General features: G+C 50.0%; 4 protein-coding genes across 8 annotated transcripts; 1 reads left to right on the forward strand and 3 right to left on the reverse strand.

Moving 5' to 3' along the window:
• Nucleotides 1-9,316: 9,316 nt before the first annotated feature.
• On the reverse strand, nucleotides 9,317-20,633 carry CD40 (CD40 molecule). Of its 2 annotated transcripts, none has more exons than XM_026503644.4 (9): nucleotides 20,511-20,633; nucleotides 17,372-17,447; nucleotides 16,912-17,037; nucleotides 16,496-16,642; nucleotides 16,067-16,160; nucleotides 12,798-12,859; nucleotides 10,597-10,683; nucleotides 10,444-10,472; nucleotides 9,317-9,898 (listed from the first exon to the last, which is right to left on the reverse strand). In XM_026503644.4, the coding sequence occupies exons 1-9, from the start codon at nucleotides 20,559-20,561 to the stop codon at nucleotides 9,737-9,739; spliced, it is 834 nt and encodes a 277-aa protein (XP_026359429.1). In that variant the 5' UTR covers nucleotides 20,562-20,633; the 3' UTR covers nucleotides 9,317-9,736. The 2 variants fall into 2 exon arrangements, with proteins under 2 accessions (XP_026359429.1, XP_026359427.1); XM_026503642.4 differs by having other exon boundaries at nucleotides 10,585-10,683.
• Nucleotides 20,634-39,478: 18,845 nt separating this feature from the next.
• NCOA5 (nuclear receptor coactivator 5) lies at nucleotides 39,479-69,394 on the forward strand. 3 transcript variants are annotated; one of them, XM_026503637.4, is made up of 8 exons: nucleotides 39,479-39,638; nucleotides 51,104-51,170; nucleotides 60,091-60,417; nucleotides 61,818-61,954; nucleotides 62,964-63,090; nucleotides 64,895-65,094; nucleotides 66,662-66,982; nucleotides 67,444-69,394. In XM_026503637.4, exons 2-8 carry the CDS (start codon nucleotides 51,133-51,135, stop codon nucleotides 68,031-68,033), a joined length of 1,740 nt encoding a protein of 579 aa, XP_026359422.1. In that variant the 5' UTR covers nucleotides 39,479-39,638; nucleotides 51,104-51,132; the 3' UTR covers nucleotides 68,034-69,394. The 3 variants fall into 3 exon arrangements, with proteins under 3 accessions (XP_026359422.1, XP_026359424.1, XP_026359423.1); XM_026503639.4 differs by having other exon boundaries at nucleotides 39,494-39,638; nucleotides 66,662-67,005; XM_026503638.4 differs by lacking the exon at nucleotides 51,104-51,170 and having other exon boundaries at nucleotides 39,494-39,638.
• Nucleotides 69,395-72,508: 3,114 nt separating this feature from the next.
• Nucleotides 72,509-106,863, reverse strand: SLC12A5 (solute carrier family 12 member 5). Of its 2 annotated transcripts, none has more exons than XM_044385625.2 (26): nucleotides 106,690-106,863; nucleotides 93,586-93,680; nucleotides 93,138-93,269; nucleotides 92,689-92,835; nucleotides 91,228-91,282; nucleotides 90,608-90,738; nucleotides 88,816-89,057; nucleotides 87,873-88,084; nucleotides 86,076-86,246; nucleotides 85,676-85,774; nucleotides 85,464-85,521; nucleotides 83,323-83,497; nucleotides 82,585-82,703; nucleotides 82,165-82,263; nucleotides 81,100-81,219; nucleotides 80,736-80,840; nucleotides 79,475-79,643; nucleotides 77,606-77,801; nucleotides 76,556-76,725; nucleotides 76,085-76,216; nucleotides 75,116-75,223; nucleotides 73,921-74,043; nucleotides 73,629-73,828; nucleotides 73,289-73,303; nucleotides 72,901-73,034; nucleotides 72,509-72,683 (listed from the first exon to the last, which is right to left on the reverse strand). In XM_044385625.2, exons 1-26 carry the CDS (start codon nucleotides 106,808-106,810, stop codon nucleotides 72,592-72,594), a joined length of 3,420 nt encoding a protein of 1,139 aa, XP_044241560.1. In that variant the 5' UTR covers nucleotides 106,811-106,863; the 3' UTR covers nucleotides 72,509-72,591. The 2 variants fall into 2 exon arrangements, with proteins under 2 accessions (XP_044241560.1, XP_026359421.1); XM_026503636.3 differs by lacking the exon at nucleotides 106,690-106,863 and adding an exon at nucleotides 99,223-99,289.
• A 4,666-nt stretch (nucleotides 106,864-111,529) lies between these two features.
• On the reverse strand, nucleotides 111,530-119,229 carry MMP9 (matrix metallopeptidase 9). The gene is made up of 13 exons (XM_026503635.4): nucleotides 119,036-119,229; nucleotides 118,142-118,374; nucleotides 117,632-117,780; nucleotides 117,216-117,344; nucleotides 116,949-117,122; nucleotides 116,549-116,722; nucleotides 115,999-116,175; nucleotides 115,741-115,896; nucleotides 114,416-114,686; nucleotides 114,153-114,292; nucleotides 113,691-113,841; nucleotides 113,496-113,599; nucleotides 111,530-111,843 (listed from the first exon to the last, which is right to left on the reverse strand). The coding sequence occupies exons 1-13, from the start codon at nucleotides 119,171-119,173 to the stop codon at nucleotides 111,725-111,727; spliced, it is 2,115 nt and encodes a 704-aa protein (XP_026359420.1). The 5' UTR covers nucleotides 119,174-119,229; the 3' UTR covers nucleotides 111,530-111,724.
• Nucleotides 119,230-121,896: the final 2,667 nt, after the last annotated feature.

Raw genomic sequence — 121,896 nt, forward strand, 5'->3', positions numbered from 1 at the left:
TGTCAGTGAGTCACTCCTTGCCTACCTCCGGTGATGGGCATCTCACCACCTTCCAGTCAGTCTGCTTTGCTGGGCAGGTTGATTCCTAAATCTCCCTTTTTCTGTCCCTGCAATCTGCCCCCTATAACTTCTCCCTACAGGTGATACAGCAAAAGGCAAGGGGGTGGCACGGTGACATAAAGGTTCAAAGGGGGGCCCTAAAATCAAGGTCACCTGGATTAGTAGCTGTGCCACCTTAGGCAAGTCCCCTCACGTCCCTGGGCATCCATTCCCTCACTTGGGAAGCTGGCTAATGACAGAGCCCACCTCCATGTTGTAAGGATGACAGGACAGATACTTGGCCTGTGGCCTGGCCCACTGTGAGCTCTGGGTAGGAGGGAGCTGCGGGGGTGATGGTGATGTCTGCTCTGTACAGACTCCCCCTAGCTCCTCCCCTGGAGGTCTCCAGTCCGGCTCCTCAGCCTCAGGTCCTGCTTCAGGCTGTCGCCGTCCCATCCCTGGACTTCCCCCTCTGTCCCCAGGCTGCCTGCCCTCCTGTGGCTCCGGTGAGCCCAGCTGCACCTGCTCTCTAATCAAGACGCCAGGGCCCCCCACCCCCTGCAGGGCCCCCCCCCCCCAAGGCTCCTCACTAATTCCCCTTCCTCAATCAGCCGGCACTCTCCACTCTCCTGTGGCCTCTCCTCTGATTGCCCCTTTGTTCCCTGCCAGGCCGGTGCCACCTCCAGGGCCCAGCTCACCCCAGCCCGCCCTCTGGGTGCCCAGCCCACCTGGCTCTGTCCCTTAGGCTATGTCGGGGCCTGTAGGCCTCTGAGGGGGCTGGAGTGTGAGGGTGTGTGGACAAACAAAAGCACCAGGAGTGTGTGGCCGTACGCACACGCACTAAAGAGAAATACCAACACACGTGGCAGGAAGCAAAGCACTTACACACGTTCTGTTAAAGGACATGCACACGAACCAGGACAATACACACTTTAGGAGACAAAAACATACCACCCAGGTGCACACGCATGCACACACACACACACACACACACACACACACTCCAGCAGGTATCCTATCCATTGCAGCCTACTTTGGCTCCCCCCACCCTTCTGCTTCTGGCCTCTCCTCACTTCTTAACTCTGTGGATGGGTTAGTAAATGCCCAAGGCCCTCAGCCTGAGCGAGCACAGATAACAAGGCAAATCTCATTTCCAGAGCCAGCGAGTGTCTGGCTGCCACCCCCCTCACTACCGTGTACCTCAGGGCTGCACTCACAACCAGCCCCCCACCAAGCCTGCAACATCCGTAGTGCTGATGGTCTGGCTGTCTGGCTCTCATCATCCCCCAAAGTGTTCCTGGGAAGAGGAGGCGAAGGGGGTCCCAGGGCAAGACCCGGCCAAGGTGGGGACAGCCTGTCCTGCCCAGTGACCCCAGCAGGGCCTCAGCCCTCATTGTTTCCCTCTGGCTGGGGCTGGCCTTGCTCAGAAGGCGAATGATTGCATCCCAGCCGGCTGGCTGCATCCACTTCCAGCTCAGTGCTCAGGGTGGACGGGGGTCCCCCGGGAGCTGGGAGGGGGAGGCAGGAAGGCTCTGGCACTCTGGGCTTGGCGAGTCCCCTTGTGCCCTTCGGCACCAGGCCCATCCCCCTGATTCACCTGGCCTGAAGCCGAGGGGTCATACAGGGTCTTTGCAGAGGGGCCCCAGACATGGCAGGCCAAAAGGGAGGGAGAGGGGGCCCCAGGGCCTTTGGGATCCACCACCCCAACCCTTGCCCTTTCCAAGTCTGTCTTTCAACTGAAACACACCAGTCTTGCTGTAGAGGACGTTAAAATAACTGAACCACTTCTACCATGTTGTCCATCGGGTGCTGCCCCGAGCTCTCCAAGTAGTCCCAGCCCACTGGTCCCTTCCCGGGCTCTCCCCTCCTTCCCAGAAATTCAGGAGCTAATGCCTCCATGCACGTGAAAAACTGAAGATGTGGAGGGTTACCCAGGACCAGGGGCCTGCCCCTGACTCTGTTCCTCCCACCCCCTCACTCTGGACCCAATCCCTCCCTTCCCCTCCCCTGGCCCCGCTGCCCAGTTCGGTTTGTCTTGCCCTTCTCTCTGACTCTGGGAGTCTGGAAGCCTGGCTGACTCAGACCCAATCACAAGCCCGAGGGTCCTGCATCCAGCCCCACAGATAAGAGTCTTACTAGGCAGGGGGCTTCAAGGAAGAGTCGGAGGCATAAATGGAACCCAGCCCCCCAGCAGAAGCTCTGAAAGGGAGGAAAGTCAGCAGAGTCCTCTCTCTGGGTCTCAGGCAAGGAGGAGTAGCAATGGCCCCCCACCTGAGCCCCAGCTTCCTCTGCCACTCACACTCGTGGCCTCCCCCGCCCCCACCAGTACCTCCATCATCTATACAGATTTATTTCACGATAATTTCATTTCGTCCCTGGCTCTGGAAAGATGGATTGCCCGGCAAGGTGATTGGGGAATCTGTGTTGGGCTCATAAATTCGCTGCCCCTCTATGACGCCCCTGTGAAGTGTCCCGCATTTGGTGGGGGGTGGATGAAGGGGTGAATGTGACTGCTGTCCATCTCTCCCTGCCACCTGGGAGGGGGAGTATGGCAGGAAAGCATAGGAAAGGGGGAATTTCCCTGCCCTAGAAACAGTGGGGTTCTCTCTCCACCTTTGTTACAAACAAGGCTATTTGTCACTTGATTGGCAGGATGACCTGCCTCCTTCCACCCCTCTCCAGCCTCCCCCACCCCCCACCACAAGGGGAGGCTTCCTCCTGCTGAGCGGGCACTGAGCTGGCAGAGGAAAGAGGGGGCAAGAAGCAGCAGGGGCGGCTGCCCCCTCCTTCCTGCTCTCGCTGGTCAGCAGGAGGCACTGTGCTGGGAGGGAGTGGGAGGCTTGTGGAAAGCTAGCCCCTTTCAGGAGGGAGAGCACATGCACACACACATTTAACAAGCATGCACACACACACAGAATAGTAGCACGCCCACACCAACACCTGCTAGAAAGAGATTACAAACGCAGGAACAAAATCGGAGCAGCGTAGGAGAAAGGAGTATGGGACTCAGAATCTAGGAGAGCCAGAAATTGGATACTGGCTGTCCTGTGTTCCCTTGGACCCCTAACTCAACCTCTCTGAGCTTCACCTTGTTCAGCTGTAAGGATAAACCATATTCCCTCCAAGGGTTGTTGTTAGGATCAAATGAGGTGCTGTGTGGGAAGTGCCTGGCACATAAGCGGTAGGCAGAATCATGATTACCATGCCCCCCCATGCATGCACGCACGTGTGTGCACGCACGCTCGCCTCTACCTTCTTTCTACATCTCTCCGGAGCCTTATTCACCCCTCTTTCCATTTCTGCACAATTCCTAACTGACCTCTCACCTCTGATCTCCAGGAATGGCCCAGAATGGCACAGCTCAGAGCCCCCTGGGGCCACGTTCAGGCTCTGTTCCCTCTCCTCCCTCTCCCACCCAAGTCACCTTTATCAGTCCAAGCCACACAGCCTCTCCTGCCCCCATCCTTCATGCTCCTGGGTGACAGGGAAGGCTAGGGCTTGGAGGTCATATGGGAGGGGCAGGATGAGAGGACAGAAGTGAGTGGAGGAAGGGAAGCCACAAACGGCAAAAAATTTGGAGCAGAGTTTCCAATAGGGAACTAAGGCCAAAGCCATTGGTTTTCAGTCCCAGGGGGACTGTTAGCATCACCAGGAAGCTCTTAAAAATTACCAATGCCTGAAGGAGCATCACACGCCCCCAGCCCATGGACATATTCTGTAGTTGGTCAGGGATGAGGCCTGGGTCACTCTAGGGGTTAGGACCTGGGAACCAGTGGGTCCCCGCAGCTCTGGGTGGGACTGAGGTTCCCTGCCGCCTAGCCCATCCCCTGCACGCCCCACCTGCTATGCTCTCCTGCCTCTCTCCACATTACACATTAACACCCCCCACCCCGCCTGCTTCGCCCCGGAATTTCATTTCCCAGGCCCTCCTCCCCACCTTAACCCTTCCCTGGGGTCCAGGAAGGCCCAGGCCTCCTGTCGGATTCACCCAAGGATCGTCCTCGGACCCCAGCTTCCCAGGTGGGAGGGGGACAGGAGAGGCGCTCAGTTCCCGGTTGGATCCCGTGGTTCCTGACTAATTAGTATTCCACGGAGAACTGGCTCCGCAGGCTCCAGGATTTGTTTGCCAGCCGGCCAGTTCCCTGTCTCCCCAGTTCAGAGTGAGTAATTCTGTCCCTCCCAGGCCCATTTAAAGGAGTGAATAATTAGTTACATTCAATTAGGCCTCTCGCTGCCACTGTGGCTCCTGCCTGCCTCACTTGGGGGGACAGGCGCACTAATGAGCCAGTGCCTGTCTGACACAGGGGAGCGGGTGTTAAACACCGGTGACCCCCCACCCCTCCACCGAGTGAGGGCTTGGAGGGAACAGGAGGCAGGAGGTGAGAAAGGAGGCTGGAACCCTGGGGGTGAAGGCAGGAGAGGAGGGGCAGAGAGAAAGAGAGGAAGCATGAAGGGAAAGAGAGAAGCCACGCAGGTGTCCATCTGTATGGAGTCCTTACCTGAAGCAGGTTCAGCCCTACATGGAACCCTATGCAGCGCTTAAAAAGTATGTTGTCGATCTACAGTTATCGGCATGGAGAGACGCCCACCGTATAGTGCCAGGCAAAGAAGGCTGCTTACAACACAGTGTATGTAATAATAGCCCACGTTAAAAAAATATTTTGGGCACAGAAAACAAGTCTGGAAGGACCTGTAACTCGTAGTCGGCGGGGCTGGTGGGGAGGCTTACAGGTGGTCTTATTTTCCTGTTTATTGCTTAGATGGGGGCGGTGCAATGCACAGGTATGATTTTCATAATTAGCCAAAATACCACTTGTTTGAAAGAGAACAGGGGAGATGGAATTGCCTGGAGAAGGAAGGAGGTGGGTGGGAAGGGAGCAGGCTGACCGCAGGGAGGTGGGTGGAGGGATGGGCAGAGACTGCGGGTGGGGTGGGCGGAGTCCTGGAGGGAGGCAGCCGCAGGGAAGTCGCTGGGCATCAAGGCCCAGCAGGACGTGCAGGTCTGCAGGGAGAGAGGCAGAGAGCCCAGGGATAGGAAGGGGGACAGGAATGAAGAAGCTTTCCCCGCCCACTGGCCCCATCTGTCTGGGCAGAAGCTGCTCACTGACCTTGCTGAGCTGAGCCCCTCCCAGAGCCCCCCCCCCTTAACAGTGCTGCAGGGCCCCAGAGGAGGCTTCCCCTGAGCTTCCGCCAGCCCCCAGTCCCCAGGACCACAGCATGGTTGCTGGGTTTTTTTTTCCTTTTTTTTACAGATTAAAACTGTATCTCCCCACCCCTGCCGGTGGATTTTTAATTTTCTGTTCCAGAATCACTCTGGGGGAGAGAAATCCTTCGGGGCAGAGTCTTTAATAACTTCTGCTGCCCAAGGAATCCGCCGCAAGCCCTGCAGTCTGCAGGGGAGGGTTTGTGCCTGCCTGGGGGGGAGGTGGGCTGGCAGCGGGGGCAGGAAGCGGGGTATCACAGAATGAAAAGGACACAGACACCCAGCTCCACCTCAGTCCCAAGGCAATTTCCTCAGTCCTAGAGCTCTTCATACCTTAGATGTGGGCCCCCAGGAGCTCTCTCCTGCCTCCAGGCTGGGATGCAGGCGAAGGAGACAGCCTGCCTCTGACACTCAGCCTAACTCAGTTCTGGACCTTCCCAGGGCCTCAGTTTCCGTACATAGAAAACAAAAGGATCAGACACAATGACGTTCCCAGTCTCTTTCAATTCCAACCCTCGATGACATGCTTTCTTGGGTTCTTACCTTTAACTTCTTGGAATTAGTAGCATTTCAACATTGGGAGATTTCACATGGAAATCTAGATGCGAAGCCATATCCAGCTCCCATTCCTGCAGGGCAACATGGAAAGGGACTGATCGACACTGCCCCCCTCGCAAAGATAGGCAGAGCCTGCCCACTTTGTCGCAGGCTCTGCCTTCCTGACTCTTCCTGCCCCCACGGGGTCCGCCTCACTCTGTCTCCTGCGCAGGGGACTTTGCAACCCCTGCCCTGGAGGTTAGCTGGGCTTTCCCCCTGCGGTGGACAGACACGCTGTCCCTTAACGGCCCTGAAATGACATGTACCTGTTTCCCTGCTCCATGGCGGGGCAAAATCCCCAGGCTGAGGGTCAGCCTAGGTAGGCCCAAATCCTGGTTCTACCCCTCAGACCTTGGCAAGTCATTCAGCCTCTGAGCCTCATCTGTAAAATGGGTGTTATAAGACTGCGCATTATGGACGGTGGTCCTCTGGACTAAGACATCGAGCAGGAAGTTCTTAGCACTGTGCCGAGCACATAGCAAGCTCTCGATCTGTGAGCACTCTCAGCAACTCTGTGCACAGCTCTAGCCCCGGATGAGGCCGCAGTAGAAGTGCAGTTGATGCCTGTCCAAGGAAGGAGGCAGGGAAGAGGATGGCCTCTGAACGGCCAGAAATGGAGGAAGATACAGAGTACAGGTAGCAGGAGGCTCAAGCCTAGCGGGCCCCAGAGAGGAAAGTCCTCTTCTCCAAAGTGAGGGTGGGATGTAGCTTCAAAGTCCGCAAAAACCAGCGGCCAGGGTCTTCGCACGTTACGTTGGCGCCACCTACTGGCTGATGCAGGCCTCACACCCACCCACCCCCTCCTCTCCAACCACAGGGCAGAGCGACTCCTACAGAGGGTTGATGATCTTCACTTATTTTTAGAATTGGCGGGACCCTTAGAACTCCTAGGGCACCAGCCCTTCATCACACATCGGGAGGGAAAATTTCCAGAACCAGAGAGTAACATTCCCAAGGTCACACAGAAAGTTTCTGGCTGAGTTCCATTTAGAACCCAGAACTGGCTACAGCTGCCAAGAACCCCGTCCCTTTATCAGGGACGCTGAGATAGATATACTTGTACCTTCTCATGCATGAGTTCCACGGACTCTGGGGGGAGCCCCTCCCAGAAACCAACTCTGTGATAAGGAAAGAATGCAGGTAAGTTTATTGGGAGGGGGGGATTGAACTCGAGAAGCACCAGTGTGGAAATAGGGGGTGGGGAAGACAGGGGAGGGAAGGAAGCCAGTGGCAGCGGGGCACCTGGGGCTCGATCCCGCTCAGAAACCTAGGAAAACCTACACCGCCCTTCAGATCTGTCCCTCCCAAGGGCAAGGAGGCTGGGGCATCTATCCACCAGCTCTCATTCCTATTTGGTTGAGAGTATTCTGGGGCAGTAACTCTCCAGGGTACAGCTGACCCTCCACACACCGGCACCAAGTGTGCTTTTGAGACCAGGGAAAGCCCCAAGGCAATCGATCCCAAGTGCTTGTAATAGGAAACCACATGCTTATCTGGAAATATGAATGCCGAGGGAGGGCAGTTCTTAAAGTGAGGTCTCTGGGCCAGCAGCATCAGCATCATTCAGGGAACTTGTTAAAAATGCAAATGGCTGAGCTCCATCCCAGACCTACTCAATCAAACACTGGCCGTGGGGCCCAGCAATCTTTGGTAAGTCTGATACGTGGTTCTGACCCATGCTTGAGATTGAGAACCTCTGACCCAGGAGAACACAAGGAAGACTCAATACCACCTAGTACTGGTATCGGGTATGGTCTGTATTTGCCAGGTGAGAAAACTGAGCTGCTCAGAGATGAAAATGACACACCCAAGGTCACACAGACAAAAGGTGACAGAGGAAGGTCTTTTGCCTCTTTCCACCATACTGCCCTGCACAGAAGTGTCACTAGGATTTGGACTTTAAGTAGTGGGGAAGGGTGCGGTCCCAAAGCTCCCCTCCCCCTCCACTCCACAACCACCACTTTGTTCTGCTTTCTAAACCAAACGTCTCCACCTGGTGCATCCAAATGGTTCTTAAAGCTCTTCTGGGAAGCCTGCCAAGCCAGGTGCCCTTCTCTTGGCTCGCAGCTGCCCTCTGTCTCCATCCAGGGCAAGCCCTCTCCACCCCCACCCTCCAGCCAGCAGGACACACCGAGGAAATCCAAAGCTGCTTCTTGCTGGGGGAAGGGTTGAGATCCCTGGGTTGAACCAGCCTGCTCTCATCCTCACCATGAATCTTTGTGCAGGGGCTTTGCTTGGCTCTTCCCTCTCCTTGTCCTACAACCTTCCTCCCCTCCCTTCCCTCCCCTCCCCTCCCTTCCCCTCTGCTCCCACTCCATCTGCTGCTCCTCCTGGCTAGGCTCCCCCTCAGTTGGCACAGCAGGAAAAGAGAACAGGATGGTTTATTTTTATCCTAAGATACTGCTGGGGGGGGGGGGGGGAAGGGGGCACCATCTGACCAAGAAGCTGCAGCTCCTGTAGCAGTTGGGAGGTCAGAAGGAAGTGGGAGGCCCAGGAGCTCCCCAGGAAGGAGCGATAGATGTAGGCTCCAGAGAGCAGGAAGATCTGGAAGAAGCCCCACAGGACCAAGAGTGGCGAGCTCTGAGTGACACCACTGAGAATTGCTGTGTGACCACAGCCAAGTCCCTTCACCTCTCTGGGCTCCTATTTTCACCTCTGTTAAAAAGGGAGGGATCTGGACCCTGCCTGCCCTCAAGGCTGTTTTTTATGAACATGAATAAAATGAGGAGAGTGCTTTGCAAACACAATGCCAAATGTGAGTACACATGGCAACCGGGAAGGGCAGCAGCCTGGGGACCTCCTTCTTATCCCACAGAAAGTGCCCTAATTCTGCGAGCCTGGCCGCAAGTTAAACAGCTCATGTCACCCAGCATTTCCACCCCCATTTTCCTTTATATATGTTTGATGTCTTTTTTAATTACATAAGCATGATATGAACTCACTCTTCTTTTGGGGAAAAGAAGTCAAATCTTCGTTTACCCCCTCTCCAACCCTTCTTTCCCAACCCAGACATGGCAACTCTTGAAGATGTGTGTTTTCTGTGTATCCTTCCAGAACACCTGTCATATCTACATATACACTGGTATGTTTATACGTGTATCCGTAGATGACATATCATATTGTTTGGGGGTATGTGCTTGGGGGTATGTGTTTGGGGGTATCTTTTTAAGATGTTTCCAGGGGCGCCTGGGTGGCTCAGTCATTAAGCGTCTGCCTTCGGCTCAGGGCGTGATCCCAGAGTCCTGGGATCGAGCCCCACATCAGGCTCCTCCACTGGGAGCCTGCTTCTTCCTCTCCCACTCCCCCTGCCTGTGTTCCCTTTCTGGCTGGCTGTCTCTCTCTCTGTCAAATAAATAAATAAAATCCTTAAAAAAAAAAAAAGATGTTTCCATACCCATCATTCTGCAACCTGTTTTTTTTTTCCACAAGTGTTTTTGAGATCCTGTTGTATAAATATATTACAATTTTGGGATCCTGTTGTATAAATATATTACAATTTTATTTAGTCACTCCCCTGCTAATGGACAGTTAAGTGGCTTCTAGTCGTCCACTGTCACAAACATCACAAACAAGGCCGCAATGGCTATTCGCATATAGGTCTGCCCGGGCTTGTAGAAACCACCATGGTCCATCTCTGGGCCCTGAACTGCTGGGCTGGACGGTTTGGTGGATGGCTATCACTGTAGGGCCGCCAAAAAGTTTCGCCTCCGTCTTTAAAAGCAAGTTGGGAGATGCACTGGGCTCCAGGGCTGCGGTGGAAGGTTCTTGGTTTCTGCAACGCAGGGGTGCGGGCAGGGTGTGCCCCGTCGCCTGGTGCCCAGCAGCAGCCCCAGCAGCTCCAGGCTCTCCAGCCTGCGCCCGGTTGCCCAGGCTGCCACACTCCTGGGCACGCATGCCTCATACTTTCTCCTGCACAGAGATGCGGCTCTCTTTGCCGTCCTCCTGCGTGACTGGCTGGCACCCGTGCAAGGTCTCCTGCACCGGAGCAATGGAGGGGGGTGGGACAGGAAAGTCCTCCAGGTCCTCCACGGGGTCCTCCACGGGGTCCTGACACATAACCTTAGGGGAGCCAAGGTGTGAGGTTACACCCCCCGCCCCCGCAGCAACACTACACCTCCGAGTAGCCCTTCCCTCAGAAGGACACCCCTCCCCCAAACACAAGCCCCTTCCCCTTTCCCAAAGGCAGGGTCGGTGCTGATTCCATGGGTGCCTCCTGCCCCCTGCTGGCCACACAGAGAGTGTCAAGAAGCTTTCAGATCCAAGGAGCCGCCCTCCAGCCCCCACCCAGTGACCTGGCACCAAGGCCCCAGAGACATGGTTCCCCAGGTACTAAATGCCAGGAAACATCAGATCTTGCCAAGGATGCCAGGGCTGCTCTGCGGGGAGGGGGTCCCTGAGAGGACAGAGGTGGGTGGTGCCAGGGAGTGAACGGGAAGAGCCCTCCCCGCAGCCCAGCACTGGGGGTGAGAGGAGCTGCTTCTGCTGCCTTCCCGCCCACCACAGGGGTAGACCTTGAATCGGTTTTCCTGCCAGACAGTCAACAGTGAGTCAGGCTTTCTCTCCAGTTTGCCAAAACCCTGAGCCGGTCCCCGGGGCTGACCTACCTTATTCTCTGGCTCCTTGGCCACCTTTCCTAGAGAGAGAGGGAAAAAAAAGGGATTGGGAGTTGGTGAAGCCAGATCAGGAAACAGGTGGTCACATCTATACCTTCTCCTCCCTCCCTCCTTCCCTCATCGCCTCCCCACCTGGGCACTCACTGATACAGGCAGACACCAACAGGACAGCAAGCAGGATCCCCATCGTGATGGGGATCACCACCAAGGCTCTTATCCGAGGTGGGGAACCTGGAGAAATCAAGACTTCAATGACGGCTCCCCACCAGCGGCACCCCCCTACCCCCATGCCTAAGGCTGCTGCACCTTGCTGGACTCTAAAATCCTTCAATGGCTGAGCTCATCTAAAATCCAAGGATTCTGGGGCACCTGGGTGGCTCAGTCATTAAGCGTCTGCCTTCGGCCCAGGGCGTGATCCCAGTGTTCTGGGATCGAGCCCCACATCGGGCTCCATGCTCCACTGGGAGCCTGCTTCTTCCTCTCCCACTTTCCCTGCTTGTGTTCCCTCTTGCACTGGCTGTCTCTCTCTGTCAAATAAATAAATAAATTCTTTAAAAAAATAAAAATAAAAAAATAAAATCCAAGGATTCAAACAAGTGGCCCTAGGAGAATGTGGCCAGATGTGCTTAGTGTGACCAACACATTAAAAAAGAATTCTTGAGGGGCGCCTGGGTGGCTCAGTCGTTAAGCGTCTGCCTTCAGCTCGGGTCATGATCTCAGGGTCCTGGGATCCAGCCCCACATCAGGCTCCCTGCTCAGCGGGAAGCCTGCTTCTCCCTCTCTCACACCAACCCCCACTAGTGTTCCCTCTCTTGCTGTGTCTCTCTCTGTCCAATAAATAAATAAAATCTTTGAAAAAAAAAAGAATTCTTGAAATATTTGCCAACTTTTTAAAATTGGGAGATGGCATATTTAGTATCAGGATATCTGGTTTCTCTTAGAAGTTTGGAAGATCCAGCCGCAGCAGGCCAGCAGCCCCACCTGGCACCCCTCACTAGAACTGAGGACTGGCTACCCACATGCCCCATCCCTCCCCACTCTCTGCCCAATGCTGAGGTCCATCAGCATTCATGTCTGCACTGTTGCCTTGGTTATAGAAGCATGGAGGGAAAAGTAAAGTATTTTTGGACCTAAGTCTCTATCCTAAATGGGAAAATGAAAGATGCATGGCAGGGACCAGGGGAAGGCAAGTGAAGCACTCACCTTAGGACAAAAATTTAAGGGGACACCAAAAAACTCAGTAATCAAGAAAAATAATATTTAAATGTCACGTTTTAAAAAATCATATCAACAAACTATAGCCTACAGGCTGGCTGCCTCTTCTTTTTTTTAAAGATTTATTTATTTATTTATTTATTTGGGAGAGAGAGGGAGAGCATGAGTGGGGGGAGGGGCAGAGGGAAATGGAGACAATCTCAGGCAGACTCTCCACTGAGTGGGGAGCCTAACGCGGGACTCGATTTCAAGACCCTGAGATCATGACCTGAGCTGAAATTGAGATCATGACTTGAGCCAAAATCAGGAGCCGGACGCTTAATTGACTGAGCCACCCAGGCACCCCTGGCTGCCTGTTTTTTAAATAAAGTTTTATTGGAACCAGGGCTGGGATTAGGCTGAGGCAAGTGAGGCAGGGCTGGATCACGTTTTTATGTCAACTTTGATATTTTGTTCATTATGGACTTTTTTTTACATTAGCTTTTTTTTTTAACGTATCAAATGTTATTTATCTTGATGACTGTATTTTTCCGGCACCCCCTTTAATACTGTGTCCAAGGCAGGTGTTTCGCTCACCTCACTCCAGTCCCAGCCCTGCCAAGAGGAAAGTGGGTCTTAAGAAAAACAAGAGAGAGTGTCTTAGTCTTAGCCGTGACTTTTCAATTCCACAACTTGACCTGCCTGGTACTTGCAGTTATGTGAGTCTGTGATATGTGCTGTAGGCCAACCTCTTCGTTCCAAAATTAAAGCCGAGGCCCTGAGATGAACAGGTGAGTGACCCACCGTGCTGGTGCTTGAAATGCAGGGTGGCAGAAGAGCATTGCTGGAGCACCTCGAAAGTGCGAGAACCCATGCCAGGCACTTCCCCTGAGCTGCTAAGGGAGCTGCTGTTATTATCCCATTTCACAGATGAAGACACTGAGGCTCAGAGTGGGGCAGTGACTTACCCAGGCTCCACAGGAAAGTGGTAAAGCTGGGATGCCTCAACCCCAAAAAACTGCCTCTTCCTCTCACTTCACCTGCTCTCTCTCTCCCCACCCCCACCCCGGGTTGTCTCTGTGTGCTGCTGAGTTCCCTTTGAGCTCCCCGCCCCCCAAGCCTGCTGCCAGGGCCCATTCTCCAAGACTCACCACAGACGGCATCCGTCTTGTTAGTCCCCGCCTCAATCTCCATCAGGCCTTTGGTCTCGCAGCTGTGCAGACAGAAGTACGCATGTGCACACACGCACACGCACACACACACGGCCCAGACACACAGACACGCACACACACACACACACAGAGACACACACAGCACAGACACACAGACACGCACACACACACAGACGCACACACACACACACGGAGACACACACAGCACAGACAGACACGCACACACACACGGCACAGACACGCACACACACACAGACACACACACGGCACAGACACACAGACACGCACACACACACAGACACACACAGCACAGACACACAGACACGCACACACACACACAGAGACACACACAGCACAGACACACAGACACACACACACGGCACAGACATGCACACACACACAGACACACACACGGCACAGACACACAGACACGCACACACACACAGACACGGCACAGACACACACACACGGCACAGACACACAGACACGCACACACACACACAGCACAGAGACACAGACACGCACACACACACACAGAGACACACACAGCACAGACACACGCGCACACACACACACGGCACAGACACACAGACACACACGGCACAGACACACAGACACACGCGCACGCACAGACACACAGACACACACGGCACAGACACACAGACACACGCGCACACACACACGGCACAGACACACACACACGGCACAGACACACACACAGCACAGACACAGAGAGAGAGAGAGAGAAAGAGACATGAAATTTCCCCAACCGTAAGATTTCCAACCCCAGAGGGAGACCGTCAAAACCAACAAGTTCAGGTTCACCGAGCACGTATGCTGGGGAGCCTTCTATGCTGGTTATCACGGGAAAGACACAGACTCTTATGGAACTCATGAGTGCACAGAAAAAATTGTTGCACATCTCGAAGGAGGAATAACCGGAGAGTCTCTACGGAACGCCACGCTTTGTCACATAGGCTGAAGTGAACGGGAATCATTCAGAGAAGGGGAGACCAAGCCCGCCATGGTTGGAAGAGAGGGATGATGGGTTCAGTCTAAGGCAGGGCTCGTCAGCCTCAGCACTGCTGCCATTTGGGGCCCCCTAAGTCTGTTGCAGGGCTGTCGTGCGCACCGTGGGGTGCTGAGCCACACCCCTGGCCCCCACCCGCTAGATCCCATAGCAGCCCCTCTCCAGTTGCGACAACCAAAATCTCTCCAGACATTGCCAGATGTCCCCTGGGGAGAAAAATTGCTCATCTGAGAACCTCTGGTGAGGGGTCATCCAGAAAGACCGGGGAAGGGAGAGCTGAGTGGCCTTGAAGGGTGTAAATTCAGAGCAGCAGTACATTCTAGCTGAAGCAGGACAGTGTGATTTGAGGGATTCGGTGGGGGGCATGCCAGATGGTGTGAGGGAACTATGGAAAACTGGGCTGTAGAACCAGATCACTGGTAATCAGCCATGAAGGTTCCAACCGGATTCAGCAGGTGTGTGGGTCAGCGTCCAACCAGATGACCACGCAATGACAGGACGCGGGGCCACAGAGCTCCCAGGAGGAGAAATGACGGACAAGTGGAGGCCCGTGCAGGCATCTCAATAGGGGATGATGAAGACGTGGTTCCAGGAGGAGCGGGGAGGATTGGACAGAAGAGAACATGGCCAAAAATAATACATCTAAAGTGGGGGGGGAAAGGTGAGACACTACAGAGAAAGCACATACATAAGAATGCTTAGGCGTCTACACGACACCCCCACGTGTCTTTTCCTCATGCCTTATGAGGTGAAGGTCATCCCCATTTTCCAAATGAGGGCACGCACGGGGGCTCAGAGGAGGGTCACACACTTATGTGGGGTCACATCCTTTCTAAGCTGCAGAGGCCAGAACCCAGTGCTCTGATACTAGTAGTCCAGCTGCCCCTGGTTATCTTTCAACATTTATTATAAAGATTTATTGAGCACCTACTGTGCACTGGGCATTGATCTAGGTAAAAGGAATGCATCGTTGGAAGGGGGGAAAAAAAAGGCCAAGTCTCCACATGGAAGGAATTTGAAGTCTACTGGAGCAAGGCAGACAGGAAACAAATAACAACGTATTGTGTGGAATGCTAGTATTTGGAAAATACGTGTTTGCATGTGCGTGCGTGGATTTGTTTGTCCATAGAATCTCTGGAAGGACACGCGAGGAACAGTAGCTGCCTCCAGGGAGGACTGAGTGGCTGAGGAACAGGGTGAAAGAAGACTTATCACCATAGGCCTCTTGTGCCTTGTGTCCCACGAGCCTGTCTCGCCCATTTTTAAAAAATTAAATGTAAAAGGTCCATCGAGCAGGCGTTGAAGGGTATTCCCGGCAGGAGAGGTGGATGCAAGAGAATGAAGCGTGCACTGAGGGGATTGCAAGTAGCATAGGGGAAGAAGTCGGGAAATGGAGCTGGAAGGTTGGGGGCCCATGCGAAGGAGTCTGGGTCTCGTCCTAAAGGCACAGAGAGCCATGAAGCATTTTACATAGGGAGTGCCATGATCCGAAATACACTGTAGAAAGCTCACTGTGGGAAGAGGGTGGGGGGAGTGGGCAGAGGCAGGGAGGCCGGTGAGGAGGTAAAGGCACCATCCAGACCACAGCGATGACTGTGAAGATAATGAGAAGGAATCCCAAAACATCTGGAAAGCCAGATGGACAGAATGTGGTGACTGATTTGGGAGGGACTGTGGGACAAGTGCCCAGACCCATGGAGGTGTCTTCCCAGAGGATGAGGGGCGGGCAAGCGAGCCCATTTGGTGCCCTTGGGTCACCTGCATGGAGGTGGACCCTCAGTGGTGGCACATGACTGTCTGGGACCCAGAAGACAGACCTAGACAGGAAATGTTGTCTGGGAACCAGGGGTATAGATGAGATGCTCAGGGGAGGTGGGCAAAGCGATTAGGGAGTATAGCTTAGAACTAAGGCCAGGGAAACCAGGTAGGAGGAGCAGAGGAGGGGTAGAAGGAAAGCAAGAGAGGTGTCACGGTGCCCCAAGAAGGGAATCTGATGAAGATTGAGAGATCAGCAACATCTGTTACCACTGAGACAGAGCAGGCAAAAAAAATGCTGAACAGTGGCCTTTTGGTCAGCCATGAGGACACTCTAAAAGTTCTGTAAGTGCACAAGTGTGTGGACATGGGGAGCAGGGGCTGCAGGACAGGTGGCCAGGTAGAATGGAAGTGGTCCCACGCCCCTCGTAGGGCTGGAAACACAAGGGATGGATCCTTGTACCTTGTCCAAGGGTGACACTTTTCCAAAGCAGATGACACATTGGAGAAGAAGCCGACGGGGCAGGGATCACAGACCGTATCAGAGACCCCTGTAGCTGGAAGGAAGGAGGCAGCATTCGTCATCACAGTGGACCGACCACCTGGCCAGCTCTCAAGGGAACTGGCGGATAGGCAGGGCAGGGCAGGGAGAACTGTCCCCCAGCACAGAGCTTCCCCGACTGCCACAGCCCGGAGGAAGCCTCCTCCCACCGCCCTCCCAACGGAGATACCCAGGGCTGGAGGCAGGTTGAGAAAGGTTCCGTTTCCTGCTCACCAAGCAGACATCCCAATGCAGGTTGGTCGAGGCTGAGTGCCCACTGCCCACCCCCTCACCTGGAGCCTCAGCTCCTCTCTCCTCCCTGCAGAGCTGAATCCCAGACAGGCCACGTACCAATCTGCCTGACTCCCAGGCCAGGGAGGCACAGGCTGTGCAGGGTGCAGCTTTCACAGGCATCGTTGGTACAGTGGAGACCTTTATCACATGTGCAAATGGTGTCTGTTTCTGAGGTGCCCTCCCTCTGGACCCGGAGCCCTAGGTCTGAACAGAGACGGCAGGAAGGAGAGGGACCCCTTATCAGCCATGCTCGGGGGATCTGCTCCTCACACGTCCTGCTTTTATTTTCTTAGATCCTCTTCCAAGTAGGGATGAGGATCAAATTATTTAACAACCAGTACAACCCAGACTGCAACCAATCAGAACAGACCATGGCTATAAAAAAAAAAAAAAAAAGCAATGGCTGCATTGTCAGGAATGAGCTAGACTATCAGCCTAGCTCCCGATCACCCCTTCCCCAGCAGCCCACGCACTGGGGTCGCAGTATTTGTGCTGGTGACAGTGTCTCTCTGTGTTCCAAGTGCCTAGGAATTCGCCTTCTTTGCAACGAATGCATTCTGTGTCGGTGATCTCTGTGCAGTCATTCACCAGTTTCTCTCCTGGAAAACATCGGGAAATGAGACGGCTCCAGCCAGCTCAATGAGTCAGACACTTATCAAAAACTGAGCAGGCTGGGGTTTAGGGCAGGAGGGGAGGGTGTTCCAAGACGACTGTCTTGGACCCTTCTAGACTTCATAGTCTGGTGGGGGCCATGGGAGAGATAGGAACCCTAGTGCTGGGTAGGCAGAGAGGGAACCCAGAACATTTCTGACAGCAGGGCAGGGATGGGAAGAATCCCAAGGGTCATTTAAGACTCCAGCTGACACATGGGGTCTGCGTCTGCCAGCAAACCAAGAAGGGTCCCACTATGGGGCCAGGGGGTCGGCGGCTCACCTGGAGGACACAAATTACAGCACTGACTGTTTATTAGGTATTGCTTTTCTCTGCATACAATGCGTTCTGGGTGGACCTAAAAACAGAATGGGGTGATTTGAGGGGATCTTGGAATCTCTGCTACAGCCTCTATGGCAGGGAGGTGGAAATCAGCCAGGACAGAGGTTAGAACTGGAGTGAAGTCCAGAGCAGAAAAATAGAGCCTGCATATTACTTGGTGTGTTTGTTTTTAACTAAACTGCCAACTGATGTGATTATAAAAGGACCCAGAGGATCGGTCTGGCATTTTACAAAGTGATGGCGCTGGAACATAGCAATAGTCTCTGAACTAAACAGATCTGCCTTTTGGCTTGGCTCCTGAGTCGTTCCTCCTCCCAAAGATCCAGAAGCACAGGAGGGCTCCAGCACCTCCCCTGGAGCCCTGAGGCTGGCTGGCTTCAGCTGGTCCTCGTTCTGGCTGGGGCTATATTTAGCACTTGGCCGCTTCCTTCTATTCTTCGGCTCTCCATCCCTTTCCCCTCTCCAAACCCTCATCATCTGATCATCCAACCCCTCCCTCACGAAATGCCAAGACTGTGAAGCTGGAAGGATTAAAATCCAATGCTTTTGCTTGACAAATGGTTAGCCAAAGGACCAGGGAGCTGGGGCACTTGCCCAGAGTCACACAGCGCCAGAATCCGATGAGAACTCGGGTCTCAATGCTGCCCCCTCTCCATCAACTTAGGTCCTGCCCGTGCTATTATTACTCCATCCAGGTACCACCCGCGCTATTCATTACTTCTCATTAATTTCAAATACATTGATTTTAAATGTAAACCTTATATCATTGCCATGAGAGGAGAGCCAGTATCACTTCTCATAAATAAAAGGTAACCCTAAAAATAAATTCAACAGAAGTGCAGCGCTGCTATTAAAAACCCAGCTGGTTGATCTGCTTGCTGACAGCCCTCCTCTCCAGGTCTGTTCTTGGTTTTTGTTTAAAAAGGAGGATTAGCAAGTGCTGGAGAGGTCTTAACTCTATCCTAGCTCCAGAGACTTCCTCCTTGAAAAAAAGAGAAGGATTTTAATAGAAGTGTAAAGTGAATTTTTGTTGTTTAGTTCTATATTCGAGTGTTGCCTAAAATCATGCCACACTTCGGGTACAGCCAGTGAAAAGAGCACAGGCTTGAGAGTCGAACAGCTTAAGGCTCCAATCTTGCCTCTGTAATGCATACTAGTTATTTTTGTTTCTCTTAGCCTCAGTTTCCTCATCTCTAAAACGGGAGGAGTGCCCACTCCACAGACAAGGTTGTGAAAATCAGAATGAATAGATGTGTACAGCCCAGCACAGAAGCTAGCACATAGTAAGGGCTCATTAAATGGCAGTTTTAATTATCATACATATTTGTGAATATCCATTGGGATGACTAACACCCTGGACTCTGCCCTAATTGGTGGCTCTCATTCAGTTTGGGTGAGAAAATTACTTACAGAGAAGCATCTTATTCCAAATGGGGACAGAAATAAAAAGGTCTGTTCCTTCCACTAACACGTCCTGTGAATGTTCTTCCTGCAACCCTGTGGACCTTTCCCACCAGAGGCCCAGAGCAATGAACGTCCTTTGTGCCATTTTCAAACCCAAGAGAAATACAGCTCCTTCTCTGAAAGTTTGTCAATCCCCAGTTCCCACTCCATAGCTCCAGTCCTTCTGACACAAAGAAGCTCAGGACCAAGGCTCAGAGAAGCAGGCTTTGGAATCAGGCAGACGTAGATTTATATCCAGGTTCCACCTAGCTGTGAGAACTTTGGCAGGTTATTGCCTCTCTCTGAGCCTCAGTTTGTTTGTCTGTATAATGGGGGAGTTGAAAAAAATCAGATCAAGAATGCCTGTAAAGCATTTTGCTCAGAGGCTGACACATGGGAAGCTCTGACAAATAGCCCCTGCTATTTTTGTCACCACCCAGTCTCTACCTGGAGCCAAAACTGGCAGTATGCTCTTGAGAAGCCCAGATCACCCTTCATGCTACCTCCCCTGGCTCTTCCTCCAATACCTCCTACAAGAGTCCTCCTCCTCCCTCTAGCTCCACCTTCTTCCTGGCTCCTTTCTCCCTAAGAACCATTGCTTAGAGTGAAAATGAAAGTTCTGGGACCAAAGCAGCTTCCCCACTGACTCTTCTCCCCTGCTGCTGACTACCCTCCCCAAACCCTCCGTGGGTCTTTCCTACTCAGACTTTATGCCAGAAACCACAGACCTTGAAAGTAGGGGGAGGCCAAAGGGGTTGGGATGAGAGGGTCAGGTACTTGGGGGATTCCCAGCCTCCAGAATGAGGAACTACAAAAATACATTTAAACAAAAAGTGAGTCAAGTGTGGGCTACTGAAAATCCCGGAGACATGCTTGGTTGGGCATAACTGAGACTTACTGGTGCCTGGAGAAACCCCTGCTGGTCTCCTAGCCCTTTCTTGAGTCCCATGAACTATTCATCTCCCCCCAGAGGTCCCCTATATCATCTTAAATTCAGAAGACAGAGACACAGCCTTGGGTATTCCTCCTAAGTTGGATCACCCAGGATTTGGGGGAGGGGGTGGGAGAGTTAAAAGCTCCTTGCCTTCTCGAAAAAGTACCTGGGCCTCTGCACCCACCCTTGTTCCCACAAGATGCCCTGGAAGAAGGCAGCCCCAGGTGGCCAGGATATGATAACCACTCAGAGAGGCTGGCATCTGTCCACAATTGCGAAGGGACAGGAAACCGACCAGACCCGCCTCTTCCCTTGCCCGGCCTCTCTTCTCGCCTCTGAAACCCCTCACCAGTCCCCGTGCGGCCAGCCTCTACAGCAAACCCAGACTGCAGCCTTTTGACCAAATAAAGGCTTGAGGCTCCCCAAATCCCAACCCCATCCACGCCATAGGTGCACGATTTTTTGCAGTGCCCCCACTACGCGCCCTCTGTGGGCTACATGGGACCCCAATCTGGAAGAAGACAGAGGCAGCCTACCTCGTTCAGCCAGGACGCGGGGTACCTTACCTAGATTTTCTACCCACCTGTCTGTCGTCCCAAAATCAGCTAGGAAGGTCCCTTCCCCGAAATACTGCTTCTCTTCCCACTCCCCACTCTCAAATCCCCAAATCCCTTGTCGGGTCAGAGCAGAAACTCAACTCACGGCGGTCAACAAGGAGCCCCAGAAGAGACAGCGCAGAGGCAGAAGAACCATGGCGAGCTGAATACCAGGCGGCGGAGTAGTGGCGCTGGGACTGGGCCTCTAGTAACTCCCCCAGCCGGTGCCCCCGGCCCCGCCGAGGAAATGGGCGGGGTCTTCTGGGACCAATCGCGGTCAGCTTCGTTGGGGGGGTGGAGCTCTTGAAGACTCTTAGCGCCGGGATTTCCCCCCGGGCATTCCTAGGAGTCTAATTCTCCCGGAGTTTAGGGACGCGCTTCTGGCACAGGGGAGGGCGCGTGGTCCCAGGAAGAGCACTTCCTCCTCGCCCCTGGGGCTCAGAGGCCAAGCTGAAGAGGGCAGGGAGCTAGCAGTCTTCCCGGAGAGCTAAAGGAGAGAAGAGAGATACCCACATTCTGGGAAGACTCCCCAGGAACCCCCCACGGTTCTCCCCTGCAGCCTCCGGGAATTCCGGCAGAACCGAAAGTGTCCCCACCGCGGATGGAGAGGCCTGAGGAAGTTCCCCCCATCCCTGAAAACGGGAAGGCCACAGCTGGGGTGTGGGGAAGAGGAGGACGTTTCAAGGAAAAGAGTTTTCCAGCTTAAAGTTTCACACTCTTTCAAAGGAAATTCCCTCGAGTGGGCGCAGCGTCCCAGCCTCCCCATCCAACCATCCATGCAGCCATGCGTCTATTCCATCCCCGTTCCCGTCCGGAGGCTGGAGATGGGCGATTAGAGTAGGATATCAGCCTTTCGTGCGATCGTGGGACCCCACGAGTATCTCAGGGGACTCGGGACCCTCTCGTTCTGCAGAAACCCCCACACCCTTGTGCCTACATTTCCCTGTGTCTGGCCCTCCCAGCCATTCTTCAACCAATGTTAACACTCCCTCCTCCGCAGCATGGAACACCTGAATTCTGTTCTAAGCTCCTCCTCTGATGGGTTGCTCTTCCTTGAACCTCAGTTATCCCCAGTGGAACCTGAGGAGCTTGAACTAGATAGTCGTTGGGGTGATGACCCTCCAAGTTCTGCATTTCTGGGCCAGGCTGCGTAGATAGGGGATGATGGGAGAGGAAGGCGCTGCAAACCCACCCTCCTGGCTTCTGCTGCAAAAGGCACCCTCCTTTCCAACACATGCCACTAATTCAGAAGTTCATCATCTCTCACCAGGGTTGTCCCAATGGCCTCACTCACTCACTAGGTACCTGTTGAGCCCCTACTATGGGCCATACAACTCCCAACTAACTCCCCTGCCCCTGTTGTTCATCCTGTTGCAGTTTTCTTTGCAAACCCCGGATCTGATCTGATTAGGACATTTCCCTGGTGAAAAACCTCTTTGGGCTCCCCATCCTCAGGATGGTCCAAACTCCCTCTCACGACCTAGAAAGCCCTTCTGCACTCTACCCCCACCTGTCTGCCCACGTTCACTCCCTGCCATGACCTCCCATGCACACTGGCTTCCACCATACTCTCCTTCTCCCCATTTTCAAACAGTCTTTTCTTCTTACAGTGTCTTGCTGTTTCCTTCTTTCCCCTCTCCTTCCTGGAACCAGTTTAAATTTCGCTTCCTTTTCAGTTAAGCCTCCACTTAACTCCCTGAGACAGAGAGAGTTGCTCCACCCAACCTTATCCCTCCCCCTGGGTCTCTGCAGCATTAGCATGCTGGACTCGAACCCCATCTGTCTGGCCCCACTGGACTGGGTGCATCTTGAGGACAGGATGGGATTCATCCCAGTCCTGGGCATGGAATAGGACACAAATACATATTCACAGAACGAATAAATGAGTAAGTGGGTTCAGCAGCTTCTCATTCCCAGCACACCCTCCATCAAGAAGGATGTGGGGACAGAAGGTGCAAAGCTGGTTGGTAGTCACAACACACCTCAAGCCGGTGGTCAGACACCAATAAGCCAGGAACACTTGAAATCAGAGTCCAGAGGACTCCTCATGAGCCACCCAAACATGCCTGGGATAAAGAGAACATTAAACTATCTTTTCCCTTTTTAATCCACTTCGAAAAGCAAGTACAGTTTTAATTCCTTTGGGAGGGGGGAGGGCGTTACTATAATAACTTCAGCCATTACTTACTCTTTATTTGCTTGATTCCAAAATTGGGCCCTTCACAAAACTGCCTTGGGAAGCCAGTACACAGAGTTAAAACATTAATTATATTATATAAAACGTATCATAGCCGCAATTAAAGCAGCTTAAATTAATGTGTGAAAGAATAAATAGTAGCCTTAGGGTTGCCCCATGGGGTGAAGACCAGATAAGATAAAGGGAAGATATTTTAGTATATGCATATCCAAAGGAGACATGTGCTGGCGGGGACAGGCCAAGAGAAGGCATAGAATCTTCCTGGGCTGAGCAGAGTACGCTGGAAGAGGACAGAGAAAAGATGATTTATGGGGAGGGGGGCTCAGTGATAGGAATACGGCAAAGGACATTTCAAAGAGTGGGGACCTAGGATTTTGGAATAACAGGAAATGGCCTTTGCAGGGGAATGGGGGTCCCAGGGCCACGTGGATGGGTAAGAAGCAGGCCTGGAGGTCAAGTCCACAGCCCAGCCAGAATCTGGTGAGCAGATGATTCTAATACACAAATCCCATGGTGTTGCTCTTAGGTTTGAAGCAACTCCCCAGAGCCCTCGCTCCTTAAGCTCATGGGGCCTCCAGGCCATAGGCTCCCTGAGCTGCATCTCTAACTATCCTCCTGCCTTCAGCTTTCTGCTCCAGGCTGTGCTGCGACCCCTGCCAGAAAGCTCTTCTCTGCTCTCCTTTCTTCAGATCAACCCCTTTTCATCTTTCAACTCAGGTGGCCCTTCTCTGGATACCCCTCTGGAACAACCACCTGGAATGTGCACACCTACCTCCCCGTGCCCTCTCAGAATCCTGTGGCTGCTTACCTAAGCAAGACTCCAGCCTACCACACTGTATTTCAATTATTCTGTTTACTCATGGAACCAGTGTACTGAGGTGACTCAACTTGATGGGGCATAATAATGAAGTTTTTCCCCCTAATCTCTACCTTCAGCCATGCTGTGTTGAATTTCTCTTTTCCATCCCTTAATGACATCTTGGGCAGATTGTATTACTTTTGGATCACTTTCTGTTGTTAAACCTCCATCCTTGAAAGCTTTATTCTCAAACTCAATTTAAATCTCATTTTGTCTTCTCTGTTATTCATCCTAAGGTTGACTTGAGCCAGGATCCTCCCTGGTTGAATAAAAAGTGGGAGAGGGGGGACATTGCCTGGTTGGGAAACATGCCCTAGCACCCTCCCCCTTATTGAAATTGGGAGGAGGGAATGCAAATAGCTCTGCGATAGCCCCCTTCCTGTTGGTTGGCCCTGCTTCCCTAGCCTGGAGTGGCAAGTGTTCATAAATGGTTTCTCAGGGGCCATATGAGTGTATTTCTTGTGAGCTTCTCCACTGTGTAGTTTTCTGACAGTGGCCATTCAGCTCAGGCTTGAGCTTCCCTACCTTGCCCCACCACCTAGGGGCAATTTCTGCCTCTGGTGGGACCCTGTTGCTCAGCAATCAGCCCTGTTGGGTGGGAATGCCAGAGAGCTTAGGTAACTACTGCAGGGTCTACTTGACTCAGAGAAATTCACACATCCTGGCCAGCTGCTCCACAGTGACTCCTCTCTCCACCTCTCTTTTCCCCTGCTCAGATAGGCACAGGGGGACAGCAGCAAGTCCACTGCCAAGGAGACCCCCATTGGGGAACAGCATCCCAGTATCCCCTTCTTGCAGTCACCCCTCAATCACCAGAAGGGACTCTCAATTGAAGAGGGAAGAGAAGGGAATTACCTTTCACCGTAAATACTATACTCTTCAATATAACCAAAGAACTCCTCCCTCCCTGATATTATTATTGGGCAAGGAAAAGGAAAGTGAGCTTTTAGCTAGGGGATATAGGGCCAGTTCTGCCCCCTTTAGTAAACCTTGCAGGGAATGCATCTGGTTCCATTTAGAATGCAGGGTACACAGGGCCTGTTTGCTTTGGCTGTGGGACATAGTACAGTTCCTAAGTAATGAGGAGTTCCCACTCAATAACCTTTGGATTGGCCCATCCTTCATACCCAACTTGATTCTTGGAGAGGAAGATCTTTGTAGCCTGATGCCCACACAGAGCCCAGGCACCTGCCAAGCGTTTGTTGAGTGAATGTGGGACTATAAAGTAATGAGGCTGCAGGGATCCATCAGGATCGACTTGCTCGTTCTCACACTGTTGGGGGAGTTGCTCAGCTTCACCAGATGACCAGGCTCTCTAGCTAGGATTCCCAGGCCCAACTGTAAACAAAAATCTCTTCTCTCAGCTCAGCATAGTTGGGTTGGGGTTTATCAAAGGAGCTAAGAAACTCAGAAAAGAACCCCAAACATAAATTAAGAAAATCCAAGAGCCAGCAAAATAGATGGGTGAGTTAACACAGTGTAGACATTCTTTACCATGATCTGGTCAAAGCCGCTTACTGATTTGGCTGATCCTGATTCCTAGACCTTGGGTCTGGTCCTCAGCCATCTCAGGCTCTGATGTCTGAAACAAGAGATGGCTTTGGTTGGGGGAGGGGATCCAAATTCTTTACCATGGCCTCAAGATCTTGCATGATCTGGCTTCTGCTGACCACTCCCTCCACTCACCCACTTGCTGCCTATACCCCAGTCATCCAGGCCTCTCAGTTCGCACCTCAGAGCCTTTGTCTGTGCTGCTCCCACTTCCTGAGAGGCCCCTTCTCCCACTCTTCCTCTGTTGACTCTTCCTCACGGTTCAGGTCTCTGGGCAAATGGCACTTCCTCAGTGAGGCCTTCTCTAATAACTTTATCTAAAGTGAGTTCCTCTGCTGCAACCCGCCTTCCCCGCTGCTGCCCTTTCTCACGGCACCTGTTCTAGTCAGGGTCGTCATTGCAAGCAAGACAAGACAGAGCTGGTGAACTTAATAAGAGAACATTGTTGGAGGGTGTCAGGTGGGTCATAGAAATGATGGAAAGGCTGAAGGACCCAACTCCAGCAGCAACCACAGGAAGCAGGACATAGTCAAGACTCTGCTACAGAACAGGTCTTACCAACCAGCTCTGTGTTAGCCAACCCCCAAGGTGACCCCCAGTGACCCCACCTCTTGGTCTATATACCTTCCTGTGGTTCCTCCCCCCCCCCCCAGTCACTGTACCATCGTTGGTCTGCATAACCAATAGAATCAAGGAGAAGCAATGGCATGTCACTTCCAAGATCAGGTCATAAAACTGAGATTTCAGGCCTGCGTGTTCTGTAGAATATTCTCTCTCTCCCTCACCTTCCCCCTTTCCTGTTTCCCTCCCTCTCTCCCTCCCTCTCTCCCTTCCCCTCCCCTCTCTTCTTCCTTCTCTTGTCAGGCCCACTGGGGAAGCCAGCTGTCCTGTCAGGAGAACACTTCAGCAGTCTATAGAAAAACCCACCTGGCGAGGATCCGAAGCTTCTGGCCATTGGCCATGTAAGAGGAGTGGACCCTCCAGCCCCAGTCAAGCCTCAGCTAAGTGCAACCCAGCTGACACCTTGACTGCTGTCTTGTGAGCTCATAAATGTTTTGTTATTTCAAGTCACTAAGTTTTAGGGTAATTTCTTACACAGCAAAATATAACACACAACAATACAATCAGTAAGTGACCCTGAACTCGAGCACCGTTCCCTCCAGGTGCAGGATCTTGGGAAAGGACCTCAGAGTGGCCATGCTTGGCTCACACCCCATATTCTGGCTGACAGGGGATAGGAAGAACTATCTGTGCCTTCCTGGCCCCTGGTGGGTCCTGCCCCCCACCATTCTTGTCAAGTAGGAGGGATGCTCATATGCTAAACGGTCCAAGCAATCCGTCTGTAGTGCAGTGTTCCATCACAACATTACCACTAGTCATAGTTCTCTGTGCAGGATGGCCTTTTTCTCCTTTTCCCTCCTCCTCTTAATTTTGGGCACACGGCAAGGCCCCAGAACTAAAGAAAGCAGATACTCTCTTGGCCCAATAGTATAGGGGAAATATCCTCAAAAGTCAAAAGTCTGAGTGCTTTAAGAGTGCCAGACCCTGAGGAAACCTCAGGGCAAACTCCTTTCAGTGGATTAAGGGGGGAAAAGAAAAGAAAATTTGGGAATCAGGATCAAAAGATACAGTTCTGCGTCTTTTCGTATAGCCAAAGCCCAATGAATAATCAAAGCTTTCCCGCTCAAGATATATGTATGAAACAGATACTTTAAAACAGACCAAAAATTTAGCCGTGGTCCATCCCAAAATTAAATCAATGTTTTATTTGTACGTGTCACTTTATCATCGTTGTCTATATGTACCTTCAGATTTTTCTTTCCTGAGTATATCCTAGAGAGATTTCCTGTTTTATGTTTTGCTGTAACATTAAATCCTATGTATTATTTCCACTTTTGTAAATATCCATTTTTTTTCTTTCTCTTTATACTCCCCTCCTAATCACAGCTCAGTCGGGATCCTTCTACATATTTAAAAATATGTTTGTTCAGGGGCATCTGGGTGGCACGGTTGGTTAAGCATCTGCCTTTGGCCCAGGTCATGACCCCAGGGTCCTGGGGTTGAGCCCCGTGTCCTATCGGGCTGCCTCCTCAGGGGAAGCCTGCTTTTCCCCCTCCCCCTGCCCCTCCCCCTGCCCCTCCCCCGGGTCATGCACAGGCGCGCGCACTCTCTCTCTCTTTCTCTAGCATTCTCTCTCTCTCTCTCTCTCTCAAATAAATAAACAAAATATTTTTTAAAAAAGAATATGTTTGTTCATTTCATAAGAAAAGGAACCTTTGTCATTTTTCTGCCCTTTTCTCATTTAACTCTATCATGGAAATCATTCCAGGTTAGCAGATCTGACACATTCCTTTTTTAGTAGCTGTGTAATGTTCCATGATGTGGGCTTGTCACAACTGATTCAATGGTTCTTCTGTTGATACACATTCAGGCTGCATCCAGGTTTTACCACTGCACAGCATGCTGTAACAACACATACTTGTACCCATATGCTTAGGCATTTGTGCTTCAGTTTCTATAGAGTAGATTTCTAGAAGTGGAATATGTAGGTACATATATGGTAAATGGGAACAGTAATTACAAAAGACTTGGGAAATTCACATGTATGAAGGGACCTTTACTTTGCACTCTATCATTAGATGTTATCATCCATTTTAATATCAGACAGTTAATGGGTGAAGAGAGATAGCTCATTGCTTTAATTTATATCTTCTCAATTATTTCCCAATTAATCGAGCATCCTCTCAAATGCTTATTAACCATTTGGGTTTCCTCTTTCATGAACTAACTGTGTATATCCTTTGTCCATTGTTTTACCAAATGTCTTTTTCCTATCTTTTTCATTCATCCATGTATTCTTTCAACAAATATTCATCAAGCATTTCACTATAGGTCACCTGTTAGGGTTATAGTATTGAACCACACAAGTTCCAACCCTAATGAAGAGCTCTTTGTATGGTTTCAAATTAACCCTTTACTATGTCACCCATCTTGGAAATCAGCTCAGATGTCTAATTGTACCTCCAGGCTCCCCCCATACCCGTGCTCTAGAAGACTGCTAATCTTTATAGTTTCAGATTTTATGACGTAAAATACCTAATACTAAGCACCACTAGCCATTAGTTTGTTAGAACAGAAAGAGCACCTTGCTGGTACCCCACTTTTATACCCTCGTATTCACTGTTTCTGTCCCTCCTTCAAGCACATGTGACCTTCTCCTGAAGGGCCTTTTATGGCCACAAGAGCATAATTAGCCTTTGAGGGGTGCAAGACAGAAGTGCCCGGGGGAATGTCCCTGAGAGTGGCCTTCTACCAATGACAGACAAAGAGCTGGTGAGTGAATACCCCAGTTCCCTCCTCCCTTAGGTGGGATAACTCAGAGGTGTGTGTTCTATACTATCTCCCCCCTCAAGAGGAAGCCTCAGTTGTCCACCATGTCACCAGCATACGAACCCACCCCGCAATGGCTTCCTTCCCTCCCTGTTTCACTTCCCCACTGGAGCTGAGATGACTCGTGGGGTTATCTTCCAAATTAACCACTTGCACTCAAATCCTCTCAATTTCTGTTTCTGCGAGACTTCAACTAAGCCCCTTTGGTTTGCAGATGCGGAACCAGCAGTGGAAGTGGTGTAGCTTGATGGGTAAGAACGTGGCCTCTGAAGTCAGAGGTCTGGATCCGAAGCCTGGTTCTCCTCCCGACTGTGGTCTTGAGTGCATTCTTAATCTCTGGTTCCTCCTCTCTAAAATAGGCCTAATAGCTCACATGGTTATTATAAGGATTACATTAATTAAGTCATTTCCTCATAATATCCAGTAGAAAATTATATTAATCATTAATATTAGAAATATAAGAACACGGCCTCCTAGAGAGTACAAGTAGCTCACCTAAGGTCACACAGGAACGTGGGACTCATGTGTCATTTCAGAAGACCCTAACCCTCTCTGTTCCCATGGGCCAGAGTTGTTACAGTCATCGGGTTCCACTTGTCCTGGACTTTGAATACCCCTAGACTTACAGGAGGAATTGGGTATTTAGTAATGCTGTCCAACAGAACTTCCTGTGCTGATGGAAGCACTCTATATCTAGCTATGTGAGGACCACTAGCTAAACTACATGGGCCAATTAAGCACTTGGAATATGGTCAGTGCAACCAAGGAAGTGGGTTTTTTATTTCATTTACTCTTGATACATGTAAATAGTCACACACAGCTAGTTACATAGCTCAGGTCTGGAGAACGGGGGTTGGGCAACGATGAGAAGAATCTCTTAAGTTCTCTTCTTCTCTCCTCCTCTCCTCCCTTGCCTCCCGCCCCGTCTCCCAGCACCAGCTAGTCAGCACCCCCTTTGTAGCACCCTCCACCTTTCCCTCCTTTGAACATGCTGGGTTCTATGGCAGGAAGCACAGGGACTGTGACAACGGTTGTATTTTCATACATCCAGCAAGGTGAAACAAGCTCTTTTGTGGTCCCGGTGTTGAAAGACAAGACGAATACCTGCTATAAATAAAGCTGAATAAAGATCCTTTTCTAGATGGCTTCCATTGTTCCCTGTTCCCTTATAGTATTCACGCTGAGATAATTTCCAGCTTCTCAGACCCTCAATAGTTATAAAACATACCATTACCTCATTTTCATCTCATTAGATTTACAGGTCACAAGACCACGCTGATCCTTACCAACTTCATCTTTAATGGCTTCAGAATAATGGTTCTTTCCGCTTTAGTGTGAGCCCGGCACAGAACTTCCTACTCGTGTATTCTTACATCTCCTGCTTCCCTCTTTAACTCTCTGTCTAGACAATAATGACTAATGGAGTTTTCCAAATGCCAGTGTGTATTTCACATCCATGAAGATGCACCCCACACTACTCTGTAACCCCACAACAAGAGCAGTAAAAGCAGTCATTTCTTTCCAAACCGTCTAATCCTGACAGATGGCATGGAAAGGTCCGCCTGAGTCAGAGATCTGGTAAACCATCAGCTCAGCCAGGCTAGATTTCCACGGCACCTTAGTTAACTCTGCAGGGCACAGGGGGACCCGGGGGGCTCTGGAGGCTGACAGATGTCAGTTTGAATTCTATGTTGCTTAACTGTGAGGAAAAATAACCTACCCTCTTTGAGACTCAGTTTCCACATCTGCAAAATGGTGGAATGGGATAATTACTTTGCAGGATAGTGGAAGGACTAGATTTATATGGAAAGCAGGATGTTGGCATTAAAATCACGAACTCAGGGTACCTGGGTGGCTCAGTCGTTAAGCGTCTGCCTTTGGCTCAGGTCATGATCCCAGGGTCCTGGGATTGAGCCCCGCATCAGGCTCCCTGCTCAGTGGGAAGCCTGCTTCTCCCTCTCCCACTCCCCCTGCTTGTGTTCCCTTTCTCACTGTCAAATAAATAAATAAAATCTTAAAAAAAAAAAAAAGAAGCACTAACTCTACAACTAGAGTACTGCTCTGTGACCTTGGGTAATTTACCCAACCTCTCTGAGCTTCAATGTTCTTGCCTACATACTGGGGACAATAATAATGCCTACCTCTTAGGGTGTTGGGAGGATTAAATAAGGATGTATATATAAAGTCCTCGGAGAGTGACTGACTCAAAGAAAGCATTCACCTTTTAGTTTGTCCTAAGGAGAGCTTCTCATCCCAGGCATTAACACTTTCTTTAGAGCAGGATTCTTAAGTGTGTGTGTGTGTGTGTGTGTGTGTGTGTGTGTTGCCAAGTCCTCTGACCATACATAGAAGCCTTTGGACCCTTCTTAGAAAAATATTTGTGAATACATAGAATATGATAGAGGTACAAAGAAAACCAATTATATGGAAATACAGTCATCAAAATGGTAAAAAGACAACTGGGTGCTGTAGCGCTCTATGTGTTTCTTCATTAATGGATTACATAATAAGATCTAGTGGCAAGTCTAAGATTTCCATAATTTCAAAGTAATGTTGAGTATAAACGGTAATTCAAGACATCCGCAATAACTGTAATGTGATATGAAATATCCATGATTTCTACTGGAGACAATGTAGCAGGCTCTGCTAATACCACTGTTGCTTACGTTCATAATGGAAAGAAATCCTTAATTTCAGTGAGAGGTAAATGAGAATAAGGAAGCAAGTTTTTCCCATCCAAGTTCATGAACCCCGGGTTAAATCCCTCTGCTTAAGAAAATATTTAGCACCCCTTTATCCTCAGCTGTGGATCCAAAGTGACAGATTAGGGGGTACCCCCAAGATTCCCCTCACATTCCATTAAATGGCCTTTGATTGGAAGAGTAATTTCAAGATGGAAGAGCATAGTCCCACAAAAGTGTGTGCCAGGCTGACAAACCACTACCAGCTAGCTAATGCTTACTGGGCAGTACACGGTAGGCACTAAGTGGTCTAAGTGTTTTATAGATGTTAACTCAGCAACATTCACAATTATCCTTTCAGAGAGGCCCTATTACTATGCCTGTTTTACAGAGGAGAAAAATAAGGCACAGAGAGGTTAGGTGACATGCCCAAAGTCACACTGTGAGTAAATAGTGGAGCCAGAATTTGTACTCAGGTAGTCTGAATCCATGGTCTGTGCTCCTAGCTACCAGGCTATGCTATCTTTTTATTCCGAGTGAGGATGGGGAGTCAGATTTAAAAGAACATCTTGTTAAGCTTAAATGTAAAATACCCAGGTATTTTACCAACAAAATGAGTTTATTTGGGAATTGAGGAATAATTGCCATCTGAGACATGCGGGCTATGGCAAACCACAGGCAAGTCTGAAGCACAAAGCAGAGGAGCATTACTCTATGGAGAAAAAGGAGAAAGTTGGAAGGGGCCACTCTGAACGAAAGTCCCTTGGAGGAAAGCGGGAGCTCAGGGTGGTGGTGGCTCCTTATTGGCTGAATTATGGCAGTTTTTCATGGGCTGGGCTGTTGCTAGGCGAGGAGAAAATCTGCCTTCCATCTGCTGGGTAGTCAAGTGAACTTCTTCCTGCCTAGGAATGTGAAACAAGCTGCACTGGAAAGTTTGTGGGTGAGAACTTCCCCTTCGGGGCTTCCCGACTCCACCCTAAGTGAGGTTTCCCTTTATGAACTTTCACAACCTTAAGGATGAATAGGACTTAACTAAAGAGGGGGCAGAGAAAGGAAGGGGGGGATGGAGATGAAGGAAAAGGGTTAGGAGAGTATTTAAGCAGAGGGCACAGGAGGTATAAAGGCCCTGAGCTGGAAAGAATGTGGTGAATGTAGGGCCCGAAATGATACCAATGGGGCTGCAGATTGGAGAGCAAGGGGGACAGTAGCAAAATGTTAAGTCTGGATGGCAAAATTCCAGATCTCACAGGGACTTGAAGGTAGCTCGATCATTATCCCAAGGACCTTGGGGAGTGACAATCAGATCTGTTATACAAAAACATCATTCTATAGAAGAAAAAGGACAGGTGAGAAGAAAAGGTGAAAGCAAAGAGCCTGGTTTGGAGACAAGCAAAGCAGTGCAAGCTAGGGGTGACAATAGCTTGGACTAGGTGGTGGCCAGGGAGGACCGATTTGAGAAATATTAGGGGAAGGATCTAGTTTACCAGATATGGGGACTAGGGAGAACTCTGCGGCCGACTGTATTCCCCACAGGTGGCCATGGCCACAGCTTTGTCTCATCCACAGTCAGTGAGCCCTTGCCATTCCTCCTGTTGAGAGGGGGCCTGGAATCTGGCTAGCCTTAGGCATATCACTTCCATGGCTAAGTCAGAGAGGATAATAGAGCTCCTGCCTGGTTCTTGCAGCCGCTCTCCCAGGGCCCAGAGCTCCATGTAAGCAGCGCAACTGCTCTGAAGCCACCATGCTGTGAGGAAGCCCAGACTAGCCCGTGCAGAGAGGCCATGTGATGACAGAAAGATGTCCAGTCAGCCTCCAGCTGCTCCAGCCCCCTGCTGTTCCAGCTGCAGCCACTGTCTGACGAACCTCGAGCCAGAAATGCCCAACCAAACCCTTCCCGGGTTCCTGGTTCCCAGAAACCATGAACAAGAATAAAATGCTTGCTTCACATCACTAAGTTTTGAATCTGGAACATTCATCCTTCAGATTCTGTCTCTACTGACTTGGCCAGTTTTCCAGTTCCAACCCTCAGGGAAGAGATTTAACATTCTCAGTTTGGGTAATTTGTGAGAGATCCTGAAACATGGTAAATGACTTTTAGGTATGTTATCTCTGTAATCATCAAGTCCAGAGGTTTGTCAACCTGGGAGGAGAGGTTTTTTTGTTTTTTTGTTTTTTTAATATTCTCAAGTCCTACCCTAGACTCGCTGAATCAGAATCACCAGGAAAGGGTGACCCAGGAATTGGCTCACCTGTCCTACTCTCTGACACCATCTTTAACCATTTTTATGATGATTATACTTATATTCTATTTCTATACCCCAACATATGTAGGCAAATTTGGAGATGGATCCTTTGAGAATTTCAAGGGAAGTGAGGTATTAATCAGATTGCGTTGGTGAGCTGAGTAGCACAGATAAGATTTACTTACCTGCATCAAAGGTAATTCTCTTTAAACATTTTCATAAGTATATTTCACATAGCTCTGGAAATAAAACAATATGTTCCATCTAGAGTAATAATAATTGAAACAATGTGAATTGCCCCAAAAAGAAAGAGATATTATAGAATCAATAAAGAGTAGGGCACCTGGATGGCTCAGTCAGAGTAGTGAGTAACTCTTGATCTCAGGGCCATGAGTTTAAGCCCCATGATGGGTTTTTATTTTCTAAAAAAACAAATTTTAAAAAATAGGAAATGGTACAAAATTAATGAAAAGCCCTAAATTTAATCCTCCTATAAAAAAGCATATTATATGATAAAGAAGAGATACAAAAATGGTTTGGGGGTGTTATTTGGTGTTGAAATGGCTTCTTGGAAGAGGGAATCTAATTGTTCCTACCTGTGACATCATACATCAAAATCAATATTAATTGAATTAAACAGTCAGTTATTGAAAGGGGAAAAGTAAGCCATGGTAACATTAGAAAAGGAAAATGTATATTTATTAAGTTTTCTGGAGGGTAGAAACTCAAACGTTAAAAATGAGTCAGCAAAGCTGTATTTCTTCTAGAGGCTCTACAGGAAAATCTGTTTTCCTGCCTTTTCCAGCTTCTAGAGACCTCCTGTGTTCCTTGGCTCATGGCCCCATCCTCTACCTTCAAAGCCAGCCATGTATTAATATCTTCCACTATCTCCCTCTCCCTCTCCCCGCCACCTCCCACCCTACTCCCAACCCCCACTTCCATTATCACATCTCCTTGTCTGACGCTGACCCTCCCAAACCCCCTCTTATAAGGACCCTAGGGATTACATTACATTGGGCCCACTGGACAATCCAGGATTATCTCCCCATCTCGAGATCCTTAACCTAATGACAATCCAGGATTATCTCCCCATCTCGAGATCCTTAACCTAATGACATTTGCAAAGCTCCCATTGTAAGGTGATATATTCACGGGTTCTAGAGGTTAGGATATGGATATCTTTAGGAGGTCATTACTCTGACTTCCACAGTAGTACAGACTATACTGACACCGATGGGTGTGTCATAAAGGCTGGTCTCCCTGACGGCGGGGTGGGATTTTAGGGCGGCCATTCTGCAGTTCCCTGAGCCACTCCTTTCAACATACAACAGAACCTGCCAAGTGGGAGCCGTCCCGTTCTGACCCACCTTGTTGGCAGGATCTTACTCTGAGGAGCCATTAATTCAGTGGGGGTTCACCAGGAACTTAATATCACAACAAAGTCCCTTCCACCCCCACCCCAATGTCCTGGGGAACAAGGATTTTTTTTTAATTTTTTTTTTAAAGATTTTATTTATTTATTTGACAGAGATAGAGACAGCCAGCGAGAGAGGGAACACAAGCAGGGAGAGTGGGAGAGGAAGAAGCAGGCTCATAGCAGAAGAGCCTGATGTGGGGCTCGATCCCATAACGCCGGGATCACGCCCTGAGCCGAAGGCAGACGCTTAACCGCTGTGCCACGCAGGCGCCCCGGAACAAGGATTTATTGATCAACTCCCACCGATGTTTATTCTGTTATTCCACTTGTGAACCAAGTAGACCGTGAAAACCCAACGGCCTCTGTCTTCTAGGGATGTCTAACAAACTGTGAGCACAAACAAATCTTTTTTTTTTTTTTAAGATTTTATTTATTTATTCGACAGAGATAGAGACAGCCAGCGAGAGAGGGAACACAAGCAGGGGGAGTGGGAGAGGAAGAAGCAGGCTCCCAGCAGAGGAGCCCGATGTGGGGCTCGATCCCAGAACGCTGGGATCACGCCCTGAGCCGAAGGCAGACGCTTAACCACTGTGCCACCCAGGCGCCCCAGCACAAACAAATCTATAGAAAGACACAAACCATGGTGTCATAAGGCATCTATGAGCCATTGAGCCTGCATGATGAGTCAGGCCTGATTCTAAGTGCTTTATGCGTGATACGTGCTACCTCATTTAACTTACTTCATATTGACCTTATGAGGCACATACTATTCTCATTCCCATTTTACAGATGAAGAAGAGGAGTCATGGGAGGTTAAAGAACAGGCCCAAATCTGCCAGCTCTAGTGGTAGAGCAGAGTTGTGAACATAGGCAGGTCTGATTCTACAGCCTATGTTCTAATCTACGGAGATTTCATACATTGTAAGTTCTCTCAATAGGCTTGAACCAAGAAAGCTGGAGCGTTGGAGGTCTGTGTTCATGGTGCACCAGGACGATGCCCAGGGCCGAACAGGCAGGTCCCAGGCAGGCTGGAGTCACCCCCACTCTCAATGCCTCTCTCCTCCCCTGTCTCCTATTGGCAAGGCATCCCTCCAAGACCAGCATGGAGAAATGAATTTCTTGGCCTCTGTTAGGTCATGTGAACCCTTTGGGAACTGGAAAGAAGAGATATTAATCGCTTTGCCTGGAAAATTCATTTATGTACATAATTTTGCAGAGGGTTCTAGTCAAAAGAAAATTGCTGGCTGAGAAGGACACAGCATCACTTCTGTGTCTTCCTGCCAAAAATGTAGAACCTGGATCTAACAATGGAGAAACATCAGATAAGCCCCAGTGAGGGCCATTCTATAAAATAAGTGGCCTGTACTCTTCAGAAATGTCAAGGTCATGAAGGACAAAGACAGACTGAAGGACTGTCACAGATCAAAGGAAACCCAAAAGATGAAAACAAAGGCAACATGTAACCCTAAACTGGGTCCCCCACCAGAAAACAAATTGTTTCTTTTGCTCTCAAGAACATTAGTGGAACAACTGGTGAAATTCAAATTAGGCCTGTGGATTAGATGACACAGAGATAACACAGAGGAAGAGAAACAAACACAGAGACAGTGACAGAGCAAACAAGGTAAAATGTTCAATATTTGGGGAATCTGGGGAAAGGACATTCAGGAACTCTTTGTACTATTTTTTTGCAACTTTTCTGTATATCTGAAATTATTTGAACATTTAAAAAATATTTTTAGAAATCTTGACGTCTAGAGCCACAGTACTTCATTATGTAGTGAATGAGAATTGCCTTAACTGGCAGCACATCTGAGCTCTGCACGCCCTTTGTGTCTACAGAAAGGCTGAGAAGCATTCTCATGAGACAACTAGCAGAGCAAGACGTCAAGAAGTTCCTAAACCATGGAGGGCAGTGCAGCTCGGAGTTCAAGAGCCCAAGTAGTTCACCTCCAGTGCTCTGTGACCTTAGGCAAGCTATATAAGCTCTCTGCCTCACTGGCTCGCCTGTAAAACCGACAAAATAACAGTATTTACCAAGGAGACTATCTATATGACATTAGGAAGGAGAAGGGATTCACAGACCACCACAAATCATACAGGGGAAGGTTGAAACATATGACTACATTAAACTGTAAAACTTGTGAATGACAAGACACCATTAACAAAGGAAAACGACCAACTGCAGAGAGAAGACCTAACCCTAACATGAGATCAGTACCCAGAATATGTAAACAACGCCTATGGATCGATAAGAAAAACAAAAGTAAACCCAATGGGAAAATGGTCTAGAAATATCAACAAGCAGTTCATAAAGGAAGAAACTTGAATGGCCTGTAAGAAAAGATGCTCAATATTACCAATTCAGGAGAATTCAAACTAAAACAACAGAGATATTGTTGCATACCTATAGTCATAAGCAAAAAATAAGTAGATGAATAAAGTCTGAAAATATCCAAAGTTGATAAGGGTATCTAGAAATGGTACTTATACATTGCTGGTGGAAGTATACATCAATACATCATACATACTTCTTTGGAGAGCAGTCTGGCTAACCTCCTAAAGTTCGAGATGTGATATATACTAGAAAGTCAGCAATTCCACTCCTAAATGTGTATCCTAGATGTGTACCCAAGGAGATATGTACTAATGTTCAGTGCAGGCCACTCTGTAGTAGAAAGAAAATCTATTTCTTAGTACAGAGACACAAACTGTGGCTGATTAAAACAATAAGACACTATACAGCAAATAAAATGATTACATTAGAGCAGTAGTTCTCAGACTTTAGCATGTATCAGAATCACCAAGGAGGGCTTGGGAAAGGACAAATGGCTGGGTCTACCCTCGGAGTTTCTGATTCAATGAGTCTTGCATAGGGCTGAAATTCTGCATTTCTAACAAGTTCTCCGGTGTTACTGACACTGCTTGCTGGTCCAGGGACCACAAAAGTAGTTGTAAGTTTCAGCACAGTTAAATTTTGAAAACCTAGCAGAGTTAAAAAGATAAAAGCAAGTTGGGAAAGGATACATAAAATATATATCTAGATACATTAAACAATAGTATACAAATTGGAGAGATATTGAGATACAGATATACCTTTAAAATAAAAGTACAAAATATATGTGGGAATGTATTTCAGGAGAGTGATTATCTCTGGGAAGGGAGAGGAAGGAAATGGGAAGAGAGTTTTAGCAGCGAGTAGGAGGGTATGTATTATATTATTTTATGTACTTTTAATGTATGTTTGAAATGTTAAGGAATTGTTGAAGTTCAAATTACATAGCATCTATATCTCATGGATGGGAGTGAACAACAACTGATATAATGTGAAACTTTCTGGGTGGGAAAAGATAGAAAGATGAAGTTGGGCCACAAAATCTCTGTCCCTGCATATCTAACCAGAAAAAAAATAATAATAAAAATAAGTTAAAAGATACCAGAAATTTAATTAAGAGAATTAATTAACTGGGGAAAAGTAAAGAAAAAAATCCCTGGGCGTAGACGTCCCTATCTGCCTCTGGGAGCTCTCAGCAGAGGTGGGAGAAACCACCCGGCTTCCATTTTCACAGGTGCCATGATGAATTATAAATTATTAAGGACCTGAAAGCCATGCATATTTGTCCACAGGCATCAGGCACACCCTGCACTCATCACAGGTGAGACAAACCAAACAATACTGTGTGTCTCTGTTTCTTTCCTTCAAGTATTTCCCTGTTTGTAATTCCACACTCAAGTGTGATTATTCACCTAATTCTCTCTCTCCACTAGAAAGTAATCTCCAAGATAACAGAGATGGGTCTGCATTTGCTCATGACAGTGCTTGGAAAGTAGGTGTATAAATCATAGGGCCACCTAGTAGGTGTATATAAACATTCAGTGAGCAAATGAGTGAAGGGGTGAGCAAATGAGTGGCTGTCAAAGAAATCTGACTTCCCATGCATTCTGATTCCACAGCCACCATTTTTTCTTGGCATGCACTATTCACAAGGAGAAAAGCTAGACTCCCGCCGGGTCTGAGGCATTTCCTAACTAATAAAAAAGCCTACCTGATTCATATAGCGATAGCTGTGATTAATAAAGTGTATTTACAATTGTGTGAGCAAATTCCATTCCCTCTGACAAATTATTCTAGAGATTAAATGAACAATACAGCATTTTGCATGCTTCATAATCAACAGTTACATTCTGCGAAATTTATTTCTGACATTGAATAAACATTCCAGGAAGAAATAACTCGAAAAGAACCTGTGACTATATCACCAGAAGCCTTTTGCCCCTTGTCAGCGAAACGAATAGGGCACACAGCCTATTTAAATGTAAATTTAAATAAAACGTTTTTTCTACCTCTCTGCTCTCTTTGTTCCTTGGGATCCGGAAGTTACAGGAATATATACACTATTCTCCAACACACACACATCCAAAGGTGTTTTGTTTTCTGTTGCGTTTTATGAAAAACTAAATAAAAGTATTTTAGGATTTGAATGATCTATTTCCACAGTTTGAATGGAAGGAAGGCGCTCCGAAAATCAGAAGAAAGGCGAAGCCTTTGGGGTCGGGGGACCAAGCCAGAACCCATCCTTAGCCGCGGACGCCGTTACTAGGCAACCCCTAGCGTCCTCAACGGCCGCCTGGGAGCCACTTCCCCGCCCTCATTGCTAAGGAGATCGACGCCCAACTCAGCCCTGCCGTAAACCCACGCGCTCTTGCGACATTGCCGCGCCTGCCGCTGCGTGCGCGCCCTCTGCCCCCACTCTCCGCCCCGGCCGCCATTGCCTCGTGCCCGCGCCGGTCGGTTGGTGGCGCCTTTGTCCTACGGCGGGCAAGTGGGCTGAGGCGGAGGCGGCAGGGGCGGGCCTGAGGCGAAGGAGCGGCCGGGAGCCCGCCGCGCTGGTAGCGGTGAGTGCCGGGAAGCGGTGGCCGTCCGCCGAGGAGTGGGGCTCACGGCAGGCGGTTGAGGGGGCCCGGGCCGGATGGGGAGGCTGAGGCGGGAGGGCCCGCTCGACGCGCGGCCGTAACCGCGGCCTCGGCTCCTCGCTGGGTGCGCGCGGAGCTGCGCATGCCCGGTGCGGGGCGCGGCCTCTGGCTCCCGTCAAGCCCAGGCCCGGCCAGCTGGGGCGGCCCGGGGTGGGCTCGAGTCCGGGCGGCGCCGGACCGCGGCCGCCTGTCTGTGCGCGAACCGCCGACAGTAGTCCTCCAAGCTTGTCTGTAGGGTAGGCCTGCACACCCGCGTCCCTTTCTCTAAATGGTGAAGTCGCTCGCCCGCGGGTCCCCAGCGAGTCGGTGGCGCAGGCGGATTCGAACTCGGAGCGAGGCGTCCCGCCCTCTCTGGGCGTTCTACTGGGCGTGCAGCGCCGTGCGGCGAACCGAGCGCTGCCTCCCCCCGTCGCCGCCGCCCCGCGGCCCCTTGACAGCATCTTCGAGGCGTCTGTCTCCTTGTCGCGTGATACCCCCACTCATTTTATAACGCGGACCCCAGGCCCCGAGGATGGGGAAAGAAACTGTGTCCGAGGTTACCGCGGAAACTAGCGTCAGAGCCAGCGCCCCAACCTGCTGGCTCTTCTGTCTCCTGACCCAGAGCACTCGGCGCTCCCGACGACCGGCCGGGGGCTTTTTTTAGGACGGCGTTTCCCAAATTTCAGTCTCTCGCGTTGCACCTTTCTGTCCGTGTACCTTCTGTGCTGTTATTTATTTACCAAATGTTAATTTTTTTCTTTAAAGTGACTTCTTTTTCCTTCTTAAATACATTTGTTTAAGGTGGAAACGTAAATCATAAGCCGTATAATGGAAAGCCAGTTATTTTTCTAATGCTCATAAAAAATAAATACCTGTCTATTAAAATAAACAGTGCGTCCTTGTTCCTCCTGAAGTTATTCTGCGTTCCACGCTTTGGGAAACGCTGCCCTAGGAGTATGGGGTTAATTGTCGTCCTGGCTTTCGCTCTGTGCACAGAATTTTTCCCTGAGGCATAGCGGATTCCAAGAAATGCCCCAGGATCTTCGGGGATGATGATATTATAAGGCTTCTTCGTTGTAAACTGTTCTCATTATTGACTTACAAGCAATAGTCCCAGGGAACTGCAGGAACTGTCAGCTCAAGTGCGCCCGGTGTGCCGCCTCAGTTTTCTTGTTGCGTTGTGGCATGGTAACCACCTGACAGTTTCTGCATACGACGATGGAGCAGTTTTGGTTTTTGACAACTCTAGATTTAATGTTTTCTGTGTGAGTCAGTCTGGGTGTGAAGACTAACTTTCATGTTGCCTTTTTCCAACCAGTAAAGCCCAAGCTTTTGCATTGTGGGTATTGGAGATCACTTGGCTATTTAACATCTGTTTCTTATATTCTAGTTTCTTTGCCTTTCTTTTAGCTCATCTGTCACCCTCCAGGTACTCTTTGAAACCTCTGACATGTTCTTTTAACCTAAAACATAGAAACTGTGGTTTTCCTTGTGGAATGTGCTGGAGAAACCATATTTCAAGGCCCAGGAAGGAATTTTTCTAGGTGCAGGTTATTCAATATCGCATGCCGGTGCACACCACACATTTAAAGAAAGCATTAGGAGCTCCTTTCTCCTTGCTAGATCAGATGCTGCCAGTTGGTGAATTGTTGAATAAAACTAATTAGGTCTTTCAAAAAGAAAGGGAGGCATTGACAGATTAACTTATTTATGTAAACAGTCTGTTCTGTTTGTAGTCCGTTCATAAACTGTTTTTGTTTGTGAGAGAGTAGATTTATTTTAATTCATTGAAAGGAAACTCAGAAAAGTCTGCTCAGGCCATTCAGGTGTTTCCTAAAAAGCTGTTTAAAAAAAAAAAAATCCACATTCCTTGGGGTTACCTTGGTAAGAGCAAAGTGTAGAACTTACATAAGGCTAAGGTAATTTTCTTCACATTTCTCAGCATCAGTCCGTTTAGAGAAGAAATGAGAATTTTTTACTCAGGTCTGTTTCAGAACTTCAGCAAATGGAGCTTCAGTCTACCAGTGCTCAACAGCTAAGTCCTTTGGAGAGGTTTTAGAAGTGTGATAAAAAAAAAAAAAAAAAAAAAAAAGTGCCTCGTGGTTTGAAACTTCATTCTCAATAACCATTGCAAGCATTCCATCCCTATGGCCTGCAGATGGCAGTGCCTTTGTATGGCTTGTTACTACTGTGAGAAGTATTGGAATTCAGTTGTGCTTTTAAGAATGAGAAACCTGTGGAGGAAATGTATTTAATATTTTACTCCCTTCAACTATCATTGTTTCTTTGTTTTTGAGTCCCCACATAAAGGATGAAATGTCTATTTCTAAACTCACTATTACTCTTAATGGTAATGATAACATACAACCATCATTGCATATGATTTACAAAGCAAGTTTACAGTACCAACTCATTTGCTCCCTCCAGTCATCTTATGAGATAGGTAGGCTGATATTATTAAATCTTTTTTGCTTATGAGGAAATAATGGCATAGAGAAGTTAGATTTTTTTTTGCTTTAATCATATACTTAGTAGAACATATTCAAGATACTATTGAAGATAGAAAGATTTTGTGGTCAAGCAGAATTGGGAAATAATGAGATAAAGAGGTGTCCTCATTCCAGAACTTTGATAGGCTAAACATGTGCACTGTAGAGGTCCAAGAGAGGAAGATATCATTGGTATCTTTCTCTTGCTATCCTCCTATATACATGTTTAGGTCCTAGTGTTTTCCCAAACTGACTACTCTTTCTGCCACACTCTGTTTCCTGTCTATACCTTGTGGTTTATTAATGATTACCATGTGTCTTGAGACAAGTGCTTTTAAAGCTCAGCGTTTTTGTGTGTGCCAGAAGATTTGTCCTGTGAATAGCATACACATTTGTCTAAACTATTGGCTTAAGCAGAGTTAAACTATCAAGAAGTTAAAAAGGGCAGTGACCAACAGAAAATCACCCTCTATGCTACTTGCATTAATGAGAAGCAGTAATGAAAGGATCAGGGTAAGGCCAATGTCTGAAGCAGCAGCACATTAGAGAAATATGAAGTATACTGACAGCTAAATATATAATACCAGCATGCCTGCTGCTTTTTAAATGGTGGTTTTATTACCACAGATATGAATATTTATAGGGATGGTCATTTTCATTCTTTATCCTATCACTAAAAAAAAACCAAAACAAAAAACAAGAGATAATAGGTCAACTGGACCAATTTTTTTCTTCTTTTTAATTTAAATTCAATTAATGAACATACAATGTATTATTAGTTTCAGAGGTAGAGTGCAGTGATTCATCAGTTGTACAAAACACCCAGTGTTCATTATCAATTTCTTTTATGTTAAGAAAATAATTCCCCTCAAAGAATCAGAACTTTTGCAGACCGTAAGACTCTTTTCCCTTTATTTCCTATTCAAAACAACAACATTTATTGTTGTTGACCTACGTAAAGACCGACAACTTTAGGCAAGGATCAGGGCAAGTTGAGTTGCATTGGAGAACATTTATAAAGCAGAATGTCCTGTAACTTTAACTTAACTATCTTAAGTGGTCCCCTGGTTTGGATCTAGAATGATTGAATTACTAAAGATTAGGTTGATCCTGCAGGTAGTGAGCAAGCTTTGGAGAACTTTACATTATGAGTAATTTGGCTTTAAGTGAGTATACTTAATTATGCAATTGGAGATTGAGATAGTAATAACATGTATTTACTATCAGAGATGATACAAGAAATTTATTTTTAAATGTCTCCTCAAAAACTATTCTTGATACCCAAAAGAAAAAAAATAGGAAAAATATGATTTCTTTCAGTACAAAAACTTAAGATTATAAACTGAGCCTTTCTTTGGAAAACTTACTTTCAGACAGCATCAGTCACTAGAACAGCTTGTTGAAAATACAAATCTGTATACAGCTCCCCAGCCCTTCCATCTGACCAGTCTCTGGAGGTAGGGGCTGGGGAATCTGCCTTTTAGAAGCAAGCCCTGCAGTTTTTATGTACATTAAAGTTTTGAGAACCCCTGATTTAGACTTTGAAAAATGAGTTTTCACTGGAAATAGAAGATTGAAGCAGATTCTAGTACTAATCTACTCATATCCTAGATTACTAATAGGAATTGGCAACTCTGGTTTATGGTTGGGTATACATTTTAAGCAAAACTGTAATTTATAAAATGTTCTTTGGCTTCATAGTTTGAACTAGAGGTAGTAGCAATAGTTAGAATATCTGTAGAGTTTTCAGTATTTTAATTCCTTCCATTCACATCCATAGGATGCTTTTACCTTCTTGAGAACAAAGAAAGCAGACCTACCAAAATTCCGTGGTCTGCTTATTAAATGTAGATTTCCTCCACTTTGCTTTTAGTGGCATGGATGTGAAATGGTATTGTGACCATTTTTCTCTTCTTGCAAAGAGACGCATTTAGATAAGAAAACTAAATGCCTCAGAAAAAGCAGGAGTTTTAGCCCCTGCCAGCAAAACAATATCAACAAGTCTGGTTGGCAGAATTCAGAGAACTTTAGTTGGCAGCTTGCCATTTATTAGCCAAAGAAGTGGATAATATGCTATCAAAAAGTGACAAGCTCAGTGGTTAATGTTTTTCTTGCTATTTTAAAACTAGGTAATTGGGAAAAGAATCTTAAGTTTTCAGGATACTTTTTAAATGATCAGATGAAATTGAAGAGAAGTTGTTGGTGCACATTCCTCCTTGGGGGCGGGGCCCTGACCTTATAATTGGATATTATTATTAGCTTTAGTACAATGGAAACTTGGGTTGATGATTCCATTTCCTTTGGAGGTAGCTGTGTGATTATGTTTTCTATACTGTTTTCAGGGGTTATACTTTGACAGATTTTTGCCATGGTCATGGCATTTTCTTTGTAACATTATGTTTATGGCTTATTACTCCTTGAATACAGGAGTTTAAAGAGGTTTCTAAATGGAGGATCTAAGTATATGTTGTGCATAAGCTAAAGGGATAAATGGATAATTCAGTTCTCAAATACTTGCCAAGAAACACCTGAGAAGCTTGTTAAAATACAGATTCCTAGGCTTCATACTCAGATTCTTAAAGTTTGAGATGGGGTCTGAGAATAACGTTTAACCATCTTCTTGGGTGGTGCTGATATATCTTCATTAAAGGAATGCGACGTGAAGAATGAAAAATGCATATATATATAAATGAGGAGAGGGGACATGGGAAACTGTTTAATGGGTATAAAGAATTTTAGTTTTGCAAGATGAAAAAGTTCTGAAGATCTGTTGTACAACAGTGTGAATATACTCAATGTACTAAACTGTCCACTTAAAAATAGTTTGTATGAGGGGCACCTGGCTGGTTCAGTCAGTAAAGTATGCTACTCTTGATCTCTGGGTCGTGAGTTCAAGACCGTTAGGTATAGAGCTTACTTTAAAAAAATAATAGTTAATATGATAAATTGTATGTTATGCGTCTTTTTATCACACTAATCTTTTTTAAAAAGATATTAGGAAAAACTAAGGAAGGGTGCTTGGTTGTCTATTTTCTTCCTGAACAGTGGGTTAAACTAATACTGTTGGTTATTACTGATTCTGGCCCTAAGTTTATTTTATATTCCTTTACTGAAGGTAAAGTCATAACCTTTTAAATATTTTTCTCATTCCTGTTCCCTTCATTATCAAACCAGTGATCCTCGAAAAACATTACTGTAGTTAATATTTTGAATGTCTTAGGTTTAAATACTCCTGCCCCGCTGTTTTGGATAATATACATACAGGAAGGCTTCATTAATTTAGCTTCACTGAGGCTCTATTATGGTAGCTCAGTTATACAGGCCCTCTTGCCACCAGTTTTTTCCTTTTCAGTAGCAAAGTTTTTTGTGACCTTTTTCTACCTGTGGCTTGCATCTGTAATTCCTCTCTTCTTCCTCTCCCCCTGTTCCCTAAACTCCCTATAGTATCTTTAATTATGTTCTTCTCACCATTCTTTCACCTTTACATGTGCTGGAATGACTTCTGTCTTTCTGGTAAACTATTCGTCCTTCAGGATTGTTTCTTTTAGGCCATCCCTGCCTCCTCCATGTCCCTCCTACCCCTTATTCTTTCCAGTCTCCTCTCTGTCCTGTTCCTCTCCCCTGTCACACATACATACACAATTAGGCCTTCATTATCTCTGCCGTAAACCCACTTCAGATTGTGATTTTCCGTGTGTATGTCCCGCTCTCTTTTATTAAACAGTGAACTCCTTTAAAGCAGAGACTTTAGCCTTGTTTCCGTATGTCTAAGGTGTAGTACAAAGCGTGACACATAGTAGGCCTAGAGGCATCTGATGAGCTGATTGTAAACTAACCTTTCAAGTGTGTTAATTTAGTTCTGTAAGGATCTCTACTTGTACAGTTTAGTTGAAATTTTACCTGTGTTAAAGAAACCTGTATTTTACATTTTTTGTAGCTTGGGCTGTTTTACTAGTTTAGATGAGCTCCATCGTTGTGAATCCGAATTAGTGAGTTTTTTTCTTAGCTGATGTTCTCCTTGAATCAGCATAACCAACACAGGTAGAATATCCATTTCTTCAGGTTCAGAGGACTCAAATGACTTGACTAACCATCCCCTGCCCCCATTAGGACTAGAACTCAGATACGCTGATCAGGCAACCTCTCTTTCCTCGAAAGAAGTAAAAAAGGCAGGAAATTAAATGTTGATAGAGAATTTTTGTCTGAAGTGTTGAATAGAATATCAGTAGCAAAGCCAGAAACATTGTACAGTTGACCCTTGAACAACGTGGGTTTGAACTGCACAAGTCCCCTCATATGTGAATTTTTTTTAAAGTACTGTGAAATCCTAACATTTTCTTTTCTCTAGCTTACTTTATTGTAAGAATACAGTATATAATACATATAACATACAAAAATGTGTTAATCAGCTGTTCATGTTATCAGTAAGGCTTCCTGTGCACAGTAGGCTATTGTTAAGTTTTTAGGTAGTCAAGTTTTTTGGCTGTGTGGGAGCAGCACTCCTAACCCCTGCATTGTTCAAGGGTCAACGTAGTTTGAGATGATAGAAATTGAAGTGGTAATTGAATAAGTAGGCTCTGCCCTGCTGGGTGTCTGGGGCACCTAAACACTGGTGTGACTGACATAGACTGGGCCTTTACCAGGTTCAGTCATTTTGATCACGGAGTCTTTAGCAAGCGTTCATAATGGAAACCATGTTTTTCCATTCCCTGTTGGGGCAGTATAGCATAATAGTGAAGCACTTTGGTGTCAGACAGATCTGGATTTGAATCCTAGCTCTGCCTCGACCATCATGTTACCTAAAATAAGTCATTTAATTTCTCTAAGTCTCAAATTTCCTCATTCGCAAAATAGAGATCATAATAGTACGTAACTCCAAGAGTTGAAGAAAGAATTGAGTGAGATAATGCACATAATGTCCTTAGTACAGGCTCTGGGACAGAGTAAGCATTCTGTAAATCTAAGTTATCATTGTTTCCCCTATTCCTGTACCTAGGGATAATAATCTAATACAGTTAAAGATATAATCGTTATTTTAATTAGAGAATGAAAGAGATAATCCAATATGAGGGAATGCATAGTTTTTAAAGTAAGCTTAAAGGATTGATTTAGAAACCACAAGCAGAGCATTCTCTTATCCCTGACTCATTACAGTATAACTCATTACATATCCCTGATGTTACAGTATTACCATTAAGGTTATCTTCATATAGTTTGAGAAGTCCAATCCTTTTCCCTCCTAATTTGGGGAGTTTAATGTGTGATAATCTCTTGTCAGTACGGTTTCTCAAGTGGCCTTATCTTTATCATCACATATTTCCAATTTAGTAATTACTGATCGTTAGTTGGTTCTCAACTAAGCCTTTGGAGAATTTTATTTCATTTATAATCACATCGAAATTGTATAGGCTTCTGGATTCTTTCAACAACCACTAGTCCACCAGTGGTACTGTCACTAAGTGCAGCGATGCTGCACTTTGTTTAGAATAGTCCTTACGGTTTTCCATTGTGATAGCTTGTGATAAAAATTGATTTTAAGGTGAAAAGAGTTTTTATGATGGTACAATTAAAAAATAGAACAAAGCAGTTCTTGGTACTATGAATGAAACATGCATTTTTATTTATAGCATTATACAAAGACCATTGTGTGAACCCTGTCTAGCATATTAGTCTAAAATAAAATTGTACATTAGGCATTGTGTCATTCTTTGAAATGTCTTTACCCCAATCTCTTGTGACTTAAAACAGCTCTGCCACTTCCTGTGTGACATCATGTTTTCTAGATTATTTTCTGGTCTTTTTCCTTTTATATAGATCCCATCAGTTGGTTTATTTTTCTTGTCTAAAAATCCTTAACCTGAAAAGTACTTTTAACTATTTTCAGAAGACCACTTAGAAGATATTCAGGCCAAGGTACCCTGTAGTGATGATGATTTTGAATGGCATTCACATTGCTAATATAGCTAACAAAGTATGGAGGTACCATCCAAGCAGAGGTGAAAGAGACACTGAGAGACTGACTTCAGGTCTTAAGGGCATTTGGCCAGGATGAGATAGAGCAGGAGGGGAAAGAAACATTAGAGCTCCCACTACCCTCTTGTTGGTTAAATTCTCTCCAATTATGGCTCCCTACGTGATGTCCAGAAAGGTACCCAAATTGTCTTTCCATCTTTTTTTTCTTTTCCTTTACATTAACATTATTTCTATTTCCTTGGCATAGATTATATATCTCTGTAAGGATTTAAGAAGGAAAAAATCCAATTTAACTAATTAATACAAAAGCCCCTTTTACCAGTCACAATATTTTTATTTTCAAACAAACCTCCAACCTCCCAGTTGATGGGTTATTAAATTACGTGACCAAAAACAAACAAACAAACAAAAAATTGGGACAGGGCAAGGGTTTTTTCCCCTTGACTCTTTAACTCTTTATTATACTTTGTGATTAGTTCCCTGAAGTTATTTGTACTTTTGGTAGCTTCTCTGTTCTTCCTGTATTTCTGAACTCATAGGTTTTCCACAAGTTCTGTGTGACCATGTGTTAGGATTTTTTTGTGTATCAGGATTGGTGGTGATGACAGTTTTGTGTTCATAACTCTCATTGACACCCACCCCCAACCCTCCTCTAACCTGAGCAGCCCTCTGGGGTGGCAATGAAACTATCAAAAATTTCCAGGTCTCATTTTCTCCATATCTCACCTAAGATGGAGGTATAAGGAACTCTTAAATAGAGGTGAATAAACAAATACTTGGCATTTAAGAAAAAAATTAAAATGGTCTGAGAGTTCTCTTTAAATTTTAAAGAAGAAACATAAGCCATACCATCCAAATATAATTGCTGTAGACTATTTAATGAAAATAGATGTCAGGAGGCAAATTATAATAAAAATGACTTAAAGATAAAATAATCTTGAATTTTAAATAATCTTTCAAATAATTGCAAAAAAATTTCACTGACTTCAAAGTAAAATATTTACCTCCTTCATTCTAACTGGAACCAGCTTTGCCCCCAAGGTGTGTAATACATGACTGCTTTGGTCTCCTCAGTCCTATATGTAGGTGCTCACAGAAATGGATATAATTAGGTAGTGTGATAGTCCTTTTCGTGTCATATGAGTGAATTATATAACATTAATAGAAACTTGCCAACTAAAATGGTACCATATGTTCTGTACTCTAATCTAAATGTTCGGGTCAAGTCAATGTTTAGAGAAGATTTCTTTATTCACAAGACCATTCAATAATATATGGAATCCTGCTGGGAGAAATGGTGCTTATTTAAAAGAAATCTTCGCACCTCTACCACCCTTAGTGTATTCCAGAGATACTTTGAAAACTACTTAAACATTCAAAGAGATGACATTTCTTTCTGAATCATAGTCACCCCATATTAGAGAGCAGTACACAGTGAGTAGACTAGGTCAGTAGGCCCTTCTAAACCTGAACTGATATTCTTCACAATAACATGTAAAAGAATTTATTACCTATAAGGCTTATCATTATATAATGTGCAGTTCAGATGTTGCTGAACTTTTAGGGTTGTAAGTGAAAGTGCTACTTGCCATACCAAAGCCATGGTCAGATATTACTGGCCAAGTCCTGTATAGACCTTATTTTCTGAATTTTTTAAAATAGAGGGATGATAGCATTGTGTCTACTTAACTGAAAATGTGAGAGGCAACTTAGGGTGAAATATGCTTCTCCAACTGTTTAGATTTATGTTACCTTTAGTTTATCAAAAGTCATTCTTCTGGATGCAATAGAAACTCTGACTTAAAATGGAACTGAAGATCATCGTCAGTTGAATAGGAACTCAAAAGTTGACAACATAGCAGCGTAAAGTCTGTGCCAGACCTCTTAAGTTTTTTGTTATTACTGTGATCTCTCACACCATAGGACTCCGGTTGGAATTTTTAAAATACATAATTACTATTTTAAAGCACTCTAATTATATGAATGCTTAATACCATTTAATGTCATTAGATACACTACTAATTTCTTAATATGGAACTGGGGAACAAAACTACAGTGCAGCAGGACAGTTTCATTTCTTCATTCACATTTATTAATCTTCAAATCATATAAAAATTGTCCTGTGTTATCTTTGGACATAGATTAGTACATTTCTTTAGGTATTTCATCAGTTCTCACTTATACACAGTGTTTTTATTATTCACTTCAGTTTTTGCAATGCAGATTTGTTTTGTTTTTAGCAAGCAGGCTTTAATTGCACAAGTTGGCTTTTCCATAAGTTTGTGTGATTCCACTGTTCTCCCGTACCTAGTTGTAAATGCCATGCTTCTCTAATGAAAACTTATGTGGAGTGTTTTACTACCTAATCAAATGCCAATTCTTATTCTTAAGTACTTAACTGTGAGGATTATAGTTGCTAACATGTAATATACTTTGTTTAGAAAAAAAAAATTTCTTTCCTACGTCTCATTCTGGAACATTCTATCCAATGGAATGCAACACAAAGCACATTAAAAGTAGGGCCTGCTTCATGGCATATTGGACATTTTAAGACAACAGAGCCCAGCTGTTCTTTGTAACATAAGATGGAATTATTTGCCTTTGCTCTTTTTTTTTTTTTTAAACTCTGTATCTCCTTTCTCCCACTCTCCTGCCCTCAAAAAAGAATCTTACAGCTGGCACTCCAAGAGTTTAGAAGGCAACCTTGTCTACTTTTGGAGGGGGCAGTTGTTGTAGAAAACTGAGGGACATTCCTTACCAAGCCATGACAATGTACTGCCGTAACTTAATAAAAATTGCCCAAGTGACAGTGTGTCTGCTGAATGGATTTTCTTACACCATCTGGCTGTCATTGTAGTTTTTTTGTTGTTGCTTTCATTTGAAATGTGCTGATGATTTTGTTTTTATTCCGTAGCATTGAACAGATGGGTTGATTATTCTTTTCAGATATTAATAAGGCAGCGGAAAGAAGAAATATGAATACGGCTCCATCAAGACCCAGCCCCACACGAAGGTAAAGTACCCTGAAGCAGTGAGTTACCTTGGGAGAGTTGGGCTCTGGGGAGTTAAGCCCAACTTCGTACATCAAGGGTCTTTTCTTCCCCCAACAAATCAGAAACGCTCAAGCAAACAATAAGAACATGAACTTTGTGTGAAGGGCCTTGCTGCTTTTTTTTAAAACGTACATCAGGAGATGCAGAGAAGCTTTGCGTTTTCGTTGACAAACCCAGCAAGTTCAGCTTGCAACATGAGTTGCAGGCGATTGGAAGAGGATAAACCTCTGTCTGTCCCCAGCTCACGTGTCCCTGGGAGCCTCCAGAGCAGGAGGAGTGCCCCAGGGTCGTTGGCATGTGCCATGCCGCACTGCAGTGGGCAGCAGAGATTCGACTCTTCATTCCAAATGGCTGCCGGTCCAGATGTTAACCAGGTTTATGGAAAGTGCTGCTTGAGAGATTGCTGCCGTGCCTGTGCTGCAGATCCCCTGTTTGCTCGCATGCTTGGGTTACCGTTTGAGGGGAAATAAAAAGGGCAAAAACACTCCAGCTCTCAAAAGTCTCCCTTTTTCTTAGCTTTTCTGGAAACAAAAGGCATTTCCCTAATATATTCTTTCTTCCAGTATCTACAAAAGAGATAGTCCTGGTGTATACCCATGAGACATGCATTAAGTTGGCCCCTTCTCTCAATGAAGAGCCTTATTAATGTTACCATTTACACTAAAGATGCGGTATCCAAACCAGCCCCTAACAGTACACAAGTGGATGCAGTGTGTGCACTTTTGTGTGGAATGCAGACAGATATGATCTATTTCATATCTGGTGTCTCTTCGTGGCCCAAATGGATACTCAGTATGGATTTTGCTTTTGCCTCTAAGTAAAAATATCACTTTTCCACAATAAACTACATACCTAAACTACGTACCGTGGTAGACTACGTTTCCTACAATGAACTGAACACTGCTGAGTACAATGAATCCTGGTCTGTACTGGTAGCTCCGCAGGTCACCTGGGATATACCCAACTAACTTACACGTAACATACAGCTGTCTTTCGAGACAAAAACACCTATATTTTGTTCCCCACTTATAGGAAAGAATGGCTGCTGTATGTCTGGTATATGTTGCCCGCACTTGGATGTGAGGAGTGCGTATTTCTGAGCTACCAGGAATAGACGAGAGCTGACTGCTCTGCAGAGTTCAGGCAGTCTGTAGCAGCAAGGTGGTGATTTCAGTGGGGTTCTTTGAGCACTCTGCCGGTGCAGAGGAGCTCAATCTGACGCCACGACTACAGCTACACTACAGCTGTCGGGTGGATGCCCTGGCTGTCCATTGGTCTCGCTGCAGAAGTGACCATATACATTGGTATTCTGTCTGTCCTCTCTTAACACCATAAGGAATGCCTGTAGCTTACAGGTAAATACTGTGTTGATTTTGTGGGTATGTGTGAGTATCCTGAAGAGCTTAAATGAATCCTGCAGAACTTCAGCAGTTCCATATAATGTCTGCTTCCATTATGCTGCATCAAACCATGTTGTAAATGTTGGGAAGTCCCATCTGTGTTGCTTCTCATTGCCCCAGTACACATGGAATACTGAGGGCTAAAAGTTTACATCTAATGGTCAGAATTAGAGGGCGTCCATTGGAAGCTGCGGTTTCCAAGTGGCTTGGAAGGAGGTACAGTGTGTATCCAGTACCCGTGGAGCTCTAATGCGTGTGTTTCTGAACTAGGTAACTTACCAGGAGGAGTATGGAATTTGTAACTATAATGACATTGGCTCCCCTAGTAAAATCCTCTCCCCTCTCTTGTCCCCATGATGCTTATAATCTCTGGATAATGTCTGTGTGTTTTTGCAGGCACCTCCCCCCCAAAAAAAATTAAAAGACAACAAAAAACAAGGCACATTGCAGAATACAGAGTAGTTCCTGTTCTCTTGATTTATGTCATCTTATTAATGATACTTAGCTAAATGCTTTTAACATTTCCAATTGATGATAGGTATTCAACAGACATTGGCCATGTTGAGGAAATAACCATCTCCCCTGCTTGAAATCCAATATACTTATTGCCAGGACATTTAATTAAAAAGATTAATTTCATCCCAACTTAAAATGCAACTCTATAATTACATCTGTAATGAAAGAAATAGCTGTATGCTTTTCTTCTTTTTTTTTAATAGTAGACCCCCCTTGAAAAAAGCATACAAACAATGTTGGAGGGGGCTTTTAAAATGTTCTCCCTACCAGAGACATAAATACAAATATGTCACTTTTATATACCTTTTGAAATATCACCTTCCCCAGGGCGCCTGGGTGGCTCAGTCTGTTAAGCACCTGCCTTTGGCTCAGGTCATGATCCCAGGGTCCTGGGATCGACCCCGAGGACCCCCAGTCTAGTCAGGCTCCGTGGTCAGCAGGGAGTCTGCTTCTCCCGCTCCCTCTGCCCCTCCACCCTGCTCGTGCTCACATGCACGCTCTCGCGCTCTCTCAATAAAATCTTTTCTTAAAAAGTTAAATATCACCTTCCTCAGAAACCATTTCTAAAGTGAGGTTGTTTGGGATGTGGATAGGGCACTAGCTTCCTGCTTTTTTTTACAATAATAGGAGGCACAGTTTGGGCTAATTTAATTTCCATCAAGAATCATTCTTCCCCGTTGGTGCTGTGTCCCTAACTGGGTTCCTCAGCATGTTATTTAACGTGATGAAGTGTCGTACAGTTATGCTTAATAAGGTTCAGGGAAGAAGGATGTTCACGTTTAGTAAGATCTGTTCTGAGCCCCATCTAACCTGAGCAGAGTCCCAGTTTTTTACCTTTAAGAGTAAAAATTTAAAAACTCTAAAGCCAGACCAATTTGAATATTATATTCAAAACAGAACACTTAACATTCTGATCATCACACTGATCATGTATTGTCTCTTATGGTATACCAATAGGGCAGAAGGAAAATGGAATAAGTAGGCAAGATGGATGAATAGTTAGCCTGGAAGAGGCTAATCATTTTTCTAAGGGTGAGCACTGGATATCACTCTTTGGGTACATACTTCCAGTCAGAGCCTTGAAGTAATTCCAAATATACCAGTCTGTTGACAACTGCCAAACTGCCTTCATTTGGCAACCCTAATCAGTTATGTGTCCCCAGCCATAGGGAATGCATTGTTCATGGGCGGGGGGGAGTGTATTTGTGGCAAATATTTTCCTTAAGTTGTACTTTTATGTCTTCACTGCTGCTCCTTTTAATTAAATTGTTTCTAAGCGTGCTGGCAAGACCTTTGTAACACTTTGTTTTGCTGGACGTTAACCTTGAGTGTCAAAACGCCTAAGTATCTTTGGGAGTTTTCACAGGATTATCACCTCTTCAGATGTCTCTGTAAGCCACAGTTCTGCTGGCATTGCTCTCTGTTCAGTAATGTGCCTCCCTAATGACTCCAGCTGTCAGTGTGTAATTCTGACAATATTGGTCCAGCCAAGCACAGAACTCTACATCAGGGATCCCTGCTCTGGATCAAATTTCGGCCTGAACTCTCATCATTTAACCCTTGGACCACTTCATTGGACTCTTGAGTACATCGCTTAGTTGCCATGTAAGTTGTCTAGCATTGGTGCTAGGCACTGGACCTTACCTTCTTCAGAGACTGGACCGTGATTCTGGTTGTACCTCAGATGTTCTCAGTTTCTATCTTCAGCTCAACACCCTGGCAATCCGGATCTTGGAGCATACCCCTACACAGATGTGGCCTCCAAGTGAGACTCTATTTCCTACACCTTCCTGTCTGACATTAAAAAGAGCAAATAGAACTAATTTGTCTACATCAAAAGCTCTGCAGAGAATTTTCCCCGTGTATTTGTTAAAGATGTTAGGCTTGGTGCCTCTTTGGTGAAAGTCACTGGGGATTGACTCATCAGAAATATCCTAGCTGTAGACAAGTTTCTTATGTGGCTCAAGATCACTTCTATCTACCGGTACTAATTCCTTTGATAACCACTGTTCCTCGGGTATGAGACAGCGCTAGCTCTAGGTGGGCCTCACAAGTTAAGATTCCAGGCTGTGATTACCTCCACACTAACACTTGAAGAACAGCCGTCGGTTCTCAAAAGTGCCACCTCTACCAACAGAAAAGTCCTATTTGTGCTTGAGAAAATCATCAGCGTGCTTCCTAGGGAGAAGCATGGACACTTACAAAATTTGGATCTGTGAAGTGTGATACCTCATTGCACCCCATATCCTACCAGCACCTAATGGCAAAATTCTGCACAAGTCTGTTGTCTCTGTTTCTCACAGTAGCACATGGAGCCATCATGGTGGGGGATCAACATCACACAGCAGCCAGCCACTTTAGATCATGATATTTGTGGACAGTATCTGTGACAGAACAGAAGTACCAACAGCTATTGAAGGTTTTTTTTTCAGGAGGGGGGGGGAAAGCTGGCCCTTCCAAGGAAAATATTCCAGTGAATGGAAAGGAGATGCTGACAAAAAAGGACAGAGGCCTTCCTGCCTGACATTCTGTAGAGCCAAGGCCAAAGAACACCATCCTGGGCTTGAAGTTTCAGTCTCTGGAGGAGGAGGAGCTCAAAGTCCATCACAGACTTCCAAGACGATCATCTGTCAGTTCTTACTCTGTAGGCTCTCAAACGCCTCGTGCTCTGCACATGTCTGGTCCCCGGAAGAGAAGCTGTTCTGCCAGAAGCACATCACTTACCACCTGAGCCGTGGCTTTTCCCTTCACCCACCCTTCTCTTACCTCTCAAATGTTTCCAAATGATATGACTGTATTTCTCTCAAGGCAAAGAGCATTTGGCTTTTTCCCCCCAGCTGAATAGATGAGAAATTTATAACAATTCTAGTGATGTTTGTCATCTGCCTTCCGTTTGTGGACTCCAGTGCTGAAATTTATTTAACTGGTTCAGTTTAAAAGGTTCAGTTTCTTTTTAACTTCTAGTGACCTGGTACCTGAGGGTACACTGCATTGGGTCTCCCGTAAAACACTCTCGTGCCATGGGATGAAATTGTGAACCGTATTATGCTCCAGAAACTTGCTTTTAACCCACTTGTTACCTAAGGTCAAGCATCTCATTCAGAGTCTTCCTCCTTGTGCACTCTGAATCCTGCACCCTGTACCTCCCTTTTGTTAGCTGGTTCTTGTTTTGAGAAAGATGTTGGGGCCAGCAGCAGGAGCCCTTCTGTTCTGAGGAGATCTTTGTTTGGGTCCTAAAGTGAACCTAAAAGGTTTTTTGTTTTTGTCTCTAGAAGAACAGCTTCTGCCATACTGCTCATCTTTTGGAGAAAGGAGACAAGCTTTGCCTTTTCATATTATTATCTTCTCTGTTCCTACTTCCACCGTTCCTTTGGTCTTTCCCCCTTGTGAATATCACCTTTTCTACATTTTACCCAGAAGGCAATTGAGGGAATTGGTAGTTTTGTTGCACATGGACTTTAGATTCATTGAGGGAAAGGGAATGCTTGCCTTCTCACACTGGAAGCATGAACCGAGACTTTGGGAATCTAGGGTTATGGTCAGCCTCCAGGGATGGACTCTTAACAGGTAAGTAAGGTATTTCAGTGGATTCAAAAGAATGAGAACAATATGGCATTCGTAATCATCCTGAGGCTGTGAATAATGCGCTGTGACTCGGTGTTCTTAGCCATATCCCCATCCCTCATTTCCACCACCCGAAGGCTTTGTGTGTGGTCTGTGGTCTTATCAGGTTCATGGTATCTCTCATCCCTGACTGCCAAGAACACTTGAAATCTGATTCTACCTCTAACGACTACTTCTGACTTCTCCCCAAGGCAGGTTTATCTGCCAGTCATTAGTCCAAAAATACTTAGAGTTGTCTCTTCCCATAGGATCCTGACTGCTTGCCCACATTATATACTGTATCAAATGTTACACATGTGAGGAAGATTATATGACATAATAAGAAAAAACAAAGAATCTTGGCTAGTCTGCACTTTAATAGGAAAAATGTTTAGCGCCTCCTCATTTATTTCTTTTTTTTAAAGATTTTTTATTTATTTATTTGACAGAGATAGAGACAGCCAGTGAGAGAGGGAACACAAGCAGGGGGAGTGGGAGAGGAAGAAGCAGGCTCACAGCAGAGGAGCCTGACGTGGGGCTCGATCCCATAACACCGGGATCACGCCCTGAGCCGAAGGCAGACGCTTTAACCGCTGTGCCACCCAGGCGCCCCTAGCGCCTCCTCATTTAAACTCTCTGATCTCCCATATGATTGCTCCCACAAATCAAGAGTACTTGTGAGCCTTAAAATATATGACAAGGACTTTTCATAGATGCAGAATTGGCATTTAAATTATTTTTGCTGTGCCCATGTGGATGAAGTAAAATTGAGGCTTTCCCCCAGGCTTGATGGCATTGTGATGGCCGCCTAATATGGGTAATCATGGTAGATGATAAAAGTTTAAGCAAGATATGACACCTGCTCATAAGAGGCTTATAGTTTGGTTGAATAATTCGATTCATTAAACATTTACTGAACTCCATGCTGTTGTCCTAGGGATCCAAAGACTTCAGGAGAGCTTACTCTTGAGTAGAGAAGCCATGTAAAGAGATAATTACGGAACTGTGTGATAAGTGCAGTGATAGAAATACGTACAGATGCAGGAGCATCTGCTGCATGCCAGACATTATAAACCTACATAGTGGGTTTATAGTGGAGAGTCAAGCTGACAGTCCTTGTCCTCATAGGCTCACAGTCTAGTAGAGCAGACAGATGTTATACACAAGTAAATAGGTATGTCAAATTGTGATAAATGACAAGTAAAAACAGGGCTGTGAGAAAATGTGGCCAGGATTTAAGGGCAGAAAATAAACTTTTAGACTCTTAGAATCAGGGGTAAGAGACACATATGCTGAGACATAGAGAATGAGTATGGATCTGTTCTTGCTGCTCAAGTAGAGGCATCAGGAAAAGCCTCGGCTAGTTACAGCGGAAAGGCCAGCGTGGCAAGATAGTGGTGAACTTCAGAGGGGAGGGGGTGAGGTTGGAGAAGACAGGACCATGCAGCACCTGACTAGCCTTACTGGAGATTTTGGATTGAATTCTGAAAACTGTGGGAAACCAGTGAAAGATTTTTTTATATGTATGTGAGAGATTACTCTAGAATAATACGGAGAAAGATTAGAAAAGAGGCGAGAGCAGAAACGGGGGAAGTCTTTCCCCATGGTAGAAGTCTCTTGCTATGGTTTTAGGGAAAGGTCATTATGGGTTGGCCTTCAGCAGTACTAACGGAAATAAAGAAACATGGACAGAAGTGATACTAATTACAGAGAAAGAATGAACAGAATTTGAAAATGTGATTGAAGAGCGGATGGGGCTTTGGAAAAGATGACATTCACTTTCCTGGCTTGAGCAACTGAGTAGGTAGGTGTGCCATTTATTGAGATGGAAAGGGCTGGAGGAGGAGCATATTTGTTGGGGAAGTTCAAGAGTTCAGGGCAGATTTTATGGAGGTGGTAATCCTTAAAGTAGGTCAAACAAGAAGACACTGTTGTGAAAAGGTAAATATCAGATAGAGATGAGTAATAGAAACAGTAAGTGCTCTAGGAGCTGAGCAGCAGGAAAGATCAACAGTTATTAGGGATATTAGAGAAGATCTCTTCGAAGATTTGGGACATGAACTTTCCTATGAGGATTGGGTGATACTTGCATTAGTGCAGGAAAAATATTCTAAGTTGAAAAACCCTGTGAACAGAAATCCTGAAGCAGATAGGATCATGTGAGTTAAGTCATAAGATCAAGGAATGGGGGAGCAGTAGTAGTTGGGAAGGGTCCAGATTTGTTAGGGAGGGGTACCTAGAAATGTGATTGTCAAGCTGCAATTGGTAACAGGTGGAAATTTGAATGGTTAATGTTTATGTGTTGAATGAATTGAAATGTGGAAGATTGGTTTTTGGTTTGGTTTGGTTTTGCTTTGTTTTGGAAATTTGTTGGTATCAAGCATAAAAATAAGGGTTTGGATTAAACTTGTGAATCCAGTAGGAATGAAAAAGAAAAGTGAACAGGATTCAAGTGACTTAATGGGGAAAGGAAAGGAAGAATCAACGTTAGCTTTCAAGAACTTAAACCTTGGTAACTAGGAAGATGATTTTCGGCAGAAGTGAAAAAGTCAGGAATGGGACTAAAAAGTGGGTTGAATAAGTTTAATTTTAGATATGTTGAGGTTTAGTTTCCAATGGGATGGAATATTTCATGAAGAATATTGAATGAAAGCAGCCCAAACTTGTCTGTTCAAAAAAAAAGAAAAAACGGGTTCTGCATTAAACTCAGATTGAGAAAGACCACTACTCAATAACTAGGTTGAGAAGACAGAGAGGCTGAGTGTTCTTATACTTTACTGTGTGTGTCATATTGTACTTTTTCTTTTTTTTCCCTTAATTTGATAATCCTGCTAGATATTTTAAGTGAGGTTTTCTGTACTTCGCAACAACGATGATCACTGTTACTTTGTATGAGATTGTGCATTTGCTCCTTTTTTTTCTTCATGAGTCTTGTCCCTTACTGGTCCCTCCAACTTTCCCCCCTTTTAAAATCTCTTTCAAACATGTTTGGTGGGAGAAAACAGGTTCTAGGGGAAAGATACTTCCACTTTGAAAACCTGTAGAGATTGAGATGATAGCGTGGCATGCGTGAAGAATACCGTTACTCCCTGACAAATATTGTGACCCCAGTCAAAACCTTTGGCTTTGGGTCATACATTCTTCTTTTGATGTCCTAATCTTTTGGGATCCTGGAACCTACTAGTCTTTATTTGCTGACCAGATGGATGACTGTCTAAAATTTTAGTCATGTTCTCACTGTTTGGCTGCCGTGGTTTAGGGAAAAATGCTTGGAGAGGGTGGGGACTTCCTCCAATAAAGAGCTGAAGGGTTGGCTACCTTCAATTTCTTTGTCTTAGCTCCTCCTTGCTACCTCCCACAGAGATCCATATGGCTTTGGAGACGGTCGAGATACAAGACGTGATAGATCCCCAATCCGAGGAAGTCCAAGGAGAGAGCCCAGGGATGGCAGAAATGGCCGGGATGCCCGTGATAGCAGAGCCATGCGAGACCCCCGAGACTTGCGGGACCACAGAGATAGCAGAGACATTCGGGATCACAGAGACAGCAGAAGTATGCGTGATGCTCGGGACATGAGAGACCTTAGAGACTTTCGTGATCTAAGAGACTCTAGGGATTTTCGAGATCACCGGGACCCCATGTACGACAGATACAGAGATATGAGAGATTCCCGAGAGCCCATGTACAGGTACATATACAGCTATCTGCTTGGATTTTTGTTGGTTTTTTTATGACAGTCTTTTTTATGGGTGTTCTGCTGAACTAATTGAAGGCTCTGTAAGGGCAGTGACTTTATCAGCCTTATATGTCCGATGTCTAGCAAGTGGCAGATGTGCTACTCAATAAATATTTGCTGCATGTGTGAATGTTTGATGAATTATGCTTAGCGAATGAATCTGGATCTCTCCATGTGACCTGTGAAAGGCAGCATTGTGCAAATGGGAAAAAAAGATGGAATTGTTTTGGCAGTGCAGAAACAGGGAAAATGTACACATGGCCAGTAGGTCCGGAAAAAAACACTCGGCATCACTAGTCAAAAGGAAAATGCAAATCAAAGCCCCAGTGGGCTACCCCGTCATACCTGCTAGGTTGGCTGTAATCATTTATTAAGGAAAACAACAAAAGAAAGTAACAAGTATTGGCAAGGTATGGAGAGAAAGAACCCTCATACATTGTTGGTAGTCATGTAAAATAGTGTGGCTGCTGTGAAGAATGGTTGGTGGGAGGTTCCTCAAAACATTAAATGCAGCAGAATTACTCGGACCCATCAGTTCCACTCCCCGGTATACACCCAAGAGAACTGAAAAGAGGGACTCAAACAGATACTTGTATGTAAATGTGCATAGCAGCACTCTTCACAGTAGCTGAAAGGTGGACAAAACCCAAATGTCCATCAAAAGATGAATGAATAAAAAAAGTGATACATCCACACAGTAGACTATTATTCAGCCATAAAATGGAAGGTAATTCTGACACCTGCTACACCAAGGATGGACTTTGAAAACATAATGCTAAATGAAATAACCCAGACAGACTCAAAAGAACAAATACTGTATAATTCCACTGACATGAAATATCTAGAGAAGGCAAATTCATGGAGACAGAAAATAGATTAGCGGTTACAGGGAGGGAAGTGAAGAGTTCCTGATTGAAGGGTACAGAGTTTCTGTTTTGGGTGTTCCATTCAAGGTGATGAGAAATTTATTTGTGTATTTAAATGAAGTATTTATATGTATGTATGTATTTTAAACCATAGTTTTTTTAAAAAACACAGGCAAAGGAGATGGGGAAGCATCAAAATTAATATCAGTAGTTATGATCAGTTATTTTGCATTTACTTTAAGCCAAGGACTGTTCAGAGAGCTTTCTGCACATCCCCCCAGTCATTTTGCGAAGCAGGCTAACATCGCCACAGCCACAGAGCTGCTAAGCGGTGAATCTCAGAAACAAACCTCATTTGTCTAATTCCAAAGTCCTGCCTTACTGTGCTGCTTCCTCACAGAGGAGTGGGTGTTGAAGAATTCTCTGTATCTGAGTTTTGCAGCATAAGTGAGTTTCAACTTTGTGCGAATCTCTTTCACTTTTCAGGAGAGAAAGCTCTTATGACCGATACCTGCGAATGGATGACTATTGCAGGAGGAAGGAGGACGCTTACTTTGACCGCTACAGAGATAGTTTTGATGGACGAGGCCCTCCAGGCCCAGAAACTCAGTCTCGTGCAAAAGGTAAAGCAGCAGTTTATTTCTGTTACTAGTGAAAGACTTGACAAATGAAACAGAAAACATAAAACCAACTGGAAAGGGACTAATGTCTTGATGAAGCAGTCCACAAAAAGAAGAAATACAAATACCCTGCTAATATGTAGGGAAATTCAGCTTGAAAATTATTTATAAAATGCAAATTAATACCGTCATCTGGTTTAGTCATGTAACAAGAAGAAATGATTATGAGATTCCAGCAGTAAGAAATGAACAAAAGATTGGAGCTAAAGAGGGTTAAGTGCTTGCTTTTTGCCTGTTAACAAAATAACTACAACTGTTTACACTGTCTGTGCATCATGTGGGTTTTCTGTTTTATATAGAATTTTCATCTAACAGTATCTCTTTTTTAGATAAAGACGAACATTTTTTTCAAAGCCTCATTTTTCTCAGTACATCTTTAAAGACTTCTTAAATTATTTCATAGTTGAATGAAGAATCTCATTTTTAATTTGTAATAAAACTTTACTGAATGATTTCTTTTTTTTTTCAGAACAAATTACAAATACCTGTCAATAAGGGTCTTCAATAGTTGTCCTCAAAGTATAAATTAGAATAATAACAAAATACCATCTTTTACCTACCAATTTGGCAGGAATTTTCAAAAATGAGAATACCCAGTGTTGACTAAGATGTGGAGAAATAGCACTGGGTGATTCACCCCTGTGAAGGAATAAGTCAGGAACAGCCTCTCTAGAGTAACAGCCTCGGTGTAGTGTGTATCAGATGACACACTAAAGTGCCCATGCCCTCTAATCCAACCATTCCATTTCAGTGAATTTATAATAGTAAGAAACAATAATACTGGCTATTTTTAGGAGGTAGTCCAGAAGAGTAATTCAGAGAGAGAGTATGTGTATGTTATGACCTTGGCCTACAAGTAGTTTGGGATTCACAATAGTCACAAAATAAATGTGACTTATTTTTATAGAAAGTCACAGTCCATATTTCAGTTTTCCTTGTTGGTGTCTTACAGAGCGTTTGAAACGTGAGGAACGGCGTAGAGAAGAACTTTATCGTCAATATTTTGAGGAAATCCAGAGACGTTTTGATGCTGAGAGACCTGTTGATTGTTCAGTGATTGTGGTCAACAAGCAGACTAAGTAAGAATCCTTTGGCTATTTCTCCTGAGTAAGGAGAAAGTTCAGAAGAGAAATTAATTAAGACTTCCTTTGGCAGCTCTACCCACTGAATTTGGGCTGTGTGTTCTAGCATTGCTCTCCTGTGTTTAGCCAGAGTTTTGTCAGTTGTGGCTTGACAAAAAAGCCCTTGCAAACTGGCTTAGGCCCCAAAGGGAAATTTTCAGTTTGCTTGACTGGGAACTTTGGGTATGGCCACATCCTGGGTCAAACCATGTCATCAAGACTTGGTCTCTGTGTCACCTTCATTCTCAGGCGTGCTTTCTACTTGAAAAGGCAGAAGGGCACTGACCCTAGACGTTTATCTTAGCAGAAGCTTCTTTCCCAGTCCTTCCACCTAAAGGCCTGGAATTATTTCTCGCTGGACTGATCCCTGAGCCAGCAGCATTGTGTTGACTGACGAGGGCTGGGTTATGTACCCATTCCTAGAGCTAAAGGTGGAATGAGGCCTGTGGAATCATGTGGACTGCGTAGAAGGGTGCTTTCCCAAAGGAAGATGGAAGAGGGACTATATGGTGGTCATGCAGAGCAGTAGATCCCCCTTAATGGAAAAACCCCAAGTCCCCAGTGCTTTGGGAGGCACGTGTCTCTGCATTTGTCAGCCAAGCCTTCTTTGTGAAGGTGCATGATCTTGCAGAACTGTTAAGAGACCATTCTGGCCAATCCAGAGTTCACAGTACCTTTTTGCGCGCCTGTTTTCACCTTTCCTGAAGACTGAGCGGAAAGGCTGAAGGGATCATAGCAGCATGCAGGCTTGGCACTAGCTGTGTTCCCTTTCCCCAGGTGGTTAGCAAATAACTTCATGTGTTTTCTAGCAGTTTGGGGTTAAAGAGCTAATTTCAAGGCAGAGACTAGGGAAATAGGTGTTGAGACACCAAGCAGCAGGCAGAGTTCCCAGGCTCTGGGCTGCCTTGTTTAGAAATAGATACTGCTTTAACTGTAGATAGCTTTTTTTTCCTGACACGTGAGAATAGCTGTCGTTCTCTGAGCACCTACTCTACCACCCTTTGCTAGGCGCTTTACTTAAATTATTTTTAATCTCACACTCATCATGTTACGTGTATATTCATTCAGTTCATCTCTTTTACATATGGCGAAGCTAGGTACTGGGGCTGTAATTGTGAGTATGCACGCAGGGCCCCTTCCTTTCGTGGAGCTTACAGCCTAGTCAGGCAGATGACAAAAATGGATATATTGGTGATGAGCCCTAGGAGAAGAAATACATCAAGGATCTAATTTAGGTTGGAGAGAAGGTCAAGGGAATGACATGAACTGAGCCATATCTTCCTGTTCTATTGGTAAAGAAACAAGTTTGTAAGAGGTTAAGGAATTTGCTTAAATCTTCACAGATTTGTAAGTAAATGATAAGGCTGGTATCCAGACTTATCTCTGTAGCATTAAAGCCCATGGTTTTTTTCCATTATATTATGCAGCCGCCCCAAAGACAGATACATGCCAAAGTCTTAGGCAGCAGGATGGTGTCTAAGGAAGGACCACTGGACTACAGGACCAAGAGAAGGACCTGGGTACTAAGTACTGTGCTGTTGGCAACTTACGTGTGACCATTCTGAGCTAGTCATAACCATTCTGAACTAGTAAAAGAGAAGGTATTGGTCTAGATTCTTGGAGCCTGAAGAGAGCACTAGGGAGACACTGGATACACTAAGATTTGAACTCCCCTTAGGAGCACACACTGTAGCTGGAGTGCAGCAATGTACAGACTGAGTGTTGGTCAGGGAGTACTACCTGGATACTGTTTGTTTTACAGAGATTATGCTGAATCTGTGGGGCGGAAGGTACGAGACCTAGGCATGGTAGTAGACTTGATCTTCCTCAACACAGAGGTGTCACTGTCACAAGCCTTGGAGGATGTTAGCAGGGGTGGATCTCCTTTTGCTATCGTCATCACCCAGCAGCACCAGATTCACCGTTCCTGCACAGTCAACATCATGTTTGGAACCCCACAAGGTACAGAGGCCTGAGTGGGTCAGATTTCCAGAGGCAGTCATTAATTCTTTCTTTCTTTCTTTCTTTTCTTAAAGATTTTATTTCTTTATTTGACAGAGAGAATGCAAAGCGAGAGAGAGAGAGCACGCACGCCCACGCACAAGTAGGGGGAGGGGCAGAGGGAGAAGCAGTCTCCCCAATGAGCAGGGAGCCCGATGTGGGGCTCGATCCCAGAACCCCAGGATCATGACCTGAGCCGAAAGCAGACGCTTAACCAGCTGAGCCACCCAGATGCCCCCCATTAATTCTTTTCATGCCTTACTCAGAAGAAGCAGGTTTGGGCAAATGACTTATTGGTCAGCTCAAAAATGGCAGGGCCCTTTTCTAAGCACACTGGAGGAGATTTGCACGGTCACTTTCTTGTCCGATACTTTCAGTGGATACGGTTCTGGGCCTGCTGTATAGAAGACGTGTTTAGCCCGTAGGTAGAGACAGTGGGATGCTGGCGGATATTGAACAACTAGTTCTGGGGAGGGGGCAGGAGGCAGTGTGGTTTACAGCATTTGCTGATCGCCATGGTGTAAATGCTCCCACTGTGTCCTATTTCAAGCCACCAACATGAAGTCACTTCAGAAGAGATGCCACCATCGGCTCTCGCCCTGAAAACAGGTGCTGGCGCATCTCTGGGGTGCACTGCCCTGAGTGCAGTATAGTCCTGGCTCTCACCAGACTTCGTGATAAGGGACAGAGAACACAGCAGGCGATGAGGATACTATCTGCAAGTGTGCTGGAGAAGTAGAAGGGGCAGGAGAGCAGGGAGGAGGCCCTGGAAGTCCTCGAAGCCCTTCCCTGGAGTCGCTTTTAGCACTTCGCACTCAGAATGTTGGGACTCGGCCAACTGATGTCCTGGTCGTTGCTCCTCCGGTGCAGACTTTTCCCTTTTCCCGCCACACACGGAATCTCTTTGCCTGACAGTTGGACCCATAATCATAAGCTACATAAGGCTTTCCGCCAGGTCATTTGGTCGTTTGTCTTTCTGAGGAATAGTTCTCAGGATGTGTGAGGACATTTATGTAAAGTTCTGAGGCTTCTCACCCCCCATAAGTCATGTTGCCCACAAGCGAGGAGAGGAGGTTATTTAGGGTTACATTTGATCTTAGTCCATGACCTTCGAACTGGTGAATTCACAAACAGTAGGCCGGCTCTATCCCCAGCATCCCAGTGGAGAGCCAGGCTTTACAGAAGGCCTTTTTTGGCCCCCTGCGGCCTGCCTCCCATGGTTATTCCCTATGTGGTCTTTTTGAATCTGCGGGAGACTATCATGTTTCTTTGATTTTTGCTACAAGTCTGTGATCTAGGAATTCCCCCAAAGAACCAGCTCTGTGAGAGGTGTGTGTTCCCCACCAAAGAAATCTATTCACTTATCTTCCCAGCCTTTATCTCCGCCCCCCCCCCCCCATCCCAAGGCTTTTTGTCACCAAAATGGTTTTCTTGTGGGTTTGAGGATAGGAAAGGCCTGGTAGAGTCCAGCAGGTGGGCACTCCGGTGTGTCAGGGGAGAAAATAACTCCTGTCGTTCTCTCCTGTAGAGCATCGCAACATGCCCCAGGCAGACGCCATGGTGCTGGTGGCCCGAAATTATGAGCGCTACAAGAACGAGTGTCGGGAGAAGGAACGTGAGGAGATTGCCAGACAGGCAGCCAAGATGGCCGATGAAGCCATCCTGCAAGAAAGGGAGCGCGGAGGCCCCGAGGAAGGGGTGCGCGGGGGGCACCCTCCGGCCATCCAAAGCCTCCTCAACCTCCTGGCAGATAATAGGTACCTCACTGCCGAGGAGACCGACAAGATCATCGACTACCTGCGAGAGCGGAAGGAGCGCCTCATGAGGAGCAGCGCCGACTCTCTGCCTGGTGAGCTACGTGGCAGGGCCGAGGTGAAGTTCTGACTCTGCATTTCTCTAACCCCCAGGCTCTGTTGGGAGGGTGGCAGGCCCAGGCTCTTTGAGGGGTAAGGGGAGCGAGCCCACGCCCTGGGTTCTCCCACGGGCTGTCCTTGCTGATGTAATGATAACTTAAGATTTGGGTACTGATTTCCAGTCCCTGTAGCGAACGTGGTGATGGGTGGGCTGGGGTTGCTGGCCACCTGGTAACGCAGATGGATGATGCCCTTTTGTCCTTAAGTTGTTCTCTGGGGCACCCAAGCTGTTTCCTGGAGACAGCACATACCGTGAAGTAGCTCCCTGGGAGATTGATGTTATAGTCTGTGCATTATGTGATTGATGTGATCAGTGATTGTTGTTCTTCCCTGGCTGCTAAGCCGCCTGCCCACGGAGGGTACTTTCAACTGCATACCTCCGCCTTCTGTCTTTTAGGCCCGATTTCCCGCCAACCACTCGGGGCGACCTCGGGTGCCTCGCTGAAGACACAGCCAAGCTCCCAACCGCTCCAGAGCGGCCAAGTGCTCCCCTCTGCTACACCCAATCCAGCTGCACCCCCCACCTCCCAGCAAGAGCTTCAGGCCAAAATCCTCAGCCTCTTCAATAGTGGTACGGTTATGGCCAATAGCAGCTCTGCGTCCCCCTCAGTTGTTGCCGGAAACACCCAGAACCAGAATTTTTCCACAGCACCGAACAGCCAGCCTCAGCAAAGATCACAGGCCTCTGGCAATCAGCCTCCAAACATTTTGGGACAGGCGGGATCTGCTCGGAACATGGGCCCCAGGCCTGGGGCTCCTTCCCAAGGGCTCTTTGGCCAACCTTCCAGTCGCCTGGCATCTGCCAGCAACATGGTTAGCCAGAGGCCTGTGTCTTCCACAGGTATCAACTTTGACAATCCAAGTGTACAGAAGGCTCTGGACACCCTGATCCAGAGTGGCCCTGCTCTCTCCCACCTGGTTAGCCAAACCACAGCACAGGTGGGGCGGCCCCCGGCCCCGATGGGATCTTATCAGAGGCATTACTGAGGCTCAGTCTCTCAACTGTCCCCAGTCCCGTCATCCCCTGGCCTCCCACCTACTGCGTTCAGATAGAGTTATTTGGAAGATGTTCTCTGCGCCTCTCCAGGTCTACATCGAATGTTTCTACCACCTGCTCTCTCTTCTGCCCAAGGCTGTGTTGCTTATTCCTTCCAGAGTCAGAGTTTATACTGCATTTGGGGGTGTATCTTTTTCTGTTGTTTCTGGTTTTTGTTTTGTAGGAAATAAATATCTCTGGGGTCACTTGGGCAGTATAGGTGTCTGAGCTCAATTTGTATGTCACGGGTTTCTCTGGTCTCTCTGTCCGCTGGATCTGGGGGTGGGGGGGGGCAGGAGGAAGCCAAGCCCGATCGGCTGAGTTTGGAACGGCACTTTCGTGTCATTCGCCACCGCCTTTGTTCATTGTGAATCTACCAAGGTGTTCCAGCTTCGCTCAAGCTCCGGTCTGCAGCTCCTGCCTAGGGTTGCAGAGGACCAGCGTGGGCTTGGCCAGCACGGTGCCGTCGTCGTGCCTCCCATCCCACATGTATGGCATCTGCTTGAGGATTCATAGATCAGCTGCTCTGGAGTTGTCGAGAAGTATCCGTGGCAGCCACAGAAGCATGCACTTTTCTGCAGCATCCAGGATTGTTGGTTTAGGGCTTTCTTTTCTTTTCTTTTCTTTTTTTTTTTTTTCTTCATTTCATTGGAGGATCTCCAATGGGCTGAACAGCTCCAGTCACCAGCAGTTCAACAAGAACTGTGAATCTGGACCCTGACCACTCTCACCCCCTTAACATTTCTGTCAGCCTTTCCCTCTCCAGGCCAGTTTCATGGAGGCTCTGAGAAGGCAGCTCCAGACTCTGGCACGGGACACCCATTTCTTTCAGTGATTGTTTTGAGCTTTTGGCTCAGAAATCAGGTTATTTTCATCTGGATTCTTACTCTGTTTTCTGAGAAGCAGGAGGTAGGGACCATTTTGATGTCAGACTTCTGGTAGCTGGACATATCCTTGATACAGGTGGCTGTTGATAACTTTTGAGCCAGAGTGAAATTATTAGAGGGAGGACTTCTGGCTGCTGCTCTAAATGGAGCCAAAGGAAGCTGCCCTCTCCCTAGGGATGGTGCTCGTTAGAGCCCTGTGGATCGCAGTCTCAAGGGGCCGCTGGCAGGGACGAGGGAGCGCAGTGACTTGGCTGAGTCCCTGTCAGTGGCTGAGCAAACAATGATTTCAAAAATTCAAGGTCCCCAGGCGGCAGCGTTTTATGTTCTGACCTGTTTGTGTTATAGAGTGTTTTTTTTCCTCTTTGGAATTCTGTGTTGTTAATAAGATGAGATGATTACTTTTTAATTAAAATGAAAAAGTAAAACCTGTGTTGTCTTTCTGGGGTGTGAGTGTCTGCAGGGGCGTCCCCTCCCAAGGTCAGAAGGTGAGGGTCCCTGATGGAGCCTTGACTGCTTTCGGACTGCCGTGAGGTCTGCCCCCTCTTGTCCTCCTGTGGTCAGGCCTGAAGACCTAACCCTGGGCTTTCCTCATGCATCCCACCTGCTTAGGAGCTGTGATAACAGTGCAGAGCTTCAGAGCGCCGGCTCAGGATGCCGTGTTACACATCCGTGTTCGCGGTACTCAGTGTGGCGGCAGGCTTACCCTCTTACTCGAGGGAAAGAAACCGGGACCCTGAGGAGTCATTGCTGGCCACTAGCCAGGGGAGTGGGGCACTCTTCTGTTTTGATTTCGTCCCCGTTGCCACCCTCTGTTCTGCCCCGTTATGTGAGGAGCTGGCAGAACCACAGAGTCATAGAAGCTGTGGGAGCCTGGAGGAGCGTTGAATAGCCAGACCCGCCAGGCGGGTGCGGCGAAGTGACTGGCACGAGGCCTCCGGTGGGCTGGGGACAGCGCTGAGCCTGACCTGTTGAGTGCTTGTTCTCAGGATGATGGCAGCGCTGTCCACGACAGGGCCCCACAGCTGCCGGAACACAGCCCACGCGGCCAAACCTGGAGGACCAGCCCAGCCCCCTTCTGCCAGTGACAGGGTTTGATGAGGTGGCGAGGCTCCTGAAGAGCCACCCCTCTTCCCACCTACTCACCCTTTCCCCTCGAGTGTCCAAACAACACACCTCAGGCTGTGAAGGGTATAATAAAATTATTTTTATTGCATTTTGTGCAGACGGGAGTCTAAAAAATACAGTAAAAGCTGTAAAGCATTAAATGGGAGCATTCAACAATAAAGGAAAGAACCAACGCGCTCCTTTCCGTATTGGCACAAAGAACACAAGATCAATACTGAGGCAGAATGCAGAATACTGAAACACACTGAAAATTAAAGGCAGGCCTAATAATAGTAATAAATAATCTTGATTTGGTTTGCAACCTCTCCTATTTACAAGGGTTTTCAACTTCATTGCATTGCCCTGCACATAGATCGTCTAAAACAAAAGCAACACTAGTTATCACTACAAGGCTATTGAAATATTGCACTCGGAATAAAAGTCACTTGAATGGACATGAAACATCTAGCTACAATGATTATAAAGATAGTTTGATGAATGACTTGTGATAACATTCATAACAAATATTGCACATGTAGCACAGAAAACTCGGGTTTTATGGGACATTTGTCTTCATCAACGGAAACTTTGCTCTTGCCAACCAGACATTTTGGGCCCAGAGAGTGCAACTTTGGTTCCCTAATTGGTGTTGTTACAGCCCCCTTCCCCTTCTGCCCAGCCCACCACTTTAGCCTGGGATGTTCAGGCCCCCAGGGTTCTCTGAGGGCGGTCTTTAGGAAGATGCAGGGGGGGCGGGGGGCGGGGGGCTGGTGCCTTAGTACTTCCAACTTTCTGAAGAGTCTATCTGGCCCCCTCATCAAATCTCAGAGGGCTTGGCCTAACAGGCAGCTATCCAGACCTACCCCCAGCCACACCTGACCCCGTCTATAGATGGCAACAGCTCCAGCTCTCTGCCTTGGGCTCAAAGGGAAGGAGGTGGTGAGGTCAGGAGTACCCAGTAGCCCCAGCTCTGGGAGGTGGGCAGGTCGTCTAACTAGGTGCAAATGTCAGGGCCCTGGGGCTGGAGGTACCGAACCCAGTCCCAGAGGGCGCTGGAACGAGCATGCAGTGCCTGTCCCCCTTAGTAACGTGCCCCGGGGGAAGGGAACCCGCCCAATGCGCCTTCTCCAGGGATAGAGGGCGCCTCTGACCGGGCTGCTTGGAGCAAAAGCGCCACGGACTGGAGTTGGAGAAGCCAAAGGCCTTGGGTCCTAGTTGGAGGAGGGCAGAGAGGCGCTAAGAACAAAGCACATGGCGACTCTAGCCCTCCCCCAGGCCCAGGTGCCTGGGAGACGCAGCTAGAGGCCGCTGCTGGGCAGCGAGGCCCGGCCTCGGGACGCGGAGAAGGCGGCTGAGTCCCCGAGGCCGGAGCTGCCAGCTGCCGGATAGGGACAGGAGAGGGAACATCAGGGGCAACGCTGGAGCCTCCCCGGTGGGTCTGGCCCCTAAACCCAAATCGCTCCCCCTCCTCCCTCGCCTGTCCCAGGGACGCAACTCCGGGGAGGGGACGCCCTCCAGCTCCCCGGTTTCAGTCTTTGGCGAGGAGCCATGTGATAGGGGGAGCAGGCGACAAGCCGACGAGGAGCGCCGCCTGCTCCCCCAGCGAAGGCACGGGGGCGGGGCTTCCTGGGTCCCACCCCACCCCCGAGGAGCCCCTCCCCTGTCCCGGCTCCTGCTCGCCGGGAGCGGAGAAGAGGCCGCACGCTTCCCCGCAGCCGCTGGGAGGCGGATCCAGAAAAGCCGGACACTGCTCTCACCCCATCTCCGAAAAGAACTCGCGGGAAGGTCGGAAGCCAGGGGCGCGCGGGAAGGGCGAGGAGGCGAGAGCGGGGCGGGGATGCCGAGGGGCCAGGACCGCGACTCCCGCCTGGGCCGAAAGCACTTTTGCTCCCAAACTCGCGGACGTCCAGGAAAACCCAGCCTCCCGAGGCCACCGCCTCCCCCGGGCGCCCCCAGCGGGAGAGCTCGACAGCGGCGAGCAGAGAAGTCCGTTGCGCTTCTAGTCACAGAAATATGGGGACGTTAAAAATACACGCGATGTCTCCTGTACACTATGTATAGGCGCGGCCCCGCGCGGAGGGGCTGCGGATCCGGCCGAGCGCGGCCTCCCCACCGCGCGCCCTCGGGCCGCCGGGAGCCGAGCCCGCGACGGGGCGCCGAGGAGGACCGGGTGGGGCGGGGGAGGGGACGGGGCCGCGAGGCCCGCCGGGGCTCCTCTCGACCCCGCGCCTCCGCTCCCCGCGCCTCCCCGGCCTTATTGCAGCGTCTCCTCCCGCGGGGCAAGGCCGGGCCCGCGGAGCGACGCGCCAAAGGGGCGCTCGAGCTCCCGCCTCCGCGCGGGGCTGTCCTCTCCGAGTCAGCCCCGAGTGGCGTGGCCTCCGGGCTTCAGGCAGCGAGGGAAGGGGCCAGGGCGCGGGCACAGGGTCTGTATGTAAACGGTGACAGCGGCGGGGGGCGCGGCGAGGGCTCCGGGGCCGCCGGCCGGGCGCGCTCGGGCCCGGGTGGCAGGTCCTGGCTCTCAGGAGTAGATGGTGATGACCTCACGGCCGCCGCCGCGGACCAGCATCACCCGGTCCAGGTGCTCCGTGAGGACCTCGAGGAACTCCATGTCTGAGCGCGCGTCAAGGAGAAAGACTGTCCTCTTCATCTCCACCCCCCCCCACCCCGATGGAATGGGGGTCGCGATCGGCGCCTGGGAACCCTGGGCCCGCGTCCGGGTCCGACGTAACTGAAGCAGAAACGGGCTAAGCTCTTCCATCCCAGGGCTAGGACCCCGGCCCCCTGACGTCGCCTCGATTCCCCAACCCCCGCTTTAGCTCCAGGATACAATTTTCGTCACCGTTGCGGTTGCGCGGAGGTCCAGGCATGTTGAGCAAAACCAGCTTGGCATCCCGGGATTTCTTCACGATGACCTCGTTCAGCCGCACGGCCGTGTGCATGCGCCGCACGTTGGACTGGTTCCTGAGCGGAGGGGGGGGGGGCGGGGTGAAAGGGGAGGCAGAGGGGAGGAAGGCGCGTGAGCTGGACCCAGTGCCCTCCCAGCCCCAGGCGCACTGGGCCGCTCCCAACCGACTCAACCCCAGGCCTCTCCAGACTGGGCTATTCACAGAGACCCCAAAGGCCAGGACCACGAACTGAGTGTTCACGATAAAGTGAGGAGAGCAGCGACCCTGGCCAACCCAGAAGAGAGAATAAAAAAATCCTGAAGCACTTACAAATTCTCCCACTCCCTTCAGGAAACACAAGAGAAGCAAAGAGAAGAACAAGAGAGGGGTCAGAAGGAAAGACTGAGGACATGGGCCACCATCCCCCACCCCCCAGTGCATACAGGTCCCGCTCCCCCCAGCCACACCCCCTTCATTTGTTCACTGCCTACACCTGGGAGCGCTGACCCTCAGCAATCAGCCCAGCCCCCTAGCTCTCAGATGGGGGAACCCAGGCAAGGTTTGGGCTGGGCTTTCCAACCAGGACCTCCTCTGCTGTTTGCTCTGCCATGAGGAGCAAAGACCCTGTAGGTTCACCCCCGACCCCAGGCCCCAGCCCCCAGGCCCCTACGGCTTCATGCTGAAGAAGTCCTTGATGCCCTCGGAGGAGACCGGACTGGGGCCCTTATTCTTCTCTGCCACCGACTTGTCCTTGGTCCAGGTGAGATGCACCTTCTCAGGGTCGGCCTCGCCCTCCCCCTCAGGCTCCTCCCCCGGGGATGGAGAGCTGCTGGGGCAGCTGGGCGCGCTCTGGTCGTGGATCAGCTGCACCTGAGGGACCAACGAAGGAGCAGCACGTGATCCCTTTAGAGACTGAAGATTCTGCCCGCACCGGCTGGGGCCAGACCACCCCAGCTGCACACCTCTTCCTCTGGCTTCTCCTCGCTGTCACCAGCTGTCTCTTCTGGGACGTTGAGGCGGAGCCTAGTGTTGGCTGGATTCTTCCTCCGGATTGAGCCACGAGACTCATCGGTGATACTCTGGATCTAGGGAGTGACACGGGTTAGGACCAGCTCTGCTCTCACTCGCCAGCCATGCCCTGCAAAGAGCGACAGCCGGAGCTGACGTCCGGCCACGGATGCGCACTTCGGGAAACCGTACCAGTTGTTAGAATATTGCAGGGCTTTCACACCAAACAGCTGCTGTCCCGCTGACCTGGCCACAGCAACTCATGTGCAGAGCCCCGGCCGCCCCACCCTCCAGCAACCAAAAGGTTAACACTTGCCCCCCCTCCCCCTCAGGGCTCTTAGCGCAGGGCCAATTCTGATTGGTCAGTGCCCTTGCCATTTCTTACATTTTTTTTACGATCACCCCCGGGACCACATCGTTGGAGTGTTCACCCTTCCCAGCTCCAAGAGGTACCCATCACCCATTCCCCTGAGGATCCATTAACCCCAACCTGAGAAATACATTATTCACACCCAGGAGACCCCCTCAACCACGGTCTGTCACCCTCATCTCCAGGATCTGCCACCTACTCCACAGGCACCCTGTCACCTGCCCCCAAGAGCTCTTCAGTCCCCAGTCCCAGAACACCATCGCTCATTTCCCCAAGGTCTCCACTCTCTGGGGTGGGGGCTTTCATCCCAACTCCTGGGGACTAGTGGTCCCACATTACTCATTGCGCCTGAGAACTCTTCAACGACACCCTAGGAGTGTGCCCCCAACTCCCACCGTTAGCTACGTCCCTAAATAGCCATCTGTTACCCACTCTGGCGGGGTCTATCACATGACCCCTTGTCCCCCCAACTCGCAGCCCACACCCCTGAGGAATCATCATCCATCCATACTTAGCTTCCACTGTTCTTTGTTGGGCCCCAGAAGTCACATACAGAGGGGGAAATCCGTCACCCAGGCCAAAGCCCTCGGCATCGTGGCCGGCCCACTGCAGTGGGCCCCTGCTGCGAGGAAGCCCGGTGCTGGGAGGTGGGCTCGAGGGGGAGAAGGGTGATGAGTAACACTCTAGGGTGAAGACGGCGCCAGTGGCCAGGAGTGCGAGCCCTGGGCCCTCCCAACTGTGCAGACCCAGAGCTGGGAGCCCAGCCAGGGCAACCTCACCTCCCGCTCTCGCTCATTCTTGGTTAAATGCATCTGTTTGAGGATCTGGGAACGCTGCTCCATCACCAAGGTCTTCTCGTAGGTGTAAGCCGAGATGTCGCTCTCGTGCTGTGGGCGGGCAGGGACGGGGGCAGAGTGACAGGGGCACGGGAGGAAAGCATGAGTTCAGGGGCAAGGCCAAGGGAAGGAAGGCAGACCCCCTTCCTTCTGCCAGCCCAGGGCTTCTCTAGCTAATGACCTAGTTTAACCAATAGCTGCGGGAGGCAAGGACGAAGCAGAGGGCGATGCTCCTTGAAGGCAATGCAGCTCATTCCCTGCTCAGCCCAACGCAGGACCAGGCGTATGAATGGGTGAATTAATGAATGAGTAGATTAATTAATTACCTGGGTGAATGGAGAAAGGGAAGACATTTTATAAAGGAACACAGTGATGAATGAATACAAATATGGATGAATGGGGCTGAGTGAATGAATACATTAATGAATACACAGACGGATGGGTGGATGGGTAGATAAACTGAGGGAAAGGATGGATGAGGGGCTCTGTGGGGGGCGTGGGCTCTGAACCCAGCCTGCCAGGGTTTGAACCCTGCCTCTGCCACTTAGGTGTACTGTTGGGCAAATTGCTTAACCTTTCTGTGCCTCGGCTTCCTAATCTGTAAAATGAAAATGCTGATAGTTTTATCTGTTTCATGGGTTGCCGTGAGAATTAATATCTATAAAGTGCATGAGACAGTGCCCCACATGTAACGACATGGCTATTCTTAGAAAGGAGAGAGGGAGGGAGGGAGAGACGGATGGATCGATGGGTAGACTGACTCTTGGGTGACTATGTGAGAGGCTAAGAGGTGGATCAGGTTGGGGAGGGGATCCACCATCATAAGCTCATGGAATTTGAGGGTTGCCCTCTTCGGTACTGGGGCCAAGAGGAAAGAGGGCCAGGTAGGACTCCAAAACCTAGGGCACTCACCATCTCCACCACCTCGACCTCCGCTGTGATACGTAAGTGGTACAGAAAGGTGGTCAGGTCCTTCTTCATCTGGATGCTATTGTCGTCCATCTGGGCCACCGTGAAGATACGCATCTTGCACTTCCGCCAGACCTGGAGGAGTGAAGGGGACCCAGAAAGGTCCAGCCCAGATGCAGTGAGGAGATCGAGAGCCAGCACCTAGAGAGGACCCTGTCCCTCGCCCTTCCCGCCCACCTTCCCACGCCTACACGCAGACCCGAAATCCTCTATCTCAGTGGCCACTCCCCATAAAAACTCCCCTGCTTAGGGAAGGGTCCCCCAAGAAAGCATCCCTTGCCTGGGTTAAGCGTTGCTCTCTCTACAATGCAAGGACACCTGCAAGAGGGGACCCCATCAGTTCCCAACATCTCAGCCCCGCTTCCTGTGGAGGCTGGCCCCTGGCCAGAGCCCCTGAGCCACGCCCGCGCTCACCTTGTGGTGCCGGAGCAGGAAAGGCAACAGCATGAGCATGCCGCCGTCGTGAACGATCCACCAGACATCGATGCTGCCCTCGGAGAAGCGCTCAGGGTTCCCAGGGAACATGGAAACGTTCTTGGTGACCAGCAGGGCCAGGTGACCAGCTGTGGTTTCCCGGACCAGCTCTGGGAAGGCCAAGGAGAGGGCCAGATGGGAACACAGTGACCCTGGTCCCTTTCCCGCACCAAGCAGCAGCCACAGAGGCTCCTGGCACCCAGCGCCCCACGCCCGCTTTCCCCCACCCCGGCCTTGGACGGAGTCGTCAGAAAACCAGCATCCACGTAGGTCTCAACACTTCATTGTTGTTTGGATTTGGGAAAGCTTCTCAATCTCGCTGGGCCTCAGTTTCCCCACCTGTCAAGTGGCATTAACACCACCTGCCCTTCCTATTAGGAGCTCTTCTGTGCACGGCCTCGTTTATCCTCCCAACTGCCTTCTAACTACGACCCATCTCTTAAGGACACAGAATAGCCTGGAGGCACCAGCGCAGCCTCTAGAGGTACCAGCTGTGCGACCTAGAGCAAACTCCTCGATCTCTCTGTGCCTCCGCGTCACACCAGTAAAGCGGAGATAACAGGGACTAGCCCTCACGGGACTGCTGAGAGAATGAGAGCCTCAGAGAAAGCCTCAACTGGTCTGGCACACAGAACACAGTCTCCAAATGTTAGTGTTTATATTATAACCAGGAATCTAGTGCTCAGAGAGGGTGAGTCACTTGTGAACCATCACACAGCCCGAGGCGAGATATAGACCCGGGCCTCTCTGACTTCGCAGCTGCAGCTCTTTCCACGGCCCTCCACCGACTCCCTGCCAGCTCTGCAGGGCCCAAGACTATCTCCTTCACACCTGAGTCCCCAGCACCTGGCGCAGCGTCTGGCATGTGGCCAGCTCTGAATGCTGACACCTGCAGGTGCAGAATCCGCACCTGTCACGTCTGGGAAAGAGCACCCAGGCCTGAGAAGGAGAACCCACAGCCCCCGCTGCCCCCCGGCCTGCCCCGGTTACCAATGAAGTTCCTCCACGTCTGATGATCTTCCTTCTGCCGCCAGTTGCGGGGCCAGCCGACGAGTACAGTGTTGTGCTGCAGACCCCCGAGGCCCCCAGACTGAATCAGGTGCGACACGCCGTCACGCAGGTTGGAGGAAATCACTACCTGGCAGAAGCCCTTCACTTTCTCTGCCTCCATCAGGCGCCGGATGGACTGGGAAGGTGGAGGGGAGGGGATGGGCAGCATGTCAGACAATGATGAGCCTCAGGCCTCCCTGGCCTTGCACAGCCCCCTGTGGCCTCCCTTCCTCCTGTCTCTCCCCTCCATCATCACCATCTTCCTGAAGCTCAGCTCCGATCATGTCAGCCTCGGGCACTAGAACTGTGCATGGCTCCCCATCACCTGTGGCCTCCATTCCTTGTTGATCCCTCAAAGCTCTTCATGACCTTACCCCGCACTCGCCCCCACCCTGCCATCTCTCGCAGTCCCCCTGCAAGGCCTCCAGCACTGCCCGGACCCCTCCCCGCACTGTACATCCCACCCCGCCTGAAAGCACCCCCTACCCAGACCAGAAGGGAACTGGGTTTAAGACTTGCTTAAGGCCACCCAGCTAATGGATATCATTGTAGGGGTTCAACTCCAGGGCTCTGACTCCACCTCCCACACTCTGGACCCCTACCCTGATGTCAAACACAGAGGGCTTCAACTCCTAACTCTGCCACCTCCCAGCCGTGGGACCTTGGGCAAATCACCTAACCTCTGTGAGCCTCAGTTTTCCCATCTGTCAAATGGGGATCCTGACAGCTACCCCACATGGGAACAGGCAGAATTAGAAGACAGGATGCGGGTAAGGTGGAACGCAGCCTGACAGATTGTATACACTCAACACATTCTCTTACTCTGGTATGAACTCTAGTGAAGCACCTATCAACGGCAGACGGGTTTGAGAGCCTTCTGGGAATGTTCCATCTTCCCACTAGCCTGGGAGCACCCTGACGGCTGGGATTTGGTCTCACACACCCCCCCATCTCCCCAAGCCTGGAACGCAGCACATTCTCAGCCCCTGCATGTTGAAGGAACCTGACCAGCAGAGGCCTCCAGCTCTGGGCCTTGACAGATTGGTGTGAACAGCCCAGCGAGGCAGAAACAGCAACTGTCACAAGCCATTAGGGGTACCCCTCCCCACCTCTCCTCGCCTCCCTCCGGCCCCCTTTCCTTTCTCCACAACTAGTCACAGCCCCAAGGGGAGAGAGGCCTGGATCAAAGACAGAACCCACTTCCTCTGCTAGCCGCCAGGTTCCAGACACCTGTTAGTGCCCCGTCCTGCACGAGCCACGCACCCCTGTCCACACTGGCTCTGGACTCTGAGAGCATGGACTGGTGGATGCAGACAGGAGCAGGTGACCCAGAGCCAGGGACCCAGGCTCAAACCCTGACTGTGCTTCCAGCCAGCTCTGTGACTGTCAGCAACCTGCCTTCCCTCTCTGGGCCTGTTTCCTCCTATGCTGAATGTGGGTACTCACGCTGCCAACTGCACGTGGTGTGGGGATCAGGAGAATCATGGATGTGAAAGTCTGGAGTAGGAGTCAAGCAGTCCTAATTTGAGTCTCTGTTTTCTGTCCTTAGACAAATGCCCTGACCCCCTCTAAGCCTCAGTTTCCTTATCCATCAAATGGGCCCTTTGGGCTCTGATGGTCTTTGGTTCTGAGAGCTGGATTCTAAGGAACTCACTCTCTGAGTCCTTAGATTCCTCTTCTAAGGAAGATGACAGAAGAGCCTGAACCCCCTTTGATCCCAAGGGTGGGAAGGAGGGAAAGTGTAAAGGGACAAGGGCTGTCTTCCTGAGTGCCCTGCCCTTCCCCATCCCCACTAGGGCCTCAGCTCACCTCCTCTGCCCGCTGGGCCTGGGGATGGTTGTCCAGAAAGGTGCCCTCCAGGACGGAGCCCACGATGGTCAGGCCCTTCCCTGCCTTGAGCTGGGAGGTCAGTGAGAGTAGCTGCGGGTGTACCACATTCTGGTCTTGGTCCACGCGCACCAGCACCAGCAGCTGTGGCCTGAAGAGGATGCGAGGTGGTCCATACAACGCCCACCCAACCTCCACCCGCCGTACACCACACACCCACACCCCATAAGCTGGTGAGGTTACTAGCCATCCGTCCTCTATACCCCCATTCCCACCCACCCATCCATCTATTTCCTTGAACGTCAACCCACCCAACCAGCTCCCTCACAGCCACCCCCCACCCCCCCACTCATCTCTCATCCACCTCATTTATCCATCCATCCATTCACCCACCCACCCATTTTATCCATCAGTCACCCACTCGTATCCACACCAACTTACCTATACATGGATTAGTCATCTAATTATGACATCCACCTGCCACCGTCCATTCACACATTCATCTGTTCAGCAATCACCCTCTGATACGTATATACACTTGGCCATCGACCCAACTATGTATCCATTCATTGCCTTTTGCATTTGGCCCCCCATCCAACCCACCACCCATCAGTTTGAGAGCATTCTTTAAGCACTTGGGGCTAGACCCTGTGCCAAGCATCTAAGAATTCACATATAACGCAAAGCTCTGGTCTCCGGAAGCCCCAGTTCAGTAGACATCAGCAAGGGTTGAGAGGCGGGAGGTAAAAATTCTGCTTTCAGTTCTGCCTTCCGTGACCTCTGAGACCCTCTCTGGCCCCTGACTTCCACATGAATAAAGAGGAGGGATTGTTCTGAATCTAGAGAATTCTAGGAGCCCCTATAACTCTCCAAATGAATGAAGCCACGTCTCCCAGAGCAAATGCTACACGATATTCCATTCATCTGTCTCTGTGTGTGCCTTCTCCATGGAACTGTTAGCTTACTAGGTCCCCGCAGACTGGAAGGGGGCCTGGCACATATCCTGCCTTCGCACATTTTTAAAACATAAGATGGAATGAACAGAGGGATGAAGAGAGGGAAGCTCAGCCTGGGCCGGGTGCTGCAGGTGGGAAAGGTCAAACTAGGCTGGGCTGAGAAGGGGAGGGGAAGGTCAGATCATTGTGGAAGGCACAGCACTCACCAAACAAAGAGGTGAGGAGGTCAGACCCTGTTCCTTTCCTGCCCTTCCCCTGGGCCGTCCCACGTGTGCCTGGCCACTTACCTCCAGTTCTTGGTATGTGGGGGCCCTTCCTCCAGGCGTAAGAGGGCGTAGCGTGCTGCGCTGAGGGACAGGCCTCGGATCCCGTCGCCCCACTCCTTCTCCGCCCTGGGGGCCAGAGGGGCAGAAAGTCAGGGGTGTCAGGAGGCCCTGTGCACACTGAAGTGGCCGCCCCGGGGCAGAGGACGTGCAGCCATTCTGCCGGCTCCTTTTCTCAGAGCTTCAGCCCCTCCCTCAGCTCCTGTCTTCTATTCCCCAGTCCCAGCCCTCCCCTACTCTTACCTTATCCCCATCCCCTCCCATCCCTTAGCCTCTCCCAGCCCTCCCCATTCCCTCCTCCCCATTCCGCCCCCCACCCCACGCTTACCCTCGGTACTCGATATACTTGTAGATGAGCCCGGCAATGAGCATGGCCACCAAGGCGTAATACCAGGAGCAGATAAACATGAGGGCCAGGCAGAGGCTCATGCCCAGGAAGGAGAGTGTCCTGGACAATGGGAGGAAGACCCAGCCTCTGAGCCCTGGCAGGACTGTCACTGGAGCTGGGGCTCAGACAGCAAGAGTGAGATGGAGCAGGGCCTGTGCAAGAACTGGGAGGTCTAGGGTTGCTCGGGTCTGGGGGAACTCACACCATCATCTCCATGCGCGGCACCATGGGGATATGGGACCCTCTGGATGAACGAGCAGCCACAGACAGGGCACCACCCCAAGCCCCACCCAACTCCCAAGTCAACACACTGCCTTGTCCCAGTGCCTTAGACCCTGCCTGACCACCCTGCCAGAGGGCTTCCAAGGCAGACGTCTCTGGAGAGAGTTGTAGGCAGGATCTCCGGTAAGAATGTGCCCCAGGAAGAAGGGACTGGTAGAGCAGGGGCACTAAGATGGGAGTCGGGCAGCCCAGGATCTCGTCCAGGTATGCCACAGTCTTTCTGGGTGATGTGGGGCCAGTCCCTTCCCCTCTTTGAGCCTGTTTCCTTTCTGTAGAGCCAGTATGGTCATTCCTGCCCCGTCTGCCCCAGGGGCAACCGTAAAGTAAAATGACCAGAAGAGCCCCAGGCTCCGCATTAGAAGCATCTTCTTACACTAAGCCCTGTAACACTCATGGGGGCCCCAGGAGGTCAGGGCAGTTGTCACCACCACTTCATAGCTGAGGAAATGGCTGTTCCTCCTCCAGACTGTAAGATGTTGAGTGTGATGCACAGGGAGGGAACACAGCCGAGACCGTAGACGACCAGGTTGTATTACTATCTGTGATTCAAAGGAGACCCTCTCCGGAACCTTTCTCATGCTAGTCGGGCTACAAAAGCTGGAGAAATGGGCTCCCAATTTAATCTGGGATCCTTAGACCTCGGGGATGGGCTAGGGTGAGGTGGGGGTTGGGGTGGAGACAAGAGGTGGTTCCATCAGGCAGGGAAGGGGACAGGGCACCCACCAGTGGTAATATCGAAAGCGTGGCCTCCAGTTGGGCGTCCTCAGCAGTGTCTGCACCGCACAGGCCAGGTTCACAAACATGTAGCACATCAGGAAGAACCTAGAACACAGAAAAGCCCCAGGAGAGACAGAGTTGCAAAGGGAGGCAGAAAGAGAAAGTGAAACATAAAGAAAGAAAGGAGGAAAGAGGATAAGAAATTGGGGAGGTGGTCAGATCACGTTCTGGTGCTTAGGAAGGGATTCAAAGGCCAAATCCCCTTACAACACACCCTGATGCACGTGGGCATGAATCTCCATATAACAAAAGACAGACTGTTAAACAACTGGGTGGGCTATCCAGGGTCACAACTGGAGGATCCAGGTAGAGAGACACCCCCTCCACCCCCAGAGCTGATGGGGAGGGCAAGAGGCCAGCACGCACATGGACAGGATGGGGGCAACCTCGTCGAGGGACGCGATGAGGATGCCGATCTCACAGATGCAGGCAGTCAGGAGCAAGGCCCATGTTGGCTCTCCATTTGCTTTGCCGTGGCCAAAGACCTGGGGACAGAGCCACCATCATAGAAGTCCCAGATCCTAGAGACTTCTCGTCTCTCTTTTCCAGTCTTGGGGACTAGTGCAATAGAGGCAGGATTCCCCTAACCAGTGAGGAAGTAGGGAGAGAATGCTGTATTCCTCACCCTTTAGGGGTACCCAAGGGGATGCCAGGCTTTGGCTGTGTGTCTCCCACTCTGGCATTGGTACCTCAGAGCAATGAAGTTCGAATGGTCCCTTAAGGGGAAAGGAAGCACCTGCAGGACAGATGGAGAAGAGCTACAGGGGCCAGCAAGGGGCCATGACTGTGTGCTCCATAAATCTTTTATTTTTTTAGCACCATGGACAGAGCCACACTTTTCTTGCCCTTTGGCTGTCTCCCTATCTGATCACTTGGCCAAAAGAGGGCCATTTGTTTCTCCCCTAAGAGCAGACAGCTCTGCCCAAAGAGATGGCACTGCCATGGGCCAAATCCCAAATAAGGCACATCCATTCTTCTTAGTGGTAGTGCAGAGCGGAAGGGCCCCAGGGGGCCTTGGCTCACTGGGTGGCCTCCCTGGGCAGTGGCTTGGCTGGCTGGTGTAGTGGATGGGCTGTTCTTCCCACACTCTGCCCCCCCACTGACCTGCAGGAAGGGCACTATGCCATCCCGGGAGATGGCCTGCAGCAGGCGTGGCGCCCCCGTGAGGCTCTGCAGCCCAGCCCCACAGGTGGAGAAGAAGGATCCGATGACAATGACCCAGGGGGACGGCCAGGCCAGTGTGCCCACCACCAGATTGCCATTCACAGCTTCGCCAAACCTGGAATGAAGGGACAGGAGATGCCGGGTGAGCAATGCCGCCTCGATTTCCAGGGCACATCTCCTACACCAACCTCAGGACCAGCTGTATGCCCACCGCAGGACTAGGCTCTAAGGGAGCAAAGGGGGAGACAAAGCTCCTAACGCCGTGGGCACTTTCCATCTGTGTGACCTTGGGCAACTCATTTAACCTCTCCTTGCCTCAGCTTCCTCAGCTGTAAAAAAGAACCATCATAAACCTATCTCATGTGATTGGTGACAAGGTAAAAGGAGATAACACAGGTAAAATGCTCAGCACCATGCCTGGAACAAGATGGTTAGAGTGATTATAGTAAATGGTCAATTGTGTAATAATTATACTAATCTGGCAAAATCTCTTAGCTTGTTAGAACCTGGGTCTCCATCTGAAAAATGGGGTTCTAACTTAATTTAAAAGTTTTTTTAAAAAGAAAATAAAGTACAATTAGAAACAGATTTGTAGATTTTTAAAAGAAGAAGAAGAAGGAGGAGGAGGAGGAGGAGGAGGAGGAGGAGGAGGAGGAGGAGGAGGAGAAGAAGAAGAGGAAGAAGAAGAAGAAGAAGAAGAAGAAGAAGAAGAAGAAGAAGAAGAAGAAGAAGAAGAAGAAGAAGAAGAAGAGGGAGAAGAGGAAGAGGAAGAAGAAGGAGAAGAAGGTTTGTTTTTCTCAAAAAAAAAATAGGGTTTGACCTCATTGTGTGGTCACGGTCGTGTGGTGTGAGAATCAAAGAAAAGCATTTTCTAACAACGGCACTATCTTAAATTGAAAGGTGCTGCCTCGGTCGGTGGAGAGAGCCCTGTGACTGGAATGTGCAACCAGAGCTATGCTCGCATGGGCCATTGCTGAAGGACTACAAGAATCAGATGAAGGGTTTTACTGGTTGACCTGCTGAATCCCTTGCAATCCTGTGGGAGGTCTATGATTAAATGAAATAAGTGGAGATTAAGTTGCCCTCAAAAGTGAATACGTGTAATATACGCAAATGGTCCATTTGGCCAGGTCACTCCCCTGCTTAAAACCTGTCAAGGTTTCCCCGATTTTCTATAAAATAAAGCTCTAATGTCCTGGTACCAAAAACCAGGCTTCCAGGACTAGCTCTGGCCTCATGACCCCATTCCCCACCTTACAGAAGCCAGGACAGCACCATGGAAACTGACTTCTGTAGCCAGACCTCCTACTTCACCCTGCTGGTGGAGCATGCCCACACCTCTCAAAAGTGTATACTCCAGAAGCTCTGAATTGCTTATAACTACAGGCACCCACGTGCACACGCGTGCGTGTACACACGCACACAGACACACACAGCTGTTTCTCTCCTCTACCTTTGCTCATGCTGTTCCCACCGCCTAGAATGCGCTTCCCACTCCTAGTCACATAAGGAATCTCTATGCAACATTTAAAGTGAGAAGGATAAATGGGGAAATGTGTATAAGGCACTTCCAGCATCACCCCCTCCTCCCCACGCCCCTGGGGACTGGATTGCAGTCTCCTGCGCACTACCAGAGCCCCTGTACTTTACTGTGTCCCACTCCTGCTGCTCTGCTTTCCAAGTCTGTTGTCGAATATGGTTACCAGCCCCCAAAGAGCTCCTTCAGCACAAAAAGCATGTGTTATTTATCTTTATCCCCCCCCCCCAGAGCTCTGGACAGACCAACACATAGACGTCAAGGAGATGTTAAATGGGTTAATAGATTTTAAAGGAAAAAAAAAAGGAAAGTAGTATTATTCTAGAAAAGAGAGAGAGAGAGAGAGAGAGAGACACCATCCAAGCTTCTAGAGCAGGATAAAATATAACATAAGAGGGTGAGTTTGCAAGCAATCCCCTGTGACCTCCCTCCCACAATTCCCTCTTGCACAGGCTCCGCAATCCCTGCTGGGTCTGTTTTCCCAGAACTTGACCCCCTAGTACCCACCACCCAGAAGAGGATCAGCCCTGATTCCCTTACTCACTTGTCCCGCAGGACGACCCCCTCAATGCAGGCCCCGAACAGAACAACAGAACTGATATCTGTAGCAGAGGATGAAGGAGAATCCCCGGGGTGACATTCCCCTTTCTCCCACCCCCTCAGCCAGCCGAGCCAGCCAGCTGAGGCAGCAGCTTCAGCTGCCCTCCCTCCAGGCTTCCCAGCCCAATGTGGTCCCACCCCAGCAGTGCAGGATACAGACAGCAGAGGTGGTGGCAATGGCCAGGATGGTGCCAGTGGGAATTGACTTCTGGGCATCCCGTAGGTCCCCCGAGCGGTTAGAACCAGCCATGATCCCTGTGAATAGAGGAGGAGCTAGGACAGGGTCCACAAGAGACCAGACAGAACAAGAAGAAAGGACACCAGGCCCTGAGTCCGGGAGCCTGGGACCTAGTCCTGGCATAGCAACTGGTGTGAGAACTTGGGTATATGAATTGGCTCTTCCTGGACTTAATTCCCTCATCTGGCAATGAGAGCCAGATTGTTGGTTCCCGGCTAGGTGATGAGATTGTAGGACTAAGAAATTCCCCACATCATCATTGACTTTCTCTATCCATCACTCCCAGGCAGAGTCCTCCCTCTCTGAGTTCCCCTTCACCTGTGACTGAGGGGAAGTAGATGCCAACCAGCAGGGTGAAGTAGGAGGTCATATCACTGAAGACATAAGGATGGTCCATGTCGACAGGGGTGCTCTCCGCCAGGCCCACCGAGGGCATCCCACGCCTCTCCACAATCACCCCTTTGGTCAGGTAGGAGCTCCAGAGGTTCTCTGTGGAAGGAGACAGGGTACTCAGGAGGAAAACTGGAAGTCAGTGTGCTAGAGCTCTAGGGCCAAGAGGTGGGGTGCGCAAAAAAGAAGGGTCAAGGTCAACCACTTCTCACTCCTCTGGGGGCCTTGGCTCTATATTGTTTCCACCAACATTTCCTAAGCTCCAGCTTTGGGCCAAGCTATGTGCAGAGGGCCAGGCCATGGGCAGATCTAATCCTTGCCCTCAAATAGTCCTGTCTAGTGGGGTAAAAAAAAAAACATATAAAGACCTATCTCAGACTGATTCAATACATCCCAAACGGATCTCAGCACCCAGCCACCTCCAACCAGCTCCTTTTTTGTATCCCTTATCTCAACAAATGACACCACCATCAATTCAGACAGCTTCACGTTGCCCTCAACTGCTCCCCTCCCCATCTCCATTTCGAAACCATCTCCAACTTCTGCCCATTATTCCTTCTACATATTTCTCAAATATGCTCCTTCTCTCCTTTCCAGAATTCCCCCACTTCTGTACTACTGACATTTTGGGCCAAACAATTCTTTGTTATGGAGGGCTGTCCTACAGCACTGTAGAATGTTCAGCAAAAGCCTGGTTTCTACACATCAGAAGTCAGTAACAACCATCTAGTTGTGATAGCCAAAAATGTCTCCAGACATTGCTGCATGTCTCCGGGGGGACAAACCAGCCATGGGGGAGAACCACTGCTCCACTCCCACTGACATCACTCCATCACTCTAGGTTAGAAAACCACCATCTCTCACCTGGACTCAGCATCAGCCTCCTCCTGGACTCCCTGCCTCTGTTCTCTCTCCCTTTAACCTCATCCATATTCGCAGCCAGAGTGAACCTTTAGAAATGATGAGCTGACCATGTCCATCCCTTATCTGAAAACCCTTTGGTGGATCCTCATTGCCCTCAGGACATGGTTCAACTGCTTCAACATGGCTTCCAAGGCCTGCCACAATCTGGCTTATGCCAGCCTCTCTGATATCATTTCTTGCCCCTCTTTCCTTTGTACTTTATGCCCCAGTTATACCAAATTATTTGTGGCTGGAAGGACACAGTATGCTCTTCTCTGTCTGCATGCTTTTAGGCAAGCTGTTCTTCTGCCTTAATTCCTTTATTCCCCTAGTATAGCTCAAAATCTCTTATTTTTCTTTCAAAACCCTCCTCAGATGAGTCTAGGAAGTCTTGCCTTGCCACCTTATACACATGACCACTCACTCCCTTGTGAGGTCTCTGTTCATTGAATGCACATCTACTCATATCATAATTTATTTGCTAATACATCTGTGTCTGCCATTAGACTCCTTGAAGCCAAGGACTGTGACTTATTTATGTCATATTCTTGGCACTTAGCACAGTGCTGGACACTACGTAGATGCTTAGTGAATAGTTGTTAAACTGATGACTTTCTTTCCCACTAGGTGGTGAGATATTTGAAGGCTCCCTTTCACCTCTATTCCTCCATGATGCCAAGGACAGAATATGGCCGAGAGTAGGTGCTCAACTAAAACCGATTGAATTTAAGTGAATCCCAAGGAGAGTTCCTTAATCCTGACCGTTTAACCCACAATCCCCATAGTGTTCCCTGGACACCAGCCCTCTTCCCTCCCCCAGACCTTTGATGAGGCCACTGGCAGCGCCAGGGATGCCCTGGATCTCCGTGACATTGTTTCGGGTGAAGTACTCATCACAGGTGGCGTTGAGGAAACGGGAGGAACAGAAAAGGCCCCAGAGCCGTGTGGTCACCGTCTCATTTCCTTCCCAAGCCAGCTTGGCACAGACATCAAAGCCATGGCGAGACAGTGTGCGGTTCCCCAGGAGGCAGATCCTAGGGAGAAAAACAAGGGAGGAAGATGGGGGAGGGACATAACCTTGCCTTGGCTTCACAATAAAACCACCGGGGAGGCTCTAAAAAAACACAGATCCCGGGGCCCCGTATCCACAGATTCTGATTTAATTGGGATGGAGCCCAGAATCAGTGTTTTTTCAAAGCTCCGCCAAGTGATTTTAATATGCAGCCACCCCAAAGAAGCACCGTTTTTGTGCAATGCTATGTTTCAGCACCCTGGACAGCAGTCTCCGTGCGTCATCCTGGCAGTGAGCTGTAGGGGGATCTGTCCTTAAGAAAGAGGCAGAACCCACAGAGATCCGAGCCCCTAGACCCTCTCCTCTGTGACCTTTCCCATGATAGAGAAGGTGTCCAACACTAATACATTGTCCTATTCCAGGAATTTGTCCCGAGGAAATGCTTCCCTAACATAGAGAGTCATCCCTTCAGAAATCATTCCACTTGGTTCTTCCTAAGTCCACCCCACCCGCAAGCAGTTGACCCTCACAGGGAAAACTCTGCCCACCTCCAGAACACATTACTCCACCCTACAGAGATTTCCCCCAAACCAGGAGAGATTTTCCCTCCCAAAGGAGGTTGCTCTGAATCCACAATCACTCAGATTTTGAGAGATGAGGAGAGGGAGGTTGGCAGAGGCTGGCATCGCAGACCCTGAAACCGAGCCAGGGAGGAGAAGGACAATGTCTTAGGCTCAGAGCAACAGCACTTACGGGAAGTTGGGAGGGTCGAAGGCAGATTTGATGACCCCGGCATAGATGGCCAGGATGGAGAGGATGACACAACCCAGGAAGACAAGGGCAAACTTGTTGACATACTTGACTCCCACAAATACCACAGTGGCCATGCAAGTGAGCACACAGGTGCCATACACACGCATATTGTTCAACATGGCTGCTGCCTCCCCGCTGGCATCTTCTGCCTTAAAAATGGCCATAGCTGGGAAGAGGTAAGCCTGTGGAAAGGGGGCAAGGAGGTCAGGTGAGTGACACAGCAAGAACCAGCTAAGAATCACCCCCCGGAATATAACCCAAAGTGCAGGAAGCTCTTTGGAGTAAAAACATCCTCATCACATCATATTTACAGCAGCATAAGACTGGAAATGACATCCACTGATGGGAGGAAATGGGATCATCTGTATTCTTTTTGCACATGTGTATTTTCTAAAATTTCCATACCAAATATTAATACGTTTATATTCTTAGAAAAGTTATTTTCGCTTGTAAATGATATTTACAAAGGGAGTTTCTAGTTATTTAGGGAGACCTATAGAGTTCTATTTTACAAAGACAGAATACAATATCACACAGTAAAATAAACCCAAAAAAAATAGAAGGAAATACACCAAAATGTTAATGGTGATTTTCCTTGGGCAATTATTATTTCTCTTTTTACATTCTTTGATATTTTTCCAATTTTATGCAATGGGCAGAATTGCTTTTATAATAATTTTTAAATTATTTAATCTGCTTAAGTCATGGAAGTCTATTATTATCCTCCCAAAATTTGGCTCCTTGGGTCTTTTATGTGCCATCCATCCTCCCTGTCCCCATACTCGTCTGTTCTGCCCCCAAACCAGAAGCTGCATTTTTTAATTCCAGTTCTCCAAGACAGTCTGGTAGAGTGGACAAGCACTGGCTTTGGGGTCAGAAAGGCACAGGTTCATATCCCCTCCACATGTTCCTTAAAATCCCTGAGCTCTGCTTTCCTCATCTGCAAAACAGGGACATTATTTAACTCATGGAATAGTTGTAAGGATAAACTAAAATGATAAATTTCAGGCCATGGGGCCTGGATAAGTTAGGGGCTTGGGAAATGTCAGCCCCACTTTCTATATACCAGGGAACCCTCCTCAGCTCCCACCTCTTCCTGGAGGGGCAGGAAGAGCCAAGACCCACATCAGCAGCCTCTCCTTCAAATACTGCCCAAATCTGACTTCGTCTCATCAGTCACTACTCCTAATAGGTCTCTTCACTCAGGCCCCTCATATCCTTCTTCTCTTTTGCAACCCATTGGTCATCAGCCCCGGACAATGAACATCCACAGAGAAATCAGCACAGTTCCAGGCACGTGGAAGGCAATCACGAGATGCAGCTATTGTGTAACATTAGTTTTGTTATTTCTACCACGATTTTACTCTTATCAACCCACCTCTGGCACTTGGTAGCTAAGTGACCTTGAGCAAGTCATGTCACCTCTCTGAGCTTCTCATTTGTGAAATGGGCATAATAATACTTAATCCTTGTGAGGATTCAAGATAATGACTGTAAAGCAATTGGAACTCTGCTGAGAGCACAGTGGGTGCCCGATGAACGACAGCTGTTCACGTTACGTAATTACTGTATCTTGTCTCCCCAACTAGACTGTGGATTCTTTAAAGACAGAACCACATCTGACTTCCTTTTGGCCTAAGTGGCTTGGACCTCTCCCTAGGAGGTCTCCAAGGAGCAATGGTTAACTGACTGACAGTCTGGAACCCCACACCTCCTCCTTGGCCCCTCTCACCAACAGGATTTCGATGGTGCCCAGGATGTACATGGCCCCAGCAAAGGTAGTGCCCAAGTAGAAGCAGAGGCCCACGGCGCCCCCAAACTCTGGGCCCAGAGACCTGGAAATCATGTAGTAGGAGCCGCCAGCTGCAGAAAGAACCTGGTGTCAGCAAGAAGTTCAAGGAGGGCTGGGCTGCCGTTGGGGGCGAGGGTGCTCAGGGACAGAGTTGAGAAAGGCGTTGTTCTGGGCCTCACACCTTACAGGCTGCAGCCCTAGGACTGGTGCTTCCACCAGCCACTCTGAGTGGATTTTGCTGTACTAATTACCATGTTGCTAATTACCCTTCTAAGGAGGTCATGGCTCAGAAAAATAGGATGACAGAGAGGAGGGTCTCAGGCAAAGGGAGATCTTGCATTGCCCTGTTCAACTCCATAAACTGCTTCCCTCCCTTCCCCTAAATACCACTGCCCCCACCTACGCCACCAACATCACAGCCCAGCCCCTAGCTTTGCAGTATTGCCTCTCTTGGTCCTGACAGCCCAGAAAGCCTACAGCCCTGCCCCTCCTTCCAACTATCCAGGCCCCCCTCCCAACCATCCAGGCCCCTTTCCCCTCCAAGAAGCCCCATCACATACCAGGTACAACACCATTGGTTGCAATTGCACTCATAGAGATGGCCGTGAGCATTGTCTGTGAGGAGAGAGATCATCAGAGTGGCAGCTAGGGTGGGGGCCGCAGTGCCCTGGGTAAAGGCCAAACCTTATACCCCATAAACACCTGCCAAACCCACAAGTCCTTGCTGAGCTTCTCCCTGGTCCTGTTCCAACTTCTACTCCTGCCAAGTCCTTCTTGTCAAGAAAACCTCTTATTCACCACACACATGGAAGAATCACAAGCTACTTGTGCTCATCAGAGAGCTCTGGAAATCCCAGCTTGACCTCTGACCAGCTGTGTGACCGGGACAAGTCACTTCACTTCTCTAAGCCTCAGTGTATTTACCTATAAAATAGGTGCACTGTATTCCTGCCTAAATCATAAGTGAATCCGATCCTGAGCAGATATGTGACAAACGCAGACCAAGGGACATTATACAAAAGAACTGACCCATACTCTTCCGAAGTGTCAGTGTCATGAAGGACAAAAGAGGAGGAGCTGTTCCAGATTAATGGAGGCTGAAACAAGCTCATAAATGAATATGAATGTGATCTTGAATTTTCTTCAGTTACCGAGGATGGGATTGGGACAATTGGCAAAATCTGAGTAAGGCCTGCAGCTAAAGCATGATTAAGGTGTCACTACTAAGACATCATTAATGACTCAATGTTAGTTTCCTGATTTTGGTCATTGTACTGTGGTTATGTAAGGGAATGTCCTCGTTTTTAGTAAACACACGCTGAAGGATTTAGGATAAAGAGGCATCACGTCTGCAACTTGCTCTCCAATTCAGGGGAAAAAGGTACTTACAGACAGGATGGAATAAATACGATAATATGTTAACATTTGTTCTATTCTTGCAAATTTTCTATATGTCAAAATTATGTCAAAATAAAAGTTAAAAAGAAATAAAATAGGCGTACTAGCGTCAGTCCTGGCTACCACACACGCGGAGCTGGCTCTAGGGTCATGTGTGAGGAAGTGGAAACCTGACAAGAAGTAGGTATTTCGTGAATATTTGATTTTTTTAGGCAGGATGGAAAGGATTCTGTTACAAAGCTGTTGTAACACGCTCCCCTTTTTTGTGAGCCTGAGCCGACCAAAATGTTAATGACTGCGGTTTTTGAGGTGGATTTGATTTCCTTCGGTACGCCCATCTTTTTCGTCAATGAATCTGCATTACTTGTGTAATTATACACACACTCACACACACACACATACACACACACACACAGATCCAGGTGAAACCTGGTTAGTGGCCATCGGGGACCAGCCTGTGAGGTGCAGGAAGGACCAGTCAGACCTAATTTACTCTCAAAGATCATACGCAGTGGTTCCTATAAAAAGCTCAGGTCTCATGCTTCCCCTCCTCCCTCCCCCCACCCCAGGTCCCTGCTCTGCCCCAGCGGTCAGGGGGTGGGGAGGAGGAAGGCGTCACTCACGCAGGAGCAGCAGATGAAGACCATGCAGAAGGCCTCCATAATGCCTGCGATGCCCACCACCCACGTGAGCCGCAGGAAGAGGATAACACCGAAGATGTTCTGTAGACACGGGAGGTACACGCCCATGAAGGTGCCCATGCGAGGGGCCTGCCAAGGAGGCCAGCGTCAGTCCCTGCAGCCCCTAATCACTGCGAAGCCCCAGACCCACTCCTTCTCCCCATTCCCCACCCCCCACTCTCCTCCTTTCTCCACCCCCATCCCTTCATCCCTCTCCCCTCCTCCTTCCATCTCTATCCCTCATCTCCCAACCCTCCCTCACCCTCAGCCCCTAACTCCTAGCCCTCTCCCTCCATCATCCATCCCTTCAACGGACACTCTTTGGTCTCCCCATCCTTTGTCCCCTCCACCCCTCTCCGTCCCTCATCCTTTTTTTGCCCCAAGGCCCTCACCTGCACTGGCTTCTTTTTTCCACCCTCATTGTTTTCTGCCTCTTCATGCTCCCTACTTCCTTGGGGCAGGTTGGTGTAGTTGGCCAGGCCACTGAGCAGGGAGGACACCATGGGGCTGGTGTCCATCTCCTCCTGTGGAGGGGGGGTGACAGTGGTAAGACCCAAGGGCCTAGGGAAGGGATAGGCGAGCTACGTGGTAGGAGGCTGGGAGAGATGGGGGCAAGGAAGTCAAATCACTGCGGCTGGGATGACATGGGGAAGGAGGAGGAACAGGCACGGAAAACAGGGAAAAGGGATGGCGGGATAAGGAGAGGGAGTAGCAGGGGTGACGGGAAGGAGAAGCAGGTGGACCTGAGAAGGACATGGAGAGGAGGACACCTCCTGAGGAAGGGAGGGATGGCAGATAAATGGGGAAATGAACGGGGGCAGGCACACCCCAGCAACCCACCTCGAACAGGGCCATGTTCTTGCCATCGTACTCCCTTCCCTTCTCTGTGTCAGTGCTGTTGATGAAGGGGCTGCTCTCCTTGGGGTTGCCATCACCTGGGAAGGCAGAGGAGTCAGGGGTCTGGTACCAGCTGGTTGTCATCCCCCTGCCTGCGCATCCAGCTGTGTGGCCACTTGAACTCTCCGAACCTCCGTTTGCACATTGGAAAGAAACAGAGCTAACAATGTCCCGCTGCAGTGTTTTGTTGACAGCACGTATAAAGAGCCCAGTGCACTCCCTGGCACATACTAAGTTTTTAATTAACATGTGAGTACTTCCTTGCTCTTGGGGGTCCTTCTTCATTCACCAGGGCACCCTAGACTCCCCAGGTTCCCCTCCTTGACCGTACCTGGGACCATGCTGGTGTTGTGGGGAGGAAGCATGCTCTGTCCCAGAGGCAACGATAGAAAACACTACAGCCAGAGGCTCAAAGGTTACTCCACCTCCTGGAGAAGTGACCCATTTGGCATCTCCTATGCTCCTCATGCATCTTCTGTCAACAAATATTCACTGGATCTCTCCCATGTGCCAGTACGGCCGTGGGGAGGAGGCGGGGGAGTCAACACAGACCAAGACACCATCCCTGCCCTCAGGGAACCCACAGGCAGGAGATATAAACCAGTATCCAGGAATTTCCAACACAGAGTGGTAAATTCTGTGATAAAAGATGAACAAGGGACTGTGGGAATACAGGAGAGGCATTCAGCCCAGCCTGGGAGGTCACGGAAGGCTTCCCAGAGGAAGTGACGAGTAGGCTGAGAACTGAAGGATGAGTAAGAGCTAGACTGGGAGGGAGGCGGGAGGATGTTCCAGGCAGAGAGAACAGCATGTTCGCTGGCCCAGAGCGGAGAGTGAACAGAGTGGGTCAGAGATGCTGAAAGAAGTTTGATCTGGCTTGAGTCTGAGGAAGAGGCATGGACAGAGGGGCTGAAAGGTGGAGACTGACCTATGAAAAGATGAGCCTCAGAAGGTGTGGGCTGGGTCCTTAAATGACTAGCAGACCATGTTAAAGATTTTGGCCTTCATCCAGAGGACAATGGGAAGTCATCGAAGAGTTTGACGCAAAGAAGTGCCGTGAACAGAGTCATGTTTTAGAGCAATCAGTCTGGCCTTTAGATGAAGAATACAGATGCTAGTTTGAGCCTTTCAGCAATCCAGGCAAGGGCTGATGATGACCCAGACCAGAGCAACACAGGGCAATGGGCAGACTCAATAATTAATGGCACATATTTCTATGCCAGATGTTTGGGGACGTGGGAAGAGGGAATCTAGGATAATGCCTGGGGTTCCTAGCATAGGTTAACGGGTGGGTGATGGTGCTATCTAATAAATGGGGAAGAGAAGAGACCAGGGGTGGGGAAGATGCTGAATTTGATCGACGGTAAGGCAGAATAGGACACTCAAGCAAATATGTCCAGAAGCCACTTGGATATAGAGTCTGGGGTCCAGGAAAGAGGCTGGGCAGAGAAAAGATGAGAGTAACCCATGAGAATATGTGGAGGAAGTGTGTGAAAGTGTGCATCTGGATGAGATCACCCAAGAAGAAAGGCTCTTGGACATCTAGAAGTCCTTTCATAGGGGACCCCCACAGGCACTTTACCTTGGCTTTGGCCAGCACCCTTTCTCAGTTCCAGGGCTGAATCCCGGTAGCAGATATCTCTTTGGACCCTGGGGAAACTCCCCAATAAACAAATCCCAAATGAAGTTGAGGCCCTATGTATTCTGAATTTCCTGTCCCCTCATCTCCTGTCATATCTCTTTTCACCTCCATCTTCCCAAATCCTCCCCCATCCTTCTCCTCCCTACTTCCTGGAATCCTCCCTTAGTCACCCAGCCAGGGTCCATCCCTAGAGCACGACCTGTTATAAATCCAATCTCATCCTGACTCAAAGTTGTGGAAGGGGGAGGTGATGCCTCACCGGCTCAAGGGACACCCACCACCTTCTTCTGCCACCACCTCCACCTCATCCATCAAGCCAGGAACTCCTGAGCCCCAAACAGGGGGGCACCATCACCTCTTCCTTCTCACATATGAGTTCCTGGAAATGACAGACCTGTCCCCCCAGTGAGAACCTAGCACATAGGGAAAAAGCAAAAAAAGTCTTTGGAGGTAAATGCACCCAGCCTCCCTTCCTGACCCCCAGGGTCTCAGAAGAGCTGTCTGGGGCCAGAGAACAGAAGAAATAAAGGAGACATGGGTTCCTCCTCCTTTAAAATGGTGACAAGATGCTTCATATTCTCACCACACTACGGTGGGAACAAGAGGGTTTGAGGGGGATGAGAACAAATTTCTTGATGGTTAAGGAAAAGGGCTGGGGTCAAGATTTAGACTCCAGTCCCAGCTTCATTGGCTGTGTCGACAGGTTTGTCGGGCAAGTCACTTAAACTCTTTAAGCCTCAGTTTCCTCCTTTGCAAAGGGATAATAATTGTGCTTAGCTCACAGGGCTGTCCTGGGGATTAAGGGAAATAATGCCAATTGGGTGTGCCGGGCACATAAGCGGAACTATTGCTGCTATTACAAGTACAAATATTATTCATGTACGTGGTGCCCCACTCAGCCCGGGCTCCCCATCCCATACCCCTCCCCAAGTCCCAAGATTTAAGGGCCCTGTCCCCTGTGGGTCTGGGTCCCTCTCCTGGCGGCTTCCGCTCGGGGCCAGAACCACCGGACACAAGAACCCCTCCCCTCTGTCTTTCCCGCCCCCTCCCAAGCCCCACCTCCTTCCTGGGGTCCTGCGGCGCGTGCGGGGAGGCAAAGGGGGCGTCCTGGCCCGAGATCCGGCTACTAGGCAGCCCCGCGCCAGTCTCCATGGCGACCGCGCGGGCAGAAAGCGCAGCGCCGAGCCGAGGCGGCCACGCGCCCGCAGCCGCTTATGTAACGCGACGCGCAGCGCGGAGCCAGGCTCCGGGCCGGATCCCAGCTAGGAGCGGAGGGCTGGGGAGAGGGCGGCCCATAGGCTGGTCCTGGGTCCCGCCCTTCCACCCGCCATCTGGACGGGACCCCAGGCCGGGGGCTTCGTCTGCCGCGGGCTGATTTCGTCCCCTCCTGGGAACAGCCGGCGCACTGGTTGCGGGGAGAGGGGCGAGCTTCAGGAGTTCTCAGAAGAGCAGGGGGAACTCGCCCTGAATCCCCAGAGCCAGGACGCAGGCTGATGGGTAGCGGCGAGCGGCGCGCGCGCGAGAGGCAGGGCCAGACTGAGGCTGAGCCCTCTCCGCCTGGCCCCCGCCCCCGCCCCCGCCCCCTGGGAGCTCTCAGCCCGAATCGGCTTTCAATTAAGCTGCGGCGGCCAGAGCTCCCGGGGAGGAAACAGGCGAGCAGCGCGGGCTAAGGAGCCTCCCCCGGGGGCCTGGGACCAGGCCCGGGGGAATCCCCAAGCCAGATTGGGGTAGTGGGGGAGGGCGTCAGACCCCAAAAGGATAGGGGTCTTTTTTAGTCCAAAGGGTTCTTCTTTAGTCCAGAGGAGCTATTACCACCTCCCTGAGGTCAGTACCCAGGTCCTCACCTACATCCCCAAGAACCTAAGATCAGAGATGGCAGAGGCTCTTGATCTGGTAGTCTCTCTTCCCTCAAGCCCAGCAGGTTCTTAGGGCCCCCTACGACCATCTTTGGGCATCGCTGGGAGTCTGCCTCTCTCTGGGACCCCGAACATCTGACCCAGGTCCTAGCCACTCTAGTTCCAGGTCCTGGACCCTACACAGAGAGAGAAGGTCTCCAGATGGGCCCTCTACACTCAGAGTCTAGAAATTAATGGGGAGTGGGTAGAACCGAAGTGAGTTCCTAGTTTGACTCCTGTTCCACACACATAGATGCCTCTTTCCTAGGCCTCCTGAGATCCCATGGAAAACCCAAGGCCCAGAAAGGCACAAACCTCAGGGTAGAGAAAGCAGGAGCTGGGGGATCGGACCATACCCAGTGTCTGGGGAGAGCAGAGATTATCTCTCAGGCTGAGCCCCTGTCCTCAGAGTGGAGGCATCTGAAGAGGATCCCAGATGGCAATGACCCCTACACACACACACACACACACACACACACACACACAACTCGTTCCCGGGCACCGCGTCCGGATGCCTGGATCTGCTGCAGACTCGACTTTGCCAAACGCTCTTCCCCCGTAGCCTAAGCCTGCTGGGGAGGGGGGAGGCTGCTGGATGAGGCAGCCCCAGGGTCACTGGGGAGATGGGCGCGCTAGCTGGCCAGCCGGTGGTTCCGACCCCTGTATACCACTCAACCTCGGGGAGGAAAAAGGGGTCTCAGACAAAGAATTGGGGACTCTGGTGTCCACAGCCTTCCCAAGCGGCCACTTGGCTCTGACTTGGATCCAGGATCCGGAAGACTTCAAGTCTAGGCTCCCAGTCCCTGGAAGACCCCTATCTTTCAGTTCTTGGGGCTCTTTGGCCATCCTCCGGGGAGGTCTGCAAGAGTCTCAGATCAGAGGGTCAAGCAGTGCCCAAGGGAGCGTTTGAAGGCGCGGAGCGCAGACAGCGGGAGCGGGAGGCGCGCTAGTGCGCAAGGGACGCAGCGCCGCTGGAGGGTGGGGGGTGGGGGCGGCTGACAGCCGTGATGGATGGCTGAGACCGCTGGGGGGCGGCGGGGGGCCTGGGAGCCCAAGGGGGTGGCTGGCCCGGAAGACCTCGGAGCAGGGAAACCGTGGAGGAGGGCTGCGGAAAGCAAGAGCAGCGAAAGGACTTGCTTCAAGCCCCTGGGCTCCTAGCGAGTCTCCGCACCCACCGCAGCGCGTCCGCAGTGTCCGCGCCGCGGCGCCGGGGATTCAGCCGCTGGGACCCCATTCCTGAGGCCTCACTGGGGAAGCTAGCAGAGCTGACTAGAAAGGCTCCCCCTTGCCCCGCCCTGGAAACCTCACTGTCATGCCAGGGTACCGAAAGGAAGGGTAAAGAGGGAAGAAAGGAGGGTGATCTTGCTTCCCGTCCTGAATAGGAACCCATGGGTACGCGAGAGGGAGAGGGAGATTCCGCAAAGTAGAGTCGAAAATCTCCGGAGGAGGTACGCTTCAGTCTGAGGTCGGACCTCGGGCAGCTTTGGGGGAGGGGGCACAGACTGCACCAAGTGTCCCCTTAAGGAGACACCGCAGCCCGGACGGGGGCTGTCATATGGATCCAACCCCCCATGGGCACCTTCCCCCCACCTTTCAGCTGGAAGTCTCAGAGCGAGGGACTGCAGCAGACTGCACCCCCCACCCCCTCCCCGTGCCGCCGGTCAACGCTCTGCGCCAGGACGCCGGGGTCCCTTCTTGGGGAAAGGAACCCTCCTCCCGCCCGTCGAGGTCCACGTCAGCCCATTCTAGCTCTTCCACCCCCTTCCCACCGCCTCCCCCGCTTAGCTAACCCACGTCTGCCCCCGGGCTGTGGGCAATGGCAACCTCTCGGCCCCCAGCCCTGCCCCGGGCGCGGCGCATTCCAGCACCTCGGACAGCGCCTGGCGCATTCCAATGGAGCAGGGCTCCAGGCCACCCCGGGCTCCCACCGCCCCGGTCAGTCCCAGCCTCTTTGAAGGAGGCGGCCCCCGCTCTGCCTCTAACCCTAGAGCTGCCTCCTCTCCTCGCCGCCCCCTCCCTCGCTGCCCCCGGGCCGCTGCTTACCCGGGTTGGCTCCCCCATCGCCGTCCTCGCAGTCCGTCAGGTTGTTTAGCATGGTGGCGGCGCGGCGCCGGGCCCGGGGATGGCTGCTCCGCCTCGCCCGCGCCCCTCTGCCCGCCTTCGCCGCTCTCTCGCTCGCTCTAGCTCTCTCTCGCTCTCCGCTCCACGGAGGAAGAAGCTGCAGTGCCCGCCCGCCCGGCGCACACACACTCGCACACGGACACACGCTCACACCCGCGCGCGCCCCCTCTCAGCGGCGGCGCTGCTCACCTCATCCCGTATGCAGGAGGCGTGAGCCACTGGCGGGGTTTTGGGGGGGAGCGCGAGAGGGAGGAAGAAGAGGAGACGAGGGGCGGGCAGAGCACGCCTGGAGGCCCCCTCTCACGAAAACCGGGGGCTTGCACGGGTGGGATGGAGGGGTGCTGCGGCGGACGGGGGCCTCGCCTCCCACGAGCAGACGCAGCTCCGCCCGCCCCCCACTCCCCGGCACAGGCGGGGCCGGCACGTGGGCAGGTGCCATCCCGCGCCCTAAAAATAACGGCAGGGAACTAGGTCGCGGCCGCGGGGAGGCGGCCCCGCAGCGGCTGCCTGGCTGGGGGTCTGGGGTGACCCCTAAGAAGAAGGCGAGGAGTACTGAGGCGGCGGGGGTGGGGCACCATGGAATATGGGTCTCTGGGGAGCCTGTCTGCAAAGCTGGGGAGGCCAGCCCGGAAGAGGAGCGGAGAACCAGACCCTTTCCCAAATCGCTGTTCACGAGGTTGGAACCGGGGGTGTCTTGAGGCCAGAGCCATTAACTGAAGCACTGTGCTGCCCCCAGGGGTTCAGGGTCACTGGGCTGAACTGTCTGGCTCATCCTGTCTTAAAATGGGAAGAGCGGAACCTGAGGAGTTGCAGTGAAGCCTCTCATTGTGCTTAGACCGAGTCCTAGCATCTCACCCCCAAGACAAATCCCAGGAGTCCACAGACAGGGACCCTCTGACTGTAGAATGACCCTGGGAAGGAGATGCGGTGAGGAGGAGAGAAGACAGCAGTGAGATTCCAGGGATGGCTGACTCCACTGGGGCTGGTGCAGCCTCCAGGGAGGCAGGCTGGTAGGAGGCTGGCCAGGGACAGAGTGGGGGAGGGACAAATGAGGCCGCCTGTCGGTTTCGGACCAGATTTTCTCCTGGGGCGGGAGTGTCTAATCCCCTAATCCAGGATTGCTTTCTGAGGATTCCAGAGCCAGCACGCTCTCTGGGTCCCTCCTCCTCCCTGACACTAGTCCCCCAGAAGCTTGATTGTCCTGGGACCTCTTTGGGACAACCCCTAGAATCCAGACTTGAGCCAGCAGTGGAGACATCTCAGGAAGAAGCATCAGAGATTTGGACCCTTTGTGTCTCCGGAAGATCTAAACATCCAAGGGTGAGAGCAGGGGAAATCCAAGGGGAAATCATTTTCAGACTCACACTAGCCCCCAGCACTGGCCTTTTAAGTTTCAGGAGAGTTCCAGGGTTGGAGAGGATCATATCAATCATCTTATCTAACAAACAACTTTCATCTTATAGATGAAAAAGCTAAGGCCCAAAGAAGAGAAATGACAGCCTATGGACACACAATGCCAGTGAATGGCAGGATTTGGTCTAGAATCCAGTTTGCTTTATTCTAGTTTAGGACTCTTCCTCACCATAAATTCTTTTAAAAATTTGCCCTGCCTCCAACAGAAGGAACAAGGATAGAGTCAAACCAAATTGCTCAGCCATCTCTGATTCTTGGCTAATAAAAAGGGAACAGGGAAGGGTCTGAGGTGAGCTCTTTCCCTTTTCTTGTGGTCAGGCTTCAGAGGTGCAGGATTGAAGTGGCCCCTCAGCTTGCAACCGGAGGTAGGCCCAGAAGATCTTCAAGGCTCCTAAAAAGCTGGCCACATGACTAGAGACCCCATTCTAGGACGTGACCTTTCAGAGCCATTGACAGCACCCTCCACTCAGAGTCCTTGCACACAATTATCAGAGGCTTCAGATCAGGGCAATCACAGTCTTTGGCAGCTGACTGCAAGGGGCTTTGGAGGGATCCACCAATAATGTATCACTGTCACTGGGTTTTGTGGACACTGGAAGGACTTGTTAGGATGGAGAGCTAGCTATTCAGACAAGGTGTGAGAATTGGTCTTCTTGGCTTTCCCAGGGAAAAATCACACACACAAAAGAGGTGAGATGAGTTTGGATTAGTGACAGGGGTTAAAAAGATAGCAGGTGGATAGACCCATGTTTGGGAATTTCTAAGCACTCCACTACCTCCACACCCCACCATCACCACCACTTGCAGCAGCATTATGGTTTTCCACTACTCTGGAGAGACAGGTAACATAGCAAAATGTGTAGCATGTTTGTCTGAGAAATGCTGTGAAATAAATTAAATGCTGAGATTTTTTTTTTTCAGCAATGTCAGATCTGGGATGTTCCCCTGGAGGTATTTCCATTCATTTGTAGTCCAGAGCCCTGGCCACTCAGGGACTCAGCCCATCTACAGGAGGAACCTAGATCCCAGGGGAGTACAGGCAAAGGCCAGAGTGATTCCTCTTCCCCTGGGTGCTCCATCTGCCTTCCCTCACTGGAGTTCCTATCTCACAGGGCATCTGGAAATCAAGACACAGTGAAGATATCCTGTCCTCTGCCCCCAAACTCTGTGTGTCCCTGAGAAAAATTAAGTTCCTCTTTCTGGGCTTCAGTATCTCCATCTGCAAAATGAAAGTGTTAGGTCACATAAATCCAAGGGACTTCCTCCCGCTCTGAAAGCTCTTGGTGCTCTCTCCATTTATCTCAGACTAAAGCCATGGAGCCCTCCCTGAGCCCAGACCAAGTAAGGAGACGGCCCCAGGGGGAGACCCTACCCTTTCGATTCACATCCCCTACTTCTCAAGGAGACTGGTCCCTATTCTGGCTTCAGGCCAACCTTCTGCAGTGAAGCTTTGAGAAAACACCATTGCAGGCCCCTCCTGCACTGCCAGCCTGGCCTTGGCCAGGAAGGTCACCAGTAAGGTGACCCTCAGCTCTGAGCCCCAGGAACATGGCTGCCAGCTTAGCATCCCAACTCCACCCAGAGCCCTAGGAAGATCTAAGGCCGGGGAAACTCTCCCATTCAAGCCACACAAGAGGCAGAGCTGAGAAGGTCCTGTTTCTGAATTCTGAATGTCTAAAGTTTACCCCCCTCTCACCTTATGCTTCTCAGAGAGAAAAACATTTCAGGGAAGCTGCCCAAGTATCAGGACGTGGGAGCTGGAAGAGACTTTATAAATTATTTTTTGCCACCCCTCATCTACAGGGAAATTAAAGTCCAGAAATGAAAAGGTACAAATTTTCTTCATGGGGTGAACTTGTGGCAGACTGGGGACTAGAATCCAGCTCCCTGACCTCCAGCCCAGGACTCCAACCACTGAACCAGGATATGAAGCTGTTTGGAGGAAGCTGGGGCCACCTGACTGGGTCTTCTTTCCACAGGAGGCAGACACAGTGTTCCTCCTTACAGCTCAATCCCTATCCATCCTTATCTGCATATGATTACCCCCTCGACCTAACACACCCACCCCGGCTCTGTCTTCCTGGAGCCAAGGCCCTGAACTCCCCCTTTCACTCCTCTCCCCAAACTACATGCCCGTCCTCCAGACCCAAAACCCTCGCAGTGAATTGATGAGCCCAGTGCACAGCACACCCCACACACACAGGGCTCGCCGCAGAGCACGTCAACCACCATCGTCTCCGTGGCAACCAGGGGCTTAATTAACAGGCTGCAGCCCTGTCACCATGGCAATGGCACCCCAACAGCCCCCCATTCCCCTACAGATTCGGCCTGTCTTTCCTCTTTCTCAATCTGGACCCCCTTCTCACAGAGCCACCCCCCACCCCCACCCCACCTGGAGAGCTGGTGCCCGCAGATTGCTCTGGTTCATTGAGAAGAGGGGAGGGGAGGTGAGGGGGATGAGAGAGAGAGAGAGAGAGAGGGAGGGAGAGCAGCCCGTCACCATGGCAACTGCAGCCCCGTTCATAACCAGTTTGTTGCCATGGAGATTCCCGGGGCTCACCTTGGGCTGAGGTACTGGGCAGTGAGGCTCTGAGTCCCGGCTTGAGGAGCGGGTGACTGGAGAACACCCTGAACAGACTGGAAATCTCCAGATCAGATATTTACACCAATAACTCAGTGTCATTCTTCCCAATTTACAGATAGAGAGACTGAAACATGAGGTTTGGGTATGCGGGAGGCAGAGAACTTCACCCTTCTAGATCATCAAAGAATCCTATCATTTTTATGGCTAGCATGACCCTCAGATAGCTTCCTGTTCAACTCCTTTATACTACAGATGAGGAAATTGAGGCTCGGACAGGGAAAGCAACGTGCCCAAGGCAACACCACAGAGCCTGAGTTAGAGCGTGGATGGGCTATACAGTGGTCTTGCTCCATTCCCCTGGTGTAAGTCAGCTCCTTCGCACTCGTGGGAACACATTTCAACTCCTGTTAGTCTTAACCCAGACCCCAGGTTCTTTCCAGTGCCCTGTCTTGCTCCACCAGAAACTGAGGCACAGTGGGAGGTGGTATAAAGGGATGTGGGAATCGCTCAGAGTGGTACCAACTGGCCCCAGGTGCACTTCTGTCCAGCCAAGTCATTGTCAACCTCCCCATAGTACAGAGGAGGCAACTGAGGTATGGGGGCTGCAGCCCAGGATTCATGGTGGATTCAAGGATCAGCCTCCGACTTGCTTCTTTCACCCCCGTCAGTTGTCAGTTACGTCCCCACTACAGCTGACCCCCTGGCAGCAGGAGGCACTTCCAGGGGCAAACTCCACTCTCTGGGTCCAAAATCAAAGACAATGCTCATACCCAAGTGACCTGTCAAACCTCTCCCAACCCTTCCCCACCTTCCACATGCTGCCATTTCTCCGCATGGGCCTGGGTGAGGACGGGAGGTGGAGAACACCTCTTCTTGGGGCCAGAGGGCTGACACAAGAACAGCTGTGGGAAAGAGATCACCAGACTTCGGTTCCTCTAGGGAGCCCTTGTCTACTTCCCCATGCAGTGACTACCAAGGAGGAGGGGCTGGAGGTACCTCTCAGGGCCAAAGAGGTTAAAAGTCACCCAAATCATTCTCAAGATGAAACTTCTAATAAACTCATGCACACAGGTACGCAGCCCACAGACAGACCCAGGAATACACACATGCCCATCAACAGACTGGAATACAGTGACACATATAAGCACTGACTCACTGACTGTCCCACAGGTCATCAGAGCTCATGGGGGGTGCTCCTCCCTCAAGACACACAAAGACACACACGCACTATTTCTGCCACAAGCACACAACATTCTAGATTCACATGCAGTTTGCACCCACGCTTGCACACCCCAAACTGGGAGCCATATTTTACTGCCACATGCAGGAGCTTGGAAATGGGAATGGGAAGACCTATTGATCACCTAAGAATGAGAGAGAGGGCCATCTTATTCTCGGGCCAGGGGATGGGGAATGGGAGGAGAGAAGGCAAGGGTAGGAGAAGCAGGAGCTTATAGCCACTGCCTCTCTTGTCTGACGAACATTAAGCACCTACCAAATGCCAGGCTGTGGGCTTGGAACTCGGAACACTGAGATAAAAGGATATGGTCCCTGCTTTTGAATGGCAGGAGCCACACAAGTAAATAACTTCCATCCACGTGTGCTCTCATGGTGCAGTGGGTGGGCGGAAGAGGAATGACGGCCTCTGCCTGGAAGCAAGGGAAAGTGAAAAAGGTTTTCAGGAGAGGTGAAATGAGCCATAACCTACAGAGTGAGTAGGAGTTTCCCTGGCTAATGGAGGTGGGAAGAAGAACACGGACAGGTATGCCCCGGAGCAGATGAGGAAAGAGTTTGGACGACAGACTACGGCGTAGGCCTTTATCCTAACAGCGATGGGGAGCTTGTGTGGCGGGCGGTCAGGACAGGATCGGAGGCAGGCAGACTGGTGAGGAGGCTGTGGCGATGGCCTGGGCCATGTGAGAAATGATGGAGGTTTGTACCAAGGGATGGTGACCAGAAGAGAGATTCAGGACAGATTCAGGATTAGTTTTGGGGGTGGGGTGGCCAAGATGTGAGGACCAATTAGATCCGGTGCGAAAAGAAAAGGAAGCGTTGAGAATAGCTCCTGGAGTTCTGATTTTTGAAACTGTAAGGATGGAAAGGACGTTCATGAAAATGAGAAAGGAGGAAGCTTATGGGGAAATATGAAGAATGGAAGGACCCCAAGAAATCCAAATGGCCACGTCCAGAAGGCGGTTGGTTGAGGGGCTGGGGGCCTGCGGAAATCTAGGTCTCAGTGTGGTCATCTACACAATGAGGGAGTTCGCCAAAAAAAAATCCCTAAAATGCCCCCTCCAGGGCTGTTGGTGCTTCGTTTTGCTGCAGAGTGAGCTCACCTGCGGCTCAGCAGCGACCCCTGGCGGCCCCGGGAGGCTCTTCCTCCTCCCCGTGCTGGGGCCACTCCAAGCAGATTCGCAGCGTTTCTTCCAGACCTGAGGGGCGCAGGGTCAGGAAGAGGACCCCTGACAAGTGCCCCCTGCGGAGGAGACTATGAGTGCATCCAGGATACTAATTCTTCACCGAAAGCTAGAGGGATCCTTCACCTCCCCTCTTCTGTACCCTGCGTGTAACTTCCATTACAAGGCAACAGCAACGGGTCCTCGAGGAGGACGCCCCCAATCTAGCCTGACCTTGCTCCACCCAACCCTCTTCTGGAGCTGGAGCAGAGGGGCTTAAGTGGACCCCCAAGGGTCAGGACTGGAGACCCCACAGAATTCTCCCAAGATCTAGCTGCCCAAAAGTAACTCCTCTTTCTCCCATCTTCCCGGGATCCCCAGGCGCTGTCCGCGACGTCTCCAGGGAGGCCGAGGATTGGAAGATCCTCCAGGCCCCAGTCACCTGCTGAGACAGCACCAGCCCCAGCATCCCGGACTCATCTTACCTTCCGCCCTTGACCTCACCCTTATCCTCCTGGCAAGACCCCTTCCTCTCTGGTCCCGCCCTTTTCTGCCTCCAAACAGAGATAGTCCTGCCTCCTCCCATTGCTTTTGGACCCACCCCTTAATCATAGGGCTCTCCCTTTCCCTGGTTTCACCTTCTTCCCTCTGGTCCCGCCCCCTACCCAAAATGACCCCGCCCCTTTAGTGCCCTCCAGTTCAGCCTTCTTTTGACTCTAGCCCCTCCATCACAAGATCCGCCCCTTTGCCTATAGCCCCACCCTCTTGCCTGTGCCCCGCCCACATCGAATCTGGCCCCTCCCTTCACCATTTCCCATCCAGCCTCCTTCCCTTCCGCTAGGTCCCTGCTCTTCTCCCTTCTCTAAGCCCTCGGCTGAGACTACCCCACCTCCAGCCCTGGCCCTGCCCCTTCCAAGAGAAGACCCGCCCACCATGGCCCCTCCTCTTCTCTCGCCCCGCCCCACTCCGGCAGGCCCCGCCCCCTGCGGCCTCTACCTTTGGCGTCTTCCCCTGAGAGGTGGCGGAGACCGGCTGCCGAATGCGGGTGGGACTCTAAGTCAGAGGTCCCGGCGGGCGCCGCGGGGGGCAGTGAGGTGACAGTGAACCTGCGGCTCATAGTGTGGAAAGGGGCCGGGTGGCGGCGGTACGGGCCCAGATCGCACAAGTGGCTGCAGCCCGGCTCCAGCAGACAGAAAGAGCGAATTCCCCCCCCGTCCGCCGCCCCCCACCGGGCGCGGCGCCGCGCAGGGTCCTAGTGCCCGCTGTGCTGTGCCTCAGAACGTGGCCATTTCGCTCCAAGTCCCTGGGCTCTCAATTCTAGGAAGCGTCTGAGGATCCCACCTGCAGCTGAGAGCCGCCTCTACGCGGGGGCCCCAGTGTGTGGCTCCTGGAGCCCGGGCCCATCTCTTGCTGGGGTCTCCTAAACACCTGCGTTTTATTCACGCATTCATTCATTCATTCATTCAACGCATCTTGATAGCGCTCCTGTGTTTCAGGCAACGGTACTAGGCCCTGGGGATACAGCACTGACTGAGATCGACCAGCTTCCTGCCCTCGTGTGGCTTAAATTCTAATGAGGAGTGAGCGGAGAAAGATTGTAAGTGAGCAAACGCATAGACAAGGTAATTTGAGATCCAGGAATAACAACTACGGGGAAAGACTACTTTAGAGGGTGGTCTAAGAAGATCCCTCAGAAGATGCCATATCTGAGCTGAAACCTCCCTGATGAAAAGAAGCCAGCTACGCGAAGATCTGGGGGAAAATCTCTCCTGCAGAGAACATAGCAAGAGGCAAGGCCCTAGGCTGAAAAGGAGTCTGGACTGTTCAGGAAGCAGCAAGAAGGACAGTGTATCTGGAACAGAGTGAACAGAGGTGAGAGTGTAGGAGATGAGGGAGGGGGAAAGGGCACATCATGTGGCCTCTTGAAGGCTTCAGAGAGGACCCATTGGACATTTTTGAGCAGAGGAGTGATGTGATCTGACTTATATGTTACAGGGTCACTCTGGCTGTTGCACGAAGAGTCCACTAAAGGAGAGCAGGAGTGGAAACTGGGAATCTAGGTAGGAGGCCCCTGCAGAGCCCCATGCTCGCGAGAGGTGGTAAAAGCCAGATAGAGCGGCGGCAGTCATCCAATTCAAGGTATGCTTTGGAAGTAGAACATACAGGCACTGTTGCTGAACTGAATGTTTTGTGGGATGGAATACGGATGTACATGTCTTCCCAGCAATTCCACTCTGAGGTATGTGCCCTGCCAAAGCACTTGTATGAATAAATAAGATTTAATACATTTGAATATACGGTATCCTACTTCTACTTATGCAGTTTCTCAATGCTTTTCTAATTGCATCATTAATTGCTGTACTAGGTATACTAGGTATATGGCCCAAAGAAAGGGCTGCCCGTGTTCACCAAAAGACATTTACGAGAATGTTTATAGCAGCATTATTCATAATAGCCTTAAACTGGGAACTACCCAAATGCCCATTAACCATAAAATGGGTAAATAAAAAAATAAATGGATGGATAAATAGTGGGACATTCATACAGTGGAAAGCTATAGTGTGAATGCACAATCTGTAATTCACAACCAATATCGATGAGTATCACAAATATGACCTTGAGCAGAACCAGCCAGATGCAAGAGTAGGTACTATAAAATACTATTTAAAGTAAAAACTAGTCAAATCTATCTAAGCTGTTGGAAGTAATGGTGGTAACTCTTGGGGTGGAGGGGTAGTGATTGCAAGGGAGCAGGAGAGGGGCTTTTGGGGTGCTATAATGTTTTGCTTCTTGATCTGGTTGTGGGTTACACAGTCGTGTTCAGTATGTGGAAATTTATTGACACGTACACTTATGGCATGTGGATTTGTCTGTATATTTATTCTATTAGAGCAATAGTCCTCAACTGGGGTTAGTGCTGCCCGACAGGGAACACCTGGCAATGTTCAGAGACATTTTTGATTGTCACAACTGGAGGGCGGTGTTACTGACATCAAAGTGGGGAGACGCCACTTGTGCCATCTAGGCTAGCGCCAAGTCGGCCTGGCCATGAGCCACGGGTTCCCCATTACCCCCCTGCGCTCCACCCCCACACTGGGACCCAATGTAGGGAAAGGAAGACTGACCCCGAGTGGGTCTGCCATCGTACATGACCCTACTACCCCCTGGAGGAAGATACCAAACATTCCTACAGCATTCCCCACCACTAAAAAAATTCTGGCCTGGAATGTCAATAGTGCCCAAGTTGAGAAACTGTACTAGAATAAGGAGTTTAACTGATACCTAGATTTTAGGACTGATCAGGTTCTACGACTGATTGAGAGCAGATGATGTCATCTTTATCAAGGTAGTGATGACTGACAGAGAAGCACGTTCAGAAAGTGGATCCCAAGAGTTCAGCTGGACCGTGAGGTTGAGAAGCCTATCAGGTACCTAAGGATCATGCGAGTTGGCCTTTGAACATGCAAGTCTGGAGCTCAGGGGAGAGGTTAAGGCTGGGGATATAAACTTCGGAGTCCTTGATAGAGAGAAAGCAGCAAGGCTGGGGGAGATCACAGGGAATGAGTGTACACGGATAAGTCCAAGGATTGAGCGCAAGGGCATGCTATCATCTAGAGGTTAGAAAAAGAAAGATCCAGGGGCGCCTGGGTGGCGCAGTCATTAAGCGTCTGCCTTCGGCTCAGGGTGTGATCCCGGCGTTATGGGATCGAGCCCCACGTCAGGCTCCTCCGCTATGAGCCTGCTTCTTCCTCTCCCACTCCCCCTGCTTGTGTTCCCTCTCTCACTGGCTCTCTCTCTCTCTCTCTCTGTGTCAAATAAATAATAAATAAAATCTTTTAAAAAAAAAAGAAAAGAAAGATCCAGCCAGTGAGGTGGGGAGGACCAGGAAGGGTGACCCAGAAACTGAGTGAAGAACGGCATTATCAACTGTGTCAACCAAACTGAGAGTCATGTAGGATGAGCCCAGAGGACCCGTCGCATCTGGCTACAGGAAGTTCATAGGTGGCTTGGAAGAGAATGATTTCAGCGGTGTGGTGGGCTGGGGGTCAGGCTGGAAGTGCTTGCAGAGAGAATGGAAATTGAAGAAGTGGAGACAGTGAGTAGAGACTATACTTTGGGGAAGTTTAACTGTGGTTGGGGGTGAGAGGTAGAGAGATGGAACAGTATCTAGAGAGAGACAGAGGTTCAGAGGGGCTTTAAACAAGCCCTATTGAGGAATGGGGGCATGCCCCTGGGAATGGGTCATTCCTCAGCAAGAAATGGATGAGGTGGGTTTGGATCCACCCAAAGGGAGTTCGGGAAGAAGTTCTAAGAGTCCCTCAAACTCCCACTTGGGCCAGAGTCCAGAAGGCAATCATATCCGCTCGTCTGCTCCACTCACCTGCTCCAACCCTCCGATCACCTGCTCCAAGTCCCTCTGCTGTCCTGTGGAGTCATGTCCATGCTCCTCAGCCGGGCATTCAGACCTTGTCTCATCTAGTCCAGACCACCATTCCCCTCAACCATTCCAGAATCCTCTGTGCTCTGCTGCCATCTTCCTCCTAAAACCACACACTAGAGTTGGGAGCCTTTTGTCGTTCCCTCAAACAACCGCTCTGCTTTTTCTCTTCTCGCAGCACTTGCCCCAAGAGCCCGCAGTCAAATCCCACTGCCACCAGTCACCAGCTATGGGACTTCCGCTGAGCTGTGTAATTCCGTGTGCCTCAGTTACCTCATCTGTAAAATGGGGGGGGTGGCAATCATACCGTAAGATAAGAGCAGTATCTGTCTCCCAGGTTGTTTTCAGGATTAGCGGTGGTAACACGCATAAAGCGCATGGCCCAGAGTCAGTGTTGGACTAAGGGTAGCTACTATCACCGTGTATATAATCCATATTCCATTTATCCGCCATCTGACCTCTGCACACTTAAGATGTTGCCATTTGGCACTCTACAAGCCATACGGCAATCAATGTCCCTCTGTCTGTTGTTTTGTGCAAACGTGTGTGAGAGGTGGCATAGGCACATTTTTCGGTTTAACGGTCTATGGTAAATTACCCTCTACAAAGACCGTTCTACTCTCACAGGAAGAAACTCTTTTTTTTTTTTTAAGATTTTATTTATTTATGTGACAGAGAGACAGCCAGCGAGAGAGGGAACACAGCAGGGGGAGTGGGAGAGGAAGAAGCAGGCTCCTAGCGGAGGAGCCTGATGTGGGACTCGGTCCCGGAACGCCAGAATCACGCCCTGAGCCAGAGGCAGACACTTAATGACTGCACTACCCAGCGCCCCTACAGGATGAAACTCTTGCTCATCTTTCCAGATTCAGTTCAAGTTCAGATGTCATCTTGGCTAAGAAACGTTCCCTGACTTCAACCATGACATATGGAATCACATATACACACCATTATTCTAGAATAAAGGGCCCCACGCTGCACACTCTCCAAGTGTAATCCCACCCCCACCAAAGAATCACTCTGGTAACTGAGCAGGACTCTTTGGGGACTGAGCCTGGAGTCTGCATTTTAAGCAAGTTCTGAGCGCACTCATGTGCCTCACGCTGGAGGACCCCGAGAGGTCCTTGAGGACAGAAACATAATCCAATTCATCTCTCCTTCCCCAGCGCCCTGCACAAGGCCTGGCTTCACGCAGAAGCTCAATAAATGTTTGATGAATGAATAATAGGTTGGCCATTTCCCCAGCTGTAAAATAGAAGTAATCACATTATATCTGCCTAATAGGAAGAATGAATGTTAATATTTATGAAGTGCTTAGGACACTACCTGGCACATAGTAAGCACTCTCGGTTATGTACATGCGTGAATGCGTACATACATACATAAAGAAATCTGCTCCTCAAGGTTTAAGAATTCAAGTTTATTAAAAACATTCCAGCAAAAAAGGAAGGTGGAAAGAGAGGGGCCCAGCCCACCTTGACTCTTCCTTGTCCTCCAGAACAAACCCACCAGTTTGTATCCGGCAAACTGGCTCCTTCCGCATTGGGATGGTCCCCCTAGGATCCACTCTGCAGTGCCGAACCAGGATGGGAAGCCCTAATCCTCCGGGCACCGTAGGAAGTCATAGGTCACGTAGCCCACTTCGTCCACCTGGTTCACCTCATTCCGAGAATTCACACGCCAGTAGAAACGGTCCTGGCAGAAGTGGGCTTTCCCTGCGGTGGGGGGGGGGGGGAGCAAGTACAAGACAGGTGATTCCAGCCCTCCCACAGACACAGACAGAAACAGGAGCAAGATCTTTACCATTGTCCTTCTTGCCCGTTCTAGATCTGAGCTTTTCACAGGACACATCCATCTCCCCCCACAGAGATGTGGGAGGGCAGAAAACCTCCATGTCCGAAGCCCTGGCACCGAGCCTGGGCACACAGTAGGTGCTCAGAACAATTCATTCAACATTCATTTCATCGAATACGTATAGTGCTCAGCACCATTAGAGGCACTGGGGGATACACCAGAGACAAAAGTGCAGGCACCCTCTCAGTTCTGGTGCCCGTGGGGTAAGAGAGACAATTAACAAGCAAACATGTAAATAAATGAGACCGTGACAACCGTAGAAAGCTACGAAGGAAATAAAAGCAGTAGGCGAGTAACTCATGAGGGCCAGAGAAGACTTCTTTGAAAAGGTAGCCAAAGCGCTGAGAGCCGAAGGGTAAAAGGGACGCAGCCCTCAGACAGTCTGGGGGAGATGCTTCCAGGCAGAGGGAACAACTGGCTTGGAGGCCCGAAGCTAGGAGTGACCTGGATGTGTTCAAAGAGCAGCCAGATGCGGGGGGGGGGGGGGGTGCGGGTGGTTTGGGTGGTGCGGAGCAGAGAGAACCACAGGAGTGCTGGGAGGGTATGAGGGGCTGATCAGATCCTGGAGGTTTCCTTTCTTTTTCTTTTTAAGATTTTATTTTTGGGGGATGCCTGGGTGGCTCAGTCAGTTGAGTGTCTGACTTCAGCTCGGGTCATGATCCCGGGATCCTGGGATCGTATCCCGCACGGGGCCCCTTGCTCAGGCAGAGGGAGAGGCGGCTCTCCGCTGAGCAAGGAGCCACACTCGGGACGCAATCCCAGGACCCCGGGATCATGTCTCAAGCCGAAGGCAGACGCTCAACCGACTGAGCCACCCAGGTGTCCCAGTAGTTTCTTTGACCTTGGAATGGTTCTGGAGTCGCCCCAAGACCATGGCCCCCCACCCCTAACCACTCCCTACTATGGAGAATATCTTAATGGTATTGAACAAACCAGTATGGCTTGAACCAGAGTATTTGCAAAGGAGATGGTGAAAAGCAAATCTTTTGGTAGTAGAGTCAACAGAACTTGTCAATTGAGAGCATGTGAGTGGTGAGGAAGAGAAAGTAAGTGTAACTCCAGCTATCATCTCCATTTTACAGATGGGGAAACTGAGGCTCCGTGAGCAGCAGTGACTTGCCCAAAGACAGTTAGGGATTGTCCTTTTTTTATCACTGTATCTCCTGTGTCAGCACAGTGCCTGGCATATTACAGACACTTGATAAATATTATCTAATAAAGGAATGAAACTCCATGCAAACCATGTGTCCCGTACTGCGTACTGCAGGGGAAAGAGCCTCCAGCAGGGGACGCAGGAAATCTGGGTTCTAGTTCTGGTTGTTCCCTGTGTCCCTTTATGATCTGGGAAAGGTCCCTGCCTCTATAGGGAACTTCACCTGTGCTGGGGCATTTGCCTCAATCTGGAGGGATTTTTTTTTCCCCTCGCTCAGAATTTGACCGAACATCTGAGGCAGACTAGCGTGGGAAGCATGGCGGGGCGGGACCGCTCCTGACCCGCGTCTGCAGCCCTCACCTTGGTACTGGAAGATGTTGTGCGAGTTCAGGGGCACCCCGGGGAACACCCGCCCCACCGAGCCGAGGCTGTTCGGATCGACGGTCTGCGTCTTCACGTCGAACCTGCAGGAAGTGGTTAAGAGACAGGTGCTGAGCTGGCGGGCAGGCGGACGGCGCCCGGGGTCCCCCTGCCGGCGCTGGCCGTGACTCTCACCTCCAGAAGCGTTGCCAGCTAAACAGTAGCACCTTAGCCCCGCCTTGCGGGAGGGCCCCTGTGACTTGGGCCACCTCCGGGCCCAGGCCAAGCTTGTCCAGACGCCTCGGGCCCAGCACCGACGCGCCTGCGTACACCCACACCTGGCGCCCTGCAGGGAAGAAGAGCCACATCGTTCTGGGGGCAGGGATGGACACACATTGTCCTTGAATGTCAAGGGGAAGAGCCCAGCGAGGCCTTTCTGCGCCCGACGTGCCCGCAGCCTCTGTGTCCACGGAGGACGAGCGCTCTGTAGGATGGCGCAAGGGGACGGTGAAGAACTGCTAAACCGCACCCGCCAGAAGGGGGCGCCTTTTCCTGATCCGCAGAAAATTTTCACGGATTATACTCTGTCTCTTGGTCCTCCTAGATTGGCGAGGATGTGAAGGGCGGGGGCGGGGGAGGAAACAGGAGGAAACTAACCAGAGAAGAAGAAAATCTTCCTGGTGAGCGGGTCCTCAAAGGCGGAGTCCAGCTTGTGGGGCAGCGCAGGCCACGAGTCAGTTATAAGGAAGGGGCCCTGCACCCGGCGCGCCTTGCCGTCAGAGAATCGCCAGTACTTCCTGGGAATGAGAAAAGGGACCGGCGGGGCACTGAACTTGGAACCGAAGGCCAGTGGGCGGAGAGGGGCAGGCAGGTCCCTCCTCCAAGTCCCCTCCCCCAGCCACACATCCCTGCCCCCTTACCCATCCTTGAAGAAATGCAGACGGTTCCCGATCTCCGCGATGGCATCGAAGAAGTTCACTTTGCATATATCCTCTGCTGGTTTGAAAGTCACTGTAGGGGGCTCAGAAGGGCCAGCAGTGGGGGGACCCGTGGGGCCAGCTGCAGGGGGGCCTGTGGGGCCAGTAGTGGGGCGCTCTGAGGGGCGGGTAGTGGGAGGCCCGGTAGGGCAGCCGGTTGGTGGAGCGGTGGGCTGAACGGTTGGAGGCTGTGGTTCAGGGTCAGGGCGAGGACCTAAAAGAGACAGATGAGATCCCCTCTATTCCCGCACACATCTGAGCTGGTGGAATATATCCCCCCCCAGACCCCATCAATGAGGCCCCTGACACGCCCTCGCCTCACTTTTGGACCTGCCTTCCCCCAGTCACTGACAGGCTGATTTTTTCTCAAACGTTCACCTTTCATTCCAGTTATGTCTGTCCAATCCCTGGGCTGTGTCAGGCCCTGCCTGGGCCCTAAGAACACAAATCATGCAGGAGCTCTCCCCCCCCCCACAGGCTAGTGGGAAAGAAGTGTGTTTTGAGCACGCAAACTGAGTGCCAAACTTAGTGCTAAGAGCTTTATACACTCACATTAGCTCATTTGACTTAAAAAAAAAAACCCACCAAGTAGATTCTTTAATATCTCCATTTTTAATGGGAGAATAATACTAATGATCGTAAATTATAACAATAAAATATTAAACACTTACATGGTGTCTACTATATGTCAGACGTCATTCTAACTCTCTTAAACCTCCTAACAGCCCTGTGAGGCAGGTACCATTATTAGCCCCATTTCACAGGTGAGAAAATTGAGGGGTGAAGTAACATCCATGGTCACCTGGCCAGGAAGTGGCTGGACTGGCTTTTGAACCCACGCCTGTCTCAGTCTAGAGTCTGCGCTCTTTATTCCCACCTCCAAACACTGACCAGACAGCAACTGGACCCACTGGACCCAGGCTTTCCCGCAGATAAATTTTTTTTAATTTTATTTATTTATTTGACAGAGAGAGAGACAGCCAGCGAGAGAGGGAACATAAGAAGGGGGAGTGGAAGAGGAAGAAGCAGGCTCCCAGCGGAGCAGAGAGCCCGATGTGGGGCTCAATCCCAGGACTCCAGGATCACGCCCTGAGCGGAAGGCAGACGCTTAAGGACTGAGCCATCCAGACACACACACCCCCCACCCCCGCAGATAAATGTTGAGGTCCCCACTCCACCCCTCCCCTGCCATTTCCCCATTCTCGGTAGGGCGGTAACGCCCAGCCCTTCCCTCCACCCCTTCCCTCCATCCCTGCCCCAAAGCTCACCATACAGAGACTGGATGCCCTTCACATCATCCTCATGCAGGGGGGGCCCCTCGGTGAAGCTGTACATGGGGTACATGAGTGCTTCCGGCACCGATGAGTGATCTAAACCCAGCGCGTGGCCAAACTCATGGGCGGCCACAAGGAACAGGCTGTATCCTGGAGGAAAGAAGACCCTGAGATGTGAGTCCTGGGCCAACCTCCCAGCCCTGGCCATCCCTCCCCCAACACTGCTGCCCCCAACCCTGGATCGCTGCTCACCTTGGTCCGGGCAGAAGCCCCACTTCTTGTCTCTGTCAAAGTTCGAGGTGGTGGCACACCAGAGGTATCCATCTCCGCGGCCCTCCGTAGTGCAGGTCGAGTACTCCTTGCCCAGGAAGATGAAGGGGAAGACACACGGCTCCCCCGCGGAGTTGCCCCCGGTCACCGTGGAGTCGACTGGAGAGACAAAGGGCCTTGGGTGAGCCAGGTGGGTGGGCCCAAGAAGGGACCAGGCGTGGGCCAAACGGGGAACTAGATAATCCTGATGTCCTATTTTAAAAGCCTAGGGGAGGCTGGGGACCCCGATGAGACCGGGCTAGGGTGGTGGGCGGGGCCTGGGGACCGGAGACTAAGTGAGAAGCAACAGGCTGGGCTAAAAGGCCAAGACACAGGGATGCGGGGCGGCACGTGGACCTCAGGGGGAGGGGCTGTGAGCGTGGACAGAGACGCCGGAGTCCTGAGGCCCAAGGAAGCGTGGAGAGACAAACCGATGGGTGGAGGAGCCAAGTTTCAGGGACCAATGCGGATCTGGTAGGCGGGACAGAGGTACCTCGGGTGGGGCAGAAGCCATAGAGTCTGTCCTGGTCGTAGTTGGCTGTGGTGGCGCACCAGCGGTAGCCGTCCGAGCGACCTTCGGTGGTGCAGCTGGAGTAAGATTTGCCCTCGAAGGTGAACGGAAACACGCAGGGCTTGCCGTCCCCATTGCCGTCCTGGGTGTAGAGTCCTGGGGAGGCCCACAGGATGACCGGAAGGCGCCATGAGTTTATTGACCCACACACCATCTGTGTACCACCCCTCCCCATTTCACAGATGAGAAACTGGGCCCAGAGAACAAGAGAGTGGCTTGCAGGCCGCATAGCACTAGTGGCAGAGCCAGGATTAAAACCTAGGGTTTCTAGCCCCTCGTGGATGGTGGGCACCGCTCACCGCCGCCGCGGCCCCGCACTCACTCTCGCTGGGGCAGAAGCCGAACCGGCGGTCGGTGTCATAGTCAGCCGTGGTGCTGCACCAGGCCATGTCGTCGGAGCGGCCGTCCGTGGTGCAAGCGGAGTAGGAGCGGCCCTCGAAGGTGAAGGGGAAGTGGCAGGGGGCGCCATCTGAGTTTCCGAAGTAGGTCGGAATCACTGCAGGAGGAGGGGGACAGGGTCAGAGCGCCTGGAGATGAGTGTGACAAGAGAAAGGGAATGGGGGGGGGGCGGGGAGGCTCAGGATCTCACCGACGCCCTTGCCCAGAGACCACAACTCTTCATCGTCGAAGTGGGCGTCTCCCTGAATGCCCTGGCCCGGAGGAAAGGCGTGTGCCAGGAGCCCGTTCTTCCCATCGAAGGGATATCCATCTCCGTGCTCTGAAGAAGCAGGTGGAGAAGAAGGGAGTTAGCCGAGTGCACCTGTGCGGGTGACGCGCTGCCCAAGGGCGCTGCCCCGAGTGTGGGCTGAGATCCCGCCTATGAGCAGCTGTCCCAACTTTGCGTCCCCGCGCTGTGCCGCGTCGGGCAGGAGGGGGCGCATAAGGGCCAGCGGCGGCCAGAGCTACGGGGGACAAGCGAGACCAAGCTCCAGTGCCCGCTCTGTTCTCTCCGTGGTCCTCCCTCCGCTGTCCCCGTCCAGGGTCTTCCCTTTCCCTCGTTCTTACCCCTAACACCAAACTGAATGACGATGTCGGCTTCGGGGCCGTACACGCGAGTGAAGGTGAGCGGCGTCACCGCGCTCCAGAGCGCGAAGGCGCGGGCAAAGGCGTCGTCGATCACGTTGCGCGGCAAGTCGTCCGAGTAGTTTTGGATCCTGTAGGGGAAAGGCGGGAGGAGAGAGGTGAGAAGTGAGGCCGGAGCCGGGGCAGTAGCGGCACCCGGGGTCGCAGCGGCCTCCGCAAGTACAGTGCTCCCTGCGTTCCACGCTTTCATCTACAAAACACTTTCAGAGGCATTTTTCTCCTGGGACGCTCACAATGGCCCGAGCAGGAAGACTCACGATTGCGTGCGAGACCCATTTCCCTGAAGGAGAAACGGGCTCAGAGGTGGAACCACTTGCCCCAGGCTGCACATTTAAACCCAGGGATCGGTCTAAGGACGGACGAAATCGCCGCCGGCGCGGGGCCCGGCCCTCCCGCCCCACCCCTCCGCCTCCGCGGGGCCCGGCCGCGCACCAGTAAGTGATGTCCCGGTGGTGCCACTTGAGGTCGCCCTCAAAGGTCTGGAATCTGCCCAGGTCCGGGACGCCGCAGCGCGGGGCCCGCATGGCGTCCAGGGTGGTTTTGTCCAGCTCTCCAGTCTCAGGCAGAGCCAGGCGCCTCTGGAGAAGCCGCAGCGTCCGACTCAGGGACTGCTTGTCCTCGTTCATCTCGGCCACTTTCGTGTAGCCATAGCGAAACAGATATTCCTGTGGATGGAGGGCCAGAGATATTCCAGAGCCGAGACTCTTTCTCTGCCCTACCCTGCCTGGATTCCTTCTGTCCAGGCACTCAGGGACTAGCGACTACCCAGGACTTGGTACCCTGGATACCAGTGCTAATGCCCACCCAGTAACTCCCTTCCCTGTAGACACCCTCGGCTCCTTCCGACTCCTGATGCCTGCCCGTGGCCCGTGCCTATCTCAGGACCCCCTGGCGTTTACCCCTGTCCACCCACAGCCATGCCTACTCCAGAACCGACCGATGCATCACCACCCCATCATTATTATTATTTTTTAAGATTTTATTTATTTATTTGGTAGAGAGAGACAGCTAGCGAGAGAGGGAATACAAGCACGGAGAGTGAGAGGGGAAGAGGCAGGCTCCCAGCAGAGGAGCCCGATGTGGAGCTCGATCCCAGAACACTGGGATCACGCCCTGAGGCCCTGAGCGGAAGGCAGACGCTTAACGCCGCCACCGTCACTGTCCCGAGCCTCCGCAGGACCTCCAGGGCCTGATCGTGGACATCGCTCTTCTCCAGACATGCCCTAAACCCCCAACTTGCCCCCAAGGTCTCTCCTCTGAGGCCCCATGCCCTCCCTGCGACTCCTGGCCAGCCTTCCCCAACTCCAGACTGGGGCATTCGCCTACCTCTGCCAGCTGCTTGTCAGTGAGATTAGCTCTCAGGTCTCCTGGGAAGACCACAAGGGTGGGCTTGTGTGGTCTGGGAGCCGCAGAGCAGCAGCCCAGCACCAGGAGCACCAGGACCAGGGGCTGCCTGGGGCTCATGGTGAGGGTGATGGTGTCTAGCTACAGCTGTCCTCATGGGGGCTTTAAGAAGGCGCTATTAACTGAATCAGTAACCCCGCCTCTCCCTGGCAGGCGGGGGCTGACTCAGGGGATGGGGTGTGTTGGGGGGGGCAGCCCCAGCATGAGAAGGCAAGGAAAAGGCTTACACCACCTCCACCTCTCCCCGGCTGCCCACAGTTCCCAATGCCGAGTCAGGCAGGACCCCAGACCCACAGGAAACCACAGGCCCATAGGGGAAGGGTTGGGTTTTGCAAACTGCAGAGCTCGTGGGAACTGAATGAAAGCAAGGGAGGGAGCCGAGGCTGGAGGACTCCCTGAGCTCACCACCTGAACACCCTGCATGGTCAGCCCAAGGGAAGGGGATGGAAGATTCCCCAAGGCCTCTTTCTGAATTCAGCGATCTCTCTTCCTGGTCAGATCGCATCCATGGGCCCCTTCCCACCCTGCTAGACTGTCCTCTTTTCTCCTCCCTGGAAGCCTTTCTTGGCAGCTTCCTCTCCCTGCCCCACCTCGGGGGCAGAAGGAGTGGGCTCTGCTAGGCAGGAATTGGGGAATTCCACCGAGACAACCCCTGTCTTCCACAGGCTGAATCTTTCAGGATAGTCAAGGGGGAAGTTTATGGCATCTGGAAGCCAGCAGACAGGCTTCACTCTCTTCCTTCAGGGCTTCAGGCAAATGTCCTACCACTCGGAATCTGCTTCCTCAGCTGTGAAAAAGGGCCTTTTGTCCCTAAATTGATGTGAGAATAAAATGAGATCAAACACAGAAAATCAGAAAACGTATGTTGCAAGTGCTCAGTGATGGCCGTGGTCGCTTTTAATTACCTGGGATTCCAACTTGGAATCACGAGACTGGGGTCTTGGGCTCTAATCTGCTGTGTGACCTACAACAAATGCCTTCCTATCTCTCCGGGTTTGGGACTCTTCAACTGCAAGATGGGGGAGAGGGGGTGATCTCGGGGGGGGGGGGGGCGCTGTTCAGTCCTCCAGCCCCTTCCCCACTTGAGGGCAAGCTCTAGCCCCAGTTTTCACCAGTATGCCTCCCTCCCTCTCCTCTTCCCCGCCAGCCCCTGTGGGGAAGGGTCTGTGTTTGCCTTTCCTGAGGCATCACTTGGGGAGGGCAACATAACCACCCAAAAAGCTGGATTTAAAAGGCTCACTGTGGGGCGCCTGGGTGGCTCAGTCCTTAAGCAGCTGCCTTTGGCTCAGGGCATGATCCCGGTGTTCTGGGATCGAGCCCCACATCAGGCTCCTCTACTGGGAGCCTGCTTCTTCCTCTCCCACTCTCCCTGCTTGTGTTCCCTCTCTCGCTGGCTGTCTCTATCAAATGAAGAAATAAAATCTTTAAAATAATAATAATGATAAATTAAAGGCTCACTGTGTGCCAGGCACTTTTTCTTTTTCTTTTCTTTTTTTAAGATTTTATTTATCTGAGAGAGAGAGAGAGCGCACGCGCGCGTGCGCGTGAGCAGGGGAGGAGCAGAGGGAGAGGGACAAGCAGACTCCTTGCTGAGTGGGGGAACTCATCACAGGCTCAGTCCCAGGACTTGAGCTGAAGTCAGACGCTTAACCCACTGAGCCCCCAGGTGCCCTGAGCAGTATCATTTTAGAGATGGAGATACAGAGACCTTCCAATCCAGGGGGCCTTCCTCTGCAGGCAGACTCAAGCTTTAGGAGAATCCATGAACCACCCCCGACTTGCCATCAATGGTACAAAATATGTCGTTATCTATGTACGTATGTCATGTTTCTTGAATGTAACACTATTTGACGTTTGGGGCCAGAGTAATTCTTTGTTTTGAGGGTCTGTCCTGTGCAGACGTTTAGAAGCACCCCCAGCCTCTACCCACTAGGTGCCAGGAGCACCTCCCCCTGCCAGTTGTGACAACCAGAAACGTTGCCAAACATTGCCAAACGTCCTCTGGGTGGGTGGGAGGGGCAAAACCCCCACCAGCTGAGACCCACTGATGTTTGTTGATTTTTTTATGTATAAAGGGTCCAAAATGTTAATCATCTACTCAAACCGTTGATGATGATCTTCAAGTAGTCAAGTATCTGTTGCGTCTTTATGGGCCAGACATTGTGCTAGGAATCTGGGAATACAGTAGTCACCAAGATAGCCTTTGTCATTGTGCTAATGGAACTGAGCCCGGTAGGGGAGAAATGAATGAATAAGTAATTACCAGAGGGACAGACAGCACAAGAGGGCAGTGTACTAATCTACTCCAGTGGCCCCCATCATGCAGATGAGGAAACGGAGGCCCAGAGTAGAGAATTTACCTCTCTCTGGTCACAAAACCAGCCACGGACAGCATGGGTGGGACAGTGAGGAGCGGTAGCTTTGTACCTGCTCTGTGGAGCCAAGGGACTGAAGTTCCAATCTCAGTTCTGGCACTCCCCTGCTGTGCGATCTGGGCATAACCAGTCCGTGCCTCAGTTTCCCCATCTGTAAAACGGGGGTAATAATAGTGCTTACTTACCTCATGGGGTTGTAAGGGTCAAATTAATGGATATAAAGTGCCTGGCATAGGGTAGGAGGTGCTTGCTGCTATTTTAATTACGATGGCCTCCAGGCCAGCTGGCTGTTTTTACCAGCTGGGGGGCAGGAAGAGAGCACCCAGTCAAGAACCCCTGGCTTGATTCCTGGAGCCAATCCAAACAAGAACCCTCCTTTCCTCACCGCCTCCCAACTTCCTCCTTTAC

This window comes from Ursus arctos, unplaced genomic scaffold (assembly GCF_023065955.2).
Source record: "Ursus arctos isolate Adak ecotype North America unplaced genomic scaffold, UrsArc2.0 scaffold_16, whole genome shotgun sequence".
In the NCBI taxonomy this organism is placed as follows: Eukaryota; Metazoa; Chordata; class Mammalia; order Carnivora; family Ursidae; genus Ursus; species Ursus arctos.

Bases quoted from the DNA above. Each gene is read 5' to 3' on its own strand.
- CD40 (XM_026503642.4), bottom strand. From the start codon at position 20,561: ATGGTTCTTCTGCCTCTGCGCTGTCTCTTCTGGGGCTCCTTGTTGACC. The intron at 17,448-20,510 runs GTGAGTTGAGTT...TTCTGTTTTTAG, and splicing joins GGGGCTCCTTGTTGACCGCC to GTCCACCCAGAACGCATTGT. The intron at 17,038-17,371 runs GTGAGCCGCCGA...GATGTTTTCCAG, and splicing joins CTGTAATTTGTGTCCTCCAG to GAGAGAAACTGGTGAATGAC.
- NCOA5 (XM_026503637.4), top strand. From the start codon at position 51,133: ATGAATACGGCTCCATCAAGACCCAGCCCCACACGAAG. The intron at 60,418-61,817 runs GTACATATACAG...TTCACTTTTCAG, and splicing joins TCCCGAGAGCCCATGTACAG to GAGAGAAAGCTCTTATGACC. The intron at 65,095-66,661 runs GTACAGAGGCCT...TCTCTCCTGTAG, and splicing joins CATGTTTGGAACCCCACAAG to AGCATCGCAACATGCCCCAG.
- SLC12A5 (XM_044385625.2), bottom strand. From the start codon at position 106,810: ATGAGCCGCAGGTTCACTGTCACCTCACTGCCCCCCGCGGCGCCCGCC. The intron at 90,739-91,227 runs GTATGTGATGGG...TTCTTTCTGCAG, and splicing joins AACCAATGGTGTTGTACCTG to CTGGCGGCTCCTACTACATG. The intron at 79,644-80,735 runs GTAAGTGGCCAG...CATCCTCTTCAG, and splicing joins CCACATACCAAGAACTGGAG to GCCACAGCTGCTGGTGCTGG.
- MMP9 (XM_026503635.4), bottom strand. From the start codon at position 119,173: ATGAGCCCCAGGCAGCCCCTGGTCCTGGTGCTCCTGGTGCTGGGCTGC. The intron at 117,345-117,631 runs GTAAGAACGAGG...CTGCTTCTTCAG, and splicing joins CATTCAGTTTGGTGTTAGGG to AGCACGGAGATGGATATCCC. The intron at 116,176-116,548 runs GTACCTCTGTCC...TTGTCTCTCCAG, and splicing joins TGGCTTCTGCCCCACCCGAG to TCGACTCCACGGTGACCGGG.